Source organism: Corvus hawaiiensis, chromosome 1, assembly GCF_020740725.1.
Source record: "Corvus hawaiiensis isolate bCorHaw1 chromosome 1, bCorHaw1.pri.cur, whole genome shotgun sequence".
Lineage (NCBI taxonomy): Eukaryota > Metazoa > Chordata > Aves > Passeriformes > Corvidae > Corvus > Corvus hawaiiensis.
The window spans coordinates 14,250,732-14,394,910 of NC_063213.1; the positions used below are offsets into that span (position 1 = coordinate 14,250,732).

The window sequence follows — 144,179 nt, forward strand, 5'->3', positions numbered from 1 at the left end:
GGACATTGATAAGGCATTTATGACATGGCACAGTTGTGTTTCCAAAGAGTTTGGTAAGATATTTGTAAAGTCAATCTGACCCAAACAACGTAGTCAGTGTGGAGAGATGATGTAAAAACAAATGAATCTGATCTCTAACCAATGGAGTCTAGGATATGAGTGTATATTGCAACACGTGGCCATACATAAATTTAAATAGTATATAAATCTGATGGCACAGTTTATGAAAATAAATGTATTTGCACTGGTTCTTTGGAGAAAGGTAAAATGCACAGTAAAAGAAGAGGGATCATTTAGATGTATGTGGCTCTGTGTGGAAAAGAGGTGTAACATGAGAGGACAGGGTAAAAAAGCATTGGGTGTGAGAGACTGAGTAGGAGGATAAAAGATGTAGGAGATAAAAGGGTTGAGAGAGGAGAGATATAGACAAGGTAAAATGTATGTCTGATCTTACAGATACAGGTAAATAGCTTGGTTCAGTACAGTAAGCAACAGGAAGCCAAGTAGTGATTCATATGGCCAAAACAACAGAAGATGACACAGAAGCCTAGTTTTGGAGAGATTATTGGGGAAGATAAGTGGAAAGAAAAAAAGGAAAACATTAGAGAAAAGGATATAAATGAGCACCAGACTGTATATGAAGATATTAGTAGACACTAGTCATAAAGCAAATATATTTATATTCTGCACTAAATACTCATAGGAAGTCTCCATTTTCAGGCTTTTACTATTACAGATGAGTTTAATTTGTTGTGTTTCTTTTTCAAAATAATACCAAATAAAGGTGTCTCCAGCCATTGATTAATCATTTGCCAAACTTAGTTTTTAATTAAATGTGCTATGTGAGTACATAAAGGAGTAAACATCAAAGTTGCTCTGGTCTGCTATTGTTAAAATGGAAAAAATGTTTTTTTCCTTTGGAATTTTAAGTTTTATATTACATGATTTAGCCCACGGCAAATATTTTTTTATGGCTGAATTATAAACTTCTTGAGAAACAGGTTTATAACAGAAGCACAGACAATCTTCAAAAAAGCATTATAAACACCAAGTCAAATTATGAAGCAAAGATGGGCCTGAACCCAAACCCCAAAGCTAGCCACTCCATTAACTTTTACATACACTAGATTCAGATTCAGTCTTTGTAACACTAACTCATCCTTGCCATAAAATCCCATTACTGATGTGAAAATGGAGAGCTGAACAAATGTGTAAGCAGTTGCAGGATCAGGACCTAAAATACCGTGACTAAAATGTGAGAAGTGGATTATAAAAAGAGGTTTCTGAATGTTTCATTTGATGCCAGTTTATATTCAAGATTATTAAAGATTAAATATTTTCAGGTAAATACATGTAAACCAAGGATTGAATGTCTTCACTCATCATTTCAGGGCAATTCATACGTAGAAGAAACCTGTGCTTTTGTCCATGAACTAGAGAGAAACAGATGGGTGGAAAAATTAGACTAGTGCCATTCATGTTGTGATAGGAAAGGATATTAATGTACCATACTCTGCTATATTTGCTAGGCCTTGAGATTTCAAAGGGAAAAAAATAAAAATAAATAAAGTCCCATTGTGGAATCCAAAATACCCACACAGTGCCAAGGAGGGGCAGAAATCCTCTTGCATGGGCCATGTTAACCCCAATAGAGGCCATTCCTGTTCAGCTGTCTTTGCAGCCTGTTGCAAATCTCTCTCTGCAAGAAGAGGAAGCACTGATATTTGAGACATAAGCATGTTGAAATAAACCTTGGTACATGGATTAGAGATTACAGGGTAGGCTCAGGTGATAAAAGCAACCTTCATCATTATCTTACAATTTATCACGTTGTACCATCTTCCCTAAAGTACTTGTTATGTCTGCATTTAAGTGTTTAAATTTTCTTTCAGAGAAAGGAATTTCTTTAAAATACACTAGCTACTAACAAAATGTATCGCCATCTGCAAAAAGCAATTTGTTAATCAGACAGGAAAAAAATGGATGAAACACAATGGCTGGGTGGTGGGTTGGTTGGTTGGTTGGTTGGTTGGTTTGTTGGTTTGAAGCATCTTTTCAGTGTACAGCTGGGAATGATTATATCCCTTCTGCAGATTCCTAGAAATCACCTGACAGACAATGCTAATCCCAAAGCAAGAGAGCCATCACTGTCATGAACTAAGTGTATTTTTTGATGTACGTGCTTTCTGGGTATCTGTCACTTAGGGAATTACTCTTGGTTTCTGAAACAGGTTTTAAAACTAACGTATGTGTATATTTCTGCAAACCCTTAGTAAGCAACCATCAGCAGGTAATTTCTGTCTTCAAAAATAGATTTACTTTATTTTAAAAGCTATATTGTTGCTCAAACAGACAAACTATGATCAGGTCAGAACCCATTTAACTCAAGGACTGTCCAGCAGCATGAGAGTTTTAATAATCAGAAAGCACTGTAAACTCTCCCCTTCCCCCGTGTTCTGGGAATGTCTCTAAAAGAAAAAAATAAAGGGGGCTTAATGTGCTACCCATAAAATATACATCCCAATCAATCAAGAAAATGCATAAGTATTGCAAATGATGATCCAGAGACTGCCTAAAGACAGGGAAATGAGACTGAACCCAATAACTCAATCTGACTAGTTCCAGCCTGCCTGGTTTCTAGCCTGCCTGCAGACACAGGGCAGGAGCAGGGGCACGGGCAGAGGCAGAAGCTGACAAAGGAAAGAATGAAGTGTACAGAGGGTATAACAGGATCAAACTGCAGTTTAGTGCACAATATTAGAGAACTGCAATCACGGAAGAGAAGGGGAATGTCTGGAAAAAACTCAGAAAGTAGTGGTGAGAGAGTGCAGTATGAAACCAGCAGACAGATTTCCTATGGACTTCATCTCCAGACTTCAGCCAACCTTAAATTCAGGGCTTCAAAAGGGCAGCAAGGGAGAGTCCGAGTGCAAGTCTCAGACTCAGTGCTGGAGACAAAGGGATGGAGGAGACTGGATTTGTATATGGTTTCTGTAGTTTCTATGTTTGTAGTTAATCTGTGTGGCTGTAGACTTACAACTATGTTTGAAAACTATTTCAAACATGGTTACATCTTCAGAGTGGACAGGGATTTACTGTCGTGGCTACACTTGGAGGATGACACTATCCTCAGCAAAGCCCAGCTCTTTTCCCACTGCATCCTTCAGAAAGACTCCTTATGGAGTAGGTCTTCTATCAGGCCTTTTCCCTGATGAAGCGTTAACAGAGTTTGCCTTGACTGTGCACCAGCAACAAATTATTTCCAAACTGCTCTGGGAGATGAGAGTGGCTGACATCCACCACTGGCCGCAGGTCATTTTCCTGGCACAGACCAATCTTTGGGGATTATTTAACAGTGTTTCAGCTTTCAGCCTTGGAGCTCTTCTTCTAACCCCTACCCCAGGGACTGGATTGCCTTCACATAGAGGGACTGTAAAATACTCCCCATTAAAGAAGCAGTCGGGTTCAGCTAGGTGATCACTCCCCAGGCGCAGGGACAGCCTGTAAGGCAAGGCAATAGGGCAAGGAGGAGACAGGGCCCATAGCTGGTGAGCACCAGACCGTGCAGCCAAAGCAGCAGGATTCAGAGCCCAATATGTCCCTGCTTTGTTTCAGTCCTCTGGTGCCAGTAGTAGCGGTGGGGAGAATGCTCAGGAGTAGACACACACTCCCCAGTGGGGATTTCATGCTGCATAGCCTCCTTCAGCAGCACAGCCGGCCCTGGGGAACCCCAGCAGCTCCTCAGCCCCTCAAGAGGCTTCATGAGAGACAGACAGACTGAGGGGGTCAAAGCTGCAACAGAAGCTAAGAGAAACGGGAATGACAGCAAGAGTGGGTGAGAAGGGAGATGGGAAGAGGAAGGGAGGGGATGGAGGGAGGCCTTCCCCCGAGATGCAGGTATGCAAAGGGGACGAGAGGGCAGTGGCCAGATGAGCCTGACACCTGGGGATACTCTGATGGGGGGTCGTCGCAGCTCACCCCATATCAGCACAGCCAGCCTCCCCCAGGACCAGAGGGGACGGTGGTGTCCCACTGGGGAACGGCAGGGACTCCGAGGGACGCACGTAGGGACTGACGCACTCTCGCACGAAACAAAAAGAGAGTCTTGGGAGGGGGGAAAGGTGGCGGAGGAGGAAAAGGTGGCAGAGGGGGGACGGAGCAGAGTTCCCGCGGGGCACCCGAGGCGAGCGAGCCGGGAGGTGGGCAGGGATGCGTGTGTGTGTGTGCGTGTCTGCGTGGGGGGCCGGGGCGACGGGGGCGGCCGGGCAGGGCATGGCAGGACACGGCAGGGCAGGGCAGGGCAGGGCGGGCAGGGCTGCGCGGGGCCGCGCAGGAGCCCACGGGGCGGCGGGCGCAGGTGGTGCCGCCGCCTGCATCAGCTCTACCTGCAGTGGCGGGGGCCGCCGCCTCTCGCCCCCCTCTGCCCCTCGCGAGTCCCCGCCTCGGCTGACTGCCAGAGCTGGGGCTTGCCGTGTTTGTTTGTTCGTTCTTCCGCGCTGACGATGTCTTGGGGGGCTGAAGAGGAGGAGGAGAAGAAGGAGGAGGGCGGGGAGGGGGAGGGGACTGGGGCTTGGGAGACGGCGGTTCCTCGGCCTCTCTTATTGCCGCTGAGTTGCGCTCCTCTTCCTCAGGCTGCGAGCAGGAGCCGCCCGGGCGCTTCCCACTTCCCCGGCCGGCCGGGAGTCCCTGCGGCGGCAGCGCGCTCGCTCGCCTCCCGCCGGGGCAGGTGAGTGCGGGGCACCGCCGGGCACCGCCGCCCCGGGGCTCCAGGGCTCCGGCCCCGCGGGAGCCGCGGCCGCTGGAGAGCGGGGCAGGCGGGCGGGACGCAGTTTGCTAAACTCCGGCGCCCGGCTGGTCCCCGCTCACGGCCGCTTTCCCTTCCTTATCTCCCCTCCGCAGAGCAACCCGCCCAGCAGAGCGCTCCCGAGGTGCCGGCAGCCGCCAGGATTTTTTGTCTGTCTTGTTTGTGTGTTTGTTGGGTTTTGGTTTTGTTTTTTGTTTTTTTTTCCCCTCGTTTTCATTTGGCTTTCTAGTCTCGCTGGGAATGGCAGGGCCAGCGGCGCCTGGAGAAGGAACAAGTGTGGGGAAAGGGAGAGGGAGCCGGAGCTAAATGACAGGATGCGGGCGGCTTGAGGCACAGAGAGAAGCCAGCCTCCTTCTGCCCCCGGGACTGCCCCTGCGGACCGTGCTTTCTGCTCCTCGCTCCGGCTGGAGATTTAAGGAAGAGTTGTCCGTGGAGGGCATTTTTATTTTTTTCCTCCTTTCGCTGCTGTCGGAAGGGAAAATGGATTGGGGACTTCTCCTGCACTGTGCAGCCCTCACCTTCACCCTCGCCAGGGCTCTGCGGAGCGGTGAGTGACACGGGGGACGTCGGGTCTCGGCTAGGGCAGCTGCGGGGCCGGGTTCCGGGGCTGCCGGCACGGGAGGCGGGCGGTGGGGCCCGGCGGGCCGTGGGACCGGCACCGATATAAAGCCGGCTGGGGGGAACTTTCTGGCGGAGGAGGGATGCGGCGCAGTCCCCGCCTGAGGACCGCCCGCCCTGACATTGCCTTCCGACTTTATTTTCTGCTCTTTCGGGTTATTGTATAAAGCAGGCTGCTCATTCTCACTTGATCAGGACAGACAATTATCTTAATAATGTCCCGTCCCATAGGCAATTAAATGTCCCTCCTCCGATATCTGAAAGATAATGAACACTTTAAAGGGAAGGCTCTCTTCCCCGCCCGCCCTTTCTCTTTCCCAAAGCGTAAAATTTTGGTCATGCCTCCTACTAGCTGTGTGTGTACCTGCGAATAGTCTTCACACAGAGAACTGTGTAGAGTACCCGTTTCCCAAGTCTGCAGTTTACGTGCAACTTACACTGTGCCAAGAGGGGAGCTGAGCTTCCCTGTGAAGGCTCAAGACTCCCTTCCAAGAGGAGAAATCCCATAAGAAAGGAGTGGTGTGGCTAGTTTACTGTCAGGCAGACCCTGAAAACACAACTAATTAAAAGCAGCGTGCTCCTCCTTCCCCGAACAATGCCAGGGCACTGTGAATATTGCAGTGAGCATGATGCATTTTTAAAAGATGGTCTAATTGTGGGACTGCTTGACATTTAGCTCTTGCACATGAAACAGCTCATGTGAGTCTTCCTTTCCTGACAAATCCTGAGCAATTATTATTAACTAATTATCAAATATTTACTTTTGCCTGACTGGGTTTTCAATCAAAGTAATTAAAAGAGGAGAGCACACTCCACTTACACTGGTATATTGTTTTAATAAGGGACCGCAACTGGAGTGTCAAGCAAGAGTATTAAAATCGCGTGTTTTATGATGGAAGTTAATCTCTTTCCCAATATGTTTTGAGGAGGCTGCTTAGTTTAATCAGGATGAGCTTCCTCCTCCAATGCTGTGGCACAGGAGCAAAGGTGCTAGAGAGGTGCACCAAGCCTGGTGTGGAGATGCTCTGAGAGATGCACTTTGCTCATCCCCCTAGCCCAGCTCAGGGTGTGGGCAGCTGCCTCCCACACAGACCCACAGTGCCACCGTGTCCCTCTGAGGGACAGAATGGGGCCACCCCCAAGCTCTTGTTGATCTTTTCTCCCTGTTAAAAGAAGGGGAGAAGAGCGAGTTGCTGGGCAGAAGCCTCCTCCTCCAGTGTTTAATGTGGTGGTCCTGCTGGAGTCACCAAGGCCGTTAACCTCCTCTATAACCTACCAGACCTACTAATGCCACCTTCACCTACACGCAGTATTAGTGTCCACTAAATTAATTCATTAACCTTATTTGGAACTAATGGTCCAAAGTCATTAGAAACTGCTCTTCTTAATCAAGTGTGAGAGAGATTGCACAGAGCCAAGGAGTCTAGCAGACCGCATTATCTTATTACACTGTCATTTTCCCAGAAGTCGCAGATTAAGGAGCGCTGGTGGTAGTGAGTCCACCTCAACGTCCTCTGAAGTGACTCTGTCAAGTGACTAGAAGCAGCACTGCTTTATTTCAGGCATTTAACAGATGCCAGACTCTGCCATGTTGTTTGCAGGGCTGGAGTGGGCTTAATGAGACAAGATCACTTTCTGAGTATGCTTACACAGAGAGGAAAAGGCAAGATTCCCTGAGAGCCCCAGACAGCGGATTAGCAAGATCACCAGTGACAGCTTTTGAGCTTTGAGCAGCAATGCCTTTTGTTCTGGTCAGAGGAAAACAGCCTGTTTTGTAAAGGCACAGCGGAAATATAATAAGATAGCCTTTCCCAGCTATGTGCTTAGCAGTATCTGGGTTTTGACCATACATCTGAGTACCTATCAACCCCTTCCCTCCTAATTTATGGCAAATAATTTCTATAAAGAGTGTTGCTTTATGCATTTTTGATGTGCGCTTCCTCATTCATTTCCATTTGACCTGTTTTTCCTACAATAAAATCCTGTATATTTATAAATTCATGCTGTGAGCAAGGATTGCCATTTTGCTTTCACAGGGAATGTATTAGATAGAGCACTGCAGCCTGTATATACCATCATTGAGATGTAGTGATATATAGACTTGCTTTAGAGGGGACATTCTTGCTGTCCATAGTTTACTGTCATGTTTTATTGCTCAAAATTAAACAACCAATGCGTGGAGAAAGTTTTTTCCTCCCTGAAGGCCCACAGAAGGGAATCCATAGTAGTCAAAAAAGTGATAACACTGCACTGGACAGTGAAGTGAGTGGCCGTGTAGGTTGGACTTTTTGTCCCTTTTTACTTTTCCTATAAACCTTAAAATGCAACCCTGACAATGCTGACCAAAGGAGCAAGATGCAGCCTTTCCACATTTCACAGTCACACTTTGTGATTCTAGAAACTTTTGCAACTATTTTGCTGCAAGAAATAAATCTTTGTTGTTGTTCAGGGGAGGAAGGAATGAAGGGAAGAGGAAGGGATGTTGTTCTGCTCCATTACTTTGATGCAGTCTCCAAGCATGAACAAACTTCCTTGAAAGAGTAAATAGTGGATGATTTCTGCTTCACTAGAGCTACTTTGTTCTCTGCTACCCTGAGTTTGAGGAGCACAGATAGTTTCAACCTGCCTAGATTTATGGACTGATAAAACAAAGGGAGGGTCTCCTGCGAATGAGCTTGGATCCACCAAGATAATCCCAGTGGTTGGTGACACAGACCAGGCTTATCCCATAGCTGGGCAGGGTGTCAAAAGGCATTCCTTAACATCTCCTCCCAGCTTTTCTTAAAACTTCATACTTAAGAAGATTATAGTTTTTGGAGTTTATTGTGTCGCAGGTACCCTTCTTAGCCGACATTAACGCTGTTATGAAGGTGCAAGGTTTTAACACTGTAAGGGGCACTGTTGGAGCGGAGGGCTTTTAAAAAGGGGACGGCTTAGGAATGGGGTGCTTCTGCTACCTGCTGCCTGTCCAGCCACCGGATTTAAAGATGGGGACGGAGAGGGAGTCCTCTTCCCTTCGGTAGAAAGTAGCAGAGATGTCTTTAAAAGCAGAAGTATGCAGCATAAGTTTGCCTGAAGAAGGCTGCGGTCTCGCAGCATTCCCACGGCAGTCGGCGGGGTCCGCTGCTGCGGGCTGCGCCCGGATGCTTGCCGGGGGCACTGAGACCTGCCCATGTGCTTGCTTCCCCCGCAGATAAGTGTGGAGACACGATCAAAATTTTAAGCCCCGGGTACCTCACGTCTCCCGGCTACCCGCAGTCCTACCACCCCAGCCAGAAGTGCGAGTGGCTGATCCAGGCGCCGGAGCCCTACCAGCGCATCATGATCAACTTCAACCCGCACTTCGACCTGGAGGACCGCGACTGCAAGTGAGTGAGTCCGGCGCTGCGGAGCGCCACGGCGACACCTGCCGGCCACCGCGGGCGCTCGGCGGGGCGCGCCCGGGCCGGGGGCGAGCGGGGAGGGAGGCGGGGGTGTGCGGGTTAAAAATATCTTTACGGCTTTCTGAGGTTTGTGAGCTGCGTCCGCCCGGTGCGCTGCGAGCGGGTGGCGGTGGTGATGCGCGGAGTGCGGGTGCGGTTGTGGTGAGGCACCGTTTGTTGGCCCGCTTGCTTTTTTAAGTCTCTTGTTTGAGTTTGAGAAAGGAGTTCCTTTTCCGCTTATACCCCCACGACTACAAACAGCCCATGGAAGAGACAGGCCATTTATAAATTGCCAAATCTTCTTAACGCAGAGTTAGTCTGGCATTTACTGTCACCCTTCAAGGGGCAGTGGAGTGGAGGACTGATAGTCATATTTCCTTCTTTCTCCCTTTGCTGCTGATTTATAGCCAGTAGCTTTTCTTTCCCCTCCTCCTGCTCTCCTGTAGTGCTGTGAGAGGAGGAAGGAGGGAGCTGAGGCTCCCTTTGTCCCCTGTCCTCGCATTCCCTTTGACCGCCCGTTCCAGAAGTGAGAAGGGGAATCAGAACCTCCCAGAAGCTGTTCTCCACTTTTCCCCAAATCTGTAAATCTCACAGCTTGCACAAGGCAACACGTGGAAGATCATTCCCCTCTTCAACATGCACTCTGAATTCAGCCTGCTTGTTTCACGAAGAAAATATTTTCATGATTCATTATTTAAGTATTTCTGGAGTATCATAGTTATTGAAATATTTCTTGTGTATCATAATTTTTTATCCCCTTCTGATAACTGCAAGAGAGTTGCTGTTCATTAATGTTACCAGTCAAGATTTTCTCTGCATGTCGGAAAGATTAAACTCAATAGCTGGTGGTGTTTGGTATTTCATGGGAGTATACAGGATTTGGTGCCATAAAATGATGCTCAGTTTATCAGAAGTCATTGTGATAGACCATGAGATTAGAGTGTTGGACTTAGGGAAAGAGAGCCTGTACTCAAGCACTTAATTTTTGCCATTCACATCTTTGTCCTATTATTTAATAAATTGATTACTTAGACCACAATTATTGTTTTCTCTTGAAATGAAGTTTTTTAATGATGCACTGTGGTGCTTAGTTGCCTTTTTGTGGTATTTTATAAGCACTTATAGATCAGCATTTCAGTGCCATAGTTGAGTGATAATGCAGAAAAACCCTGTGCTCATAAAACTAAACTGACTCTTTGCGAAAATGAGTTTTTACTGTGGTGTTGGAGCTGCAGCTCGTATTCACACCATATGTTCACACACTGACTTCCCATTCTTTAATTTTTAATGTCTTGTACTCAGGCAATGAATCACTTCCCTGTGTCTTCTTAATACAGGTTTTGCTTTCATTCTGTGGAACGCTGCTAATGCTTTAAAATATTTGTCACTCTTTGTCTCTTAGATGGAAATTAGGAAATTAAATCAAACATATTTCAGCGTCAAATCTTCTTCCTCCCTTGCTAGAATGCATGTTTTTCCAACTCTGTAAAACCAACATGGTCTTTGGCAGCAGTAAAATGGTGTACAGCATACAATTATTTGAAGAACAAGTAATCTTTGTGGCACAGTGTTGTGTTAAACAGTGCTAGACTGAGCTGAACTGGGTCCAGGGAAAGGATTGACTCCCTCCCTGTGCTGCTTCCTTCTCAGTGTTCATTGTCCACTCTCCCCACTGCATTATTTCTTCCCCTGAAACGGAGCCCAAAGCAGTAATGAGATGGTAGTGGGTGGAAGGAAGTCTCTCAACAGGGTTGTTTGCATTGTCTTTGCAGTGTGTGGTGGTGATGACTTTACCATTATTTGTCTGTGCTGAAATGCTAATTTTCTAGGCTTTGCTAAATTACTCAGCTGCTACTTCATTTATACTGAAAATTGCTCTTTTTAACTTGAGAGGGATTGTATTAGTGGAAAAAAAACCACAAAAAACAACTAAGGACCAGAACAACAGAAAAATTATTTCAGCAACAGGAATTTGTCAACAATCTCCGTTGTCTGAAATTTCAGCATCTGCTTGCAAAATTCACATTCCTTGTACTGAATATTAAATACAACAGGCGATTAATGCAATAAACCTATCACAAGATTATTTTGTTTTCCAGCTAAGTATATTTTGTTTTTCTAATATGCTTAGTGTATTAGAAACTCAGTCTGCAATCTAGAAATGTGTAATTTAGGTTACACTCTAGTTTATTGAAAGGTTTAGCACTGGAAATTAATAACCACTTAAATATGAAATGCAGATAGAAAATGAGAGATAAGGGAATTCATGTCTGGGAACAAAAAATGTCCCATATAATTAGAGTAGACTAGAGAAGATTAGCTTGCTGGCCTAGCTCCCAAAATCCTCTTTATAATGCTGTTCATTGCATCTTGGACCTTAGTTAGCATTGAAAACAACTTTAATAACAAGGACCCCTGAGCCCAGGAAGGGAAACACTGTGGCTTTGGAAAGGTTACCTTCTTGTTTCATAGTGCCAACAAGAAAATCGAGAGGCTTTACCTAACTTTAAAAAATATTGCTCTATATAGAGGTCTAGACGTATTGAAATGTAAAACTGGTGAAAGGTTGATTCTCAGAGGAGAATCAAAAGCAGCACATTTAAGCATTAGCTGTTACTGAAGTTGTTCCCAGTTAGTCTCTTTGTATGTTAGGGTTTGGAATTAATTTAAGAATATGCCCTTGATTTACCTACTTATTATGCTGTGCTTTAATGAATAAGTATTTCTCAAATGACTGATAATAAAATTCATATATGTATATTTTTCTGACAATCAGGACCATTTGAGTTGTTCTAAATTTCAAGTAAACATGGTGAAAATTCCTTTTTCTCTGGAGGCATTCTGAAGGACTCAGCTTCTACAGTTTTGGAGAATAAAGATACACAAATAATTAAAAATATGTTCACACAAGCTAGGTTCATCTAATAAAAAGTCTTCTAGACGGAACTACTGTACCAGCGTTATGGAAATACTGGGTTTCGACAAGAAGTGTACAAACATGTCGACCACAGATTGTTATCAAGGACATATATAATGAAAAAATACATAGTCTCTTTTAACATTTAACTTTAATGAGTGTTATGCCTCCTCTTCAGGAAGCCAAGAAACAGAAATTATGGTTGTGCTTTAAGAGAAAAGTAGTTTTTGTTTGCCGTTTTGCCTTTTCTCAAGCAAGTCCCAATAATAAGCATGCATTTTTGGAGTCAGGAGCATGGTTAAAATGAATAGAAGAGACAAAACATATGGCCACATATTAGTTAAAATGCTCCAGTGTTTGTTGCATGTGGTAAATGCTTTTCAGCACTTAGTGCAAGCTGTACAAGTCTCGTGTTGCTGAAGTATCCTACTGTGTAAATGTAGCCATCTTGAATCTAGTAAAACTTTATACCTAGATAATAAACAAGAATGTCACTGATACAGTACTTTGAATTTATGGAACTTTTCCGGTTTCCCAGCAATGTACACTATCAGCATGATAATTTATAATGGTTTGTGACAAATGTTGCTGAGCAAAGAGGTGTGTGGTTACATTCAGATCAGATGTCATTATCTAGGGAGCAATAAAAATTTCACAGACACTAGGTTAAAAACATTAAGAAAATGAATGTGAAGCTTCAGAAGAAAAGGGCTTAAGAAAGGTGGAGGGTTGGCTAGAGAAAGCCCAATAGTGGTTTCCTTACTGACAAATTATTAACTTTGTTGTCAGACTTGACTGTATTGTTTTACAAGGTTTTCATAGATATGCCACGCAGCACTATTGTTTTAATGGCTATCATTTATAGATGTAGAAAATAAGTATCATCCTTGCTTAACACTTGTGGATTATGTACGACAATGCTGTCAAATCACTCAGAATGGAAAAATTGCCCATTCTGGAAACATTCAAGTTACAGGAGAGATGTCACAGATAATTACTCTTCATATTGCATTTACTAGGGATTAGTTACATGGATGAGAGTAGAGCTTTATAGAAATTGTGGTCAGCTATAGAATACAGAGCAAAACATATCTATGGTTGTTTATATAGAAGAAAATGGCTCCTCCAGGTCCTTGAGTAAGGAAGAAAGCAAAGGTATTCAGACCTACAGAGTGAATGTATAGCTTCACATAACTCCCATAGACCTTAATGATGTTAGAAATTCATCCATACATTTTATTTCTAAATAATGTCAATGGATTTATGCTACAAATCTGTAGGTATAACAAACTCAGGCTGGTAAAATAAACAGGAGCAAGTGAAGTCATGGCTCAGCCTTCCTTTCGTTTCTGCATAGTTTAAGCTTTCATTTGCTTTTGTCCAAATCCTGGTTCCTGTTCTTCCACGCAGCAAGGTCTGCTTTGTGCAGACCTTGTGCCTCGCGTTTGTCCCTTTTGTGCAGGGGCCGTTCAAGCCCTTTGGGCTGAGCCGATGGGAGTAAGAGTGCCTATGTCCTGGCTGCCCACCTGCAGCACCACCCATGAAGGATCCTGCTGAGCTGCCCACTGAGCCTGTCAGAAGGGTCCTGCCATCAGCTGCACACAACAGCTGCTCCCTGACTGCCCCAGCTGCACCTGAAGCCTAGACAGTTCTGAGCTGCTCCCACAAACTGCCCCAAGGACATCTCAGGGGAAGGGGCGGTCTGGGCCCAGTGCAGCCCTACTGCCTATGGAAGCAGTGGGAACTTTGCCCTCCACTCCCACAGAGCTGTCTCCCATCATTCTTGATGACTGCAGGGAAGGGTTCAGCACAGGCCCTGTAGGACGGTTAATGACTGTATCAGTTGTTTGGATAGCAAATGTCAGTCAGAGCTTCCTAATTCCCTCTGCCCGGCCACTGTGGGGCTCGGCAGGCAGAGAGTGCCTGCAGCTGACAAGGCAGGGTGAGCAGCAGAGCAGCACAGGAACAGTCACTCAGGTTTGTGGAAGGGGAGCCAAGGCCTCTGAGCTTTCCAACAGAAATACAGCTTTACTGTCTCGGCTCCATCAGCTAAGCATCAGCACTGGCTCTTTAGTGGGTTTCAGCAGGACAAGGTATCCAGGAGAGGTGGAAATGCCCCCTCCTCACTGCTGAGAGCAGCTGGAAGGATTTCCACCCTCCCCTGCTTGCTCTGAGCTTCATTAACTAATCCATCCAGCCCATGCGTGTGCAGTCACTCCACCGTGGGCTGCACTGCCTGGGCAGAGGTGAGCAATGGGCTGGACATGTCTCTGTCAAAGCCAGAGAGGGATGTGGGCACCGACGTGCAGGGAAGGCCATACCTGGGCTGAAGAGGCAGCATCGTACCCCTTTTGTCTCCCTCAAGAGCTGTTTGGGGTTACCAAGAGATTAATTGGAAGTACTAAAGGGGTGAAGGGGGCTATCCTTCATTCTGTTCCTAAAACAAGAAACAAGTGGTTTTGGCTTAGTTTGAGATGAGTTGTTGCAGTAGGTTTGGGGGCCATGTGGTATCTCATGTTTCTGCATGCACTTTGAGGGAATTTCTCTGCTTTATATAAAGCACATGAAAGGCTTTCTCAGGGAGCACTTAGCTAGACCCAGACAGCTCTTCCAATCACCACTGCTGTTTGGTACCCTCCATAAGGCTGCAGGAAAGTTTTCTGTCAAGGAAAGGAATCAGCCTGTGCAGGATCATGGAAGCAGAAAACACTTGTTGTAACCCAAAAGCTCTTCCTTAACTTAAAGGTTCTGCATTATGAAAGTATATATAATGTTCTCTTTGCCACAAGATTCCACAAGTATTTGCACACACAGATGCATCTAAAGATACTGTTATTTTATTGTGCTTTTGGGACTAAATGAGAGTTAAAAGAAGTTGGAAATTATATTGTTTTTCTGATTAGAGTGTAATGAAAGAATTCCTTTGGTTTTTATCCAAGAAATTAACTCTTGTGAAAGTCTCTATTGTCAAACTCTTTAACAATTTGTTCTTTTAGCATAGTGGTTTGAGTTTGAGTTTTCTCAGAAAAGGTATTAGGAAATCCATGACCAAACTGCCTGGTCATAGCTAGGGAGACTGTGCTAGCCCATGTTCAGGGCTGAGGCACTGGAAGCAGAGCCCAGCGTTGCACTCTGTGTATGGGAGCATTCCCTGTCTTGACTTGGGTCTCCAAACAGTAGCATGATAGAGCTATAAAACCAGTCATATATGGATGTTTCTATTAACCTGAACAGTTAACTGTGAGTAGAATTCTGTCTAGATGTGCTACAACCAGATGCCCTTCAGACAGGAAAAATTTGAGGGTCAAATATGGATTCCCTTAAGCCTAATCCTTCATCCTTTCTGTGGACAGAGATAAACAAATTCAGAACAAAGGTCTAAGTCCTTTCTAAATTGAAACCCAGAGTTGTTGGAATTAGCCGCATGAAACTCTCAATATGTTTTCAGCCAATCCCATAGTGCTCTTCTCTCCACCCTCCTCTCCCGTGCTAATCTAATTGAAAAAAAACCCTATGTGTTTCTGTTAGTTTCTTAGTTTCTTAGTTATAGTTTATTGCAAGCTTTAACATTGGATCATAATTTGATAATTGATATAGAGATTTTTATGCAGCTGATGAGAAACCAAATTAAATTATTTTCTTTTGTAGTATTTCCAAAGAATGAAATTATGTTGAAAACTGGATATACATGCACTCACATGTATATGTCTAGATTTATATATCACACCAAACTGCTTGGATATAGGCATATGTTACGTGCACCTCTTTAGGACTCTGCATATATACACGTATTTATGTCTATGTTATCGATTTCTTAGTTTATGTAGAAGTTCCTAAAGTAAATCTACTAATTAAAGCGCTAATACCCATCTTAAGGTTGATAATTAGGTATAAAGAGAAAAAGAGACAGGATTAGTGTTCAGATCATGTTCCAAATGCCTCTTAATTGGGTGTTTGTAATCAATCCTGATTGCAAGAGGCAGTGGTTTGGCAGAATAAAGAATGAAAAAGGCTTAGCTCTGCTATTTTCCTGTTAGTTGACTTGGCCGTAGTATTTTAGGACAGAATCCAGTGTCAAACAAGGTAATTTTGTCAGCCTTAGCAATCCTACAAAAAATTTTAAAAATCTTTTCTTATGACATTTTTTTCAAGCTAAAAACTCTGTCAAGCTAGAGAGTTATTTTTATCCAGAATCTTAAAAATTGTTTTCAAGTGAACCACAGGAAAGACTTTGTTCTCCTGTCCTCTATCCACCACTGACTTCGGAAATCATGTCTGAGTTCACTGTGGGTTTTTCATTGCATTGACCTTGGTACTTTTCTCACCAAGCCACAGTTTTCCATCATAAAACCACACAGCTTGGTATAATGATTATTTCTTTATCCCGAGTAACCAAACAATTTTTTAAACAGGGTGACAGATTTCCCTCTTGCACTGTGGGAAGCAAGCACCTGGCCATTTCCAAATAGACTTTTAATGAACTTCCTGAAGGAGATTTGAGAGAAGTTTAATAAGTCACCTGCCAACTTTTTGGGAGCATAGGTCATTTGCTTTTCTGCAGGAATTCACAAAAATGTGAGAATAACCCCCTTCCCAAGTCCTAAACTTCCATGGAGGAAATTGATTTTCATGGGCAATATCAAAGGTTTATAAAAATGTAACCTCAGAAATCAAATTTCTGATTGTTTCTCACACGTAAGGTACTGTGAAACTCTGTGATCCACAGAGCTGGTTATGATCTGTGTGAACTTTATAATAATTTATTTAAACAGGAACAGATTGTGCATATTTAGACTCATCTTGCAGGTTAATATCATTACAAGTATTTTACGTAATGCTATAAAATGAAGAATTTAGATGGCTCAAAAGGACCATTGAGAAAATATCTCCATATGTGGAAGAGACACCCATTTAATGTGATGATTTCTTCCAGAAGAAACTATGTTCATCCCAGAAGCACTATAACCAGCTGTTGTTCAGGAGAAACTGGGCAGTTGTCTGCTGCGTTCCACACTGACGTGGAGTTGCAGTGGCCACATGTCCCATGCCTCCGCTAAATACAGATGGGCTGTGCCTCACACTGAGTGAGAGCCTGGGTTAATCCCTTCCCTACCCTCCCAGCACTTGGGCCCCATTGCACATTTGTGCTCTGGGCTGCTCTGTGCCCCCACATGAAGACACAACCTATCAGAACTGTGGTGTGGGAATGGGATTGGAGCACCCCACTGCAGACAGGGCAGGACTGACCTCACAGCTCAGCCCTGTGCTGGGGCCATGCCATTCTTTGAAAAAAAGATAGGTAGTCCTTTTTCTTTTTTTTTCCTTCTTACAACACTCCTTATTAATTTGAAGTTGGTAACCTAGAGAAAATTAGAGGTCTGTTCTCACCGGAGTGATTATTCTGCCTCGAGCTTTGAGAAATGCTCCCTCAAAGCCAAAGTTTTGCTCATTCACATAAACAGTCACACTGAAGTCAACTAAAACAACAGACTCACTTGAGCAGGGCTGATGAGTAGGACATATATTTCTGGCACTACACAAATTAATAATTGCTTTTTATAACAGTGGTTTTCAGATGTTTGCAGAGTAATTTACAGTACAGTATAAGATTCAGCCTCATACTTCTTAGGTCACCATAAATAGGTTATCAGTTCTTCTCCAGCTCTTAGCTCTTAGTCGTGAATGTTTGGGACAAGTTGCTAAGTGCATGAGTAAGAATCAAAGTTTGCCTTCTTTTGCCAATCTGTCATTAAGCCAGACAACTTCTACTGACTTTCTTCTAATGTATTCATCTGTAACAAGGGACGCAGATCTGCAATTTAGAAAAGGTTTAGCTTGATCACCATGCAGAAATGCAGGCTATGCTGCCTATTTCCATAGATCACACCGCTTTGCCAGATGCAAAATGAGAGGCTTACATCCCTCGTGCTAAAAGCCCTTCTTAGAGGAAATCCTAGGCTGTCGCTTCATTTGAGTAGCTTTAGCTAAGTCTAGAAAAATATGCGAAGGTAGCTCTTAAATAAAAACTTTTTTTTCATGTTTCAAAGTCATCTCCATAATCTGTTTTAGAGACAGAGGCATAAGATATATTAACATGGAAGGCATATGTTCTGATTGCTGAGTGGTTTTTGACATTCCCAGAAAACCCCTGGGACTTTGTGTCACAGTTCTGTAAACTTTATCTATTTGTATATTCATATCTGGGCCTAAATCCAAAACTTCTTTACATGCATTACAGCAGACAGTTTAGGTTCATCTCCTCGTGTTCCAGATGGCAAGCAGTTAAATCAGGTACACATTTTAACCACTCCACATAGTCGAATACTCTAATGCATTTCAAAAGTTTTCCTATGTGTTCTAATAGCACATAGACTATATAATGTAGGTATATAAAATAGATACAGGACTACATAGAGCTGTGAAGCAAGTGAAGACAGCTCCACTGATGCCAGTACAGCTGCACCTGCTAATAGCTCAAACACAAAATACCATAAGTAGATCGTATTATGTTCCTTACTGGTTTCCATTTTCATTTATTCTCCACAGCTACACTAGATGAAGGCCTTCCAACTGTATAATAGCCATCTTTATCTCATTTCTCTGACATAATTTTCAAGCTCCTTATTACTGTTGAACAGGGTAGCTAATAGTGCCCAAATTGCTTCTCATTCTTCTCATTCTAGTAAGTCATTATTCAAGAAACCAGTACTGTTCATCCTTTCCCACACAAGTAGTTCTCCCCCAAACTAAACTTAAAACTTACCTCCAAGAACCAGTCTCACATTTGCCAATTAGACTCCTTCTACTGGCTGTTACATTCATACTTTGCACATTTTTACACTTTTAAACTAACTGTATCCATGTACTCCTTGAAATTTTAATCTTTGACTTCTAAGCCTAGTCTTCATGCACTGATTTTTGCACCAATTTAATGATTTCAATTAAGGTTTTGTTTGTGTATAGTTGAAACAATTCAGCATGCACTGGGGGATAGATATATTCTAGTATAAGTACGTCTAATGTCAGTACTTTTGCAGAATAAACCTTGCTAATGTCAGCAGTTTGTAGCCAAGACTGTACTGTTTAGAAAGGTTTCTAAACTGGTAAAGCTAGAGTGCCTGTAAAAATAATGTATAGACCTACATCTGTGTGACATAACTAGTCACAAATGCTAGTAGAGGATTTGGGATATTGCATTAGCTAAATTTGTCAGCAAAAGTTAATTGGATTGCCTTCTGATTGCAGGTTGCGGATTGCAATATAGACGTAGGTGTGCATATTGAGGGCCTTCCTGACACATCCATTTTCTCCCAGCCTTTATTCTTCAAACAAAAGCTTAGCCAAAGTGTCTAAGCTAAGCAGTTCCTCTGCCTGCTGCAGCTTATGCTTTCCAGGAAGGTTTTTTTTGAACTTGTGTTACTAGGCAGCTGCATAAATTACTGTGGTGTGACCTTCAAGCACCTCACTTGCTCCATGGAAATTATCCATATGCACACTCTCACCCTGTGATCTTCTAAATGACATGTAAGTTTCTTAGTTATTCCTCCCCCATACCTGAAATTACAAAGTAAAAAAATACTCATAGGTGTAACCACAGCTCATCTGATGCTCTGAAATCAAACTCTGAGTACTCTGAAAATAAGTATCTGCTCACCAGGTAACTTTTGCATGTCCCCATATGCTCAGCATAGAAAAGAAATTAAATCTTTCCTTTCAACATCCCAGCTTCAGCTCTTTCTCATCTGAAAGATACCAGATAATTTTGATTTAAATATGTAAAGAAAGAAAGCTGTTTTTCATGGACCATATTCCTAATTTGGAGAAAGATCCAATTTGTTTAAAGATCATTCTACTGAACTTAGTGGAACCCCAGTGATTTATATCAGCTGAGTGAGGAGCTGACTCTACACTTGCACATCTCCCTAGAAATTCTCGGAAGAAAGGTCAGTTTTGTAGCTGAACAAATGTTAACTCGGAGTGAAGTCAGTTAAAGTTTTGCCATTCATCAGGATTGCACTTTAATACTTACGCAGAATGGGTAAGAGCTTCTTAAAAGGAGATGGAATAAAGACCAAAGTAATTCTGTATGTGTACAAAACTCTCTTCTCACTAACATCTTTAAAGAAATACACAGGATTGGGTGCTGTGGTACTGTGACTCCTTATAGTGCTAACTCTCTCCTACTGCTTGATCTTGGGACAGTCAATCATCATCTTTGTGCCTCTGTTTCCTTAAAGAGCATAATATTTTTCTGGTTTTCAAATATCTGAGGATGTGCTTATTAGCGTTTGCAAAACCCTCAGAGACTGCCTGGTGGAAATGTAGAGAAGTATAATAGTGATTTGCCATTGTTTTGTGTTGTTCATCTTCTAGGTGTTAATTTTTTTTTAAGAATATAATGCTATGCAAAAATGCATGTGGCAATCTTCTGACGTTCAGAGAGAAGTGTTATCCAAACAAAAATAAAGAATAGGACTCATGCTCACAAGAGACACATTATCCATGATGAGGAGAATCTATAACAGACATGGCACTAACTCAAAACTGTGCACCAAACACCATCCAAATGCAAGCAATTTCAGATGTGTGCATATTGCCAGTACAAAACCAGGCCATTCTGCAAATGCAGAGTCCCCAAAGGAGCAGTGAACCTCGCAGCAGCAGCACTAATGGCTGTCTTCTCATGTGCAGCGGGGGAAAGCAGCACTTTAGAGCCGCCTTGGGCAGCTGTTAAGTTATTCATTCTTAACTTACTTCTATAAAGCTGTTACTGGATGGAAGCAGATGACACAAAAGATTTTGGACCTGTTCTGTCTGTTGTGGGGGGAGCATTCCCCATTCTTGCACATAGGGTGAAACTCTGGCTTCCTCCAAGTCAATGACAAAATTTTTCCCCAGTCTTGCTTGAACTGAAAAAAATTATTTTAGGCCCCAGAAAACCCTTTTTTGAAGAGCACTTTAGTGATGCCAGTGTCTCTTGTAGGATTTTTCTAAGTTTAGACATTATTTTCCTTCCAATGCACACTATGCAAAGGTATTTGTGCTGCTAGAACAATAATGAAATAAAATCAAAAAACAACCAACCACAAACAAAGCCAAAAAACATCCCAAAACCATTTTCTGTTAGAGTACATGTAATGAGTGGGGTACTGTGCTAGGCCATCTGCCTTGTTTCTTCACCTCCTTTCAGAACATTTTTAGGCTGCTTTTTGGTTTGCTTGTTCCACCTGATGCCCTGTCCTTCCCTATCTCTTCTCTACAGGCCGTGTCAAAACTCACATTCTCCTCAGTAAAACACAGCAGTTTTCTTTCTCAATTTTATCCACTCCAAATTTTGGGCGTTATAAGTCAGGCCTCAAAAAATTGTGTAACTTTATAAAAGTCCTTGTATCTCAAAAATGACTGCTGATTTCTGTTTCATTTTTTATCAAGTATATTTTGGGGGCTTTCCTCTGCTGTAAATGATAAGTTTGGTAATACCATGATATCAACAGCTGATGCTTTAAAATATGCAACCAAATTTCATGCTACTCATGCTAAAAATAATGAGGGCTGGTAATGTCAGATTCTTCCTAAAGTCACAATTTCCTGATGCTGTTTCTGTTCTCAGTCACAGCCCTGAAACTCCCACTGAAGGGAAGATCTATAGAAGAAAAATAGAATCAAAAGGAAATGGAAGTATTAATTTATATTGATTTCACTGCATGACTATGTTTCTTCACCCCTCACTGTATGATCAAAATTTTCAGAAATCAAAATTCATCCAAGAAAAAAAATACTTCTGAGTTTACCATCCTTTTCTCTAAGAAGACATAAAATAGCATTAGGAGTCGAATCGTTACCGTGGCTGCATATTTGTTTGGCTTCAAAGCCAACTTACACCAATGAGAAGAAATTTGATTGAAAGCCTTTAAACATCAGGACATGACTTTTGGCAAAGGAAGAAGCTGATCTGCGAATTGCTGGCATGGTTGGGACAGAGATCACACTGGCTGATCCAGGATCCATTCCCCGTCCCACAGCTGGCCTCTGCCAGTCCTGCTGTAGATAAATGAAGTGGACTGACACAGAAGAAACTTGCTTATGCCACGTTCTTTTATGCGTTGTGCAGGCTTATGTTTGCAGGGGATTGTTGTCATTCAGATATTACACAGAAATACGGTGCACAGTAGCTAACATTGACATTAAGGGGCCCATCCTGCACTTAACTATACAATTTCTTTTTCTGCATGTTTCTAGTGAAGTAAATGAAGTTGTGGCCAACTACTTTGTGTTTCCTTAATGGTTTGGATCCTTCCCTGCTGCAGTTACAATAACTGCAGTGGGTCTAATCTGATGTGCACAAGCTGAGAACTGGATGCATAGCTCTAAACTCAGGGGCTGTTATGAAGACAAAACTAATTTTTGAAACGTTTTTATAAACTCAAGGAAATCTTAATGTCTTTATTCCGTTATTACTTTACAATAATGATCCCAAACTGGCCTGGGAGCTATTACTCAGTGAGCACTGGCCCCTTGGAAGGTTTCAACTTGTCAAGTTTTGCCATTTTTTGAATGCACAGAGGAAGTCATTAAGGCACATCAGGCTGCTGATTGCTATTAAACTCTGCAGAGACTTCTGTTCAAAAATCAATGCCATAGCAGGGCTACAAGAATCCAAGAGGTGAGAAAAGCATTTCTTTACCCTCTGGTAACTCAAAAATGGATTAATAGGCTTTGTGAAACCTCAAAAAAAAAAAAATACCACCTATAAGGGACCAAATGTAAACCTCAGTGACAAAACAGTACAGCTCAGAAAGCTCCAAACATGTGAAAATGGGTTTATAATGGAACTGTCACTGCTGTAACCTTAACTGCATGTTTCTGTGCTGGGGAAATCTCAGACATCTGCACATCTATGCATGCACGTGCTTATTTATTGTATCCCAAGGAACACCTTTTTTGCTGTATTGCTACTAAGGAACCTAGAGGGAAAATGCTTTTTTAGTTAAGTATGATCTTAGATAGCTTTTGGCAGGAAATTACTACAAGAGTTTTCCAGATGAGTTCCATCAGAGAAAGTGTTATTTAGATGACTGGCTAGTTTTGACTGGGGGGAAACTGCACTGAAAAATGCAACACAGTTGCAAGAATTGCTAACAGTTGAAGACTTTTGTAAAAAATACCTTTATCATGGGATAAAAACTAGTTTAAATCATATTAGGAAGTTGTATTGTAAACATGTACTGTATAAACCTGGCAAAGTCCGTTGTCTGACTCTGGAATGTCTTAAATTCCAGCTGTCCAGTTCTCTTCCCCCACAAACCAAAGTGGAGGCATTCAATTCAATTTTTGTCATGAATTTTATTCATATTTTGATGAGAAAATGGTGAAGCATCTTTTCAATTTGTTGGGGTTTTTTTTAGTCATATGAAAATAAAATTTTACTGAGTTGTATTATGTTTGTTTCAGTCTATCATAGGAACATTTGGGTTGGAAGGAGCTAGGAAATCACCTCATCCAATTTACTAATCAAAGAAATTGCATTTTATATAATGTGAAAAATAAAATGAAGCAATCCATGTAAACCAAATGTTTGTTTCCATAAAACCAAAGAAGACCTAGTTATGGTGTTTCAGAACCTTTATTTCCCTGACTATCCCAGCCTTTCTGCTTAAGTAAATACTTAGTTTGTCACTGGCTCTGCTTATTAATTTTAAAATTTTAGATCATATGTTTTTATTGAAAAGAAGGTTCCCTTCTGTTTTTCTTTTTCAAAATACATGAAAGTATCATGTAGGGTTGACCTTCCCTGGGAAGAGGGCTGAGGAGTAGGGCCACAAGCACATCCCTGCACAGTGGTTGCAGGGCCCTGCTGGGTCATGGTCTGTCCCCTCAGCAAGCCCAGAAAAGACTTTTTAAAAGAAAGAGTATGAAAATGAGCCACCTCAGTGTTAAGGCTTGGGGAAGACAGGACTTAGGACCAAAATAGCCAGCTTTGGTCCAGGTGCAGGCAAGTTTTTCCCAAAGTTCATCAAGGCCGCAGCTGTCTGACAATTTCCACCCTGTCCTGAGGAATCACCACTGTGCCTCCACCCATGGCAAGAGCATGCGGTCATGGCTGCAGCCAGCATGGCAAACCCTCCCAAATTATCTGGAACCAAGACTGAGATCTGGAGAACAGAATCAAAAATGGGCTTTCTGTTAAGGATTGCATCAAGTACACTCAATGGAAAAGCTTTTAGCAAATGAGTTGTTAAAACGTTGTAGTGTGTATGGTCTGGACCGGCTGCAGTGAGCGGGCAGATAGACCATTTCCCCAGCATGGTGCTGAGGAAGGAGGCTCCTATATTCTCATTATAGCAGGGAAAAATCCACTTTTGTTGCATGGATAATTTAGAAGTTATGAATCAGCCTGTTGTTTTTATTTCAGCGGAGTACAGACAAGAGTTGTGCAAAATGAGGCTGCTGCCTGTCTGTCAGGCAGCTGTAGTTTTTTACCCTGCAGCCTCTTTTAATGTGCATTCTTGGCAAATTCTGAAGAGAAGCAGTCACAACTGTGCACTCAGACGTTAGAGCAGATCTCATTCCCTAGCCATTGAGCCGGGGACTTCACTCATGCATCATCCCGTGTCTGATGCAGCCATTAAGCACCCTGACCCAGTAACCAGAAAACTGAATTGGCGTCTAAGTTAAAAGGCACTCTAAAAATATGTTCTTGAATCATCTGTTTTTGAAAAGAGATTAATATTTTCTTGCAATGTATCTGCTTTTCCCAGGTGTTAAATAGACCATTTGCTGTCTGCTGGTCTTTAGGATTTTTTAAAGTAAGTGTTAAAGGCTATTCCAGACTAGCTCTACAGGGTTTTAAGGTGTGAGAGACAGTTACCTGCGGAAAAATGCCCATCTCTCTCAAATAATTAGCAATTATCTGTCAAAAAAGCTTCTGAGCTGACTACAGTAAGAAAAATACTTTTCATCTTTGGCTTTTTTGCCTCTCTCCTTCCCTCTCCTCTTTGCCTCCCTCCCACCTTTCCCCTAGCATTTTTTTGAGCAGCCTTTTCCAAAGGAAACACTGATGAAAGTATCTTTCAGTGCCTGAGCAGTTCCCTTGGACACCTCCTCCCTGTCCACCCCCGAGATTGCAACAGACATCTGCCTTTGTACAAACCATGTCAGCATCCCACAGAGACATTTTATGTTCATTGTTTCTCCAAAATAAATAAGAGCAGCACAGACGATGCAAACTGGCTGTAGACATCCCATTGCCAATAACGGAGCTATGTTAGTAGTTGCCAATAATGATACAGCGTTTCAGCATGGGAACACTTTCCTAGATGCAATGAGGGTAGGGCCTGAATAGAGCAACACAGATGGTAACATTATTGCATATTTCTTTGTAGAAGAAGTTGAAATTTTACTGGGGGAAAAAAACCCAACATTCCTACATTTTGTTCCAATTATTTCTTTAATATTAGCAGCACTGGCATGTTTGATCTGTGAACTATGTCAGTGCCACCTAAGGAAATATCAAGAGGAGTCTGCAAAGTGAGGAGAAGCAATTGTTTCCACTTAGCAAAGGAAGCACTTATATGCTATTTGACAGAATTGCATTTGCCTCCTTTGGCAAGGATGACCCATTTTGATCACACGCAACAGCCAAACAACAGCCAATTTGCAGTAAATCAGACTTTAAACATTTCTGTAGCTGCTAGACTGATTCTGGAGTCTTGTCTCATGTACCAGAGTGCCCACATCTGTACCTCAATTGTCTGGGAGTGCTTCATTGCATTTTGCAGGCCACAAACAGCAGGAACACATGGTTTGTGGGCCAACTCCTGGGTTTCAGCTTCCTTTAATGCCTGCAAAGAACGTGCTCCTCTGGGAATGCCTGACATCCTCCCTGCTTACGTGTGCAACCACTTCAGCACCCTGGTGAGTCCAAGCCAGTGGAAGCACACTGTGCTACTTTGGCCTGACTGCAGCACGTTTCCTTTGAAAGGTGTTTGGAGAGCTGTGGCAGCATGTCAAAGATAAGAGAGGCAGGAATTGGTTTTATTTGCCAAGCGCCTGCCTTTGTTGGCTCTGTCCACGTGAGCAGCTACCCTCACTTTTGAACTCTCTGATCTGGCTGCATGTTCATCCACAAAAATTGCTAGCTCACCCAGACCTGGAGTGTCAGGACCGGAGTTGTCCTTCCTGCAAGAGTAGGTCATATCATTAGATCAAAGTCCTATTATGCCATTTTGCACCACATGGATGCAACACCAGCCAAGTTTCAAGTCCCAAGCACAGGTGTCTAGTAGCTGTATGATGCACACATGAAAATTAGAGCCATAAGCCAAACTTAGGAGCTACATTTCCTGACTTTCCCCAACATTACACCTTTTTCATCTACACTTATAACTGCATTTCCAATTTAGATTTCAGAAGAGTGCTGCTAATGTCTGAAACTATCCTACCTGTTGTTCCTTTGCAACTTTTGCTCTTTATCTGACAGTTTAAAACTGCTCTCAATAAGGCCCTTTTAAACAGCTGAGAAACAGTGATCTGCCAAAGAGGCTTCTTCCTGGCAAATGGAGTGCTGCCTAGTATTAATTTCCTTGTAGAGGGAACATGTAGCAGAAAACACGGTTGGCATGTAGGTAGGAAATAAACACGGCATTTTGCTGCAGAGTTTCTGTGTAGATGGGAGTGCAAGGCCATAAGCAGGAGTGATAAGCAAGTGTCATTTAAAAATTATCATGAGAAAAATGGTGAAGAAGCACCAAACCCCTCATAATTTCACCTAATTCGTCTTTCCAAAAAATGTGTGTGTTCTCTAATCTGGATATGTGGGTTTTTTCTGTGGCTTATGGAGCAAAAATAAATCCCACCTTAAGACTGATCACCAGGATAAATCATTCTTTCCAGGTGCCTTTATCTCTCTCCCCAGACTACCAAGGAATAACTAGCTCAGAGTATCTTCCTGGGTTTTAGACAACTATTATAAGGTGAAATAAATTCCACCCCAAATCCTCAGAAATGGCTATCCTAAGTGGACAGGAAAGCTGGCAGACTTAGATAGCTGCTGGAGCTCATTTCTCTTGTGGCAGACATAGCTGATTGCCAAGGTTGGTACAGTATTGCCCATGTCAATGAGGTAAAAAAACTTGCTATTGTTTTGAAGTTTTTTGTTGTGTCGCAGGCTTAATGCACAACAAGTGGTGTAACTGGTTTACAAGTGAAAATTAAAACAGAAAATGAGCACAAGACCTTTATGTTCTGCTCTTATAAAAGTAAACTTTTCTTCGAGAACTGAAATGGTTGTGTTGAAATGTATCACACGTTGATGTACTCATAGTGTCAGATTGTGTTTGCTTAGGCAGTGTTACCTGCAGTGCCTGTGGCTTGGCTCAAAGCCTGTGGGAGTCTCGGTGGGACAGGCTGACAGACCTGTACTCGCTGGTCTGTGGCGTTCAACGTCGCTACTGCAGAGCACAGGCACCACAGGAGCACAGTGGTCAGCAGTTGGAGATCTTCTGTAGCAAAGATATCTGATAGCACACAATGTTGTGAGCAACATCCCTGAAGTGGAAGGGAATGGAAAGAAAAATATGGGAGCATAACCCAGGCTGCCTAATTCAACAAACATAATTAATTTACTTAGACTTCCTCATTCTTCTCTTAGCACACGCTCAGTCCTGTTTAACATATGCTTGAATCCTGTTTAATATAACGTAGCCAGCAGGTGCTTACAATTAAGCACATGCTTAGTTATGTGCCTGAATTAAGGCCCAAAATATTCCTGCTTTAACACAGGAACAAGACTGTTCCCATTAAGATGGAGCACTGCACGCTAGGATTTGTAATCACTACAGATCACACCACACGGACAATGAAACACTATGAAATGCTTCTGTTCAGAAGACTGTTCATGTGCATCCATTTGGGTCTGAGCTCAAAACTCTTTTTTAATCAAAGCAATGGCTGTCTTAGACCAATTTGTGAAGCCCAGATCCTGAAGTTCCTGTTGCTTCAAAACTTCCACAGACTTGAAACATGTGAACTGGATGCAGTTCTTGGGCTCTTGGCAGCTTGTCAGGGCAGTGTCCTTAAGTTTGTGTTTTGCTAAATTGTAGTAAGTGGTTCTGTTTAAAATTCAGGAAAAATGGAGGACACTGTATTTTCACTTACAGTCAGATGTGTTGTCTCTACCTTATGTAACTAAAATAGGGTGGACTGGAACACCAATAGGTTAAGCAGTAATGACGCCAGCAATTTCTTTTGCTGAGGCTTTAGCCAGGCTAAGGACACAATGTTAATCTGGGGTTGTTTCTCTTTTTCCTTAAATAATATTTTTATTGAGCAAGAAGCGGATGTCAGAATGGCCTTTTGATCAGCTAAAAACAACAGTGTCTCTAAGAGAATCTTTCCTGTTTATTGTATGCTGCTGCATTTGAAAAATGCTAGCCTATAGTAGAGCAGGACTCCTTAACATACAAGAAGCAGGGCAAAACAGGATGAGGCCAAAATGGGAGCTGTATATCACAGGAACTTGGAAAGACAGGAAGTTACAAAAGAAGTAGAAATTTTCGATTAAAAGTATAATTGTACCAGCTTGTGCAAGAGGATAATGACTTTCAAATGTCAGCCTTTGTGCCTGTTCATAATGATAAAGCTATTAAATCATATGTACTGTTCTTAATTCCATTTCTCATGGCAAGTCATTTAGGATCTATAACTATTCTGTCCACTAAAATCTAGAGTATTTCTTCAGCCATATATTCAAAAAGTAGATTAAAAGGAGTGCTAACTAGAGCAGAGCCAACCAGGACTGCTGCACAGTAGTTTAAACCACATTGGAGATTTTGTTATAAGACCCTATTTTCAAGGATTTAAATATCAGCCATAAAAATTCACTCCCAGGATAAAAGTCAACCAATGAGTGAATATTTAAACCCAATTTGTTTAAATAGAAAGGCATGATTTTTACACTTTAGAAGTTTCATATGTAAAAAAGAATAAGCTCTTCAAACATTTTTTGTAGATCTGTGACTGAAAAGTAAATCTACTTCAAAAATTAACTCAATAAGAAATTAGCACTTAAAGCAGTCAGTGATTTTGTTATTTTAGAAAATCAGTCCTAGTAGAGATAGTCACAAACAAGCTGCACCATTGAGCTTGGTCCAGCTCTGGCTGGAAAATGGAAAAACCTCATTTGTTTCAGTGAGAATTAGATCAATGTTAACTTGCTCCTCAGAAAGTTGAAGTCTGGAAGAAAAACTAAGAGCTCAGTTTGACAATCACTATGCTTGTTAAAATGTTCACCTCTAATATCAGCAAAGTTACCTCCAAAGGGAGGAAGACAAACACTGTGCTGGTGTCCCCATGGATGTCTCAGCCTTTCCCAGCCTTTCAGTCAAAGTGTCAGTCCTTCTGATCCCAGGCCACAGGATGGTGCTGCTTCCAGACCAAAGCTGGTAATAACATGTTTTATCATTATAAGCGCATGAAAACAGGAAAGCTGTAGAATAAATTGCCATTACAAGATGGGTCAATGTTTTTGGTGGGGAGATACTATCTGCAAATTCGGCAGCAGCTTCTGCAAATCTTACCCAGCAGGTGATATTTATGGACTGTTTACAAGATTTTCACATATGGCATTTTAAAGAGATTCGTAACTTTTGTACTCATCCATCCAGTTTATTTATTTTGCAAAAATCCAGCTCCAAAGGTCAGCTATGTTCTGTCTGTCTCAGCAACTCCAGGCCTATTGAAAAATGCTGAATGTAATCTCAGCATGAAGTAGTTATACAAATGTGCTTTTAAACATGGTAGAGATGGTTCTGTGTCTTGTTCTCATATATCTTAGACTGTGTGTCTCTTGGCTTTACACATCATTTAAATGAGAGCACTCTTTAGCACCTCTTTCACATTCAAATGATATATTTGTGCTCTTTTGTGTGGAAATGTCTGTATATTTTCAACACTTCTCAGTTCATATGAAAGCAGACAGGAACAAACCAAGGAGACAAAGATTGTGTCAAAGTGGCTGAATAATACTGAAACGATCATGATGCATCTATTCTTCTTTTCAAAGTCTTCAGAATAAACCCTTCTTTCCATTTCCAGTTTTCAAGCAATGGAAGGAAATTTATTTCCAACCGTTCCAGCCTGACACTCTGCTCTTGGTGTTGGGTTCCCACCTCTGACCCTCCTCTTCTGCTCCAGCTGCTTCATGCCTGGAGGCCAAGCCCTAATACTGCCTTTCCTCATTACCTGACAGCAGAACAGAATACCTTCTCTTTTTCTTACTGCGTCTTATCCGTATAACTGAATAGATCCCACGCTTAGTAATAAATTGCAGGTGAAATTATGCAAACGCAGCTACTCTCATCTGATTGAATCATTTTGTAGGTAAAAAGCATGCTTGCACAACAGGGAAGTCACAGGTCAGCTTTTTTATGTATATCCTAAAAGTCACTGTAGCTGGAGGTATTAAGTACCTCAAAGTTACATTTCCTGTATGTCTTGGTTTAACCTGGCAGGTAGCTAAACACCACACGGCTGCTCATTCAGTCCTCCCCCCACCCAGTGAGATGGGGGAAAGAATGTGGGAAAAAGAGTATAATTTATGTGTTGAGCTAAAGACAGTTTAATAGGACAGAAGTGGAAGGGAAAATAACAATAACAATAATAGAAATAGAAATAATGTACAAAACAAACAGTGCACGATGCAATTGCTCACCACCCTCTGACCAAAGCCCAGCCAAGTGCATGCAGCCCCTGGCGAACTTTCCCTTTAGTTTATAAACTGAGCATGACACTGTATGGTATGGAATATCCTTTTGGTCAGCTGGGGTCAGCTGTCCCAGCTGTGTCTCTTCCCAGTTCTTGTACCCCCACTTGTCAGGTGATGTTAGAAGCTGAAAAGTCTTTAGCTCAGTCTAAACACTGCTCAGCAACAATGGCAACATCACTGTTATCAACATAATTTTCATCTTGAATGCAAAATACAGCACTGTACAACCTACTAGGAAGAACATTAACTCTATTATAGTCAAAGCCAGGATGCTGTAGAAGACCAGTTATAAAAATTTAACCAGTGTTTGAATAGTTGAATCTCTCATTCATAAAAGCAATATGATTACAGAGCAACTATTATTTATATGTTTGATTTGTGGTATATGTGTATAATCAATTGCAAATTATGTGCTTTTCAAACATCTGCTGTAGTTTATTGTGAGTCTGTTAGAGGATATCTAATATCCAGTAAGAAATGATGTGTAAGAAATCCATTACCTCTTTTTGTGCAGGAGAGCCCTGTAATTCAAACAGAGGCTGTCTATCTCCTTTTTTACACCAGCCTTCTGGATTTGAGGATCTGAGGCTTTCTGCTGAACTATCCTGAAAATATGTTCATGATGTTTTCATGTCTGCCATAATAAGCCTGTTTTTTGACCAAGGGGGCAAAGCAGCTATACAGCATGTGAAAACTGGCACAGCTTTAAAACAGGCATTAGTTCAAAGTCATGAAATAACACTCTTAGAAAAATAAAATCCATGTCTTCAAATGAAAAATCACAAAATTCTTATTTTCATCAGCTACCTGGTATATCACAAGCACTATTTCTTTAAGGAATACAACCCAGGAGTATAGATTCTCTTTGCTCTTATAAGTCTGACATACCTGCTTCAGACGCAAGATGTCTGGTTGCTCACAGGATACACAGGGAGGTTTGCAATTTCTGGTCTCATGTGAGTTTTTTTCAAACTGCCACAGTTTATGAATTCCACATTCTTCGCTCAAGAGAGAACACTTGAATCCACAATTCAGCTGCAAGGCATAAAAGCATCTATTAAATATACCTACTGTTACATGTTTATAGGTGCGCTAGGAGGACTTGCCTTGGGCTAGACCTCAGCGGGTTAAATTGCCTCCACTTAAACTAATGGAGCCATGTCGGTTTTCAACTTTGGTGGAGCTGGAGCAGCGGGACAGGACGGGATGCACATCCTACAGGCAGGACCAGAAAAGCTCTGTGAAAAAGACTTGAACATATTTTCCAATTGCAGATTTCAAATTGCTCTTTAAGAGCTGAGTTTCTCCACTCAGCAACATCTTTCCCCTCCTGACAGCAGCACCTTTGAGCTGCCATGCCCTCTGCTACCAAAGTCTGAAGACTTTTGCTAAATGCCAGAGAGGGGAGTGCAATTGCAGAGTGCAGATTTTTTGGGTCCCCTGTTGGGTAGGGTGTCTGTCATGGTTGTCTGCCCAGGGCAGTTGCTGCATGTCTCCCTTGAGGTACTAGTCTCAGACACAAGGCAGAGTGTTGGGTGTGTTTTTCCTTTTTATTTTCTTCTCAGCCTGGAAAAAGTTCTGTTCCCTCTGTGGGAATTTATCTTACATAGAGACTGTGGGATCAGGACTGCAGCTTACTCTGTTATACCTAATTAACCCTGGGAATTCATTTCCACAACACAGAACTAGGCCAAGTATATAGGTAGCTTTACAAAAGAAAATTAAGGATTTGCAATGAAGACATGGAATATCCACAATTACATTTCACATGATACAAAATAATTAAGGGATATAAGCCATAATGGTTCATGGTACAATCCAAGTTCTAACAGATGGGGATAGGATGAAATTTACCCATGGGAAAGTGATTTTGTAATTGTAGAGGTGGGTGTATTCCATTTACTTCTGTATTTACTTTAGATGAATGTTTATATTTGTATAAACATTAAGGAAAAGCATCATTCTATAACCTCTGGGTATTTTTACCATTTCTTTAAAATACAGAAGTAATTGCTGCATACTTCTTAAAGAATAAAAGGAAAAAAAATTAAAACTCTTGGTTTTTCCCACCCACACATTTCTCTTCATATATCCCAGCCCTCAGATTGCCCCTCCCTCTGGAAAAGCCTGGGAAAAGATTCACAAGCACATGTGAAAAATGATAGTTTCACATGGCTGTAGTAGGTTCACATCCTTATTATGTAAATGAGTGGTTTTGGTTTGGGTGTCTCTTTTGTGGTTTTTGTGCAGATGGTTAAATACTTAAAGACAGTGGGCCAAATTGTTCCTACTGGAATTTCACTGGCTTTGGCTAAACTACACCAGGAATCGAAGTAGGCCATGGAACCAAAATCTATTATTGCATAAAATGAAATACTCAAATGGGTAATGGGATTGCTGCACAGTAGCAGAAAGGAAGAAGCAGCCATGAAGAGATTTCCCTTTGTCTATTTGGTAATTAGTGAAGTGCCTGGAGAACAACAGATCTGAGAAACTTCACTTTGCTCCTGTGATCTGCACTTCCTCCAGCCAGGTAAGCACAGAGCTGTGTGTGCTGGAGACTGATTAATTAGCCCAAGCCAGTTGTAAAATCTTTAGGAAACAAGTGGTGTCTGTTTTCTTCTGCACAGGATGCCAAGAGATGTATTTAAAGTGTGAGAGTCAAAGGTCAGTTTGACATCACATTCTCTAAGAAAGAGCCCGTGCTTAGATCCCTGTTTCATGTTAGAAATGATGTCTGCGAGCCGTGAAGTTATTGTACTTGATAAGAGAAGGAGTAGGACTAATCTGCAGCAAGGAAAATTTAGGTTAAATATTATGAAAAATGTTGTAACTGTGAGATCACTTAAGCAAAGTAGCAGGCTGTCAAGGGAGACAGTCAAGGCTGGAAGTGACACTTTTCTATCAGTGCTGGTTGGGAGAATAATTAATAAGCATTTCCCTGTGAAGGGGGAGTGGCACCCAGTTCCCCCAGAGGCTTCTGCCAAACCAAAGGAGCCGACGGATCTCGCAGACATGCTTGGAGCTAATGCTTACGTACAGATAAAATGAAGCTTTCTGAAAAGACTTTTCCAACCTCTTCTCAGCTTGTGTTATATATTCTAAATGTAAATTGAACACAAATACTTTGACCTGTTTGCCACAAAGCAATTTACAATCTCCTACACTACCCACTGGAAATATAAGGGTCCATAGTAATGCTTCATGTAATTCTTTAGAAACTAATTGGGTTACAACAGGAAAAAGGTCCGCCTCAATCTCTATGATTTCTCAGCCCATTTAATATTTTTTTCACAAATTTCTTGTTATAATTTAATATCTCTAAGTTTTTAAGCAATGTCTTCCTCTATCAAAGTTAATGATCGTGTTAACATTGTAGTCAGTGGGAAAATGCTTACATTAGATGCCTGGCTCAAGTTCTAAACATTCTCCTAAGTTTTATATCTTCAAATTGTTCAGGTTTATCTGTTCTCACTGAACCAGTAATAATAAGGTATCTTTCTTTCTGTCTTTGCTCTGGAAAGATAAAATTTGTCATTTCCTAGCATTATATCCAAGTACAGCAAATTGCAAAACAAACATATTACCTCTACATGATTTTGGAGACCCAATGAATGTTAAATTCATTTTCAAACTCAGATTACAGGAGGTTAAACCTCAGTCCCTAATTTGTGCCAACGAAATAGTCACATCATCTTAACAAAGGGCCAAAGAATTATTGCCCTGATAATAACAGAAAATGAGAACTTGGCAGTTTTATAGATTGGCCCATGTCTAAAAACCTTCAGTAAAGGTTGTTCTCCACCATCTCCAGTGGAGCAGTGTTTCATGAAAGCAAACATTCATTTTGTCCACTAACAGGGGTTTTGGCAAACTGAGGCGGGGCATAGGCAACATGATGTTTAATCCATAGCTTTTTGTCTACTACACCCTACAGAGCCACAACCCAGGGTACCAGAAGAAAGAGATCAAAAGGCTTTAAAAATGTCAGGCAACAGGATCTCATTTAAATTATTAGGTGAGATGCCCTCTTGGGTTTGACAATAGCAAAACATACCACATAGCCTGTTTTCTTCTCTCCCTTTATGCTGATTTTGACAGGCTGGTGCAATTGCATGTAGAAATTGTATTTCTGCTCTCCAGCATCACTCTGGACACCATTTGAAAACATGTTTTTGTAAAACAGTTTAATATTCAAAGGTATTTGAATCATGCAGAAAACGGAGGATTTGTAACAGGTTCTTAACCAGTATTGACTGAAATAAAACTTATTTGACAAAAAAAAACCAGAAAAAAGCCAGAAACCTGCCTTAGGTGAAGCTGATAAGCACTTGGGGAATACAGAAAGGCTTATCTGTAATTCTGTTAAGTGATTCAACTTAAGGAATTATGCATTTCTAATTCACAGACATATGCTAAAAGGTTTTTTTGAGTTTTCAGCAATTGAAATTGTTAAAACTATATAAGCAGAGATTTTTTTTCTTGTTATTTTGATTGGTTTTATTGCAGAAAGATAGATACAGTTGCAACCTGATGTCATACTGCGGAATATTGAAACCTTTTTCCCAAGCTCTGTGTGTAACCTCTATGCTGCTAAATCCTTGTGCATGAATAGTCTCACTGACGTCAGCAAAAGCAGGGCTGCACAGTCTAATTCTTAAAATAAGTCATGTTCATATAAATTCTTGCTGCTGTCATTTTTATCTCAGATTTTGTATGGTGAAGCATATGGCCTGAATATGAGACTAGCTGAACATTAAAATTCTCTAGCTTAGTGAGTACGTCATGTTTCTAAATTGTACGAGTAGTGGATAGTACTGATTTAATAAAGCACCAATCAGTCAAGACTTATGTGCTTAAAATGAAAGAAATACAAATAGAAGGTCATTAATATACACGATTAACGATCATACTTAAAAGCAGTTTTAACCATTCCTCCTTATCATGGATTTGCATGTCTCTGTGCCTGTCTGTATGAAGGATGGGCTGAAACAAGGGGAAAAAAGATCTCAACACTGTTCTGTGTTCCTTACTTATGTTAATGCCTTTGGGATTCTTTACAGAGTAACACAGATATTGCAGATTTAGGAAAACAGAACAGGCTATTTTTAGAATTCAATTCATATGAAACCACGTTCCCTTACAGTATAGCAACTCCCTGATTTTCTTCTCACAATTATGTTGGCTAAATGCAGATAGGCAGGAGACTGCAAAATTCAAGTGAGCAGGACTTGCATCCCTAAGGATTAAAAGCATCAGGAGACAAAATACATGTTGAAGAGGAGCAGGCTTCTGGGTGTAAGGGGCACTGGTCATATGGGTGAAAGGCATTTCATATTCAGAATGCCTCGCCATAGCAAAGTGCTTGCTAATGTGCTCCCATCCTCTCGTGTTGCCCCAGGTATTGAAGACAATTCCTACATGGCAAACGGAGGGAGAGTCATTTATAACGTGGCAGACTCATGCTAAGGCTGGCAGGGAATATCGTTAACCTCATGAGTCTTGATGTGACTGAAGAGGCTCGAGATCTGTATGGGAGACAAGTCTGAAAATTAACAGCCTCATTAATCAAATCACAATGTTTTGACAACTTCATGGTGTGAATGCAATCTATCCTGTATACAATTTAGCTAAGGCTTTTATGCAACAAGAGGGTTTTTTGCAATAGCTTTATGTGAAAAGACTCCACCTCGCAGCAAAATTGTATGCTGATTATCAAAGAAAAAAAACCATAATAAGATGAGACTCAAATAGAAAATCCTGCCAGTTTTATGGTGGAGGTAGCGTACCTCCTTTTTTCCTACTCTGTTTTACTGACAGCAGTATAATCATCATCATCACTTATTAGATAGTCTGGGGGAAAGCTGGCCAACCTCTCACACCTGAGCTCAAGAACTGGAAATACTCCACTTCAAAACAGAAATCCTTTGAATCCATTTGCCCAATGTGTTTAGTCAGGAGTGAAACTAGAGTGGATAACCTGCTGGGGCACCCTACCCTGACAAGGCAGAGCATGTCCCTCAGATAACCAGTTCTCCAAAGCAACAGGTCACTCAGGGTAATTCAGAGTAACTCTGGGTCCCTCAGATGTCAAACAATCATTTTCTGCATAAATACAGACTGTGGCACAAATCCTTTGCTTTTCAGGCTCCTTGTAAGTACCTACCTTAAGGAGCTTAGGGATACATGGTTGCTTCTTCTGCACCTAGGGATTTATGAAGAAGGCTTATTAATACTTCTGAGTATTAATTGTCTAAATTCCTGCACATCTAGGAAAGGCTACATCAATAATTATTTCTGAGTTATAAAGAAATGTTGTTGCTTGTTATAATGGGCTTAGTAGAAGAAGGTTTGATCTGGTGGCAAGAGTAGCAAAATGCTGTATTTCACTATGATGTTTTGAAACAGAGACTCACAAAAAAGACATTGTATTTTAGGTCTCTTTCTTTCTCATTGTTCTTCTTTCTCATTGTCCAAGGATAAAAATTTGAAATCACAGATAAAAAGGGTTAGAATCAAGAATGAAGAGATGTCAGCTAAATATATCTATTTACAAAAGGGGTATTGAATCACAAAATTAATGACAGTGTCACTAGTACTGTGGCCATCTCAGTTCACTCAGTGTCTTCAAACTCTTTCAGGGAAATATCAGTATCTGATTTTCCAATCCAGAAAGCTGTGGCACAGGGAAGTTAGCTGACTCTGAACAGCCATGGCAGATGAAAAGAGATTGCTTTCAGCCTTCCAGTCCAGTGTCTGCCCACTTTCTCCCGTCAGCTCCTATCTCCGTAAATTACCTAAGTAAGCCCCATCGTACTGAGGGACATCTAAGCTCACATTTGCAGCTTGAAATCTCAACTCTCTCTCTAATCTCACAGCTTTATGGGCCTGCTAAGTACTTTGTGAACAGAACAGAGCTGTAACAAACCAGAAGGCATACAGCTGACTGAACAGGCAACCCCTGGGCAGCCCAATTCCTTTCCTGTGCTCCTGCCTTCCCAGACAGTGGCTCTGATGAAAGCAGAATGACTCCCAGCTTGCAACCTGCCACAGGTTGGGTATTTGCATCTGCACTGCAGTCGAAGACGTGACTGTGGCATCCATAGTGGTGCCAAATTTTTACCCAGTTAGTGGCAAAGCTGTGGTGGCACAGGATTTATTGGTCCTGGTGGGAACATTCAGTACTGAGCAGAGTCTGTGACATTATTAGTACCTCAGCCAGTTAAATAAAAACAGTTCAGACATGTGTTGTAATCAAATCTCCAAATGCAAGAATTGCAATTTTTGGTAGAGTTTATCACTGCTCTGAGCACCACCATTAACAAGAAATACTGTGATTTTCCCAGAGCACAATGCTGCATAGAAACCTTATTCAGGTTCTTTCCAGCTGACATATCCTTTTGTTGCTGGCATGAGACATGTTTCCATGATCCTTATACCTGTGGGGAAAAAAAGGTAATCCTTCATCAGTTCATCTATTATCCCTCTGCTAGTTCTCATTTTTGTGAATTCTCATGTGGAATTTTTACAGGGGGAAGGGACTAAGGTTTGAAATATTTCTCAAACTTGTCTGGCTGGAGTGGTTCCTATAGTAGCCATGCAGCAATCATGTGAGGACTGAGGACACTGTGGTATCTGTTTGAGGAGAAATGTGCAGTAACTGAGGAAAAGCTGAAAAATGGGATGTTGTACGCCAAATATGTGAAAATTCAATTCGGTGGAGCTGTTTCAGGAATCTGTTCATCACAGCATGTTGGTACTGTGAGTCAGTCAGGATTGTGCCTCTCCAATGGTCTGTTAGTCTCCTAACATCCCTTTGTTCAGAGAGAAAGAGGGACGGGCTTTACAGAGCCCGCGAGACCAAATCCGGGTTAAAGCTAATGAGGAATGAGTACATTTAATTTGTTGAAGGGGTTTTCTGCATGTTTCAGGAAAGGGGGGGGGGGCTATTACCATTTCCCCCTGTAATAAAAAACAGGATCCCGTATCTTGGAAATGTTTACAGTGTAACAAAATGAGGTTATGTTACACTGTAAAATTTTTAAGGGGGACTAGCAGGGACACCTAAGCTCAACAGCATGAAACCCATGAGCTGTTGGGACAGCAAGGGTTTGTATTTAAAAATTATGAAAATAATGTTTCATTCTGAGATAAAAACAAGTGGGTTTTGACACAAAGGTTGAGACTTTTCCAGCTACAGGCCCTCCCCTGCCAGGTACCAACAGTTTTATTCAGAGTAGGGGCTGAACAGGATGCACGTACCACCTGGCTCAAAGCTGGGTGTGCTGTTGGTTATTTGGGTACTGAGAGAGCAAACCCAGAGGTTTCTCTTTCATCACTACACTGCAAGGTGACAGTGTCTGGCAGTACTGCTGGCCAGGGAGGACAGGTGCCCAGTGTGCTCTGCAGCACTGCACCCCGGGACCTGCACCACCTCAGATGCAGCACTGGGAGTGTTTGCAACAGAAGGATGGAGGCTGTGCTGCCAAAAGGAGTCCCTGAGTCCCTCTGTGCAAGTCAGACATCTCTGTGAGCCTGCTCAGGAGGCTCAAAGCGAGGAAAGGGATGGTGTATTATCTCATTTCCTTCCCAGACTTCCTACTACTGTTTTGGGCAATTTATACCTTTAAGAATGCACAAGGCAAACAAACCTTGTTCTCCCTAGTGTGCGAAAGCCTGTCTTTTGCATTATTAAACCATGAAGGAAAGCCTGGCCTTATCTCGCGCAGATTCTCTGCACGTACAAGAGGATCCGGCCCAAACACATTTCACGGCTTGTCTGTCTGAGTTAGTGCGCTGCTTGCCAGGAGTGAGGGAGAGGAAAGAATCAATGCTTAATACCACAGAGTCTTACACAGGTTGCTCTTGGATGTGCTTATCACCACTAAGTAGACAACCAAAAGTAAAAGCATTTATAGATACCTACTGACAGTGTAAACTAAACAAAAGCCATCAAATCAGGATTTTATCCATTTAATTGCAGAGTAAGTGTTTTCATCAGCTGTATAATGGTTTATTGCCTTTCAAGGCTTATTTATTGTAATTAATTAAAGAAGACTTAGAACACCACTCCCTTGTGGGTTGCAAAAAGAAAGAAGATACAACACCATTTTTGTTTGCAATTCATTGAGTTACTTGCAGATCCCCTTGGTCTGTCAGGTAATATATTATATCTCATGTCACACTGTCCATTTCTCTAAGTAGAAAGCAAGGGCAGAAGCCTGACCCATGAAACGCAGAAGATGTATCAACATCATTATCCATACTTTCTTGGACCCGGTAACAGCTCTTTCCTGAAGGGTGTCTTTTCCTTGATTACAGCTGTCGAAGCAGCCTGTACAAGGATGGGAGAGTGGTTCTAGGAGAACTTTACTTCTGACCTCAAAAGCAGCAATTTCTTTGTGAGTGTGCTAGTCCTGACTTAGGTTTTCCACTGCCCTGATTTCAAAGGCAGGGGTCATCTCACAGCCATGCCACTCCAAACTACATTTAGCCTCCACTGAGTACAGGTCCAAATGCTCAGCAGATTTAAGAGAGAGTATATCTCAAGAAGTTGCACTGATGAGGGAGGAAAAGGAAGTGGAAAGAAGACAAACTCAGTCCCATTTAATGAATACTTCCTTGACATTTGTGCAGCTCCCGCTGGGGATTTGAGCTGGCACGCATGTATGCAGTATGGTCCCAATTACTGAAGCCCATGAGCTGTGTATGTGTTTGTGTTGGGTGTATGTCCGTTACCCTGCTTGCTTTCACAAGTATTAAGTACCAGAAGAAAACTATGCAATATTTTTTAGCAGACGTGTGAATTCTGGTAGGTTTTCCACTTAGTTTTCCATTTTAAATTAGTGTGGGGCAATGCACCTCGGATGCAATGCCACTAAACTCTGTAAATTTGTACCAGAGATGATGCTGATCTGCTGTGCACATTTTCCTTCCTGTAAGTCATTATCGCATGCCTCTCTTTCTAAGAAAGACATTTTTATGAGAGGTGGATCATTGTGGTGGGTTTTTTTGCATGACTGGTTTGCCCCACGTTCCAGCTATAACAATGCAGTTTCACTGGGCACTGGGTCATATGGCTGACCTCAGCTAACAAGCTGTTCCTGTTTTTAGGCTACTGGGAATGTTTATTGGCCACTGTTTTCCTCCTTTCTAAACACATAGTTATTTCTCAAGACCTATATAAATCATAAGGTCACAAAACACATAAAAACTGTGACATTCTCTGTGATATAGGATACAAATGAACTAAATTCAGGCTTAACAGCTTTAAATATCTATGGTATATTTTATTTATTTAAGTTATATATACTTTTCAATTCTAGGATACACACAATAGAATGGCAATAAAGTTGCTCAATGGGACAAACTTTTATATACTGGCCTTTCAAATTGGTACAGTTTAACTGTGAGCTCTATTACAAAAACAAAGTACTGTAACTCTGAAACAGCTTAAATCATGATCTGTTTGCAATAAATATTAAGTAATCACATACTTTATAAGAAAATTATAATTCTGAGGGTAATATTGAATTACCTAATGCAGATTTCAAGAGCAGAATCTCAGGGAGAAGTCTGCACTCCTGTTGGATTGACACACTGATACGTGCAAAACTAAACTACACCTATAAGGACATGCATAAGGTATCAACAGGAGTTTTATTTGTAATGTCTCTACTGAAATTAGGCAACAAATTAATAGAAAAGGGTTGGTAGCAATTACTGTAGTTTAAATTTGCATAGAGGTTTCCACTCTGCTTCCCTGTTCTCATCTGCTTTAATGGTTTTGAAATGAACATCTTCCAGGCTGAGTTTCCCAGGCTGTTTCTCTGGCTGAGAATGAACTTTGGGAAGAAACATCTGAAATTATTCAGGTCTTTTCTTGTATAAAGAATATAAAAATATACACACACACACACACATGCATGCATACATGTCCCAGTTGCAAAACAGAGGAAGACAAACTGTGGGACTTTTTCAGGCAGCCCTTCAACCACACTTACTAAGATCAGAAGTCTGGAATTTGAAAGCACCATCCTTGAGTAAATGTTCCTTGCGTTGCTCTTCGGAAGTATCATTCAGATTTCATGAAGCCAGGGCTCCTTTAAAGTTGCCAACCCCAAATATTAGTCATGTGCTTAAGGGTTGTTTGTTAAAGTGGCAATGTACACAACCAAATTATTTTGTGCTGAGATAACGGCCCGCCAGGAAACATGCAGATGGTGTAAGTGGGTTGATCTCTGAACTACGAATGTTTCTTATTCAGCTTTGTGTGCCTCCTGTGCCAGAGAGCACTCCTAGATGTTGTGGCCAGGCACTTTGCCTTTCCAAGTTTGTATTATAAGAAAGAAGTAAGGAGATGGTTTTCATCTAGATGTTAAAACAGTCTGCCAAAGGTCTTTTCAGCATTATGAGTATTTACCTAATAATGCCACGTATCTCACACACTTAAGGACTCTGTTTTCAATACAGAAAAGACTTGAAAGTTTGGATCTCCTTTATGTAGTTCAAACTCTTTTTTTCCTTGGTGATAGCTCAAGAGAGTCTGGCCCCCCTTTCCCCAATAAAAATCCATGGGAAAAGCTCTAACACATGCACATGATGAAACACTGATAAGTCAAAAGTTTCAAAAGCAAATCTGGACATTTTCCAATAACTCCACTTGTTTGTACATATGCCTAATTGTGTGGCTATATACAGGTTTTAGATAGTCTCAGCAAAAAATCAATCCAGTAATTTACGTGTGTCACACTTTCAGGCAAGGAAGGCCCATAGCAATCATTTATATCTCTACAGACTAAGTACGTGAAGACACTAATCCCACAGTGAATTTTTCACTTGGCCCAAGGGCTGCCCACAGGGCACATGATGCAGAAATCACAACAAAGGGAACAACACTGAGAAACATTGAGCTCCAAGTGCCTAACACTGCATCCTTAATATTCTCTTAATATAGTTCCTAACTGGAAATAAATCATTTTACTGTATTTACAGAGCTTCAGGACATGGTTGCTATGGAAGAAAATTGCCATAACTTCTGATCTAAAGCTGATATGTATGTCTGCAATTTCCTTTCTCCTTTAGCCTCTTTTCATTTCATTAATTATAGGTATTGGTCAGAGAGGTTGTAGACAGCCCACAAGGGACAAATACCTGATTTTCCAAAGTGTGGAACTTATTTTATGTAGAGAACTTTCACAGTTTCTCTGAAAAACTAACATCTACCTAATACTTCTAAAAGTTGAGTTCCTAAGGTTGTGATTAATATACTACATAGATCCCCAAAGGAAAATTACAAATTAATCAGCAGTTCCAAACTCCCAAATGGAGTGCTATAAGGTTGCCATAACTTTAAAACATTTCTTTTCTACTTTCATGGAAAGAAAAAGAAATCACGACCGATTCTGATCTCCATTTGCTACAGCTCTTTCTCTGTTCTTTAGGCATTCGAGGAAGCAAACCCGAGGCTTCTATAACTTACCAATTAGGCAGGCTTTTTCATGAATTCAGCACAGGACTAATCAGAATGCACACAGGACTAATCCAACCACAAATCATTAAACTAGTTAGGCACATGTAAACAGTGTTTGATGGGTATAGAGGTGTACAGTGAGTGTGAGTGTATATATATGCATGAGTCTCTGTATGCAAGTTATTTAGTCTAGTTCTCCTACAGAAATACATTTGTGATTCTGTGTGAGACTTTGCAGCCCCTTCTTCCAGTCATTCTATGGCTTAGGAAAACTTCCAAGTTTCAAGCCTCTGTTAAGAAGCTTTATTTGAAACCCACAGAAGCCACTAGGAATCTTTCCATTATTTCAGGAGAGGTTAGACTGGGCTCTTGTGTTTAAAGCACGGTTCCAGCTATCTCAGCTTTATTCCTTGCTGCTTGCAAAATTTCTGCAAGACTGCTGGCACTCAGTCTCTCTCTCCCGTCTCCACATATGTAAAATGAGAATGACAACTTTACCTCAGAGGAATGTCGCAAAGCTTCACTTATAAACAGATTGGCATACTTGGATGAAGTTGCTCTACTAACAAGAAGTTTTCTGATTGATGGGCGTCTCTTGGGAGGTCATAGAAACAAAAACAAAACCATATAATCAAGTTTTGGGATTTTTTTTTTGACTTACAAGAGCCTATTCTTATGCATGATGGCTGCTTGTGTCGTCTTTCTTCTCTCTCTTATCACACAGGATATCTTTCCAAATCTAACCATGTCAAATTAGTGGCTAAATACTAAACTAAGCCAAGGTATAACCCTCACCTGAAACATCCACATGAAAAGCTTGAGGTACAGTGAGTAATAAGAAAGTTAGTTTTTAAGAAATGTGACTTTTTTTGCAGTTTCTAAAACCCTTAGCTGTCTAAACATAGATAAAGTAACCATTAAACTACCAGTAAAAATTAGACTGCATTTCATTTTGTGGAGAACACTGGAAAGTTGGCAAGAGGTAAGATTTTGCAGTGAAATAGGGAAGTGAACAAGTTGTAAATGACTCTAATATCTTCCAGATGGCATATTTTACTTGGGAACTGGGTTTAGAGTAATTAGAGGCATGTGAATTTCCTATAAATACTAAACTTCACCAGTTTGACACTAGAAAGCTCCTTCCTCTCTGAAGTCTTTAAACTGCTAAGTGTTTCTTTTTCCTCCACTTAAAGTGGAAGTCAAGCATTTGTAAATTTGTCTTATTTGACAGAGAGAAACCTTTTCCATGAAAAGATAGCATTTTTCTATGCCAGAAAGTTATGAACTGAAGTTCCTTACTGAAGAGGTTTAAAATTGAATGTTTCTTCCCAGAAGAGGTTTTCATTTTTATATACTGGGATCATTATATTATAATTTATTACAGTATGTGGCAAGCAGTGAAATCAGTGGAATTTACTGTAACTTCAAGATCAAATCTTTTCATTGGTGAAATGCTTTTTGCAGATAGATGTGCTAAAGACCTTAGCAGATGAATTTTACTTTTAGTTCCCTTGGACATTGCAATACTAAAATGGCAAAACCCGGTCTATAACCTCTGGTTCTTCTTCATTTTCTGCATGACAATGTTACATATATTCCAAAAGTGGATCCTGGTGTTCTCATTTCTGTTGAAGAATTTTCCAGATTTTATTTGGTATTAATAGAATAGAACTAAGTAAATACAAGGTAAAATATTCTGTCACCACTTGCACCCTGTCTATATATCAGTGTAAACTGACTTAGATCCATTGGCATAAAGGGGCTAATCTCATTTGCAGCAGCTAAAGATCTGGCTACTATTCTCAGTGGAGCTGTATAGATAAAAGTGCAGATACAATCTTGCTTATTTAGTTCAGATCTTCAGGTCTGCCAGTCCCAGGTACTCAAAAAACATGAGCCAAAATACCAGGAGCATGTGATAAGGTGAAGGATACTCAGATTATTCTAAAATAGTAATGATTATTTTTGTTACTTCTGGGTTTTGAAATATTATTGGCTAAGGTATGTTGCATTTCAGATTCCTTTGTTCAGCAGAGAATTAAGAGCTTAATTTTAAACAAAAGGGCAAATCCCAATGCATTCAATTATTCCAGAAACCAATGTAATAACAAGACTGCTGCTAACATTAGTTGGAATTAAACTCTTGCAGTGAGTAACTGTAGATCTTCATTTATGTCTTTGTCACATCTCTTCTCTTTTTCACTGCCGCATTGTCTTGTACTAAAATAGACCCTCAGTAGTTCATTCTTAATGGAGACCCACCGTCAGTTAATGGCATTAGTAAATTACTGAACAGTGGCCAAATCCCAATGGCCTTATTCCCAGAAATCTCTTAGGTTGACAGGACCTTTGTATGAATAACTCCAGTGAATTTTGGCCCTGAGTGAACACCATAAAAACACCAGCTCACAAAAGACCAATGGAAACAAAGGACCCCCAAACCGACAGTAAATTACAAATCATTAATCGATTGCGAATTGTGTATTTAAATATCCAGCACTCTAGAGAACTCTGGGATTTAGATGATATGTTGTCTCCCTTGGGGGGCTGCATCTGCACCAGGAATCCAGTACAAGCAAAACCAGTTTAAAAGCCTCCTGCTATGGGCACTGGCTCCCACCTTCCCTTCTCACAGAGTTTGCATGGCCCGGCTCATTCTAATTCAACTGTATGCATGTCCATCCTCAGAGAAATGATCTGTTGAACATTTTAATAGATTTGAGGAAAAAAGGGAGGAAGGGAGGAAGGGAGGGAGGGAGGGAGGAAGGGAGGAAGGGAGGAAGGGAGGAAGGGAGGAAGGAAGGTTGGTTCGTTGCCAAAGACATGCCCACACCAACAGATGACTTGGAAAGATGGAGAAGGGCTTCTCCATTGAGAATGCAGTGCGTGATGGGAGCAAGCAGCCAGGTAGGAACACACCATGCAGGATCCCATGGCACTAAGCACACTGGCAAAGGGCTTAAAAATGAAAAAACCCTGCAGTTCCCATGCCACCCAGTGATCAGGGAACACTTGTGCCCTGCTGAGACTTGCTGAGAACACAGCAGTCACCCAGGATCCTCCAAGGGCCGCATGCTGCTTTCACCTCCATCAAGGTGTTTTGTGAGGCCCACATGTGAGGAATTATATCCCCTTGGTGTAGACACCAGCACTGACAGTCCCAGTTACAGGGAAGGCTGGTGTGTCTTCACAGGATGGGTCAGTCCCCCCATTCCCATTGAAGGGGTTACCTTACCAAGAGGCCCTTGAGAGTGGTCAGGCTGCACAGAGGAAGCTCAGATGAAGAGAAATGCAACAGATGCTGAGGCTACTGGCAGAAAATCAGCCCATTCAGGGCTGTGCTTAATTTTTTGTTTTTAATAGCATGAACTTCTTTTTCTTGTTGCTAATAAACTGGGATTAAGGTTGGTGTCCCTCGAGTGGTTGCAGTTTTTAAGCTTTTAGCTCTGGTGTACAGATTGCCTTGTGCCACAAGCACTGCAGTAAATCCCACACCTCTAACCCTCAGTAACTAATGGGGCACAAAGCCACAGTGCAGAACAACTTGAAGCTCTTTATTTAGATTTCTTCTTGCGATGCCCTTCTGTTCAACTAAAGTGGAGACTTGTGGGGAATTCTAAAAAAATCTTTATAAAATAAAGGCAAAAGAAAGATACATACTAAGAAGAAAATTTTCAGAACCAATGATAGTCTGACCAGGATGGATAATTCATGTCAGGGACAAATTTAGCAGCTTTAGTGGAATCAGAGTGTTAAAAGAAAGAGAGACTTGGAAAAATTTTCATCCTAACAGGTGAACAGCCAAATTACTCATAACAACCATATAGATCACAGTAGGCTGCAGAAAAATACAGTATACTTGGATGTAAATTATAGTTGTATATACTTCACTGATTGCTTCATAAGATTAAATGGCAGATATTTCGATTTCAGCTGAGTTGGTTGTAGTTCTGCCTATTTCTTGGGAAGGAATCTTTTAAGGAAAAATACGTAAGACTCACTGCCCTGGTAATAAGCAAACATGTTAGAAGCAGACCGTAGCTTGGTAGTGGCTGGCTCCAACAGCAGGCAGGGCTTTCCAGCACTTGCACCACTTTCTGCAGTACAACATGCTGTGGTGCATTTCGGGAGTCTCCAGCATGTTCAGAACTGAACCCCAGTGTAAGCATTGTTATCACTTACTAGAAACTGGAACTAGGAAAATCATCAAAATTTGAATTCTGCAGCTCTTAATGTTTTTCACTGCGCAGGGCTCATTTTATAAGTATTGCTTGGCCTTTTCCTGAAAACCATAACTTACACTTTCCAAGAAAGAACAAGTTTTTTGCAATTCCTTAAATAATTTGTAGAGGAATTCTAGATTCCCTCATCTTTCCACTGTGCATCTCTCCCAGACATGGTTTTACTAAACCATAGAATTAATAATGGCCTGTTCAGGCACCAGCTGGGAGGAGCAGGAAGTGTGTGTGAGCTCTTGCACCACTGTTCATCAGTCTCCCACCCGAAAGAGACGCACTGGCCTTGCACACCACACAGGGTGCAAACAGAAGTGGGGTATCTGGAAAGACCCAGACAAGCAAAAAGGAAATGCTTTTTGCATCGTGGCAAAGCGTCTCCGTGAACTTATTCACTGACTGTCCTCTCTTCTGGGCAGGCATCTCCTGTTTTCGCATCTGAACTTGTGCTCTGGTCTTTCACCCAAAACTACACTCAGTGATTAACGCCGTGTTTATATTTACATCTCTGTGCCATAAGCCCTAAAGGACTATAAAATTACAAGAAATATTTGCCACACCATTGACAGCAGTAACTGAGTGTAGAATTGCCAAATGGGAAATCCAAATTTGCAAACTCAGTATTCTGGGCTATGTGCCAAGTCTGTCTGGGTGCTGCGGAGGTGACACATTCAGTCTTCTCACAGGGATGCCAATGTGCCAACTGTATCCCTGGCACAGCATCTTCTGACAAACTTATGGAAAAGAACTGCTACCAAGTCCAGAGGGACATGCAAGCTGCTTTCTGAGCTTCCTTGGCAGCAGCTCCATTTCCAAGTTGTGACTGTACTTTCTCCTATTTACAAGACCAGTTGTTTGTGATATGCTGTGGTCTCTGGTAGGATTTTGAAAAGTGCAAAAATGACAGCAGGATGTTGGTTTCCAAGTATAAACTAGTAAAATCCAGAGTAATTTTATTTCTCTAAGAAAAAAATAATACAGATACTCATTTGCTGGAGCCCAGATATCATATGTTGCCACCAGTGTGGGAGAATCCAAGTCCATTTGTTAGCTGCCAGATGAAAAACATGATCCTTAGAACATGAAGGTTGTAGAGCTGATCTCTAAAGCTTCCTCTTTTCAAATTGTACTTCTTACCCATTGTCTCACAGCTAAACTTCTCTGTCTGTCAGTAACTTTTCAAAGCGAAAGAAAAAAATTGAAAAATCCTCCAATCTTCCATGGGGCAGCATGACCTATAACTTGCAAAAATCCATTAGAAGACATCCTTTTAGTAACCAAATTATGTCATTTACAACTGCACAGCTGCCAAGAAGAGCACCATAAATTACGATTCTGTCACTACGAGGGACACTGGAAAGTGTAGGCAGGCTATTGCTATGAAGGAGGAAAACTGGGAGAGTGATAGAATTTAATTTGAGTGGGGGTTTTTGCCTATTTACTTCATATAATACCAAAATTGGTACTTACAGGTTAGTTGTTTTTTGGCTGTATATGAAAAACTTAGTAAGACTATATAAGATTATTTTTAAGGTGTAGCAGAATAAAAACACCAAATTCAAGCCTTTTGATTTTATCTCCTTTATATATGAAGGAAAAAAGAATGTAAAAGTTGCTTAGCATTTTTAGTTAATTTTTTGCATACCATCTGAAAATTTATCTACTGTTGCAGCTTGAGCAAAGAATGGTGCCTGGGAAGCTGGTGAAATAGTGTCGTCATGGGGTAAATGGAGCAAAGACTGTCAGATGCTGTGGGTTTACGTGGTTACTCCTTCTCTTTAGCAAGCAGTTAATTATTGGAGAAAGGTCATCTTGTTAAAACTCTCAAGATACATTTTTTCCTAAAAATCAAAGAACTCGTAGCATGGATCCCTGAGTACTTTCAATAGGTTTTGCAGGCAGCCTAGAGCTAGCATTTTTACGGAGATTTCTGAGAAGAGAAAATAAAAAACAAACCAGACAAAACCCCAACAATTCTGAGGTGTCTTTACAACTCTTCTCCTAACTTTCAAATCCTGTTATACACATATCATAAAGACATTATAGAAAGAAGTCTAATTTTAAAAACTATGGGCTACTTAAGTATCTGTAAAATTATCTCAGAAATGCATGTTTCCGCTTCGTATTCCCACCAGTCTGCACTGGGACAGTGAAGCTAGTGAGCTGAGCAATTGCTACTAGAAAAATCAAATACATAAGAAGAAATGCGGTTAACACAATATTTCACATATGTTAATGCTTACAGTTCCATCAGTGTCAGCTTTATTTTCTATTTGATATACACCAAAGCTGGCACACAATTTTAACTGATGAGGTAATGTCATTTTTAATTTAAGGAGCCTTAAGCCATCCACTTTAACTTGTGATATCATCTTTGCAGCTGTCTCACAGGACTTCATGTAAACATAAGTAATGTGCCCTGGATGGTTTGGAGCAGAGTTGTTAAAAATGACATTGGTCATCATGAAGACATTTTTTTCCTTTGATCTCTTTAAAAATGCCAGACACACTTTATTGTCCTGTCATTTTTAGCTCTTCCTTGTATATTAATATGCTTGGAACATTTCAGTGAGCATAACAATAGAATATAAAGGTTTAAACAAATTAATGGCAACATTTTAATGTCAGTCATAGTAAGATAATGAAAAGTAAATGAGATTGTCTGGCTAACAGCAACTTGTTAAATGAAAGGGCAGCGTGGCTGAGACACAGAGACACAGGGGCAGGGAAGAGCCTTTTGCTGCCATCGGAAAGAGTCACAGGACACAACCCAAGCTCCAAATGCCACCACCTTCTAGGATTCTACAGATTGAGTCTGATCCTCCTTCCTGTATGAGGTCAAGTGAAATCATCTGCTAATAAAACTTAAGAACAGACCTGTGTCTGCACCTGCAGCTTCTGCCTCCATGACTTTGATTCTCCTTTATATTCCCTGGGCTGGTTCAGCACCACCAGCCTGCTGGGCTTGCTCTCCTCAGCCCTTGAACACCGAATCTGTCAGACCAGACACTACACATTGGCATCTCTGGTGACAGGGTTGAGGAGCCCTATCATGTTGCTCACAGGCAAACTTTTACTACCAATCATTATTTTGTTACTGTATGCTTTTCCTTACACAGTCCTTAGGTTTGATATAAATAATCACAGAGGTTTTAGCCCAGTCTGTCTAGCAATCACATGCTGGACAAATATGAATGTTGTAAACGCACACTTCTTGATCCAAATACCTAAGCAAAGGTGATTTGTATTGAAACAATTTTTGTCTGAGAAAAACCAAGTGGTGTGACTGACTCGTGGATTTTGTAATGTGCTCCCAGCTATTTGTGAAGATAACAAGGAAAATAACAGATTTTTCTACCACTGATCTGCAACATGGTGGACTTTTGAACAGAATCTAATGTTTAAGGATTTATTTATTATTCTGTGGACATATGTTTGGAGGACAGCATATGGAAATCAAAGTATTGTTCATAAAGAGCTACAGCCAAAAAGACATTTTTGAATTCATAACAGAACTTCACAGTTTGAAAAGAATGCTATGCATTATGTATTGATAACAACACTACACAGACAAAGGAACACAATTTAATAATACAGAATTGTGCTTGTGAGATTTCCTTTTTTTTTGTTAATTGGTTACTTTAGCTGACATTGTCTGCAAGCATAATGGACACCATTCTTCCTAATAGTTCCATGTTGCCAGATGATGTCTACAGACATAATGTAGTCCATTTTAATTATTTCATTTTGCTTACATCTTTCAGCATAATGCATTTTCCAAGCAAGCTAGCATTTTTCTTGATTATCTATGTTGTGTTATGGTTTCTAAATTAATTAGGTCTCTTCTTTCCTGGAAGTTAAAAGTTTCTTCCTTCCATTTATCTACCAGGTATGATTATGTTGAAGTGATTGATGGAGATAATGCTGAAGGACGCTTATGGGGAAAGTACTGTGGAAAAATTGCTCCCCCTCCTTTAGTGTCTTCAGGACCATATCTTTTTATTAAATTTGTTTCCGACTATGAGACACATGGAGCAGGATTTTCTATCCGTTATGAAGTTTTCAAAAGAGGTGAGAAACAATTCATTGTTATATAGCTCATAACCTGTGATTTTTACTTGCATCAGAAAGTTCACCATAATTCTTTGGAATGGGGAAAATGCATGAAAATGCTTGAAAGAGAAAATCTTATTACCCTAGTCATTCCAAGGCAGGGTGTGTATTCACTGGGTGTAAATCTTTATGAATCCGGGGGGTCAGCTGTGTCTGAGGGTTGACTCCTCTGCATGAAATATGGTAGTTTTTGTCAGCTGTTTGTTTCAACCATCTTAAAACCATTAGCTTTATGGCTTTCCTCTTTTTTTTAATAATAATTACTGTATGATTTACAATGTTACTGCCTCAACAGAACTGCAACCTTCTGAGTCCCTGACTTATTTTGGTTAGTATTTTGCTCTGCACTCCCAGGAGATGACTGTGGGCTCAGAAAGGACCAGAATACACATGGGCAGCAGATGATATTGCTGCTGCTTTCACAAATCATGTTTGGGAGGTAAAGGAGGCAAACAGCTCACACTGTTCACAGGCATGACCTGCTGGATGCTCATGCCAGGAGTTAGTGCCAGTGAGCACAATTATCTTTATGGGGCACAGAGAAAGCCCGGAGAAACAGAGCGTGCAGGATTAGCCAGACATAGAGACACTCCCTCTTTTATAACACTCTTCCCAAGTCAATAGCTAGAAGGGCTATAAGGTCTTTTTTTTTGGAATGCATCTTCCCTATAGTTGGATGGAGATTAATAATTCATATATTCCATTCCTAGAGAATACAGTACCAAAACTCATAATATATAAAAAGACAATAGCACTCATTTTATAGAAAAAAAATTTATTTCAACATCAGTGCTTAGGATCATATTCACAAAAGCAGCTCAAAACTTCAAATTCCCAATGCACACCACTCCCAGTCAGTGCCCCATTTTCAGAACCAGTCCAAGTCCCTTTAGTGCACCTAAACCAGAGCCAGATTTTCAGCTGTGTTCAGCATGCACTCTTGGTGGCAGCTGTACTGTTAATGAGGAGAAGCACAGTAGTGAAGTCTCTTTTCTATCGCTATTGCTGCTCTGCACAGTGCTAATTGGGGCCACAGACGTCTTGTTCACCATCTTCCCTGTCTGTAAATCCACTCTTGACTCCCAGAAATTCTTTTGCTGACCTTCAGGGTCACATTTTTTGAAAGAATTCAGCATTCAAATGACACCAAGCTTTCCTGAAAAAATATCTCTATTTATTTTCGTGTCCTTAGGAGGCTAAACTCTTGAAAATGTCTTCTGACATTTCTCAGTGCTTATGTATGCAGTACCATCTTTCATAAAGAACAAGGCAGAAACACAAGAAGAAGTGAAAGAATGACCTGTGAAACAATCTATTTTAGTAACTGAACACTTTCAAGGAAAAGGTTTTATTTATTTCCAGTGTAGTGACAACCCAGAACTCTGACAGGAACATTGTGTTTATTTCCTTGTGTGGTCATTTACATGTCTCAAAGATACACATTTACCATGTTAAGATGGCATTATGAATGTGATTTTACACACATGAAAGTCAGGAAACTCAAAATTATGGCTCCCAGAGCAACTTTAACTCCAGTTCATTCCACATAAACTGTATATTAAGGCAGGACAGCTATCACTATGCACAGTGTTAGAAAATGCCATGTGTACACAAAGGATTCAAGTTATCATTGCTGTGGGAACAGAGCCCTATTTAACTTCTGAATAAATGCATATACGCTATTCCAGTTTTGCATTTTAATATCTGTGCCAAATAAAGCTGTTCACCCTTTCGCACAGGTGAAGCTCAGCTGCTCACACCAGACAAGTATGTTTGGTTTAGCAGATTCACAGCTTATCTCATCATTTCCCAGGTATGGGAAGTATGATCCCAAGCCCAAGGTCCTGCAGTACTGAGCTGAAGGCTGAGCTTCATTCCAGCACACAGTATGTTTTTGCCCATTACTCTTTCCTTCTCATTCAGCTCCGTAGCCAGAGAGAGCACTGAAGAAGTTGTATTCAGGACTAAAACATGAAACCCATTTTGCCCAACACTTAGTCCACATGAAATGTTCATCATTTTGGCTTGGGCAGACATCCTATTTTAGGGTAGATGAGTGACGTATTCACTAGAAAAGGATCTGCACGGTTCACATTCAACATTCCTAACTTAGTCAACTAAATTTATGGTGTAAACTGAAAGGAAAAAAAGTGTCAACCAAGAAGGCAAATGACTTTTTGGCTCAGTGACACCCACAGATAGAAGATTAACTTATCCCAAATTTAATCTGGTTTTCTTTGCTCTTGCTGTTGCCTCCTCTCTGTCTTTCCTTCAGCTCATATCTCTTCCTGTGTTTCATGCACATGTACACATGTAGTTTCTCCACCTCAGAAGTATCTATTTTTGGTGTCTCCACTGGAACGTTTTCTGCCAGTTTTCCATGCACGTTGCCCCATGGAGTTCCTCGTAGCCTCAGTATTGATATAATTCCTGCAGCTGCTTCACAGTGTCAATAAAGGGTCAAAATCTGTGGAGGGCATTTTAGTGAGAGAGCTCCTCTGAAAACAGTTTCTGCTTCTTGCACCAGATTGAGTCAAACATGTTTAAAATAAAGCAAGCTGGCATCGAGATACCATGTGTGAGTGTAAGGAGCCTGATGATTGCGCGCTCCCGGAGCCAGGATCTGGCTGTATTTAATAAAGCAATAATGATCCTGGCTTACATTTTATATTGCATCTTTTATTGGATTCCAAGAGGAGTACAGAGCACTTTATACTATGAATGGCATAGCAAAGCTATTTTATCCTGGAACAGCAGCTACTGGTGGGAGTGAGGAGCAACAACCAGAATATAACCCTCCCCTACATGACAAGGAGACAAGAGAATGACAGGGAGAGAAGAGGAATATCCAACTAATGTGTAAGGGGGTGATTTAATTATAGGCAAAATGTAATTTCCCAAATTGGAATGGGTCAGGTTACATGAGCATCAATACCCACATCTTCCAAAATATGCCATGAAGTGTTCTGAATATTGATATAATAGTTCAAGAACTTTGTCTCAGTGCCTGTTGAAGGGCAAGAATACCTGAACTGACTAAATTCATTCAGACCTCTCTCTTGCATGCTGAATTTAACTGGGAGGTGGCCAGATCTATGGGGGGTAATATGTTTGGCACATTCACAATGAAAACATTTTCTATAGTGAAATAAGAGTATTCATATATGCAATGAGCCAGACTGTTTTCCTTCAATGATCTGTGCTAGGCATTGGAAATCCTCTAAGGCTCCTGACTACGGTCTCTAAGGATGCTGGGCATCCTCATCCACATTGAGACCTCACACACATCGTCCTCCAGCACAGACCTGCGTGTTGCAATGAAACTGTGCTCTCCATGTCCTTCCTCTCCTGCATATCTGAAGACCTTCATTTGAGTCATCCTACTCAAAACTCCCCAGGCCAGCTGCTATCCACCAATGCCCCAAGTCCTGTAAATCACTCTTCTAAGTTTGGAGTGTCAAAAGGCAGAGAGGGGTGCTGACCTTGTGGGGAAGATATGTGGGCAGTGCCTGCAGCTGACTTCTGAGCACACCTGCAGGTGTGGGATCCACAGAGAGGATTCCTGAGGGACCTAAATAAAGGAGAAATGAGATCTGCAAAAAGAGAGGGATTCCAGTTTGTCCCCTGTATTCACAAAGGCAAATCCAGTGACCTGGCCTTTTATACCCTTACATCTTTCCTGCCACTTTCCTGCTCCACCAGGAGCACTGTTTGGAGCATCCCATTATGCCATGGTGGGAACATCGGGGAAAGCTGGTGTGTCAACATTGACATTAGGTGACTTCTAGCAACACTGCCTGTAATCACACAGTTTATCATGCCCACACTAACAGCAACATTTTACTGGTGCACCTGTGTCAACACCACTCAGAATGAGTCACTCACCCTCAGTACATGTACGAATTACCTTTCACATTTAGTTTGTCAAGGAGGCATAGGTCACATCTGGCAGAGTTACTGAGTCAGTGCTCCAGGAATCTGAAACCACTACTCCCTCTACTGAATTCACTCACCCGCTTTTGTAAAAAATTCTATTTCACCAATAAAAACCTGTCTGCCATAAGATTTAAAGATTTGAGCTTGAAGGGGCTATAATTATTTCTCTAGGGCTCTGTCGAGATTTCTGCAGCTTACACTTTCATTGTTCCCACATGACTTTGTATTTGTCATAATTTTTTCTAGAGCTGGTACAAGTTTTCATATTGTTCCATACAAATTGAAAATTGAAGATCAGACAGTATATGCGGACTGGGCTTTAAATGACTGACTATCAATAATAGGAACAAGCTGGCTGAATGATTAATGCAGTGATTAAAATGAGGTGTTTCATTGAAAAGCCACCTTTGCTGCTGGAGAGACAATACAACTTAATTTGTTTTCCAGCTAACTGCTTTGCTTAGTAGCACAGTGTTAACCCAGTTGATTTTTCTCCTTCTCCTACAGGACCTGAATGTTCCAGAAACTTTACTTCATCAAGTGGAGTGATAAAATCCCCTGGATTCCCTGAAAAATATCCCAATAGCCTTGAATGCACTTATATTATCTTTGCACCAAAGATGTCAGAGATTATACTGGAATTTGAAAGCTTTGAGCTAGAACCTGATTCAAATACTCCAGGGGGAGCATTCTGTCGCTATGACCGATTGGAAATCTGGGATGGACTCCCTGATGGTAAGAGAAAAATGGACTGTAATATGCATAACCATTACTATGTAGTGGCCTGCAGAAGGCATATTCCCATTTTTTAAACTGTCATGCTAGAGAGATCCTTGCTTGATTTATGTGAAGTGAGTTGAATTAAAAAGAAATGGAGAAAATGCTCTGTAAATTCTTTCAGCATATCATAGTGTGAATGATTTTTTTTTAATGAAATATGTTCAATTTTGAACAGTTGGCTTAGCAGAAACCTCTGTGTTCAGTGGTAATATGTGATGAACCTCCTACACTAAAATTACTTAAATGTGAAGCCTTATAATGAGTCCCCGAATTTTCACAGTTAACACATGAGTATAGTCCAGACATTTCCAACAAATTGCAGAAACTGGACTTCAGGTACTGACTCTCTGACTTGCAGAGGAACTGCGTTACAGACCAGCTGTCAAAGCAGAGAATTTCTTTACCAGAGAAAATGTGGTGTCCATGCAGTTGAAATCATAGTGACTAAACAATTACCCAGGTCAGTAAACAGTCACTGAGTTATTCATTCAGGTGGCTTCAGTGACGGGGCACTGCAGGGTTCCTCCATTACAGAGCTCTCTCTTCCAGCAGTTTAAGCAAATCCAAAGGTTTTATCTTAATTTGTTAATTTATAATCTCTGATTAGATGGGCACATGTGTCAGGGTGGGTGTGTTGGGTACCCTTCTGGAACGTCTCTGCCATCTCAGTAATTTTCCACTTAGTTGTTGACCACACTTGACCTTGTGCACATTCACTAAGTGCATAGCTAGATATTAGCTAACCCTATGGAGCCAGAGAGCCCTCATTTCACCCTCTGCCCAACCCCATATCCCTTTTTTATACTGAGTCTGACAAATAAAATAGTCGCATGATTTCTCTATGTTTTTCATATACAGCACTGGGTCTGCAAGATTCAAGTGTCCCCTGGGCAGGGCAGCCATGTACAAGTTCTCCAAGGACCTAGAGCCAAAGGCTGCAGCTGCAGCCTGAAAGGGATTGTTCGTGCCGAATGCCCAGCCTTTAGGGTGCCCAAATGCCTACATGAGCTGTGGAAACAGCTATGTAAAGTTGATTATTTGGAATGCCTTTTTCACTGTTTCCATGTATGACACAAGCTGATAAAGAGAAGCATCTTGAAGCTGTCCTTTTTCTTCTTAATTTTTAATTTGTAGCAAAATTCAGTGACTGAAGATTTATGTTGTTTGTGTTGGGCACTAATTAAAACTATTTCAGTTTTCCACTCATGTGATAACCCATATTAATACATTTTTTTGTTTGTTTTATGAACAGCAGTGGCAGTTTCTATAAACTGCTAATCCTATATTAATATTTGATTTAAATGAAAATATAACTTAAGGAATATATTTTAATAGCACATTTAAACTTGCCTGTTTTTCTAGCTAAATCCCCGATATAATTTTGCTTATAATTTTGATGCTGCAGGAAATATATGTCTTTTAACATATAGTTGCTCTTTTTTTGTTTTTATTTTATGCTTAATCGGTTTATCATAGCTCTTTTCAATCCACTTCAATAAACAGTGAAGAAAGACCCATAACAGTAGCTAAAAGACTATTTAGTATTTAATGCCTCAGTTAGGAAAGGCATAATGCCTCAGTTAGGAAAACAATATTTTAACAGTACAATAATGATGTCTGGAACATTTAATAATAGGCTTATTTGTATATAGGCCAAATCTGTCCTGTAAAGCTTGCATTTAAACTGATATTTGAAAAGATGATCCAATAAATCAATTTATGTGTAATATAACCAAAAATAAATGCATTATTGTCAGTGTAGACAGTTTCAAAGCAGTAATTTCCTGGTTCAAGAAAGTGGCTGAGCCATACTGAAGACCAATTATCAACAGGCATTATCAGCCTTTCACAAACTGTCTCACAAACTGACTACACCCAAAATGATCCTGACATCCACTAAGGGTACTTGCATTCCACTCGTAAATATTCAACAGAATCTATAGGCTGGAAAAAATGTTTCCTTAGATGCAAACTGTTGGAGGTTGCAGCAGTTGTAGGGAAATGTTTGCTGCATAATTTCACTGTAGTATGATCCTCAGCCAGCAGTCAGTCTCTCTTGTTTAACTTAACACTGCAAAGAAGGACGGAATGTGATTGCTTCTCTGTAAATGCATCACAGGACGAATCTCTGGGAGGGAGAACTATTTCAACTGAAGAGCAAAGCTGGCACAGGAAACCACTGGTACAGTCTGGCCATGAACTGAAGATAGGGAGTGTCTGGATACTGGAGAATATATAGAGAGAGGGTATCTGGGGAAAAAAAAATCTAGCTTGCATCCACATGAAGTAGTAAATTTCTACACAGTTGTAAATTAGATGGTATGGTTCTCTTTAATGAAGGGAGGAGACTCACCCAGGGTGAGTTTTTGAGACATTTGTCCATTTCCCCTTAGTCTGTGAAAAACTATTCTACACTATTAACTGAAACGGGGACATGGTTGTGTGCACTTCTAATTTGCTGGCATACTCCCTTGCACAGTTTTAGCACGCACCAATTTGCACTTTCCCAAGAATTTCCTGAGTGTGATTTGGAAGACAGTGAAAGCTAGGGATCATTCTCAACAGGCATGTTGGACACAGCCAGCCAGTTTCAGAGGGAAGAGCCCCATAGGGGTGCCATACTGTTAGTCTGTTCCCAGGCTACTGGCTGCAGGTCAGTGCCTCCAGGGTGTCTCCTGGCCTGCTCTGTTTAGTGATATATCCATAGAAAAGGAAGTTATTTTGCTTGTAATGCATTGCTGCTCACATGCCCACTTGTGTTAAAGCTACTATTGCGCTGCATTGATAGAAATATGAGAGAAGGATTTTTTTAAATATGTGGGAAAAATATCTATCCTTCACATCCTGTGCTCCACAGCAACACAGCTGTGGTTTCCTGGGATGATGGCAGTATCTTAATAGGAGAGAGGGAACAGTTTTTGGAAAAGAGTTGTGGTCTCAACCAGAGCAGAATTAGATGGACAGCCCCCTAACATGCATCCCTAGAAAGCAGGCATTAGTGTTTGAGCCAGGCACAGTCAGTCCCTCTGTTCTCAGCAGGGAACAGCATCCCACACAGACCTGTCTCAGCATCTACTTTGGGGCACAGTTAATGGATCTCTGGAGTTTCTTGTCTCATTGTCTGTACTGGGAGCTATGAATCCCTAAGTCAGATGTAAACTTTAGATGCCTAAGTTAGAGCAGATGAAACCCAACGTAAGTGGAAAATGTTTTCACTTTAGAGTTTGATCAGCCACAGTCACTAGAGATCAGCAGGAAATAAATTTGCTCTTTTATACATTTGTGATTTTTTTTTCCTTCCTTCCCCCCAAAAAAGCAAAAAGTAAAGAAGAGAAATGTTCTTTTAAACAAATTTTCACAATGATGTTTAAAAGGATATGTCAAAGTCAGTAAGCTTCCATTTACATTTTACTTCTACGTAATTTCCATTTCACTGATGGAAAACAATTTTCTGTTAGAGAATTTGACAGCAACTGTAACAGTCATTCAAAAAGACTTTAATCCTGAAATGCTCTGTCACAATCATAGAGTCCTCAGCCTACCTGGTTGTCCTTTTAGTGGATTGAAGCTGGCAAGTGCTGAGTATTTGAGACTTGATTCTACAAAATATGTGCTTATCTTTGAAGCATGTGAACAGTTAGATTGACTTCAAAAGGAATTCACCAAGGACACTTACGGGACTGAAGTTAAACAGTGGTGTAAGTGTTTGGCTGTTTCAAGAGGGGAATGGTAGGCATTCAGGAATGCCTTAAACCTGGTATTTTGTTTCATGAAAACAACCCTGTTGAAGAATATTTAAGAACTACAGGTGCATGTTGCAAATATTGTACAGAAAAGGGACCATGGTCTGAAAGAGATAACACGTGGATTTAGAGCAGGAGAGTGAGTAGATCTCAGAATAGAAATATATGATTTTGCATGAATAAACTAGACACCAAAAATATCTTTGCCCAAGGCACAGATACATCTCAGCCAGCCTCTGCTGAGAACACTCCATTGATGACTTAGAAGAAAAATAGCTCACTCAAAATGAGGAGTAGCTTTAGTGATGAATTGCACATATTCATCATGCAGGTCTCTTTAAAGCTCTATAGGCTGTCTACTAGGGCTCAAACGTAATTTAAAGAAGTTTACATATGGTTTGAGAACCACAGCCTAAGCATTGCTGCTTCAGTCAATACCACAAGAGCTTCCACTGAATTACAGAGCAAAGCAGAATGCTTTACTGCAGTCATTAACATCAGTGCAAATGAAGGTTGCTATTAATCTAAGTGTGTTTCCCCTGTTGTGGTTGCTTTCTACACTCTTGTGAGAAGCTATTAAGATATAAGAGTGTACACAAGCTCAGTGTAGCTGACTACTGGAATGTGAGGATGGAATTAATTTTCCAGTTGTTTCCTCTTTAGCATCCTAAGTTGTGTGAAAATATTTTGTCAATAAAAATCATAGTGCTGTGAAAATATTGTCCACAACATACCTGCATACTTATAAAAAACAGCTTTAAAATTAAATACATGGCTAGTTAACATAACATTTGCTTTAATATTTTAGAAATCTGATGTACCTTTTTTTTCCTTGCTTGTGGGGTTTTTTTTAACCCTAATTCAAAAGCTAACATTTCAACTAGATGGGCAAATGTGTATTTCAGTAAGTCTCAAAATTCCTTATATGAATATTCTTTGTCCAGAAGGGCAAACAATAGTAAAGAAAAGAAGAATCAGTAAGGATAAGGTTTCTGTTTAGTCTTGAACAACCAGCCACATTCTGTATATTCTGCACTCAGATCTGGAAACCTTCAAAAATACTTAATAAGTATAATCAAGGATTTATTTAAGCTATAGAATTAGATTCTGCATTTTGGGAAATGCATGCAAAATAGGTTTCTTAGTTGTCTGTCCATCTTTTAACCAGAGAGTTAGTCAGTTTTTCAGTGTATAATACTATGCCAGTGGAAAGAGGAGCCAAGGTCTCAGAAATTGCTACAGCATGGGCAGTCAGATGAGGTAGCTGGCTCACTGAAATGCCTTGGTTCTGCAGGTAGTGTGGAAGCATCCTCGAGTGAGGACATATCCAAGTAACTCACGTTTGGAATAGCCCTTCCTGGGGGATGCTGATGCAGCAACGTGATGGTCCACAGTTAGAGGCTGCAAAGAGCTTTCTAGGCCTAATGACTTTTCAGCACCTTCTGCCCTAAAATTCCCATTTGGAACTCCACACAGTCTGTTATGAAATCCCATCTCATTTCCTAAGGAATTTTCAGGAAGATGGTAGGAAAAAAACAGTGGCTTAGTCTACCTAAAGAGACAGCAGTATCACCCCCTGAATGACTGCGCAGATGGGTTTCCTGCACAGCATTTATTTGACGTAGTGACACATGAAATATTTGATAATTTATTGTCATTCAAAAGTTTTCAAGACTTAAATGTTAAAAAATAGAAGGGGGGAACTTTGTGCTAGCTATTTATGGAAGAAGGAGAATCTCTATTTCATCCAGTTGTGCTCAGATCAATATCATATTAGCTCAGCAGGCTACGGTTTACATGTTGCGCAAAAAAAATTCAATACCTCTTTGTGTCATATTCTGCACATTTTTGGCTCTTGCATCTACATAGCTAGCAAAGGGAATAGTGCTGTGATAGCAGGGCCAATCTGTTGAAGACTCAAATGCATAATTACTAAATATGTCTTAAAAATTATAAACCAGTGAGTCATGGGGAATCTTAAAGCCTGTCTGCTTTAAACAAAGTTCTCTTCTGTTTGTCATTTCAAAGAGGCTTCCCTACAGGAAATGGGAGGAGGGAAGCTCAGAGTACCGTAACATGGTAGCCTTATCCTCCTTATTTTCTTGCAATTCAGAGCACCATCAGCAGCTATAATCTTGAAAGCCGTTCTGGGAAAGAGCAGGATCAGAGCTGTTTGCACACAGAAAATGCAAAAGAAAGCAAAAACAAATACAAAACCAAGAACCTACAGCAATTGGAATGTGGGGGCATTATTTTGTGTTTTTAAAAATCCGTTAGTGCTATCAGTCTAAACAAATTGCTCTCTCCAAAAAATAAAACCGTGAAGCTTTAATGCTTTCTAGGATAAGGAGGAATACAACTCATATCCTCTATAGGATGTTTCATTCTATCAATGCTGCATTGAACAACCTTAGTGCAAAAAGTCTGAATTGGCAGGTATTTTAAATGCCATGGGATTGCCAAGGCAACTGAAGACTAACTGTGGCCAGAATGGATAGAAAAGCACATGCTGGCAGCAAGAGCTATAGCATCAGATCTCCCTCTTTCTGGCAACTCTAGGGCCTTACAGAAATGTGTAGCTTACATAATAAAGTTGTTCCAAGCTGGAACTGTTTTACTTGCTGTAAAATGCCAATAAATGACTAGAAAATTATGTTAGCTGTAGATTTTCTTTGAACTGTGAATAATTAGGATATCTAAACATTTTATATTTTAAACTGAAAGTGTAATGGACTTCTTAGAGAAATGACAAGGTGTTAATTTAAGCCTGGAAAGCCAGTGGTGTAAGCATTAGAATGATGCCTCATGATTATTTTCCTGATTGACTCCATGGGTGGGTTTTAGCATTATCTTTTCTTATTGTTTGTAAGCACAGATGTACCACCATTCCACAGCCTAGGGACATATCTGTAGGGAATGCTCAAGTGCTAGAAGGCCACATATGTTGGTTGTGAATTGAGTAGCTTAATTAAGGAAAAAGATTATCTCATTGCACAGGAAATGCTGAAAAATACCAGAATCAGGTTTATACAGTATTAACATTAATAGAGATCATGTATCTGTGTATGTGTGCATATTCTGTGACATGGAGATATACTTAAGAAATCCTTGCTCTTTTGAAAGGATTAAGATTTAACTCTTAAATTCTTTTACAATATTCTTTAATATTGACCATATGGGCAAAGGAGCTATGACGGTCTGCAAGCCTAAATAAAGGGGGATGAAGAGTCATTTGGTCATAGTCTCAATATGAGTCAAAAATGTTTTTCAGAGTTTGAGATGAAATTAACAGATCACTGCAGTATAGAGCATAAAATCTGGAAGGCAACTCACAGCATCTTGTGTACTGGGCTGGCAAAATCAGACCATTCAGTTGCTCTTGTCATAAATTGGTGCTTCAATCACACTTTGGAAAATACTTGTGGTACTGTATGTGTAATTTTGTGCATCGCTGCCCTCTCTGCACACTTTGAAGGACACTCTTTGAAATCCTGGTTCTTTACATTTTCAGAGTTTCATGGAGTGCTATCTGGAGCATTTTAGAAGCACAATTGCTAGGATAGGACAAACAATTTGTTGTTTATCGCTAAGTTATTGATGGCATTGTTATTTTGAACTGTTACAGAGGTTCACCATTTCCTGCTGAGGGACTGTCTTTGGGAGGATATTGTAGTGGCATCTATTGTTAGAGCACTGGTAGTTTACTATTGTATCCTGTCTCTTTGCAGTTGGCCCACACATCGGGCGTTATTGTGGGCAAAACAACCCAGGACGTGTCCGGTCTTCAACTGGGATTCTTTCAATGGTATTTTACACTGACAGTGCGATAGCAAAGGAGGGCTTCTCAGCAAACTACAGTGTGTCACAGAGCAGTGTCTCAGAAGGTCAGTATTTATCTATCCTGCAGAGCTTCTTGGAAAATACTCTCTGTTATGTCGTCTTGCACACCAGGTGTTGCTTGAAGCTTCAAAGAAACCTTAAATAAATAAGATGGTGAAGAAGGATTGGTTCTGTTTTCCTTTTTTTCTATTTTTTTTTTAAAGAACAGCTGCCCTTTGAAAAGCAGTGCAAGAAGCAGAATTCTCCTTACAGTTTTATTCCACTGTGTTGCCAGGAAGTTGGGATAATTATTGTGAAAAACTGTGCTGACCAAGGAAATACAGGAATGCAGAGCAATTGAACACTTGCATTAAAACAATGAAACATGAACAATGAATGCACTATCCAAAGGCTTCTTTTATTACATGGAATAAGCTCTGATGATCGATTTCTTGAATAAAAGGAACCCACTTAATATATGTGCTCTTGTTAAACCATTTCATAAGCTATCTAAGCTTTGTTCTCTGTCTCGTATTTTTTTCTCAGTTGACTCATTTTCATGCTTACCCTTTGGACAGAGAATGAAACGAAGTGAGGGAGACAGGAAAATAACAGGCTGTGTTATACCATGTCCTTGCAGATTTCATTGCTTTCCTCAGTGATAAAACACACACTTTAAATCAAACTCCCTCTCCTTTCTGTGTCTTACTGAGTTTCGAGCAGATTCACACAGATTTGATGTACTTGTTTAATCAAAGAAGGGACAAAAGAAAAATGAGTGAATTGAAAATTTAACTGGAACTCCCCATCTCTCCTCCACTCCCTGGCTTTTTAACAGCTTTTCCATAGCCAGGAAAAGGGAATGGGGGACACACAGCCTCTGTGGATGGAAGGCATTGTACCTTCAGCTAGTTTGGGTTCTCCTTATGTAGGTGCTGCTCCTATCCCTTCATAATTAGCACAGGCAACTCGTGTCCCCATGTCCACCTCCTCTACAGTCACCCTCCCTAGGCTGTAGATGCACCATCATCACATCTAAGTCAGAATTAATAATATCTGCTATGCTGAGATGCCTTCAGCTCTCAAACACAGGACAACAGAACAGTAGTTAGTGTGTATGTAGACCCTTTTGTATGATAAGAGGAAGCATTTTATATGCTGCAGACTTAGACTGAGAAGTGAATTCTCTCGTTTAATTTCAGCCACCCTTGCTCTTTGTGTTGTCTGGTCACCTCCAGAGGACAGCCCAATCTATTTATCTCAGATATGTGAGATGTCCCCAGGAGGTACTTGTCCCTCTCAGTAGACTACAGGGAAAGCTAACATATCTAGATCAAGCCAGACACTTTTTAGGTATTTTGATATTACTCCCACCTATCATGTTTTGCATTCTTTGTAGTGACTTACAGCTTTCCTTCAGATTTCAAGCAGAAGTTCCTTTCCTTTGAGTCTTACCCTAATGTAGTTCAGCTTCAGTACTTCACCATGTACCTAACACATTGAAGCAGCACAGAACTGGGGGAGAGGGTCCTATTCCACAGGAAATGCAGTTGGTATGGTTCAGTTATGGGTAGCCCCAACTACGATTCCTATAAAATACCCTGATAACATTTCTGAATGTAAATTTTTTGGATCCCTGATCAAAGATTTTTTACTTTAACTTTCATCAAAAAACCAAAACTTTTTTAAAGCTCATTTTTCCAATTCCTGGATGTTGAAACCTTCAGCTCAGCACCCACCCCTCTGTTAGGGAAACATCAGCTCCAGAGAAGGTGCAATAAAAAGGAGCATATATCCAGCATATATCCAACTCCATTTCACACAATTATTTTAGCTTAAATTCTAATGAAGGAATGAATTATATTTCTATCATGTGAAGTCCTTGATCAGAAGCATAGGCACATGGATTTTTTTTCTCCTGCCCTTTTGCTGGTGTTAGTAAACTTCTGATATGAAGCCCCAGGAGCACCTGGGTGTGAGGATGTATCTGAAGCTATTGCCTTCTCTTGCCTCAGTGAGGGTTGGAGTCTTTATTTTTGAAGACTGAGAGAAGAATTGAGTCAATCTGCCCTATCAACCTTTGAACTCACTATAGTGATTAGGAAGTCAATTCATTCTAAATTATCTAATTTTTGTGTCAACAAAAAGAGATTGAATGGAGATGATCAACTCATTTACAATACACCATGTTACAGAAGAGCTGGTAATTTCCTTAGGTCAATAATCTTCTGGCCTGAATTCACATTTTGTTGATCTATTTCATTCCAGTGTCCAGAATCTAAAGAGAATGGCTGAAATTTTAATAATAATTTCTAAGCATATCATATTTTTTGTACTGAAGTAAATAGTTTTAAAATCAAATTATTTCATAAAGTCTTCTAATTTGTCTTTTCTGGGTTGTGCATAATTTTGGGGTGAATATACATTGTTCTATATTATGAATCCACAGGAGTGTCTGTGCTAGCCTAGGATAGGCACTTCTATTGTCCTATACTGAAATGGCTACAATATTGCACTAAAAATATTTGTATAGCATTATTATTGCAGGAATTGCCATGGCAACTCGAATGACGGTATTAAGAATGACACCATAAGCCCAACACTACCTCACTTAAAGTTGCTAAAATATTCAAAGTCACATAAAAATAAATTCTTTAGATATTCATATTCAAAGCAGGGAAATGTTCTTACTATTCAAAGTCTAAATCAAAAAGCTGACCATAATAATGATGGTAATTTATTTTTCTTCAGATTTCCAGTGCATAGAACCACTAGGTATGGAGTCAGGAGAAATCCACTCTGATCAAATCACTGTCTCCTCCCAGTACAGCGCTATCTGGTCTTCAGAAAGGTCCCGGCTAAATTACCCTGAGAATGGATGGACCCCAGGGGAAGATTCTATCAGAGAATGGATACAGGTAAAAAGATAACATTTTAAAGATGTTATTAATAATACTCTGTGGAGTTTATTGAATGTGGAGAATGCAAAAGAAAGAAAAAAAATAACACAGTAAAGTACCGCTACATAATTTAAGAATCATTGCAAGTGAATAGCTCATATTCCCTATTAGACAGACAAAAAAAGACTTACTCCCAAAGGTATAGAAAAAAAAAAGGTCAGGAAGATTAATTCTTCTCCTTCCCACATCTATTGTTTTTGCAGTCTTCTGGGCACAAATAACAGAGATTTTGGTTTAGTGGAAAAGTCAATATTAGTTTAACATGCACTTAAAGTGGTATGTCCCAGTAAACTGAGCATGTGCTATGTCTCTAGCTGATTACAGTTAAGCATTAATACAATGTGGTGTTTTCATGCACTCAGATTTCACCTCAGAAGACCTATGTCCCTTCCAGAATGTGTTGCTCACAGAATGAGTTCAATGGTCTCTGTCTGGTGGCTATTCTTCCACATCCTTAAACACAACATTCATTAGCAAGATGGGCTGCCTTGGCTTTGCTCTGTTAATGCAGGAGAAATCCTGCAAACATTTGTTGCCATGAAGAGTTGAGTTCAGTCAGTCTCTTTGGGCTTGTTGTTTGTTATATATTATCAGGTCTATAGCTGAATGGCCCATAACTCCTGAACAAGTTAAGATTATTCATATCAATTACGGGATACAAAAAAACTATCCTAGCAGGCAAGTATTAATATCATTATATAAAAAAAACACTGATTTGCTTCAGTTGTAGGTTGACTTACACTACTTAGCTGAAACCTAGATTCTATTTCTGTTGGCAAAAGCTAGGAGAAATGCTTAAGCATATTATATCTATATTACTAATATTGAAAACTTGTTCATAGATTTGAAACATTCCTCCTACTTCTGTTATTTTCTATAGGAAATTACTAACTGACATATAAAAACAATGCCTTATTAGCCTTTCATACAAATGTTCACACTGGTGTTTCCTGTGAGGTTTGATGTCTGCAAGAAAGCTCAAAAACATGTTGAGTAGCAGTTAGTAAAGGGAAGAAAGAGGGGGAAATCTTTCATTTCTGATCCCTGGCACACAACGGGACTCTCAGGTGTCCTGCTCAGGGGCCCCTCTGCATCCTGAGTTCTTGGCAACGTGGTAATTGTGTACAATGGACCTAATCAGACTTCAGAGTGGCAAAAAAAAAATCTGTTGATCCTTTTTCTTTACTTAGGAACATTAAAATCTCCTCAACCTTATCTAAGTGCAAGGTTTGTTATTAACCATTGCCACTTGCAATCCATGAAACACACATGGAAAAAGGATGGAATGCACCAGAATCAAATTCCATGTGTTTCATCTGGTCAGAGGGCAGCCACTTTTGCTTTGTTTCCTTCTTTTCTGCTGCCACTTGCACATTTATGACCAGATAATCAAAACAAGAGAGTTAGTCAAATCTCATTCGTGTGTTCTGTGTGCTTATTAACTTTATTAAGTTATGATAACTACGTACCCATATATTACCTATATATATATCTTAATCCTTTCATTTAGAACTAGATCTTTCTGAGAAAAAGTTTCAAAGGACTTCTTTTTACCATAAACTTCTTTAATAACAGACACATCACAGAATTCAAGCTACTCCAGGTTTTATACTTAAAACAGCTCAGGGTACCTCAGGCCCCCTGCACATGAATTTATCAACCTCCTTTGCCTCCTGCCACAAACCAGGGTGCTCAGGGGCTGAAACAACCACTGAGCATAATTTTTAGCAGCTTTTCTCTGCCCCCAGCTACCACATCAGCCCAGAAGCTGGTGGTTATTTGCATGCTGTGCTGCACATGCCACAGCTCTCATCTGCTTCACCCACCTCCTGGTCTGGAATAAACCATTTCCCTGAGCAGTCTAGCCCTTGGGCACCTCCTTTGCTGCCCAGGGCCCATGGGGAGAGACCAGTATCCCCAAGGCAGACTTCATCACAGAGCAATTAGGCTGTAGCTGTGTCTTGTTGGCAGGACTAAGCCTACAAAGTCCTGCTTGAAGATTCATTACATTGAGTAGAGATGCTTTACACAGCTGCTAAGTAGTTTCTGTCACTCAATGTATGTGGCAGAAGGAACTGAGCTAGTTCAGAGATTGAGCGTATCATCCCCTTTCACAAGGTACAACATCTTAACTCATCCTTGGCTCTGACAATTTTATGCTTATTTTATTGTGGTTTAATTCTATACTGATGTTGATAATTCAGAATTCCAACTGTGTTCTAAATGCTTTCCTGTTAATCGACAATCTTGAGATGGGTGCTAAGGGCTTCAGACCATCAGAAACCCCAGTAAGAGGGTCCTTGTGCATATGAACCTCCATCTCCTACAAAGTCTTGATGCCGCTGGCAGTAAGTGCATGTTGTGAATTTGTGTCTGGATAAAATATTGGAGTTCCATGTTTCCTCTGTACAAATAACCCTGGGAACAGATGTTCATCTCCATAAGAGCTTACAGACAAACAACCAAGGACACATAACTGATAAAATACTCTGAAATTACCCATAGAAAAAAATTGTAATATTTTATAAAAAGGAGGAAGGCACTTGTATGTGAAGGACTGAGGTCACTTTGTTCTGCTTTGTTGTGCATGCTATTGTAAACTAGTCATTTATGTGAAGTATTTGCTTTTGTGCAGTGCAGCATAAATGGATTTTTGCTGCACAGTGCAAGAACTCTAGAAGATATTCAACAGCAAGAAACAAAGCTGAAGGACACAGCAATGCTGAACTTAGAACTTTCAAAGTGAAAATTTCTGCCTACATGCCCTTGTGTGAGAGACAGAAGTTTTGTGTATATCAGTTAATCATTAATTTTTTCATAATTGCAGGTTTCCATACCTGCACAAACACTGCAGCTGGTTAAATAATGATGTCTGCCTTTGAGCTACTAATGCACATATGCAACTAAGGCATATATATGAGCCCTGGGCAGAACAGCTTGAAAATTCAGCTCCAAATACTAATTTCCTCAGTGTGTCAGGGGGTTTTTGTATGGGGGAAATATTACAGCTCTCCTTTCCCTTCCTTTTACCAGTCCCTTCAAGGTTAATGTTTTTGTTAAGACAAAAGAAACAGAAAACCTCATTGAGTATCAGCCAAAGGAAATAGGTATCTTTAGAGGACGTCTAGAGGGCTTGAGATATTATTGTCTCCTTTGAGCTGTTGAAGTCTCTTGGACCATTTCAACAAAATAATTAGGAAAATAGTGTTGGCTTGTTATTAGTAATGGATTTGCATGAGTTCCATCTGTAGACCTGAAACCCATTCTTTTGTGGAAAAACTAGACTGCTCCTTTGTGTCTGACAGGTATGAACTCCTGAGTTCATCTGAGTTGCCACCTGCTTAGCAGGCTCTGTTAAGTGAAAGTTGCTTTTCTCTTCCTTTCCTTAGTTGTTTGAAAATAAATGTCAAAGCTTAGATTCAAAATAACCATAGTACAGTCACACTGTAAGTCTGCACAGTACTTTCTCCATTTTATTTTTACTCTCAAACACACTTAGAAAATTGCTCAGCTAACCTGAGATTTGGAGTGATTCCTTAATCAGAAACAGAGTCACTCTAGATTGAATTTCTTCTTTAAAAACACAATAATAAGTCTGTGAATTTTCCAATACGAATGGAATAAAGATATGCATGAGGGAACAAGGGCTGCCAAAAATAAGCATGAAGGTAGTTTATTGTTATATGGGATGTTATTAGCATCTCAACCTTAAGCTCAGCCTACTTGTTTATTGCACTTACGTTTCACACACTTGACTGCCCTTCAGTTTGAAAGAGCATTATTTAAAATAAAAAATAAAACCAGCCCTTTAATTTAATCAAGAGCAGGGAACTGCCATTGCAATGTAAGTCATTGTCCCTCATTAATGTATCCTTTCACAGGAAAAATAGTATAGTGTTTCCATTTCTGTAATCTGAACAACAAACATGTTAATAGGTATCAATTACCAGCCAGTTTCAGTACTTAGAACCAGTAAGAAGGCCCATGCAAAGGTTTCACATCTGGTTTTGGTGAAATTGTTCCTGTCTGTGGTATTTAAAATTTAAAGAACTTCTGTTATTGTGCAATTGGGAATCCTAGGGGAGTACAATGTTAATGAAATCCATAATGTGCAAGGATTTTATGATTGCATTTTCAAGGCATTCCTTCAAACGAGACAACTGATGCCTGCCATGGCAGCAGTAATTGTGTTTTTACAGAGTAGATTTAATGTTCGCATTTAAGAAAGCAGTTACGTTTACACTCATCTGAAAAATAACATGCAAAATCTTTATACTTAGGGAACTTTTTGCATCTTATTTCTCAGTCCTTTGAGAAGGAGCCACGGGCCACTGTGCACGGCAAGACCTTGTGCTTCAGGGATGCCCCGATGAGTTGTGTCCAGCAGCCCCAGGGCAGGGCAGGAGCAGGGGGAGCTCCAGAGGAGCGCCCACAGGGAGAGGTGTCATCAGCTAAAGACACTTGAAGGCCACGTGTGTGGTTTTGAGGGGAAACTGATTGCTTATTACCAGGGTCACTGGGACCCTCTGCTGCCATCAATCCTCATCACGAGCTGGGTTTTCAAAGCCACACCGAGCAGCACCTTCTGGGTACTTTTACTGCAGGATCTGTATGTTTTCTATCAAAATGTTTCTTCTAACACAAATCTTTGCACTCCCACCAAGCTGGATGGCAGTTTCTGGGTGGCACATTTTTTCTCTCATCCTGTAACAGTGAGTGAGACCTCCATCTTGCCCAGAGACCAAAGTGTGTTTGTTAATAACACAAGATGTTCAGTTCTTTTTATATCTGGGGTAGGACAAAACCATAAATCCAGCTTTAAGAATCCTAGTATCAGATCAAAACTTCGCAGCCATAAACCAAAAAGCACTACTCTGGTATAAATACACTCTGCCAGTTCAAATTTGTTCAAAAAGGTTAACAGGGGGTTAACATAAGTTGACATTATGCTCTGGATTGAGCATTATCTGTCATTCTGCAGCTGTCATAGGGCCATACACATATTCTGGCTAATATGACACAAATGGCTGATCCAGCCCCAGTTTATACTGCTGGGTTTTTCAGCAGGGCACAGACCTGATAGCATGTGTAACCCTCCAGGCTCAAGGGCGGGCACAGGGAGCACAGGCTTGGTCTGCTCCCTCTGGCCTCTGCCTGCCGGTCTCTATCTCATTGCCCGCCCATCCCTTTGGCACCTACAGCCCCTGCAGTAATTCAAGACCTCTAGACCAGTCAGCCCTAGGAATGTCAGCTGATCTGGTGCAAAATTCTCCCTCTGCATCTTGCAGCATTCAGGAGTCTGGAGAAAGGCCAGAGAGGTAACAATAGGTCTCCTCAAAAAACAACCTGGGAGATCCCCCTCAACTTCACTGATTGAAATATCAGTTGTTTATTTAACACTAACTCTGCTGTGCAAGGAAAATATACTCCCATTGATTTAAAACATTTCTCTGTATACACTACTTCACCAGAATTGAGAGGGAACTCTGAGATGAAATTTGCCTTCCACATTTGTCTTCATTCCTTTACTTTTTAAACTACATTCTTCATTATTTGCTCCTTTGTAAGCGAAACCCAGGAGCGTACATCACTGATGTGAACTGGTATATAGATTACTACTGATTTATTCACATATCACTTCTGAAAATAATTGCAGTTCATCATTTGGTGTCTTGACCTTTCATCTGTGTCATAGATGATTTCCTTATCAGGTATTCACTTAAAAACATAGTCAGTATTTATATCTGCTGCTGCACAGAGCATTTGTTTCATTAACAGGTTTGTTCTTACATCAGGCAGCTGTTTAGGCTGACTTTACCCAGCAAGCTTATCTGAATATTTCACATGAAACTCAAGGAAGTGCTAGTCGACAATGCCTGTTATTTTTATTATTATTTCTGTTTCTTTTGGAGTTTGATACAGAAGTGAAGTACAGCATATTACTGCATAGAATAACATGAAAACTGGGAAATCTCAGCCTTCCAGTTCTCCTGGCCTTTGAAGGACTGCCTGAGAGCTGGAGTTCAAGGCTTTGTGGTGGGGCTTGCCCATCATTAGGGAGCACACTAACATGAAAGCACAAAAACTGTCAGTCCTTTGTCTTCTCTACCACTTTAGATTACAAGTCATGTATTTGGTTCATGTCATTTTACACTTCATAGCTGCACTCCAGAAATCACAAAAAGCAGAGTTAGCTTTGTGTGGAAAAGTGTTACAGTTATCTTAGCGGTCTTAACATGCTTTGCACATGGGCAAAGAATGACAAAAGAATATTCCTTTCTGGAAATCACAGCCAGCACAGACTGTGACACAGTGCAGAACCGGGGTTAATTGACCCAGCAGGATACATTCATACCTTTATTTACTGTGACATGGGAATAAATGGTAGAGTTTCACAAAGGCAAGTACTGAAATTAGACTAGAGGGAGAGGGAGAAATAAAAGGGCCCTACAAAGTATGAAGGTTTTTTGATTATTCAAAGTGCTTTAAGAGCTATTTTAGTACCAGAAAGTTCCCAGCCATAGATTTATCACTCTGGGGAGGCTGAAGAGATGCTCAGAGAACTGTGCAAAACCATTGGCAGCCTTATTGCTCCAGAAGTGCAGGTGCAAAATGCAGTTTAGAAGAAAATCCTCTCTACCTCCCTCTGACATGTTTCAGCATCAGCCCTAATACAGAGGGGAGTCCTGTGTGGTTTCAAGCAATCCTGTGTGCAGCATATGGAGGAGCAGCAGAAGCAGAGCCCCTCTGAGCCTCCGCTACCAGCCTAATCATTATAATAGTTTCAGTTTTTTCAGGGGATCCATTATGCAGAGATCTGAGTAGTTTCTATGTAGCTCTGTAATTACCTATGCATCCACTTCCCAGTCCAGCCCTACGTCCCCTCAATGGCTGCAAGACAGATGGCCCTTTAGAGCTGAGATAGCGAATTAAAAATGTGTCCACCAAAAGCACTGATTCAGCAACTACTAAAATAATTTTGTAAATTTATCTCACTTTCACTAGTTGGTTCCAGGAGGAAAAGAAATTAAAATTTTTAAATCAAAAATAAAACTAGTTTTAAACTAACCACCACAGGCTTGTTTTGGGTTTGTTTTTTTTTTTTAAATCGCATCTTGTTCTTCTTCTTTATTTCACAGACATTAAAGCCACTTATGAAACTCGATACAAAGTGGATCTTCTCTCTCTTTTGTTTTTGTTTTTATTTTTTCCATTCACCAGGTTCACATTTTTGGCTTGACTCAGAACATTTGTTAGAGTTTGCTGGGGTTTAAGCTGCCATCATGCCAAGAAATCAGTTGTTTGTACCATTCTGCTGAGTAGGGGAACCCTCTCCCATATGGTTTGCAGACCCTGTGGGGGCTGAGGCAGCGTTGCCCACCCTGTACCAAGCAATACATCTGCTCCACCACAGCCAGGACCTTGTGCAGATGTGAAGGAAGGTATCTCAGAGGGAGTTTTGTCTGAGTCTGGCAGAAATAAATTAATCTAAGAGACTAGGCAGGTGTCAGACTGAGGGTCAGGTAAAGCTCAAGGCTAGAAGTGAAGTGTCTAAGGGCAGTGCCTAGAAATGGAGCCTTGGGTAGGAACGCACAGCTGAGGTGTGTTATAATAAGCAGAGTTATTACTGAGCTAAAGGTCTCTGTTCTCACAGGGCCTAGCCTGGGCTCGAGATGAGAGGTGTGCTGCTGAGTGCTTTGCAGAGACTATTATGCATTTTTATTCACTCTTTCCACACCTGCACAGTAGTATGAAGATGTAGAGTTCATGAGTCCTATGGGCCCTTCTCCATCCCAGCATCCATGCTCCAGATTTTCTGTTGCTGAGGCATTATTTACCTCCCCTGTCCTTGTGCCATCCTGCTTTTCTGTCCCAGTTCAATTCTGTTCTGCCCATTAGGTGACATTTTCACAGCAGTAGAAAAATAGGTACAGTGGGAGGATAAATGAGATTTCTTCCAAGTGGTAAATAGCTGCCCTTCAGAAAGCAATTTGACTTCTTCCAAAAAAAAAAAAAAAAAAAAAAGTATTTCAAAAAGGAAACAGTTCGTTTCACTTTGTCTTTACTTCTGATATTTTCATTTTATAGTTTAAAAAAAGTCTTTAAAAAGATATCAGAATAACCTCCAAAGCTGACTGGTAAACAAAACCTGCTAGCAGAGAAAATACAATTGACCAAACATTAAGCTGAGATTTGGTTCCTCTATTTTCAGGAACAACTGGCTTCTCATCAGAGAAGTACTGTTTACACATAACTTCACTGACCAGCTGCACCTGTGTAGTCTGGTCTTTCTCTTCATTGCAGCATTCTGTGTTGAACACTTCAGGCCAAACTCATTTCTGGTGTTGATCCTCTTGAAGATGATGAAAGGATCAATCTGTCCTATTGCATATAAAACCAGGGTATATTTTAACTGGTTGTATTTAGGTTATAGATTATTGTACTAAAGACTGAAGTGTCTTTCAGCTGTTAGAGACACAGGAGCAGATTCTTCCAATGCAAGTACTATTAACTTCAGGCTATGGACTGAAGGGTTAACACAGCAAAGAATATAAATTCTGTTAACACAGGAATGTTAAAAAACATTTTTAAATGTTCTCATCAGGCCTTAAAAATTAGCCGTCCATAGGAGGGTACCCCCCTTTCCTGATATGCTTTACTAAGAAAATACATCCTGTGTTTATTTTAAAAAGCCACAGCACTTAAAAATCAATAGCTTTTCTCTTTACATAGCTGCAGATAGAGTAACTTTCAGATAGGCAGAGTGGGGGTACAAAAACCAGGCATCATTATCTGGCCAAAGAAACCCTGGAAATTAAATCCTCATGCCTGAAGTTTGAGTGTGCTTTGCTGAGGGAAGGGCAGAGCTGGGGGCAGCCGGTCTCCCTGGTTTGCTTTAGCACTTGGGTAAAGTTGTCTTGGTAGATGCCTGTGCCATCCCTTCTGCTGTCCCCTTTCCTCCTCCAGCACAGGACGAGAGCACCACTCTCAGCAGCAGGTCTTCCAAATCACACCCTCAGAAGTATTTCATCTACATGTGTGCATTTCCTCACAGCTGTGAGGGATATACCAGAAAAAGTGAAATAATCTTTGCATGTGCAGTCAGTCTCTCATTTTTCACCATACATTTACAGGACCCTCACCACACTGTCTAACTGTAGCTACCTGACATTTTTCTAGAAGGTAGCAGAAACTCATATTTTAAAAAAGCAGTGACTTGCTTGGTGACCCAGCAGTAAATTAAAATCATCATATACAATGTGTATGAAATAGAAAATCGAATTTTGTTGCAACAAAACTGACAGTTCCATTTAACAGAGAATAAATGAATGCAGACTCCTGTGGATGAATGATGGATTTAAAGAGACTGTGCCGATTTTCCAAAATGAGAAAGCTGATCAAAAGAAAATACATGTATTTCTATGTGACACAGGTTATACGCCTATTCCAGTGAAATTAGGCTTAAAAAGTATTGTATCACAGACACTGGCACTTTTTCCTCATTTCACTGTGATTTTTTATTGAAAACCCGAAGCCTCAACTCTCAAAAATATCTGAGTGTAGTAAATTCCAGTTATTTCAGTGGAACTGATGCTGAACACAGTGATTGCACAGTCAGATCTATCAGCACCATCAAGGTGTGCTATCTGAGACAGGAGAGGCTTAATTTTGCACAGTTTATCATCCCTTGCTTAGCAGCTTCCTACCATTAGCATAGGTATGCAGTGAAACAGAAAGGAGAAGTTACTGCTGTCTGTTTAAACATGTAGTATTGTACTTATATTCAAAATACCAAAATCATAAATCAAGCCCTTCTGCCTGTACTCTATGATTTTGACAGGAGAGCAGCTGGAAAAAAAATGCTTTGAAAGCATTAATTAATAGGCAAAATTCAGTTTGTTCCACCCAAAGCCTGGTTATTCGCATGTGAAGAAGTCCGAGAGAGAAGCTTTGGCTTACTTGTTTCCCATTTGTGCATTAGTTGCTCAGTACACTTAGGGGAAAGAAAGTCCTACAATTATGTCCTTCTCTCAGAAAAGAGTGGTTCTGCAAGTAATGCTATAGAGTTTCCCTTTTCTATAGTTTCTAACACAAACCGGCGAAGGTCACATTCAAACTGCACTAAATAGTTGTCTTCATTCCAGATCAGAGGATTAAGCTCAGGTTTAAAATTAAATGTAAATTACAAATAAGTATTCAGAAAACGTTAATTAAAAGTATTACGTTCCTGAGTCATTTATTGCTCAGCAAGGGTTCCTAAGTATCTTAGCTGGAGAAAGGGGCCATTCACATTCCTCCTTTTTTTTGACCCAGTCATTGTACATGTCTTAGGTTATCCATTTGCAAGTTAATGTAGTGCCAAAGCAAAGGTTTTCATTTTAAAGAAGTAATATTTCACAGCAAGATATGTTCCTGCAAGATGTAAAACAATCTTTTTCTAAAGCACTGGGAGTTAATCAGCCTTTCTCTCTATTGCTACAGAGAGGATTTGAATGGCATAAGATGCTGATTGCTTAGATCCCAGAGTCTATAGAAAACCCAATACGATTACATTTTCCTCCCTTTGTTATCAGAGTTTATTGTATCTTGGTGTTCAGGTTTTAAATAGTGTTCAAAAAAATAAATTGGGGAAAAAGGTATTTTCTGAGTATTCTGAATAACGATGTCATTGCATCAAAGCCCCGCATGAATGCATAAGATGGAGCTTACAAATGAATAGCAGAGGGATCGTCCCCTATCCCTGCATGTGCCCTGGATGCATTTCACCCACACAGCGAGCCCGTCTCGGGGAGCAGGGCACTGCCCTTGCCTGTGAACCAGGCTCCTGCAAAGGCTCACACTCCAAGTGTCACACAGAGCTCATGTGCTGGTGGCAGTGCTGCTCCCGGCCCCCTCGCAGCATTTCTCTTCCACATTTGATCTTTATAGTTTCCATACTGGAGTGATTTGGTTTGCTGAATTCTGGAAATGTCTCCAGTTAAAATGCTAGTGTATTAACCTGCTGTACTGAGTCTCTTTTGTTTCTCTTTACCAGAGTGCTGCTTGCCAATTTTTATGACTACAGCAGATTTTACTATTCAAACAGAACCAGATGGAACACCAGTTCAAAGAACATGTCAGAATTAAATATTTCTTTTTTAATTAGTTGCTTCTGATTTATGCAAAAAAAAATTAACATAAGAGTGGGAGAATGTGCCATGAATCCAGATGCAACACAGCCCACACAAGCATTATCTTTTCTCTGTCAGAGACACAGAAGCTTTTTCTTTTATTCTTTTCTTGTCTTTTCTTTTTTCCTTTATGTTTCTGGATTTCATTTTTCTTATGCTTTCTGCATCTTTTCCTTTTTCAACCAACCTCATAATGATGACTGGGGTTCTCTTACGTTTATCAGTCATACTTTTTCCCCATTATCCTAAATTTTCTCTCATAGAAACTGGCGTATCTTCTTCTGAGAAAAGTTACTGTACTCATTACTGTTACCCCAGCTTCAGTAGCTCAATAGCATCTTTTACTCTATTCTTTGTTTTCAGTTGGGGGAATCTTATGTTTTTTTCTTCTGCAGAAAGGGATTTGAGCAGAAGGTGAAGATTGTGAGGAATAGATATTTCAACTGTTAAAGAAAGGTTCATTTCCATTTTGCTGCCAAGAATTCCTATTTCTTTGGCTTGAATGTTTGCTCATCTCTTCTTTCATACTTCCCCATTTTTGCCAAGTCACATAAGCATCAGTTCTGTAAAACATGCTGACTGGGGACAGTTGTTAGGCAGAGACTACAAGGTGAGCATGTGATTAGCTGATAAACCATTTTGGGGCTTTCAGGAGGTTGCTGTCAAGGTCGATGAGAAAGACTTCAGTGACTCAGGAGAGATCTTAATAGGAGCAGTATTTTCTCCCCACTTTCTTTATGGAGATGCCACAAGTGTCACTGAGGGTTTCACACAAAGATTTGAGGTAGCTCACAGGCTTAACTATTTTTACTTACATCCAGGATGAATATTTACAACCTGTCATTAATCAAGGAGTTGTGCTTTTGTAATGACTACTCATTTCAAGAATGAAGACTTTTGGAAGTAATTTTCCAACCAAATTAATTAAGACTATTTTCAGAATTTCTACTGGAGCCTGTCCCACTTTTACTTAGCATTATAATCCAAGAAATAAAGGAATTAAGTCATAGTTGTATATACCTCATGAGAAAGCATGATTGGCCAAATCAACAGCAGCATTAAGAAAATAGATCAACTCTTGCTTAATTAAATATTTGACTGAACAGTGAAGCATCACAACAGTTAATCTGACTCAGAGCACTGTATGCTATCTAGGGAAATGACACGGTTCTCTAAAAATATTTACTTTGGTATGTTGTGTCAAGTGATGGATTGTACAGCTTTTCAAGCCACAAGAGATGCCCACAACAAAAAGCTTCCTGTGGTTAATCAAACTCCACCACTCCGTACTTTATTTTCTCAGGCTGTTGAACAGACTTACACTAGGAGTGTTAAAAGCTGGCAAAACTGCTCCCTTGCTACAGCTCCCTCAATGACTGTATTTTATTTAACGAGGCAGATTTTCATTCTGAAGATAAGATCTCCCATACTATAAACTAGTTATGTATGGCGACAGGAAGCAGCAGTATTAATTTCAAGCCATGTATGTTGTGTGTCGTTCTTTATCCAGCAGTTTGCTCAGATTTGCTACGTGATGCATTGTGCAGAGCTAAATGTTATTTTTTTCCTTCCCCTTAACTGGTCTCAAATAAAATGCGTATGCCACCACTTGCATATCTTTGTCTTAAAAATGTGTCACCCACCTGCATTTTTTGGAGACAGTAAGACAGCAATAAGAATATTTCTCCTGGATGCTAGAAGATACTGCAGAATAAATGGAGAGGAAGTAATTCATATGTAGAAACAGATAGTGCCTTGCAATATGCTTTTGTAGGAAATAAATTGATTTTAGAAACAGGAACAACTGAGGCTTTTTTCCATTAACATTTCTCTCCTGGAAAAAAAAATACACATTCGAGATGATCCTCATTTCTGAGTTAGGGGCCCATTCCTATAGGTAGGTCTGCTCCCAGACTTGTACTTTCAAATAGAGATGGTCACATTGCAGCACAGGCAACTATCAAGGCTGTGGTTTTGGATAAGGCCCTTAGGCACCATTTTCCAAGAGATATGCTTTATAATCTGAATGAAAGTGAAAATTTGGAAAAAAAAAAAGAACTTGAAACATGCTGCCGTTAGTCAAAACTGAAACTCTGGTCATGGAAATGAAATGTGAAGATTTCAGATTTGGAGACAGCTGCCTATCTCAGATCACAGCCATAAGGCTTGCAATAACTTACAAAATTGCTTGCATTTTCTAAAATAAATACCAGATGTTTGTTTATCATATGTGCAGAAAGTTAAATGTCAAATAATTGCAGGGAAATGCATTTGATGTTCATCTTCAAAAGTACCATATTTCAACACCACGTCTCTTCACAGTCACTCTAACATGAAACACAAGTTCTTGAAACAAAAAGGACAAGAAGGCCAAAACAAAAAGCTGTTTATTAAAGACTTATATTACAATCATAGCTGGAGTAGCCTGCCTCCAAGAAAAATGGGTTACCTCTGGTCATGTTAACACTTGGAGACTTCTTTGGAGAGGACATACTATGTTGACTGGAACTTACACAGTCCATGGACTCTATAGACATAAGCCTTCCAGATGCAAAAGAATTCCTATCTGTTTGGTGACATAGCTGTTCCAGAGCTATTACCCTCTGCTCTGATTCCTCTGGAAAAAACAGAGAAGAGCTGTGTCTTATCACAGCTAGACTTTAGTACCTTCAGGTTTTAGTTGTTACCAGCAATTGATATGGTTGAACTTCAACTCTGAATAGTCCCTGTAGCATTTGGAATCTGTGTTTTATGAACAATTTTTTTGCATTTTATAGGAAACAGGGTTTCAACAAACATTGTAACAAAAACAAAATGCATCACAAAGTGGTTAATGAGGGGGATCTTAACAGCCCATTAAAATATGTCATGCAGTTTCCAACGTAGTCTTCTACATAATTCATTTCTATCACCTTGCTTAGAGAAGATTGCTACATTTAGAGCTTAATTTGCAAACATACTTAGGTACCACAGAGGGGTGCTCAGTGTTGCAATTCTGTTTGCACGCACCTGGAGAGGAACAGTGCCCCTCCAGAGGCCACTGCAAAGAACTGTCAAAGGGAGGTAAATGCCCTACCTCTCTCCTGGACCTTTTCACTGACACTGAGTTGGTACTAAAAATTCCAAGAGACCCTTCTGCTGCTCTGCTGCTTAATCTCACCTTTCTTGTTTGCATTGCTTCTTTCTCACAAAACACTGATGGAGAAGTGTTATTCTTCTTTCTTCTATCAACTTGTGAGCAAACAGCCCCTGGCATGCAGCAGGTCTGGGGTCACAGCTTGCTTTTGCAAGGGGTTCGAAGCTGTGCTGAACACTCGAGCTGTCAGACTCCAGGCACTCCAGGAGAAGACTACTGTTGACATAGTTCCAGTTTTCAAGAAGCACATAAAGATTTGCTGACCTGGAGAGAGAGCACATCTATGTGAAGAGATGTTCTCTCTAACAAAAAGAGAGCCCTCCCTCCTCCAGTAATGTCTTACTCAGTTACTGGAGCCAGGAGCACTAATGATGTTGCCTTTCCTTCCTTACTCATAGACGATGAATTAGAAGTCCTCTCAGCATCTCCCTGTCTCCCAGTGAGAGAATTCTGACAGGTTTTAGACATGAAGGTAGATGTTTATATCCATTGTGTGTTTAGGACTTAATCCTGGGCACTGAGATAGATGCTATAGGATATTCAGTGCCCTGGAGTTAAGAAGGGGTATTGAATCCCAGAATCTGGGACCAAGCACAATTTGGGGGCCTGAAGTTTTCTGATAGGACAAGCCTGAGACCTGAATGGTCAGTGACTGGTAGCAATTGTTAGGCCAGGCATCAAATAATCAAAACTTTCCCTAAGCCACCAATGTTAAATTTTAACTTGGCTTCAAATACCTAGAACTCTTGTAGTAGGCCATTGCTTGACTTTATTCACAATGAAGTAGTTACTGTATATTAAAAAGCCTCTACTAGAATAATTTCAAATCAGTTGGAATGGTACAGGCTTGGGACCCTAATCATTTCAAAACTGAAGAGCTGTTTCAAATTGTAAGAGAAGCAGATCATTTAAATAACTTAGCTCTGCGCTCCCTCAGACTTCCAGATTTTCAAGTGCACTTCAGCCTGGAAGTGAATGTGGTATTGGACATAACTCAGTGCAGCACACTTTACAATCAGCAGAGTACAGCTTGGAGAGCATTTGAAGTTAAACTGAGATTGCTCAGAGCAATGATGCCCAGATTCCCCCATTAACTTTCAGATTGCAACAATCTAACATCTGAGACTCTCCAGTTACTTTAAATCACTTGATTGTTTTTGTGAGGCGGTGCTGGGATTTTTTTTTTTTTTTTTTTTTTTTTTTTTTTTTTTTGAGACTGAATTTTTTTCTATCACACAAAACCAAAATGTTGCAGTATTTCACCCCTAAAGAAAAGGGCTAAAATGTTACATATAGACTTTATGAGCCTTAAAAACTGGAGCAGGGACTTTGCCCTGAAAGCCAGTTCTATCTGTCACACACAAGGCTGCTATTCTTGTGTTGGAGGACTCCAAAATGCCTTGCATATGATATGACATGGGCATTGAGAGAGCAGACACTGTCCTCAATAGCACTTCCTTCAGCCTTTTGAGAGAGAATGCAGAGCATGTTGATTTAACTGCTCCAGTGCCTTTGGATATATGACATACATCCAGGAAAAAGGATGCCTGTGGGACACAGGACACATATATTCTGCATCCTACATATTTTGGAAATATGAAAAAGCCTGGGACATTCATGGAGCCATTCAGTTTAGAAGGGTTAGTTCAACCTATTATTATCCTACTAAACTCTGGACAAATGAAGTTAAGGGAATAAATTACACTGATTAATATTTTGTGAATACTGTCATTTTATGTTGAAATTAAACGACCTGCTTTAGGAAAAAAAGAGAAGGTTCTAGCTGCAGAAAAAGAGGGTGAAGAATGTGATTTTAATTGGTTTGTTGTTATGGCTAAAAAGAGGCTGTAAGGAAATGGCAGAGGTTTCAAAGCTATGGTCACCAACCTGACTGTGAGAAAGTTTTGTGCCCAGTTTCAGCTATTTGGCAGCTGGACTTGTGTGCTGGGATAGCGTTTCTTTTGCCAGCAGAACTGAGTAGCCAGCTACTTGAGGAGTTGTATTCCTGCACCCCACGTCATTCTCCCAAATATGTTGATAGTTCTTTGATGCCACATGATGAACTAGATAAGGAAAAGACCTGGATGAAAAATGAATAATGGGGGAGAGCAAGGTTAGCCTAAATCACTTGTCCATTTGTAAAGCACAATGTACTTCCATGAGAGAAGGAGGGAGAGAAGAGTGAAGAAGAGAGATGACCTCTAACACACATTCATGTGCATTTCTCCAGCAAGTTCAAAATGACATTGTTTTCTAATGATAGAAGTTCATGGCATTTGACAGTTGGAACAGAATTTCTGCACTTGTGCTAATGCTTCTTTCTGTTCTCTTCAAATACACCATACAGTACAAGCAACTAATTTGCCTTTTTCCCGACAAAATCACACAGTGATTTGTAATTATCTTGTGACCAACTAATATACATTTCTTCTCTTCTATTTGCAAGTGATGTTCTTCTGGGTTTTAGCAGAATTCTTGTTATCATTCCCTAAGTGCACAACTTTGACATTATCCTAGTAAATTCCATCCCATTTCTACTGCTGTAGTCCTCAGGGTCACTCAGTTCTCACTGCACGAGTCTCCTCTGTATTGGCAATGCCTTGCAGCTTTGTGTCCATAGAGAATCTCATTAGCATCTCTGCAAGGACTTAATGAAAGTATTAACTGATGTTGTTCAGCAGACTGGTCCTTGAGGAACTTCTCTAGTAACTCCTCTGCAGTCACACTGATGGTGTCTCTGGTTCCTCCCTCACAGAGGAAAGAGAATTCTCTGGCATGTGAGGGACATTCCTGGCAAATTAGGCAAATCTTCCCATCTTCTGTGATGACACTGTTTACAAAGGAGGAGATCATGTCTATGTTATTATCAACAATATTTTGCAGTCTGCTTTATATAAAATCCTTATTATTTTTGTAAAACATGGTGAGGTAGAGTGCACTGCTGCAGTGTTGTTATGCTCTGTAGTGACTGTCCTCACATTCCAAATTATTCTCTACCACAGGTAGACCTGGGCCTTCTCCGCTTTGTTTCTGGAATTGGGACCCAAGGAGCCATCTCTAAAGAAACAAAGAAGGAATATTATCTGAAAACATATCGTGTAGATGTCAGTTCCAATGGAGAGGATTGGATTACATTAAAGGAGGGAAACAAGCCTGTTGTAAGTTTTTTTTTTCTTTTATTATCTTTCTTCAGCTGAGAAATAGTCTGTTAAACTGTTTGCTATCATCTGTTTAAAAAAGACGAATAAGTTTTAGTCAGGTTGATCAGCATTAACAATTTCCCAAATCCAAAAGACAGCTTGTGTCTCAATAGTAATGGGCCACAGAAATTGTTTATGCAAAGCCTAGAGCAGCTGGAAATGGTGCAAGGTGCTACCCTATCTATTGAACTCACCATAATTCAAGTAATTTTGTGTCTTTTTCCTGGAGTGTTCTGCTCTTTCCCTTTTGCTCAGAGATTTTCTATGTAACCTTGAGAAAAAAATTATGCAGAACTTTTCCAAAAATATGTCTGTCCATTATCTGCCGTGAAGCTCTGGATATGCAATGTGTCAGTGCCTCAGCTCCCTGTGCATGGCCATGCAGGGGTGCTAGCAAGTGATTAGTAGTTTGTTAGACTTCCAAGTATCTTAGTGATGGGGGTCATGCAGACAAATGATTAGGCACATCTTTCCATCCTTATAGATTTTTATCACCTTTCCATTTATCAGCAGATTTGCTCTCTGTGACCTCCCAATGAAACAGCTTTAGACACTTGTAAGAAAAATTGTCATTATCCGCTACCATGAGCATAAAGCTCATTACTGAGAAGTCAGTTCTGCTCCAGCTCTCACATGAATAGCCCCGGTGAGGCTGTGCCTCCCTTCCCGCCTCACTCAGGATGTGCCTGGGAGCAGCATCCCCAGAGGCTGCCAGGGACTGATGCAACTGGAAAGGTTTTGTGGTACCTCCCTTCAAAACAGCTTTTTTGTGACCCTTCTGTAAAGACACAGAAGAGCTGTGCAACATCAAACTGTATCAGTGTAACCCTATCTAGCTTTAAATATTTGGTTACTGGTTTGTCCCTGACTCATCTGTAAGTGCTAAGCCAAGTCCACTACATTTATCTAATCAACATGGTAGCAGTGTTTAACAAATACATCTTGCTTTTATGAAGCACTTTGGAAAGCAATAAAAAATGAGTACTGAAAGATTCTCTTTGACAGGTATTATCCTGGTTTTACTGGAAGTTCTAAAGGTCAAATGACACAATGTGGGCACTGTGCAGTGATGTATATAAAGATACAATAACTGAGTTGCCCAAAGTCACAAGAGGGGCCAGCGCAGTGGCTGGTATGAGACACGGGGTTTCCTGGCTCTGGATTCTGTAATCTGAACAAATGCTTCTTTCAAAATCAGACCATGCCTGATTTTCATTACCAGCTTCAATTTGTAAACTCTCCAAGAGTGTATTTTACATGAGTTTCTCTTGCACATGCTGTCCTTAATCAGTGAGAACATTTCCTAAACCTGTGTCACTTGTACAAAGGGTTCATTAAAAAAATCAGGCTTCTAAAATGGCAGTATTTTGCTGTTCATCAAGACAAGAAAAAAGTATGCACCATTCTCCCTCCCAGATATTTTAATTCAAATTAAAAGTTTGCAGCTGCAGATCTCAAGGCAGCCGTACGCTAGTGTTGCACTAACTACATATAAGGATCTGTGTGCTTTTGAGAAAAGAGTCATTTTCTCTGTCAGATGCAAACTTTGAGAAAACTACAGCAGGTCCTCACAGAAAAAAAAAAAATGTTGCTGGAAAGAAATGCAACTCCACTGAAAATCTCTTGGTAGATATGAAACTCTTATCTTAAATTACTTGAGACGTAACTGAGCCTTATGAGTTGACAGCTGTGTGCTGTTGGTCTCCTCTCCAAATTAGTGCAGTTACTGTAAGGAACAAACAGGAAAGTAGGACAGTGTGTGTAAGAAATGGGAGAATCTCCCATAAAAGGAGAGGGGTCTGTATCCATGCAAAACAACAGGAAATTGGTCGCCTCTATGTGAGGAAGAAGCAGGAAACTGAATCACCTTCTTTGGATTGGAACATTGCATGGTTTCGGCTGTGCTAGGAAGGAGTGTGTCTGCAGGATCCTCAACATGAAAGCACAGCACAATCATGTGCTTCTGGTGGAAGTCTCATTGTTCATCTAATTTGACTGCCAGCCTCGGGGGATGGAGGGAAAATCTTAGAGCCTGCTATACAGATTTTAAATAGACTTCCATCTCAATATGCAAGGAGAAAGAAATTCTGAGAACTTGTTGAAAAGGATTTGAAAACAGGAGGTTAACAAAGCAAGGTTTGCACTATACACTTTGCAAAATCTTAAGCCCAGGGACACCAAAATAATACATGTTTTTATCATAAATCTATATAGGATTTTTATGTGGTCTAATTGAAATCCAAACCTTTAATTTGAGCCTGAGATTCTGTAGCTTTCTGCATCATTCTGCAAGCGTACAAGAAATAAAGCTGCTCTAAGGGCATTGGGGGATTCTTCTAGGACACAGAAGTCCTTGGGTGATGAAGATCGGTGTATGTCATTTCTGCATATAGATCTGGGCATTAGGAATACCATGTTTAGTATCACTGAATACCTTACATCTTCATTTTTCCTCCCCAAAGAAAGCAAACCTGTCTGCAAAAATTGTGTTAGGAGATTAATGGAATAGTTTCCCATCCAAGTCTTTTGTGTCAGCCCCCACAGCCAACCCTAGTTAGACCTCATATCATAACTATCTGTAAAACACAGAACTATAAACACCATTTAAGAGAAAGCTTAACAAATATATACTTTTTCTTTCCCCACAAAGGTGTTTCAAGGGAATAGCAATCCCACTGATGTTGTTTACAGACCTTTTGCCAAACCAGTTTTAACACGGTTTGTGCGAATTAGACCTGTGTCTTGGGAAAATGGAGTTTCACTGAGATTTGAAGTTTATGGCTGCAAGATAACAGGTAGGTCTTGGGAAGGATTATGATATCAGGGGAATTTATTGTGCCTATGCTGTGGGATTTATTTTTATGAGTAAAATTCATAATCATGATTTCCACTGTGGTCTGAATGTAGAAATGGTAAAAAAAAAGAAAATAAAACACCACAACCCAAACATCCAGTGTTATCTGAGTGTTTTTCTGACATTATGGTTTACTTTTAAGTACTTTCCTTGCAATTGCTTTACAGCTTCATGCAAAATTCCTGAGATACATGGATATTTTGCGAATTCCCATCTTACTTTTCCCTCCTAACCCTCCAGTCTCACTCTCTCATGTGTGCTATTCATAGGTAGTTCTCAGCAGATTTCTCAAGGAACAAACACATAACTAGGTTTAAAAGCATTGCAAGGTACAAACACTTAGATCTGAAGCCTGTGCAAGTAATGGTGTTTAAAGTCAAGTTCCCAGTCGTGATCAGTATTGTAATGTAATTCTTTTATATCATACAGTTACCTGTCAAAATTTTTTAGATTTTTTTTTGGTTTTTAGAGTTTTAGGTTTTCTATAATTTCTACACAATGGAAGTGCCTTTCTGTGTAATGTAAAAATATGATTTACAGTTGAAAGAAAATGTTAATGATTTATTAGGCTTTACAAATCTAATTTTTATAGCATAATTTTAGCACTTAATGCGGTTCAATGCCACTAATTTTTAATAGTTCTAGGATAATTTTTTTTCTCTAAAGGTGTTTCTTTAGTCTTGAAAATGTTTCTTAGTACTGGTTTCCATAAAGCAGGAAAATAAGGTTACTGATTAGTTTGTTAGAGAATTCCAAGTTCTATTCTATGAAATCTTTTCAGATTACATGTAGGTAATCAGAACTACTGTTACACTCTATATTAGAATTCTTCATTCCTTGTTAGCAGGTACTTCTAAATGATCTTTATCTAGGATCATAAAAGAATCAACTATTCTGTGTCACCTGAAAAAGTCTGAGAGACCAAAGAAACGCATTAGGAAAATCTCAAGTGCAACAATATATTGTATTTTAATGTATGAAGATTTCCATTTCTGATGTCACCAAAATTAAGTAATCTGCAACCAGGTTTTGGCTGGTTTTGGAAGTTTTCTCTGAGGAAATATTCACAAATTCAGATGGCCCTGCACTCTTTGCCTTAGCAAGAAGAATAGAAAACAAGAATAGAATAGGATTTTCTGATCCTTTTGGTTCCCACCAAGCCAAAAATACTTGTGGTATTTTGGTACTTCCTGCCAAAACTAGGATGTGCAAGTTTGAACAAATGAAAATTATATACAAATCCAATAGATTATTTTGGATATAAGAAATAAATAAGTAATTTGTTATGATAGGTGAATTGACTGATGTGTCCTGTTTCTGTTTTGGCACTTGTTAAGAATAACTATTTAATTTATTTGGGGTTTTTTTCTCTGTAGATTATCCTTGCTCTGGGATGCTGGGTATGGTGTCTGGCCTTATTCCTGACTCTCAGATCACTGCATCTACTCAAGTGGATCGAAACTGGATCCCAGAAAATGCTCGCCTCATAACGAGCCGTTCAGGTTGGGCACTGCCACCAACTACTCATCCGTATACAAATGAATGGCTTCAAATAGACCTTGGTGAGGAAAAAATAGTGAGGGGCATAATTGTCCAAGGAGGCAAGCACCGAGAAAACAAAGTGTTCATGAAAAAATTCAAAATTGGCTACAGCAACAATGGATCCGATTGGAAAATGATCATGGACTCCAGCAAGAAAAAGATTAAGGTAAGGGCAAAAACTGCTCTAAAGAAAAGTTGAATTAGAAAAAAAGCTTTCATTACATTTCTACGCACCTCTATCTGACCTTAGAAAAGCCACATAGCTGGGGTGAAGCCAAGTAGGAGGACTCCAAGGGCAGCAGCCCTGAAGGAATGCTGTGGGAGCTGTCCCATGCCTGAGGGCAAGAGCTGGCCTTAAGACATTTGCCTCTCTGGCAGCAAGTTTTGCTTATTCAACAGCTAGTTCAGCCTTGACTCTTGGCAACATTGGTGCCTCTGTGGCCCCCAATTTACTGCAAAATCCCATGCAATGGGATTTAAAAGTCTGCTCTAAAAAACCAAACTCTAAAACTGACAGTGAACAAATTTATTTGAGACAAATTTATTTGAATTACTTTTCTTTTGCTTCTTTTCTGTCAGAGCTATAGAATGAGAATGGTGTTATTCAGCCCAATGGGGTGCCTGTTGAATTTCTGAACTGCCTGTAAATTGCTTTGAGAGTTCCTCAGACTCTCTGTAATGATCTGATCCAAGTCGCTCCAAAAGAAAGTGATGACGTTTTTGTCATGTTATCCCATCCCAAGTGAGAAGTACTATTGTACTGTCACAAGGGCAGCATCTTGGAGATTGCTTGGGAAGACTTTTATAGAGGAGGACCAAATTAATTGCTGGGTTAGATTCCAAAGAAAAGAAAATGATTGTGGCCCAGAAAAGTTTCTGGGAATGTACCTATTTTGGCTTGTCTTTGGATGTATGCGCTTCAGAACCTAAATTGCACTGAGGGTTTAGCTTATTTACACCAAATCCCATCTAAGTCTTCCATCCCATTTTGCTATTACTGGTCACAAAGTGCATTTTTGCCTCAAAAGGCACGACTCTTTTTCAGTCCTCCTACCCAGTTCCTTGAGGAAATGAGTAGGCATGCAGCCCTGCTCACAAACTGGTGCTGTAGTACTGGGATGACCAGGGAATCATATACCAAAATGTGCCCTCAAAAGGCAAATCATTGTGGTGCTTGGCAGATGGGAATTCTGAGGGTTGTTCCTTATCTCATCTGTGTTAGTTTGAAAATTAGATGTAAAAGCTGTTTTGCTGTACAGACTCATCCATTGGAGGAACCTGTGTTTCCTTAAAGGAAAAGCTGAGTGGGCCCATGGATATAGCTTTTCCAGGCACATTTGGTAAATATTGGACTTCATTCTCTCCTGTTTTAATCTCACTGAATATGTCTGCATTTTCTCACTTTTCATCATTTGTTTGGGGGATTAAAACTAAACGGATTCAGCCTTTGCAGTCATCTCCTTTCTCTTGTTACCATGAGTTTTGACTTCATCATAAAGTGTGAAGGGAGTGTAAATCAACAATGGGATTTTACCATTTTCTTTCTAAAATAGATGTTGTTTTGACATGTACTTCTACACTGTGGCTCAACGAGGGAAAAAAATAATGCCATATGTTTTCGAAGCAGCGTGCCGTCTGCTGCATGGCTTTCTGTTTTCTAATACAGACACTTGCCATCATTGTCAGAAGTTAGCAGTTTGACAAGAAAACTAGTGTGCTAACTAATGCACTGAGCCCATCCTCAGCTTTCATCACCACCAGAAATTAACTTTCAAGTTTAATGGAATAGAAAGGGCTGGAATTCAAATCTCTTGTGGCATAATTATAATCCGTCCTAAAAATTCAATATATTTAATAAACTTTCTTCCAAAGCACAAGTCTTCTTTAAAGAGAATAGGATAAATCCCATGATTTTGGAGTCTGAAGAATTTAAAATGTTAGTACTGGAATGTAGTGTTTTTAACTGTAAGTAGAACTGGATGGGACAGGATGCTATAATGAGTCACAGCAGGAACGTCGATTAGAAACAGCCCTGTTATATGAAATGAAACACATCGTTTCACTTGGTTAAAGTCGTGACTTTCAATAAACAAACAACTGCATTTTAGGAAAAGAAAGAGCAGTGACAGGCTAAACATAACAACAAAATATGTCCAAGGGGTGAAACATCACCTTGTTTCTTAGCATGATCTTGTCATTCATGCCTGCAGCTGCTTTCTCAAAGACTACCATAACTCCCTCCTCTTTGGCTGACCCAATTTCAGATATTTTTGAGTGTGCAAAATATTTCCCCCTGTAACCTAGCTCAAGCACTCAAAGGAGTGAAAATGACAATCATCAAACAACCATGCAGAACTCTATTTCAAGATCCAATTTGTATTTCTTGTCTATAGGCAAGCCTACTCCATAAAGTCATCTTTCTCTTTCATACTTCTTTCCTCCTTCCACTTTTTATGGGGCTCGGATGAGTTGTTTGGGGATGGGGAGGGGGTGGTTTGCTGTTGTTTTTGCAGTTCCTCTCATCATTTCTGGTACAAGAAATTTCAGAATATCCTGCCATTTGGAACATCCTTTTAAAATTTTTCTGCAATGCTTATTTTGGTTTTAAAATATGTTAGGCAGATTTTTTTTCTGCTCACCATCTTAGCTTCTCTTTTGTTTAACTATTATTTATTAGAACTTATCTTTGTAGTGAAGTAAAGCAATTTGTGACATAGCCTTTATAAAGGACACTCACAAAGTGAAGTTTTGCTGTACACTCCTCTCATCTCCCACAAAGAGTATCAGTATGTGTTTTAAATGAACAGTCAAAATTGAATCACAGGCAGCTCTGCTCTACAAAGGACAATGATTCAATGTAATTCTAGATGCCTATTGAATCCTAATGTCTATGTGTCAGTACTTCAGCAGTGATGTCTTTTATAAATCAGTTTTTATTATTATATGTTGCTATTAAGACTACTATTAAAAAAGGGAGCAAGGATTCCTCAGATACATGTGTCTGTCTACTTTTTACACATAAAATGGCATTCATTCTTTCTCATATAGTAGGTAGCTTTTCTGATCATTTGCACTATATTGTTATTCAAATATAATAATATGTAATTCCATGTCAATTAGATCTGACAGGTCCTCTACACATGAATTTGTGACAACTCACTGGCAATACACTGGGTCAACCAGTGCCCTTTGAAGCCACCTCGGAGGTGCAATTTCCCTAGGAAGTAGGAGAAACAGCATTGATGTTGAAATTATTTTTTAGTTTAGTTGTTCACAGTCTCTCATCACCATTGGCTTTTGTGACTGGCACTCTGTAACCAATGGCCAGAAGGATTGTGGACCATTGGATCATAATGCAGAGGTGCACAGTAAAAACAAGGAAGGCTTTTAGAACTGCACTGAATATACAGGAAGCAATCAGGTTTACCTATGCTGGTTTTCTGCCTCAGGAATTCAGCCAGCTTTTCCCATAGCCTCTGTTTTCTCTGCCCCAGATCAATAGAAGGAGTTCATTGCAGGTTTGGTTTTGTTCTCCTCTGAAATGAAGGGCATCTGGTGCTTTCTTCCTGAAGAATGCTTCCGGTTTCACAGCTATGACTTAGAAGTATCTTATGGTAGCACTTCTAATCCCAACTTTGAACTGCAGTTCAGAGATGTTTTTTAGAGTTTTGCCATTTCACTAAATCATGGAAAAGCTGAAAATACTTTTACTTCATTGTTTTCATATTTTGTGCTTTAGACATTCCTGTACATGATGTTCCGAAGACATTTTTTGCTATAAAATAGGGTAAAAATAACTGCTTTTGCCTATCTTAGGCTATAAAGCTTTCATGCCAAGGACTGTTTCTTTGTTCAGTTGATTTGTTCTAAGGACTGATCATCTACATGGAGACACTTGAGGTGTTCCTATAAGTACAAATTAGAATGTGTTCTATATGCAAAAGATCACTGAAAAGAGAAACCGAAGGTATCAAACAAATGCCATTGAGAGTTTTATTATGTCTAAAGAACCCAAAGTGCAACTCAGAGAAGAGATTTTTTGTCTGAAATGTACATTTGCCGACCTGCCTTGCCTGTTGGATTATATTGCAGTTTTGTCAGGAAGCAGCTTTCTTCTCTTTCTTCTAATTCTTCTTCAATAGCAGGCTCACTGGAAGAACTCTTGCAGCTACTGGTCCTGAAGTTTAATTTATGCCTTTTGAAATAGCTACAACTTGTGAAGCTCTGTCACTGGGGGAAATCAGATTGAAATTTTCTCTTGAATAGTTGGATTATTATTGTAACCACTTAAAAGGTGACAGGATCTTCACCTCAGCCATTTTTTTTTCCCTGAGAACTGTTGGAAATGTCACCCAGTTAAACCTCAGAACAGAGCGTCATTTAAAAACATGTCTCATTAAACACTCAGCTCTTGTTATGACCCTGATGGATTGGTTGTTACTGAGTTTATGAAAAATGAAATGCATTACTTTTCCGAGAAGCTTTAACAATGTATTTTCCATTCTCATTTAGGATAGGAATGCCTGACACTTATTAAGCCGTTAGAATCTGGCCTACTGCTCACCTAATTCAAAGGCAGGAGAATGAAGGGAAAAAGATGAGTGTGGAAAATAGCTTTTTCTTTTCCTTTTTTTTTTTTAACAAGTAGCATTTTTCATGCTTTGCAGACATTTGAAGGCAACACCAACTATGACACACCTGAACTGCGGACTTTTGAACCTGTATCGACACGATTCATACGCGTGTACCCTGAGAGAGCCACACACGGGGGACTGGGGCTGCGAATGGAGCTGCTGGGCTGTGAACTTGAAGGTAATTGCTCTGCTAGAAGTGAATGCACTTTATTATTTTCATAAATGCATTCTCTACTTGGTCTGCTGCTGAAGACTGCTATGTCTGCACAGGCAGCACATCGGACTCTCGCTTCCATGACTGCCATTAGTGCTGTTTCTTGGCCTATTCAGCTCCTCTCTGCAATATTTGAATATGCCCAAGGCACAATTATTATTCTTTTTCCCATTCCTTTGTTGAATCACAGTGATACTCTACACATGGTTTTCCATTCCCTTAAGCAGCCTTATGATTATACTTTTGAGAATCATAGAGCTATTAGAAGAGAATAAAGACAGGAACTTAAATTTTATGTTACCATGATACAACCCTGGAGGAGATGTTTTCCGAGAATGCAGAGGGAGCTTTGCACTAAATATAGTAATTATGTCCCTCTATCCTTCAAAGACCTGAAAGTCACACCACAAACTGTGGTGGGCAAAGATCACTTGGCTTGACTGTGTCTGTGCTGTTACTTTTGGGGGGTAAAGGGGGCCTCTTTGTTCTTTACTAAGCTTTAATTTTGCAAGAGTATGTAGGAGATGAAAGACCAGGAAAAGCAAAGTTTAGACATTCGTCCTTGGACTGTGACGTGAAGTCAGCTTTGATTTTTGTTATATAAACATAATTATTTAACTTCATAGATAACTACAGATAACACTATGTGAATTTAACAATTTTATCTGGTTAATGATGGTACAGTGGTGCGGCTTACAAACCACACAGCTTAAAAATACACAGAATAACAAACCATAGTATTGGGGGTTTCATATGACACCTCTTACAGAAGTAGCTGAACGAGCTCCCAAGATGAATGGAAACAACTGCTCTACCTCCATTTCTTTCTCACCATTTCTCCCCCAAGAGGGAAGTGTGGGAGGCATTTGCTGTGAGAACTGATGAGTTCTGTGTTGTTTTTTTAGTGAAGGCCAGATTGAATAAGTATGATTTTACTTGGCCCGGAAAGTGGGGAGGTTGGAAATACTTCTTAGTTCCTGCAGGAAGTCCTCATTTCCTGTGGGAATACTTAGTTCCTGCAGACTATTGTGCTGCTTGCTACGAAAAAAGAAAAACCAGCACCTGCCTTATGTAAACTTGCAACCTGTGGGCAAAGTCCTTCAGCCACACAGCTCCTGTAGCCACCCAGACATCCAAGAGTGAGTCCATGGACCACCTTACAAGAATATATTGCTCAGTGAGATGAAGGAGCCTTTGCTTTTAGGCAAACTGGAACAGCAGGTACAATTTTTTTCCCCCTGGGACACATCTTTTCACATTTGTCCTTCTGCTATTGTTCACTTTCGATGTATGCTCACCTGTAGGTCACTCATGGACAGGTGAGGTCAATTCCCATTTGCCTGTGGGAGAAGCATAATAATACTTAATGTATAAATGCATCTTAAGGAGGGAGTTGAATGAAGTCACTTGAGATTTCCTGAGGAAGAAAAGAGTTGAGATGAGAAAAGAAGCATTTAGGTTGGCACAGAGAGGAGTAGAAATCAGCTCTCCAGCAGCAATGAGCAAAGGCAAGTTTTGTGTGCTTGAAGCATCCCAGGGGGGCATATATGAAATGATGGCAGAGATGTAGGCAAGCTTGAGGCTATACAGGGACACAAAGATCAAGATAAGAAACTTAACTGGATGTAGAAAGCTAGAGGGATCCCCCTGAGGAGTTTTTATAGCAATGTGGGTTACAAATGTTCTGCATAATTCATAATAGGTACAGAACTGTTTCTTTAACTAGGGATAGATTGAACCTGTAAAGCATAGGTCAAGGTCCTAAAGAGGCATGTTTCATCCCATAATATAGCTACTTCAAAAACTACCACCTCTCCTGAAATTTTCAGGCCAAGAAATCAGTGTATATGATCTTCTGGGGCCAGCAGACACTGAGGGCAGTAGAAGGGAAAAGAAGAATCTGCAAAAGACATACATTATTGCACAGCCTATAATGAGTGAAAAAGATTGCTAATGAAAATAACAGTAGGTGAGAACAGACAAAAGCCTGGATCACATTCGAAGATTATCTAAAGCCAGGGAACTATACGTGCAGCATAAAACATAAACATAGCACCGCGTCTCTGTATTCTGGTTTTCCAGATGTGGTGTGCTTTGCAGATACTGGGCTATAGATGTGTTTTCTGGCATCTTACACAAATCTGAAGCTTTTAACTCTAATAACAAAGTTCAGACTTTTTACTGGTTAGGCAGCAGCTACCGGAAAGTCATCACCAGTGAGAAGCAGGCAGGTGGCCGGGAGGGATGACTGACATCACTGATGTCTTATTTATTTATAACTTCAACAAAAAACAAAAGAAACACCTTCCATGTGTCCTCATTGAGCACAAAGTGATTCCACATCACACTGCCTTCCTGCTGCTGTTACCAGAACTGTGCTCAGACATTTCCTTTCTTGCATGTGCTTTGCAGAGAGGTTTCTTCAGCAATGTGTTGGGTGCTTGAGAATTATCACCCCTCCTGCTCCTCTGCACAGGCCCACTCCCTGGGACTTTGGACAGCAATAAAATTATGGGGTTTCTACCCCATACACAATCCTCCAAGACTCTCACTCTGCCTTGCCAGGCTTTCACTGTTCCTCGGTAGGAACAACAAACAGCCATCAGCCAGTGAATAGAGTCTGGGGCTTTGCTGCCCAGCTCTGCTCAGCCCTTGACCTCAGATATGCCTCAGTGTAGGAGGCAGAACAAAGACTGCCCATTCCAAAGAAGTACTAAGCAACCTGCAAAGTAGAGTTGCTTCGGTCCTCAGACACAACACATGGTGCTCATCAGGATGTTACTTCCAACTGCATGCAGGTTTTCCAGCACATGTTTTAACTGAACAACTGGATTTTGTTTCAGCTCCGACCGCTGTGCCTACTGTTTCCGAAGGCAAGCCCGTGGATGAATGTGATGATGACCAGGCAAACTGTCACAGTGGCACAGGTGATGACTACCAACTGACAGGTGCAGAAACCATCCTCATTCCATTGCAGCTTCATTGCAGCTCATATCCATCACCACCTTAATGTTTGCACTGATTTAACCACTCAATATTAATGGACATTAGTATGCAGTTTGTATAGTTAGTGCTGTCAAAACATGGGCATCTGCCTTTTACATATGACAATACTTCTGATTGTTTTCTCAGCTATGTAATTTTGAAGCAAATAATAGTGACTAGATGGAAGAGAGGGCAATTTTTTGAGTGGCAATTGTGTCTAATCAAATCTTCTAATCAAACTTTCTCTTACTAAGAAGAAAAGCTGGAAAATACTCTTGAGATTTATTGTCTGAGATTGAAGAACTTGAAATATTGCTTGGTTTACATATAGGCTTCCTACCTAAAACTTATTATAGGACTCAAATCTCATCCCCAAGCCTTTCCCAGGCAGAAACAAAACAGATTTGTTTCATCAAAGCATACTGACACATACTCACACTGCCAGAAATATTTCTATGAGCTTCCCCGCCAACACTGCATTACAGCCACAGAGGGGCTGATGTTCTCCAAGCTGCCATCACCAGCAGAAAAATAGGAGGGGGAGATGTAACAAAGACTGCATCTGGAACAGAGAAAGCTTGCTAGGTTTCATATCCTCACGCTTTTGCACAGAATCACTAGTCCTTCTAAGAGAGCTGACACTGCACCTCTACATTTTGATCTCTTCTTGGAGGTCACTTGTTCCACAAATCTCTGTGTCTGTTTGATTAGATCTATACATCTGCAGTAATTGAGCTTGTTTTTAGATGCAGTGACACAAGTTATTTCATCACTGCTCCCTGATGTGCTCATCTAATAAATGTTTATTGCTTCTTATATCCATGACATAAAATAGCATTAAAATCTGGCAATAGCTATCCAAGAGGACATTGGGAAAGCTTAGGTAAGAGATTGGCTTTTTGGAGTGAGCCAAGTAGAACATCAGACAGCAGATACAAACAAAAGTGAAGTTTCAACATCAAACCCTTTCTGAGGTTTGCCAATGTATCCTGTAATTGCATGTTGCAAATCATAAATTGAAAAAACAATTCTTGAGTGGAAAAGACAGTGCACAGTCACTGTCACTGCTTTTCAAGCCAGTGTCCCAGATGAACTTTATTCTATTTGATAACAGCCATGCAGGGAGTCTGATAAAATAGTCTGTATTGTGTTAAGGTAGTTCAGAAAGCTTTCAATGTTACTAAACATTGTAATTCATTTCTTATTCAGAAAAGAAAGAGGCAGGTCAGGATACATTAGGGCTTCCTACAAAGCCCTACACCGTCTTTCAAAGCCCAGTAGGTAGAGACATATTTCACATAGATGGAGGCTCTGTCAGGGGAAGCAGACAGATCTATGCAAGCACCTTCCATGTTCATAGTCTCTGTGCTTCAAGGAGCTCAGGACTTCACCCCCCTGTCCCTTAGGGAAAGTTTATTGAGAGGAAGAAAAACCTTCTGGCAGTTTCTGCAGGTTTGCTAAGGGGGCAATTTATAATCTCTAAGACAAGGGAACAGCCACCAGCCTTCCTGAGCACCATCTCTTAACTTAACCATTTTCAGTATTAATATTGAAAGTTACTACATTGCCCTCCTACGAAAGTGCAGACACTTAAGTATAATTTATTATTACAACACCTAGCAACCCTAGGCAGTTCATGTCCAGTTGTTCTGGACATTGGAGAAATGCTGCATTGTCCGTACAATGTTACTTACAACAGTAAAATGCACAGAACTGATTTTACCAATAAATTAATTGTAAGCATTCTTTTCTCCCTCCAAAATGCATAGAAGGCAAGTGTGTAAGTCTTGTGGCCCATTGAGGATAGCAGGGCAGTGCAGAGGGGATTTCATGAGTGCCTTGCCCTCTTTCATCCATTCCCAGTGCAAGTGTGGCGCGTGCTCTCGTGGGTGCGACTGTAGAGTCACTTCCCTGACAGCACTTGCACATATGTGAGCACCACAATGAAGCCTCCCTTGCAATTAACTGTAATTGTGCTGTAGGCCAAATTCCTTCCTGCTCTATTTGGACCCCATACAGAGCTACTCTATTTGCGTGGTTTATAGCATTTCCCATCAGATCATTCTCACAAACATAAAGCCAATACAGCTTATGCATTCATTCTCATGGGAAGTCATCATATTCATCCTTTCTATAATGCTTTAAGCACTTGCTTGCTGGAGAAAAGAAAAGAGGAGCCATTGACTGGTAATCAGCACCCCACCGTGCATTTATAATTGTACTAATTTCCTTTTTGTTTCCTTATGAATATGAGGCTTGCTTTAAAAAGTCAAGTATTTTAAAAATATCAATTAGTAAGCCTAGGAGAGGGCCATGACCCCACTCACCTCTTGTTTATCTGCTTGAAGAAAAGGACAAAGAGGAAGTCCTTAATTCTTCCTTCACTTTGAGTCAGAAGTGAAACCTACCTTAGACTAGCTCCTAAAGTCAGGCAATTCCCATGCACCTCTCCTGTGAGCTGGTCTCACAACACAGCTATGAAAACACATATGGGGAAGCCCCAGTATTACCTCACATCCCTGATATGAGAAACAACAGATCATGGGTAAATGAACAAAATAGTGACTCTTAGGAGGTGCCATAAAGACCATTTGCTCACTTTCCGTGTGATTTGGAGCAAATCAGTGTCTATAAACCAAGGACAACCACAGGGATATGGTGAGCATTATTTAGTTGATGTTTGCAAGGACTCCAAAGATACACAGCTTTATTTAATGAAGAGTTCTTGTGTTCTTTTTTGATAAAGTAAACCAGATTTTAATGTCATATTTTCATGCTTAAGCTCACATACTCAGTAACCTACATGTCTAATAGAGACAGTAATATTTCAGGTTTATATATAGGGTATTCCTAATGACTGCTGTGTCCTTTGTTGTGTCACATGTATCATGATACGCATAATTTCTTTTCCAGGTGGGACTACAGTGCTGAATACAGAAAAGCCAACGGTAATTGACAATACATTACAACCAGGTAAAAAAAAGAATCTTATTAAAACCATAATAAATTCCATACCCAAATTTCATGCCAGAGACAAAATAATGAATTGCAGCACTTCCTGACTTACCATTCCTTAAAGTCTCTGAAGTAAAGAAGCATCTGGTCTCTTAGCTCTGTACAGTAAATATTTTATTCCTTTCATCCACATGTAGATACAGCAGAGAACAAGATTTCCTTCTGCATCAGCAAATGCCAAGTGCTGACAAAATTAAACTAACTTAATCACACAGTGCACTGTTTAAATGTGGCATGTCAGTGACACAGTGTGTTTGCAAACTCTGGGAAAACAAAAACAGCCACACAGGCCCACTCACTATTTATATCCATGGTTTTACAAAACTAAGACAAGTAAAGTTTGCCAGTTTTCTCCACCAGGGAGCTGGCAGTTTTACAATATTGTTTTCTAGCAAGTTTTCTTGAAATGGGGTTACATAAACTGCTACCATGAACTTGAAAAGGGAAAACCAAGTTGTCACTGGCAGCAGGTCCTTGTTACTTAATACAATAGCTAGCAGCTTTTAAATTCCTTAGTTTGCTGCTTCCTCAGCTTTCATACCATTTTTTTAATATCCTGTACAATTTACTGAGGGTAGGGGAGAGGATGGATTTGGGCAGAAAACTCGAACTCCGAAAACTATAAGCACTGGTTAAAAATCCTTTGCATCAATAATTGTGGAGCGGTAAAGAGGTCAGTTTTCAGTTACTCCCATTTCCTCCATTAAAGCACAGTCAGGCACAGTCTTGCAAGTGATTTATTAACAGGGTGGGTAAGTGTTTATCATTGTTTCCTCAACCATGTGACACAATCCACTCTTGCTTCAAGCAAAAGAAAGGGACTAATAATGCAAAAAATTTCCTAAAGGACACTGATGGTGTTGATCTGATTAAGAGATAGAGCTGACTTAGCTCAGATATTGTTCCCACTCTCAGCCTCTGCATTCAGATATTGCAGAAGCCAATGCTTTTACTCTCCTCAAAATTTGTCTCTAGGGTCACCTAGTTGGCTAAGTCAGCATACACTATTTTTACCTCTGCCCTGCTTTCTGAGCAGAGGCAGATTGTGGAGCACCAGCGCAATGAGAAACACAAAAGTGAGCCAGTCCCCCCTCTTGAGACACACCTCCACCTCCTCTTCACAGTTAGTGCTGCTGAAGGGCTGGATGGCTGCTGCTGATCTCACAGTTCTGGAAAGGGGTTGGGGAAGCAGAGGAAGAAAAGACTCTGTGCAGTGGATTAAGAGAAAAACATTTTAATTTTTATGTCCGAAATTATCTGTTAGATTTCTATTTTGATGAGATTAAGGATTTTTTACACTATCTTCTTGCATTTAAACAAATGGCAAATTAAGAAAGTGCCTCTGTGCAGTACAGTTTCACTCCCTCCATAGCAGTGCCAGCTGCTTTGCAGGTTGTGTTTAATCCCCTTGGCTTGGGCAGACTGACTGTTTTTTCAAGATTAAGATATCCTCATTTTCTCTCCTTACTTCCCTGCTGCACCACCTTTTCTTACTCTGTGATGTGCCAATTTTTTTCTCTATTAAAAGAGTTTCTGAGACTCTGTTCAGAGCATGCCAATGTTACTTCCCTGCATTGTGCTGGTAGGAACCGTTTCCTTCCGGGGAATAAGGGACGAGTTCACATCCCAAACTCCAGGCTCCCACATGGCAGCACATTACAAAGATCACAGATAGAGATCAGCCAGATGCTAATAAATAAGAATAAGGTTTCCAGAATTTCCAGTTTAAAATGTAAATGTTTCCAGCTGCCTCATAATCCCTCACTGAAAACCAGCCAAAAACTCCCAAAAAGGGGCAGACAGAAATTTCCCTCAACATGGGGAAACCCCTCCTGGCATGGAGGTGGTATAAACATTTCCTTCTGCTGAAGGGGCATGGCTGGACCTGAGTGACACAGTGAAGCACACAGAGCAGGGGCTGTGCAGCCGGGAGCAAGTCTGCTCCGTCAGCTACAAATAATGTAGTTTATACTGCCCGTGAAGTTCCAGGGCTGCTTGGGGGCCCCTGGCCCTCAGCTGCCTGAGGATAAGTGCACTCTTTCGGGTCTTCTCAAGCTGAACAAGGTATGAATTTAACACATCAAGGACTGAGCCTTCAGCTTTGGCCTTAATTCCCTCTAAGGCCTGGTTTACCTTAAGATGCTAACGCACCGTGAGGTGAATGATGAGCTCCAAGCCAAGGAGCTGTTCCAGATCAGCTGCAGTTTGCAGGCTCCAGTGGCTAACCCTGCATGAGCTACACAGTGCTAGTGGTGGCCACAGCAGCTTGTGCCACCATGACTGGGGACAGAGATTGACCAGCCCTCTCAGTAGCAGCACCTGCCATAGCACAGGTACTTTGCAATAGGTGCCAGCGCCGTGTACCACTGTCCTGCTGCCTGCATTCCAGCCTGCAAATATCCTAAATCTTGTTATCCCAGACTAACATGCTTGTGTGTGTCAAAGCCTGAGATTATCCTATTCCAACCAGCTTTCATACACTAGGGAAACAGTTAAGAGCAAATAGCTGGAAAGCCTCCGTGTATAAACAAGCTGTTCCATCAAGAAGTCTTTTACAGTTCATTTCAAGGGGACTGAATTAAAAGAAAATCAAAAAGAATCATGATTTCAAACTGCTAAAAATGTTTAAAGGTTTGAATTTATATATATATATATATGTTTTAAGAGACTATCTACTTTCCTCCTCAAACTTAAAAAGATGCCTTTTACAAATCCATCTGTCAAGGTAAATACCTCAGTCCTCAGCCCTAAGATTTTCTAACATCTAGTCTTTTTGAACATATCTTTTGCTGTTCTAAAGGATTATTTGAAATGCTTGTCTCTTAGCTATTTACATACAGAGCAAGCTGTTCATTTACATTATGTGCTTTTAGTGTGTTATCTGAGTCCTTTGTAAAGCAGACTGTTCTGAGAAGTACCTTGTTTTTCACACATATAATAGCTATTTCAGAAAAATATAACTAAGAAATCCTGAAGTTAAAATCTATGCTAAGAAATAATTTAAAGGTATAATAGGTCTGATTCTCATTTATGCTGGAGCAACGAAGCAACTTCGTATCAGTAAAGGGATATTAAGGCAGTTAAATTATCATTTACTATCCTTTAAGGTAATTCTGTGCTGCCAGCATAAGTGGTATAAAAAGGTGAAATGCAAATACAAATCAGACCAAATATACTGCTTTGAAGTGGTCCAAATTATGTTTGTAATTTCCTATTTTAATGTTGATTTACCCTTTGGCAAGAGCATCTTAGAGAGCACTTTCATAGCATCTTTAATGCCATCATGCTTCTTCTTGCCTCTTGTTGGAGGTGTTATAAAAATATGTCAAAGTCTGTGGGCCAAAAAAGATTAATGGACTCACAAGAAACTCACTCAACTAGATTTTCAAATTACTTTCTTGTTCATGTGCAGTAATGGTCCCAGCTGTGAGCAAGATGCGGTCAAAAAGTACAGCTGTTGGTTATTCTTTGAGAGGATAAATCTGTTTTAATTCAGTATCACATACCCTACATTTTGAAAAAGGCATATGGGATTTCGTCACACCTCCCTCTCAGATTCTCATCTGAGCTGCTGCTATTTGGTTACATAATAGCTGGTTTTCTTTGTCCTCTCAATACACACAAACCCTGAGATCAATCACCTATTGGCAGGAGAATTGTCCTAGCATGGGAATGGGCCAGCGCTGCAGAGGGAGCCCAACAATTGCTACTCGTCCCTAGTTTCCTTCCTTCCACCAGAGCTGCCAAGCTATAGTTCAAGGACAAAGAAGAGGACAGATTGCCTGGAGCTTGCTGTGAGCTACTGTATCAGCCCCCTGGGACATTTAATAGAAGGGCTGAACTAGTCTCTCTTTTCTGGGGCAGATCCATTGTCCATACTGAGCCATAATGAACCTATCCTGATGCTACAAGTGTCCATTATTAATTGGTTAGCAGGCCTATTTTTCCTTTTTTATGGGTCCCTGGGAGAAGCACTGGAAGAGACAAAAGAATAGGCAATAAGAGATGGCATGTTTAAGAAGCTCATAAAATAAGAACACTCTGAAATGCCTTGCCTTTGACCTTCAATCCCATTGCTGTGATTGTCTAAGGAATATAGTAACACAATAACTTTTGAGAAAGCAATAGGAACCTAGCAAGAAACCAGCTAACTGCATGCAGGTTGCTGGTCAAATTCTCCTCAGTTTCAGTGGATTCGACTTCTGCGTGGAAAACAAGTTCATTTTTATGCTACACCATGCTGTCTCTGAGTCTGAAGCCAAGGAACGCAGGCATGGCCAAAGCATATCAGACTTAGGCTGTTTGCCAATTTCCTGGACTATATATTTCAAATGAAAGTGTAAGAAAGTATTTATTAGATGGAGCTGTGAAATTTAGCTCTGTTTTGAAATTCTCCTTCTGATCCCAGTGGTCAGAACTGTCTTCAGAGCATGAAGTAAAAGGCTTTTGTCACTTCCTGCACTTTAGAATTAAAAATTAAATTCTGGATATTTTCCTTATTCATGTCAGTGTCCAGTTCTCTTTGAATTGTGTTCAATCTTAACAGCATTCAGGGGAGCAAGTACCACTCACATCATATGAGAAATTTTTCCTTTGATCCACATTGAACACTGGGTATCTCACATTGCTTAGGCTGTGAAATGGAGAAAACAGAATATTGTTCTGTTCTGAGTCTCTGGATTCATCACTCCGTTACATACTTCTCCTGTGTATTCTGCTATTTATTCAGAGTTGAGCAATACCAGTCCTGTCAATGTCTTTGTGCTACATGCTCATTTATGCTATGTGGTATCTTCAGATAGATGTGATCTATCTACCACTTTGCCTTTCTTCTACCACTTTCTTCTGTGGTTTGAATACCACACAGGCTATCACTACTTTGCGTAATATAATCCTTCAGGATTAATAAGATTAATTTTGTTCTACATTTTCTAAAACCTTTTCTAAAGTTCTCTCATGGCTCTGATGTCAAAGCCATGCAATATAGCTCTCCCTAGGCCTTCTTGACAATGAAAGGCTATTTTTCACAATCTTAAAACCCTTTAATTCACTGCAATGTCACTTAGTTTCTTGAAAAACCCTCCTTGATTTTCAGATGTCCCCTTTTGGGCAAGATGTCTTTGATCATGTCCCCGTTGCCTAGAAAAAATACCCCATATACTGAAGAAAGAGACATAATGGATTGCCTTTCTGCACTCATGTGTGCATAGACTGAGTTCTGCTTCTTCAACATTTTGAGCCCAAAGAGATAATTCCCCACAATCTGCTTTTTTCCTAGAAAGGGCTAGGGTGCTCCAGGAAACATCTTTCCTCCACACTGAATTCCTGTGCCAGACAATATCTGTTGAATTCATTTGTTCCCAACTAGGATACTGCATTCGTGACAATGTGGAGTAGACCCCTCTGGAGGCCAGCAGGAGAGAGGGGGGAGGCAGACGGGATGGGGAGGATGAAAGAAAGGAGTGAAGAATGAGGGCTCAGTGCAGAGAGACACCGCAGCACAGCCAAAGCACTGACAGGCGGAGCATAGGGGCAGGAGCTGCCATAGACTCAGACCTCTCTGCTGACAGAATGAAATTTTCTAGGTGCCAGAGGGGAGAGGGCACAGTGGCCGCAATGCAGGAATCCAGTGAGTTGAGAAAAAACTATGTCTGAGAGCAAGGGCCTGCCAAACAAGGACACAGCAGGCAAGGAGAGAATGATAGATGGACCCTTCTTATATCCATTCTGCCTCAACCTACTCACCTGAGGTTTTCTGTTGTTAAAACTATTATTGTAGTTTGCCTTCCATTAAAATCTGAGTTGTGAGTTCGAAAGCCTTACCAGTCTTACCCGGCAGCTCAGGACATGGAGGACGTCTTTGCCTTTTCAGACTGGAAGTACTCCACCTCAAAGGTCTGGCCAACTGCAGGTCTCAACACACTTCCCATATTTCTTGTTATGTTCCCACAATAAACAAGCACATTCTAAGGGTTGCATTATCTTTCCTGGCTTTTTTATTAATAATGGGCAAGAAACACAATTTTTCCCCCAGAGCTGATATTGATGGGAGCATAGAGTACTTTGTTCTTAGTTCATACTTGCACAAAGCATCTCATTAAAGTAAACCTAAGTTATTCCTTTAATAAGGCGTGAGTCATGCCTGAGAAAAGACTCCAGGATTTGGTTCACATTGCTGTTGGGAGGGTATTGGTCTACTGGGAGTTGTCATTGCTCAAGGTGAGATAAAAGTTCGTACCAATGGGGTAGGAACCAAATGCTCAAAAGATTTCAAACTGCTTCTGAAAATAAGAAATGCAAAGGATTTATATGCTATCTTTGTATATCTTTCCATTGAAATTCCAAGTTATATTGAAGAAAATAAGCTACTATGTATTAAACCTTTGGGCAGAATTGAAAAGAAGCTGAAAACAAGATATGATCTCATCCTGACCATAATACCAGACTTCCCTTATTTTACACAGGGCTTGTTTTGAAGCTTATTTTGAGTTCATTTGGCAATCAGCCACATTTGTCCCTTTTCCCTCTCAATTTGTCCATTTCAATGCTGCCATCTTGTGGGCCTACTTAACTGTCTGGAAGATACTGAAAAAAGTTCCATATTGAAGCCAAGAACTATAGACTTCACAGAAATCCTTTCCTGCCAAGGACATTCCATTAATGTTTCTGGTTGTTCTTATTTTTGTCCGAATCTCATTATGAGTTGCAAAATGTGGAACCATTACAGTGTAAAGAGATATTGGCAACCAGAAAATATATCTGATAAGTAAGCCACAGCTTTCTGTATGAGTCTTATATGTTGCAACATGGTTATCAGATAAAGCAGGCAAATCAGAGGAATTAATCTAACCACACAAAAAAAAACAAAAAAAAACCCAAAAAAACCAAAAAATGGGTCATAAAGAGACAAGAAGCAACCACATCATTTACAAAAAATAGTGATTTTTCATCTGTTTCCCAGGAGGGCTGCTCTTGCTATGGCTTCTCACAGTTTCAGGAAAGAATGGTTCTGTTAATGGTCAAATGAAGTTTTGAAGTACAAAATCTGAATTATGCAATTAATAATCCCATCATTCCCCCTTTTTCCCCTCTTCCCTTGCAGAGATGCCACTATACAATTTCAACTGTGCCTTTGGCTGGGGATCCCAAAAGACTTTGTGCCACTGGGAGCATGACAACCAGGTGGATTTAAGGTGGGCAATCCTGACCAGCAAAACTGGGCCAATTCAAGACCACACAGGTAATCATGAGTTCATGATGTAGCCATTTTACATGGGACAAGATTGTTCTGTTTAATACCAATGTCTTCCAAAATCACAGGAGATTGAATTATACCTAAAATACATGAAGTCACAAAGATGGTTCTCCAGTAAACCTAATCCATTATAGGTAATCACAACTGACTGTAATTGTCCTTTCTGTTGGGCAATAAAGATTGTTTCTTGTCAGGAGCTGAAGATATTCCCTTCCCCTGACTTGCCTTTGGATAATCATCACCAGGGGTAGAAAAATATCTGAATGACCAAATATTTTGCAAGTATCGCTGACCAACTAATACAGTTGGTCAGTTAATGAACAAACCTCACATTATTCCTGTTTGTAGTTACAGGGACAACCCACCACAGAAAAGTATTGAATGCAAGTGAAACTTCCCAGATATGTGTGTTACCACGCCCTTGTCCTTTCCAGAAGGAGATGGAGGTTATAGCCATCCTCTGCTCACAAACAGTTTTCAAGAAATATCACCCTGGGGAATTGATTGGTTTGTTTTGCAGTAACTAACTCATAGCTCAGCATAATTAGGCAATAAATTTGCTGCAGGCTAGTGGAGAAGGGAGGGCACTGTGTGACCTGCACAGCCTCTCACTTTAGTGTTCTCGCTTGCATATGTACAGATTAATCAAATGGGTTGAGATGAATCCCCCTTCCCACTTCTGCTACCCTTTGCTTAATGAGAATGACAAGGAAATTAGACAAAATTGGACTTTTTAAATTCTGAGACACTTTCAATTGAATCTTAAGACAAGTACAGTAGTTTCAGGGGAAAAAAAACTTGTAATACTTTGACTATAAATGGCATTGTACAAATAAATGGCATCAAATTAACTAAATGCAGTTAGCTGAAGTGAAGGCTGTAATGGTGGAAAAATTGATGTAGAGTAAAGTGAAATGGCTCAGTAGGATCTGACATTGAAAGGAGGTTAAAAGCTACGTTAGCCAGAGACTGACAAAATCTAAAAGGCATGCATAAGTAAAGCTCTAATTAAGACAATGAAGACAGAGTTCCTGACCTGGCACTGCAATAATATTCTGAAAATGAGAGCTATCTGCACTTTGCCATCAAGGATTATAGAGAGAGAACCTGTCTTCAATCAGGAGATGAAGAAATTATATTCTTCAAATGAGATTTTGTTGTTTCCACTGGGCCCTGCTAGCGCAGAAAACTTATTTGTTCCATAAGCTTTAGCTTTAGTAAATCTTACAGGCAGACCCTTTTTCTCCTACTGCGCTAACTTTCAATATTTTCCAAAATTTTCTTTGAACTCTAAGAGCACCTTCACCTGCCAGGTTTGCCATTCGCCTGCCAGCAGGCACAGAGTGAGTGGGGTGGATGTGCGTGCAGACCATGAGCAGTCTGAATGACATTGATGTCCAAAACAAACCCTCGGCTGCAAAACGAGGCCACCCTATGTATTGGGAGAACCCCAGTGAGCAACTCCCAGGCATATCTTTCACTCAGATACATGTGTAAAGCTGAAAAAAATACACAGACAATCTTCAACAGCAATTGTTTGAGGACAGCAGGATACACTGGTTGTCACTTCAAGTTATATATCTTGTGATGAAATCTGGCCAGTGTTAGGTCTTCCAACTCAGACAGCCATTCTAATGCTGTGATTATTTTCCTTTTTTCCTCCCTCTGGATTTCCCTATTACCATTCTTTGATGAGATTTGCACATGTTGTGCTGCTTTGCACAGAAGCAAAGTTGGAAAGAACATATAGACATAAGCATTCCTGCTTAAGAAGCTGGACAAGATGTTACTGCAGAAAGACAGAAAAAAAGAAAAGAAAAAAAAGCCTAATTTTTTTTTTTACAATTTAACTTCGTCTTCTCCTATAAAATTTTTTGGCATGCATATTGGGCAGGATACCTCTAACTGCTCAAGAAAGATCCAAACAAAAGAAAACACCTTTGTCTCATGTTAGAAGAAATACTTTCCTGTTTATTTATTAGGTCTTTATTGGGTTTAACCCGCTCCTCTTTGTTCCTGGTTCCCCTCTCACTACTCTGTCCTTCTTATGCTTACCAGAGTAGCAATGCTCATCTTCCTGTCATCATTGGTGCAGGACTAGACCACTGCAATTGAGCAAGTCTCAATTATACATTATTTCACATAAAATTCAAGAATGTCATGTATAGGCAAAGACCAATGCTGATAAAACACCACCCTTCCAAAACATCTTCTTTTGCCTCTTTTTAATTTTCTTTAAGTGTTGGTATAAACAGTGATATGTATACTTATTTCAGCAATATTAGAGAAATAGTATTTCTTGTTATTACTTTTATCCTTCCTACACTTAAATAATAACTTTGTACCAATGTCAATAAATGCTGACTCCACCCTTTTCTGTGAGTGCAATGCACATCCAATCTATTCTTATACACACCAGGATGAACTTTGTGTTTTTCCACCATGACTCTCTGAAAAGACACTGTTCAAAAGCTGACTGGAATGGATGTGTGCCTGATGTAAATCAGAAGCACTTCTCTATAGTCAGTATCTTACTTAGCAATTTTCTGTTACCAAACTAATCACACTCTCACATGCTTCTCTCTCAGCATGATTAAGAAAGTAATTTTCCAAGTTAAGGGTATTAGGTGTTCAGATTTCAATGTGTATAAATCCATTACGCCCTTGAGAAAGTACCAGCTATAATCTTACCCTTTCAGGAAAGGGCTCACAAATATATAGAGCCCAATATATTGTTACAAAAATCAAGGGCATAACTCTGACACCATCTGTGACAATGCTCAGCCTCTATTTGGGAACACTCTTTAGATCTCAGTTCCTGATCTCTGACCATGGCTGTTCAAATCCATTTCACCCTTCAGTGTTCTTCCCATTCTAATCTTGCCCCTTGAGCACAGATTACTTCAAACTGAGGTTTGTTTTTTTTTTTTTAATAGCTCTTTGCACAATTAGCATAGAGTAGGCCCCAGGGATTTCTTTTTAGCCTGCTGAACCAGGGCTGGCTGTTTTCAGGAGGTGCATACTGACTAATGGAGCACATGCTGCCTCATCAAACATGCTTGTGCTTCCTTCCCTTAGCAAAAGCAAATGCCTTGTGTGTTTCATGCGGTGAGCATGTTGTTAGGGTTCACTCTTGGCACAAAACCTCCCAGTGAACAGCAAAGGAGATGGCCAGAAGAAAGTGTAGAATAACAGAATTGCTTGGGTTAGACAGGACCTTTAAAGGTCATTTAGTCCAGCCTCCCTGCAGTGACCAGGGACACCTTCAAACCTGACCTTGAATGTTTCTGGAGATGGAGATTCTGCTTCCCCTCTGGACAACCTGTGTCAGTGTTTCACCACCCATCAAATTTCTTCCTTATATCTAGTCTGAAACTACTCTCTTTTAGTTTAAAACCATTACCCTTTAGGCTGTCACTGTAGGCCCTATTAAAAAGTTTGTCCTCATCTTTGTCATCAGTCCCCTTTACCGGCTGAAAGGCTGCATAAAATCTCCCCAGAGCCTTCTCTTCTCCAGGCTGAATAACCCCAACTCTCAGCCTGTCGTCATAGGAGAGGTGCTCCAGCCCTCTGATCAGCTTTGTGGCCCTCTTAGAGCATGTCAGCTTTCCTAGAGCTCCCAAAAAAACGCCCTCTGACTCTCTTTTTTGTGATGCTTGACCCATCGGCATCAGAAAGCAAAAGATATGGGGTGATCAGGGATTCTTATGTTAACAAAGAAAATTAAGCTGGTGGCTATTCCTAACACAGTCCTTCTGTCACAGTAGGAGATGGCAATTTCATTTACTCACAAGCTGATGAAAGCCAGAAAGGCAAAGTGGCCCGACTGCTGAGCCCCGTGATTTACTCACAGAACTCTGCCCACTGCATGACGTTCTGGTACCACATGTCCGGCGCGCACGTCGGCACCCTGAAGATCAAACTGCGCTACCAAAAGCCAGATGAATATGACCAGGTGCTGTGGACCCTGAGTGGGCACCAGGCAAACTACTGGAAGGAAGGACGTGTTCTTCTTCACAAGTCTGTGAAACACTACCAGGTGAGCTTGGCTGCTGCTCGCTGAACTACCACGGCCAAGGCCAGCAACACCTCGCTGGTCATGTTTTATACACTGCAGTAAAAGATGTCACTGAAGGATTTATGTAGACAATATTACACCTACAGATGAGGTACACTTGCTGTGACTAATAGTAGTGAAATATTTCATGGTTTCTCAGATCGCAGTGATAATCGCACTTTCTTATCAGATGCCAAATAAATGCTTTATAAGTCATTTATCATCAGTCACAAAACTGCCTCTTTGCCGCAGTTTTGCTGATGTAAAATTCTTTAATAAAGTCATGACAGTACATAATTTACGTTTGCCTATATAACTTCATACAGGCAGGCAATGCAGATTTTCAGGCCACAATCAAAGCACATATAAGTGTGGCATCATGGCAAGTGAAGATGTGTGTTAACAACTAATTAAGAAATCCTGACTGCTGCAGTTGTGTGCTCACGAGAACAATGTGACCACTATCTTGTTTTTCCAGGTGGTTATTGAGGGAGAAATTGGAAAAGGAACTGGAGGAATTGCTGTGGATGATATTAAAATTGACAATCACGTAGCACAAGAGGATTGCCGAAGTAAGTGTGTAAAGCAAGAAAATTCTCATCCAAAACATTGCCTATTTTGTTTTGATAGCTGGTTTTATCTGTGTGAAAGGGATAGATTTATTAGCTAACATTATTAGCTATGTTTCCACTGAAAATATCCTGATTCAGCCCATAGCTTTATTCACAGTAAGTGCCACTAGTGTCACCATGGTATGGCAGCAGTTTGGATCAGAACTGGACATGGGTCACAGCATACTCACATTCTCACATCTCTCCCTGTATTTCATATTGCTCTTTAAATTTCTCTGCTTTTCCTATTGCAGGACCCTGTTTTAACTAATGCAAAGAATCCAATTTTATTTCTTTGCCCTTTTTAGATCATTTACTATGAAGCCTTCTTAAATTCTTTTTTAAAGGGCCATATCAAACCCTTACAGGATAAGCAGATAGGGTGAAAGGGCCCCTGCTCTGTCCTCTGCTGTCCTGTCATTCTGAGTTTGCTGTAGTCGTCAGCTCCCAGACACACGGGACACAAAGTAATGTTAGGACATGGCCTTTCCCAAATCTGAGCCAGGCTATTCCTGAGGTGTTCTTTGAGCCCTTTTATTCCTGGCCAGTCTTGAGTTATTCCAGTCACTGCTGATCATATGCACATTGCATACTGCACGTAATTTGGCAGCAGCAGCCCCAGATAAACACAAGCAACTGAACACAGTCCTTCATAGTAGAGATGAAGCAATTACTTTTATATAAAAGAGGGAATAGAAATGAGAACTCTTAGCATTAAGAAGACAAATTTCTTCTGTGTGAGTTGGCAATACAACTAAGAGCAATAATAGAGGGTGTTCCTCACCTTTTGTAGCTAACAACCTTTTAGGGTAACTTGACAGTCTTCAGCTACGTGGTAATTTCACTGCTGGATGAGAAAACTGAACAATCTCTTTTTATCATGTGGTCCAACCCCTGGGGTTCATCAAATGCCACCAGAGTGGCAGTTAGCAGGAAAGAGAGGCAGGACACACTGCTTAGTCCTCCTGCAGTGTCCTCAGTGCCAAGAAAGGCGCTGGGACCACAGTGACTGTATTTAATTGACTCCAGCATGAGAAAGAAAAATAGCTTCTTTCCTACCTCCATGTTTTTGTTGTTCAAACCAAATGTTGAGCAAAGATTTCTGCCTGAGGGAGCTAAACCCAAAAGCTCAGCCTGAAATCCAAACACAAGTGGGCTCACTGCAGTCAGTGAAACTATTCTTGTGATTGACTATGCCTATGCTGATGAAGTGTTATGGAATTGGGCTCCAAAATTGTAAATACAGTGAATGAGATGCTAATTCATCGCACTGATTTCTCTTTCCCAGGCATGGAAAACCCCTGCTGATAACTAAAACTGTGCCAAGACTGGGCGGAGAGGAGTTTTTTAATCTTTCTTTTTTTCTCCATTAATTTTCAGAGCCCATTATAATGAACAGCTCTGTCAAGCCGCCATAATGATGCTCTGACACAGGAAAATCTGCTGTACCATTATTGCCAGCATGATAGTCAATCAGTGTTTGTAACCCTAATAATCAATGTCAATTCTTTTGCTTCATTAGAATCAACTGATGTGGAGAATGAAATAGACGAAGAAGAAGACCCAGAAAGTAATCAAACAGGTAAAAATTGTGTTATTTTTTAAAAGGGAATGAATTTTAATGTTTATTTTAATGTGAATTTTTGCATTCTATTTATTTATTTATAAATTTGTTCTCTAACTGCATATTGTATTAAGGTGTTTTGATTTATCTGGATAAGATGACAAGAAAACTTACATTTATTTGAAGGTTTTAATAGTTTTATTCTTCCATGTCATATGGACTTATGGTCTTTTTATTATTTATACCCATCTCAAACATTTCAATTTTCCATATACCTAATTTGTTACATTATGTTCCTATATCTGTGAGCACATTATAGCCCCTCAATATTTTGTTATCTAAAAGGCTTGTCCACTGCTGAAGAAAGCACTATCATTATATCTTACAATTTATGGCTTGCGCTGTGCCTCAGTAATTAGGCTCAAAACTCTTCAGGTTTAATGTTTCACAGACCTGGCTGAAAATGCCATTATATGACCAGTCTACCAAAGCATTATCATTTCCAATGATGATAGCTCAAAATGGATCATTATATGGATCATAGTTGTCATATTGTTCCAATAATAAAATACACTTGAATTTTTCAGGCAATGAGCTTAATTTTTTTCTGTTACAGTCAACAGGATTGCTTAATTGATTTCAGTGAAAGAGAATTTGTCCGAAAAGACTTTTTGGCTTTTCCAGCAACAATTACAGGGTTTGCTGCTTTTGGATCATTTTCATAAACGAAAAAATTTGAGGGAAAACATTATCATACCCTGTGAATATTTTACACAAGAGGGCAGAGTGCTCTTCTGTGTCAGTTCTGCCACTATTTCCACTTCAAGATCCAATCTTAAAGTCTTTGAAGTAGAAACAAAATGGCTGGATATTCCCAACCAATGTCTTAGGCTCTAACCTCTCACACTGAGCTGAGTAGGATCTGACTAACATTTTTGAGCTAAATACTGCAATATGGCCAGATATAATCAAAAGGCCTCATTTTTAACTCCAAGACTCCCACTTAATCCAAGGCAGAACCAGAGCTCTACTAACAGGCAGCAGATTCAAAGATTGGAGAACAGTCTAGAAAAAATCCACAGCTATTTGGGCCACATTACAGTTTCTGGCTATTTATGACCACCTTCAAGAAGCTAGGTTTTAAAATTATGTAAAAAACTTATGTCCAAAAAAATTATGGTCTTCTCAAAATTCCAATGGATTAAGCAAAGTTGTAACTAGGATCAGTTCTGAAAATTTTGCAATTCTTTACTCAATTTCAGGGTTTACACCTCCATACCGTACAGGTGAGGACTATGATGACAACATCTCCAGGAAGCCAGGCAATGTCCTGAAGACCCTAGATCCAATCCTTATTACCATCATAGCCATGAGTGCACTCGGGGTGCTTTTAGGAGCCATCTGTGGAGTTGTTCTGTACTGTGCCTGTTGGCACAATGGGATGTCGGAGAGGAACTTGTCTGCACTGGAGAATTATAACTTTGAACTGGTTGATGGCGTAAAACTGAAAAAAGATAAACTAAACACACAGAATTCATACTCGGAAGCATGAAGGCGTAAAGCGACTGGAGAAGTCAGAGAATCGGGACGGAAGGACATAGCTCGGTCGTGCTGGGGAACTGTTGATCTTTTACTGTACAGGCTGAAAAGTGCATTGATGACACTGAGCCAAGCTTTTCTCAGGAGCTTCAATGAGTGTGTAACCGATGAACATGGACAACAATCTATGTTAACAACCTGAATCATGTACAGTCTGCTTTTTCTGTTGGTTTTATTTGAAATAATCGAATGCTGGTGTTGAGACCAAGTATGATTGACTTATAGTTCATTTTGTCTTTCTTTCTCTCCCTCTCTTTTGTTTTCCGTTAATGGATAATTTTGTTTTTACTGTGCAAAATCCAAGATGCTGTCACAAGATGTATTCAGTGGGGTCCTTTGGATGGACATGCTGTCTGTAGCTCAGTGCCCAGAAAATATTGGAGTAACAGCAATTTAGTGGACTTCTGCACCTGTATTTGTGTATAATTGCTCGTGTTGTGCATAGGCAAAGAAGGGTTAGGATGTTTTTGAAAGTACTGCTGCATCAGTACCGATATAGCGTCAGCTCTGTTTACGAAGCAATACAGTCAACTTTTATTGATGTTTTTCAGTGTTGTACTAAATTTTGTGCTTGTGAACTCCATAAAAGAGTATGTGCCATCATCAGACACAACTGGTAACCAAGTGTACTGCCTAAAAACTAAACAAAAAAAGTCCTTGGCACTGGCTAGTGTATGTCCTCTCAAGTGCCTTTTTGTTTGTACTGCTTCTCATTGTGTTAACATTAACTACAGCTTCTCTGCAGTTAATGCCCTTGCCTTTAATCATATTCTGATGGCTAACTGACTAAAAGAAAAGTATATTTTAGTGTAAGAAAATAGCCTCAGTCAAGGCAAGGGCTAATCAGATTTGACAACCTGGCTCGATTGTTCTGCTTTCTGTATTTCAACTTCATGTCTCTTTACCCTTTTGTATAAAGCTGCAATATCCCATTTTATCGTTCTTTCATATAGAATGTATTTTCAAATGTAAAATCTCTCTCCCTTTCTCTTCTCTTTCTCTCTCTCTGTCTCTCTGAGTAGGTTGCATAAGCATTTGCCATTGCCAAGGAAAGAAAACTTCAGCTTTAACTTGCTGGTAATGGCAAAGGATTTTATTAGAGTTTGTGTTAAAAAATAAGGGAAAATTCTTAACTTTATCCTCCAAAGTCGAACTTTGGGTTTCTTCTTAACAGCATAAAGTGACAGTATCTTTTTTCCTGATGTCATGAAACATGTCTTTTATCCTGAACAGCTTGCCTGTTAATTACACTGGGGAAAATGCTTCCCTTACTGAAAAGATTGCCTTTAAAATGAGAAACTTTCCTCCTCTTGCCCCTACCTGAACTCGGAGTTCTGTTCTCTCAGTAACCATGTATTTTCATGCTAATCAATGCTAATTGGGCTTACTCGTGGGTACTGAGGGCAGAATGAAATCCCACAGTGCATGTAGGGTATGTTCTTACCACCATGTTATATCCAACTGGCATTTCATACCAGGAGGTTTCTGTTTGACCACAAGTGCAGACAGTGACCAATTCAGTGAACTGAGAACTCTAAGCTGTCGGAAAAATGTGTTTGACAATGATGTGGCAATTTTTTAAATACTTTAGGGTAAATACTATTGGTGAGATAATATCCAACAGCCTATGCAGCTGGTCCAACAGGGTAAAAAGAAACAAGAGCATGTTTCCCACAGGGGTCCATACAAGGCACCGAGGGAGCAGAGGGGTCACTCCCCTCCTGCAGGTGCAAGGGGAGCCCCTGGGTTTCTGCAGTGACCTGCACACAGCACAGCCATAACTGGGGGGCAGCTTCAATCTTCCCCTGGGTATCTACCAACCAGCAGATAAAACCAGTGCAAACATGGGGAAAGGAACATCCTACCAAGTGCTGAACTCATGTTTTTCCCTGAGTAGAATCAGGGAAGTGATTGGGACTTTCTGAGTTAGTCTTTTCCAAAACTGCTTTTGTAGAAGAGCAATGAAATATCCTGTTCAGGATTAGGATTAAAGAAAGGCTAATGCAGCCTTGAATTACTTGGAGCAACAGAATCCATCCCTATTTATCAACCAAATGTTTTGAAGTGTATAATTTCAACAGTATGAACTATAAAACAAAAAAATTATGTAGGAAATCCACTAGTAACCCAGAAACTGAAGAAAAAGGAGGGAGACAGTAGGTAAAAATGAGCTTCAAAGTTGAAAATATTTTTAAGGAAGACACAACAGAAAAAAAATGTGGACAGTTGCTACTTCAGAGGGGTCCTAAAGGCAATGACTATCAGGAAAACCCAAACATCCACTTCAGGTCATCAAACCTTAGATTGATGGAAGAATTACCTCCCCAGCCTCTCAACCTTGGGTCCTCCAAAAGGTGAGGCTGTGCACCTAAGGCCTGAAAGTTTTTCCTAAAAGTTAGTCTATGAGATGTCCCAAGTGACAGACTCACTTTGTCAGAGGTAGAATTTTCATTGGTTTCTAACACTGTAATTTGACCATAATGGTATTGCAGCAGCTAGTTAATTAACCCAAAGAAGAAAAGGATTTTTTCAAAACTATTTTCAGCACACCATCACTGTGTGAGTCAGCAATTAAGGGTCTGTTCTCCTTAGCTGAAAAAACTTCTAGTCCACTAACTTGACTAAGAGTTACATGCTTATATTGCCTTGAAGAGAAAATCCCACTGGGGAGCCCAAGCCCAAAACCTTTTGAAATATTCCCACTGATTTCAATAGATTCTGGACCAGCTCTAGGTCTTGATCTATTTGAAAAGAAAAGCTGGTAGTTGGTGGGTTTTTTCCTTCTTTTAATATACTGAGAATAGTGAACATAGAAAGGAATTTATCTCCTTTGTGGTCTTCAGACATTACTATGATAATGAGGATCTAGCACTGAAGATTTGATTTCTCTGAAGGTAATAGAATTAAAGTTGCCCTTCAATTAAGGAAAAATGATACTGCAACTTTACATTGAAAAGTATCTTGCACTGATAAATATATTTAAAAAAATTATATGTTTATAAAGTTATTAATTTGTAAAGGCAGTGTTACAAAATGTTCAGTTTATATTGTTTTAGATTGTTTCATAATTTTTAAAGTGTAAAATAACATATTTTTTTCTTTATTGAAAAACTATAAAAATCTTCTGTAGTAAAATGATTTCATTTTACTGGTATATTATTGCTTCATGTTTTGTACCATCATAAAACTTTGTGCAAATTTTTTTTACAGAAATTTTTATTTTCTATGACAATATGACACTTGTAAATTGTTGTTTCAAAATGAACAGCGAAGCCTTAACTTTAAATGACATTTGTATTCTCAGACACTGAGTAGCATAAAAAAAACACATAGAACTGAACTGTAACTTAAATTTCCAAACTATGACTACTACATTCCAAAGAAACAGTTGAATTAAACATTTTCATAAAATATCCCATAGCTGATGTATTTTATTATACTAAAATGGATTGGTATTATTTAATGGCTGGTTTTATTTAGCAACAAGCACAGTGTTTTAATCACAATTATATTTGTTGATAGGCAGCTCCAACAAACAGACACCTTGGTGGGTTTGTTCATTGTTTAGGATAGAGGGATTCACCTTTGCCTGACTCATTCTCTTTCCTTGCTGGAATATGCTCCCACACCTGCTTTTAGCCAAACAGGTGAGATTTAAGAAGATAAATCTGCCACCACTGCCCCTTGCAGTGGGCCACCCAGTGTAATGCCCTGTGCAGGTGTCACACCCCCCTTGGGGCTTGCTCCTGGGCAGGGGTGACATTTACTGCCAAGTAATGCCCATTTTTGATGTGTTACTCCACTAAATCTCTGCTGCTGTGGTAAGGTTTGCACTCATAAGGTCCCTGCAAATTTCCATCATCAGGGAGTCATCAGGACTCACCCAACCATGGCCAAATTTCCCAAGGGGGAGCACAAGTTGATGATTGGAGAAAATGCAGCCAGGGCAGCCCATTGGGCCTGGTTTGGCATCAGCTGAGTGCCAAACTCACCTGTGGAACATGGTCATGTGTAGGGAGACCTTCAAGGAGCTAACATCCAGATCAGAAGCTTTAGATTGCACATTTCCTGCTTTATGCAATACTTACCTATCTTGTTTCCTTTTAACACTCAGCACTCTGTACATTAAAGTTTGACAAATCTTTTCTTTACATTGCATGCATGAACAAAGCCCAGACTGTCAGCATGTCATTAGGTGGAGTATAAACATTTTGCTTCAGCTACTTTACCACTCATGGGAAAAATACTGTACTTATTACCATATACTTGATCACTGTTAACACTTGAAAAGAACATATTGAGTCTTGTCTCCTCAAGAGAATAGTGCTGTCTGTACCTGTTTAAAATATGAGATGGAGCCACCACAAGCACCTGACAAAATCCCTACTCAGAGTAGGGATTTCCCCCAAAAGGTGGTTGTGAAAGTTGCTGTCCATAGAACCACAATACCCAAATTCCTTAGAGATGTACTTCATTGCACTCTCTTTGCTTCTGTGATAACCAGCCACAGGGCTCTTCGAGGGAAAATAAATGGCAATGGAATTGATTAGTGAAAAGAAGAAATCTGTAAAGTGAATCTGTGGGGGATGATGCTTAGGAAAGAGAGACAAGTATTTTAAGTAAAGAAAATTCTCTTTCATTCAGGGAAAATTAATTTGCCTAGAAGCTAACAAGTGCTTGGTGCTAAACCTTCAGTTTTCCACACCAAATAGGCTGCATAAAGCAAGGACAAAAATGGTGCAATGGGATCTGAATTACGTTTCAGAACATAACTTGTAAACTTGAAGAAAAAGAAGAGCAGATGGAAATAGCAGATGGGTCAGCTACAGACAAACAGTGCCAGAAGTGCACAGCTATGAAGGTCATGGTCTTTAAAACGGGTCTTTGGCAGGTAGTGAAAGCAAACCCCTTTATTATTTCACCGATCAAATGTGCCATCCCAAATCCAGCAGCCACGTAGCCAGCAGCCCCATTTCCTTTCCTTTCCTTTAGGCAGGATGTAAAATACAAGTGCACAGCAAAGGGCAGATGCAGAGGAGAGGGTGGGGGCAGCACTGCTGGCGTAGGGTTGGGTGAGGCCCATCAGCACCACAGAAATGACAGCAGTGCCCACCAGTGCAAACCTGCCCTCTGGAGTGGAGCTGCCCATCCCGGTGGAGATGAAGCTCCTCCATCGTCAGAACCTACCTTTTATGAGGCAGATGAAGACCTGACAGGTGCAAGCTAAGACAGCCATAATTTTGACCCACACAAATCTTTTCTTATGTACAATTAGTCTGTTCCCGAGTCAGTTCTTCTAAGCTGCTTTGCCAAAGTCAAATGTCAAAGTTGGGCTGGATTTTCAGATTGTGGCATCTGGACATTACATCCCAGAATTCCTTTCCCATTTCTTAATTGTCCTGTCCTTTGCAATATGCCTAACAGCATATTGGTTCAAGCAACATTAATTTATTAGAGCTTTAATTTCTTATTTTATATCATTTTATGCCTCAAGTCACCCATAACCACAATTTTATTTACAAGTGTCTGTTAAATTATAACAGAGTGTGTCTGATTTTTTTTTTTTTTTTTTTTTTGGAAATGGGGTATGTTGTATAGATGTTTTATTTGCTGATTAGTCCCCTTGTAGTCCCTAATTGCTTTTCCACAGTAGGTCAGTTCTCTATATACATTTTCATTCTCATAGCTACACACAATCAAGCCCTAATCGTATCACCTCAGGACTGATGGTGTCTCAACGTTTATAACTGAAAATCTCATTAAAAAATCTTCTGGCATTTTTCACAGATGAATGCAGTCTTATCATGTGTTCAAACCTAATTCCATCTTCAATAATCATATTCTCCTATTTAAATTTACATTGTTTTTACTCATCTCTCAGACATTTGATTCATGTTCCTGTCACTGTACTGCATCACTGTGCACCATGCACTGTATTTTATTACAGACAGTTGTGTTTGCATAATGGGTGAGGTGGGTCTGAATAGAAAAAGGAATTTCAGTCTTACTGGAGCACCACTGGTACCAGAGAGAGAGGTCAGGTTTTTCTCTCAATGGTAGAAGGTAAGGAGAAGGTTTGGCAGGGTTTGGCAGGTGCTGGCACGGCAAACACTCAGGGATTTGATGTTGAGAGTCTGGAGGATAAAGGGCTTGCCTGAGGAAACAAGTACTTCGGGTGACAGGAGCTGCTAAGAGAATTACCAGGAAACTCCATTCATCTCAATTCCTTCATTTTTCCCTGACAAAAAAACCCCCTCACAATTCTAAAAAAAAGTCTGCAATATAAAAATGTCTCTGGCATCTGCCATGCACTTTTAAATCCACAGGCATGGGAGAAGGGAGTGGGGGTACCAACCCATCTGTTAGCTGAACCTAAATGGTGGATTACTAAATTCAGAGAGGCAATGGGTGGGGATGTGGCTTTGAAGATCCAGGCAGCATCTTAGGGCTGTAAGACTGGCATTCTTCATACATCATTTTCATTTTGAAATATTATCACCTTTATTCCTTTTCATCTGCAACATGTTGGTTTATGCCACTTGTTTCAAAGTAAATTGCCTGGGCTGAATTACTGGTTTGTATGGTTTTCTACTATTAATATCTTTTTCTGTAGTGCAATTTATGCTTCCTTCACTGCTCAAATACTTTTGTAATATTTCCCTGTGCATTTCTAAGGCATGAATAGCATGAAATTACCCCACTCAATGCCACACATACCACATGTCAGAAGAGAGAAGAGCCCACTTTGTCCCACACCTCCTCTTCCACATCCCTGATGGGGATGTGTACTCCATATCAGAGACCCAGACACTATATCTTTAATAAACAATCCACCTTTCAGGGAGCCTCAATGTTTTCTACATCATGCCTGATATCTTTGCATTAATTAAATATTAATATCAATATTCTTACTAAATATTTACTTCCCAGCTTCATAACTGTGAGCATACCAGAGTGGGTCAGTGGGTCAGTCTCATTTTGCCTTTTGAGACTATTAAATAGACCACTGTGTCTCATCTTTCTCTACTTTTAACCTGCTAATGTTTCTCATAGCTCTATCATCAAGAAAAAAAAACCAAACAAAAAAAACAAACAACACAAAAGATAGCTCTATCCAATTTCTATTTACACAACTGAAAAACTGAATATGTAAAGAAATACAAATTTATTTTTATTTTGAAATGTGTTTTTGTGGAGTGAAGCAGAAAGTCACCAGACTGGTTGAAGGCAGTATTTGAGATGTCTGTGAAGTAGTAAAAAGACAGCCACTAAAACTTTCTGAAAATTAACCGGTAACATCTGGAAAGGATTAACAAGTCTGCAAAGTGATGAGATCACAGGAATATCAAAGTAGGCAGGTACTGGTTTTACCCCAAGCATGGCTGAAAAAATGGAAGAAAAGCAGGAAAATACTTAGTGTTAAGAGTAGATCAGAAAGGACCTTCTTATTCTTGGTTCTACTGGTTTGTCTTTTAATTAGTCCTCAGAAGATGGAAGGCAAAACAAGGAATGAACTGAACTCCAACTCAGTCACACCTACAGCTCCTGTGGAATAAACCATGCTCTACAGTTACCATGCATCTCTGGGACTGAGGCAAGAAGTCGGTACCACAACCCCTCATGTGAAAGATCACTGGCCCTCAACACCAACCCCTTTTCATATTCTCCAAACAGTTACATGCAGGAAGCAATACCACTTTGTACCCATAACCTGCATTTCAAATGCTTTTTTCATGCCCTACACCATAGTATCTTCCTTTTGTATTTCTTTGGCCTTTCTTCTTCTTAAGATGAGGGCTGCCAATTAAGCCACATTTCCCCAGGCTCTGTTTTATATGGTGCAGGGCACCCCAGCTCCCATTTAGCAACTTGGGAAGCCCAGTGTGGGACCAGATCTCCCATTCTCTCAGCTGATGCTTCTCCGCTGTCCAACCAAGCGTCTCCTGGCTTGATGGCTGCTTTGCATCACTATCTTGTTTGCAAGAGGAGGTCATTGAAAGTTCACCTGAAATCTAGACTCTTATTTCACTGCCATAATCTCTAGGTGACTAAGGCTCATCTTGGCTACTTTTAACAAGTCTTCTCACAATCTATACCCTTTTCTTCATGCGTACTGAGGTCTTAAAGTGGTCAACTTAAAGCCATATATCTTGATAAAGTGGCTGAATTACTGCTGCTGAATGGGAGGCCATTATCTACAATTAGTTTATGGCTCTTAATAGCCATTATTGCAAAAGATGGATTTCTCGATAGGGTAAGTGTCTTACCAAAGATCCTGTTAGTAGTCCTGCTTATGAAAACTTAAATGGTAGCTGCTTTCTGGAAAAGATCAGGTTGCTCTCCAACTGAAACAAACAATTACCAGCTTATTACTATGGGTAATAAGTAGGTTATATGCATTATAATAATTATTGTAACTTAATATGAGGACTATTTGGTTCTTCTGTGCTGTGTACTGTATGCAAATGTGGGCAGCACTAGATAGACAGACTGAAAAAATGCTGTGAGGATGTCACCATATGGCTTAAGAGAAAAATACCAAACATCTCACAGCTAGAGGATGTAGTAACTTGCCTCAGAGTAGCAGCTTTTTTTCTCTGCTTACAGAAGTGTGGTGGTTAGAAGAGTTAGAATGTGTGTCTGCCAATTCATTGGAGAAAACTATGGATTTATGAATCTCCTTGAGGAAGTGCCTCCTGATGAAGGACACGAAGGAGCAGAGAGTAGAGGCAGAGTAGATGGGGTCATGAACTTCATTTTACTTCTCATCATGAGTAATAGTGCTAAACTGATAGTCAGTCAGTTCTCTCATTTTCTTTAATTTAACGCTATACTTCTTGCTCCTTGCATTACTGACCCCACATTATAACTGAACCATGCATTTTATTACAATGCTAAGCACTGCTTTTAATGCACAAGAAGATTTCATTGCTTTTTATACTGAATAGTTATGTGTGGTGAGTTTTGTTCTTTTCACACAAAGAACTGATTCAGAGCTAACAACTTGTATAATTTTAATCAAGTCTCATTTCACACAAGCTGTGAACTTTAATACAGATTTCTGTTTCTTCTGGGCTTCAAATACAGTGTACAGCTCAACACAAGTCTGACCTTTGTGGTTTCATATGGGCACATACTTCCTGACGGCACTTCATTAGATATCAGTGGCGATAGAGCTTTCAACCTTGTTGCCAACTTTCTTCAGAGCTGCTTCTGATTAACAATATATACATTTTAAGCAATGTCACATTGTCCATGTATTAAATATAGCAAGCACACATATGTACATATCTTTGAGATGCAGCTGTGGTTCTGCATCAGAAAACAAAGGAGCACTAGAAGCACTAGAATGGAGTGTTTGCCTAGAAGAAAAGGTGTGTGCAATTATTAAATATCTGGAGGTTTTAGTCAGGTTTGTGGATTCCTTGTGATGGTGTAATGCATTTAGAAATGCTTCTCTACAGGCAGAAGTATTTTCAGGCTGTTCTCTCTGCTCTTTTAGCTCACTTCCTAACTCAGATTTGAGAAAGGCTTTAATATTTAGCAAATATTTTGTTCTACTATTTTATGCATATAATATTTTTTGAGATAAATGAATTTGTATTTAATGTTTATATTGTGATAGTCCCTACAGGATTACAATTCATGGTCCTGTAAAGTTAAGCAACATTAAAAGATACAGAAAATGTACATTCCTACCTCAAAGACAGGAGCTGTAATGTGGCTGCTGTGACCATAGGTGGTTCTGAACCTAGTGTCTTTGTCAAGTACCTTTATTGCCAGCTCTGTCTCTTGTATTTTCCAAAGCAGTTCCTGGATTTTAGGATCAATACATCTAAAGCATGGGATGCTAAGAAAAATGTGGTCAATGAGTCTTCAAGAGTAGCATCCAGCTTGTCTATCACTGGCAAAGCTGGGCACCATCTCCAAAGTGTGAGTTCCATTCACTGTTTCAAACACTTACCCAATGGGGTGAATTCTCCTTTTAGAGTATCAGTTTCTCTTGTCTGTACAGTAGCTTAAATTAATATTTTGGATTTAAGGGCCTATATTTTAGATTGATAAAATGAAATGAAAAAAAAATTCCTAATTATTTCTAATTATGTGCAAACTAGTGGTTTTGTTTGGTTTTACCAAAGACAAGGATCTGAACTGCTTTGACTGAGTTTTACCTTAGTTCGTTTTGACCTCTGGAAGCATTGGTCCACCTGCTAGTCAGTGAGCAGAAGATAAACTTCACCACTTAGGTTATACTAGGACTCTCGAAAGCCACTGGCTCAGGTTCAGTAGAGGAGGTAAATATGTAGTTTGAAGGTAGGTAAACACTGGATCCTTCATCCCTGTGTCAGCCACTGCTACCTCCAGATCGATGATATGCCTTGAAGAAGCTTTATCCTACCCTCATACTTAGGTAGACTTGGGTCTACTCATGTCTTTATTCAGAGTCTAGAACTAAGAATTCGACCTGGTTTTTTATAGGCTTGCTAAATTTGCTTCTTAAATTGGTTTTGCTCTGGCTCTACAAGGTAATTATAGTGTTTCCTACAGTGCTGCAGTTCAGACCTATAGTCACCTACCTCACAATCATCTATTCATTTTCTCACTTCTTTTTGTATTTTGGTTTTGTTCTGATCTATCTGTGTAACTTCACATAAAGCTGAAGATTTTCGTCTTAGAGATTTGCTCTACCTACAATTTTATTCTTTTGTGACTCTGTGAATAAAAAGCATCTATTTCAGAAGTGCAGCTCCTAATTCTCCCCAGGAAGTCTCAAACTTCTGAAACTTACAGCTTTATTTTATAACTTCACACGCATTTCTAACCATTACTTTAGATGGTTTATTAAGTATTTTTCTCAGCAACAAGCACACTTATGTCCATGACAGGCAGCATGAAGGATGACCCAAAATCATAGTCTGCTTTTAATACAGAAGAAGGCTTAGTGAGTATATTAATGAAACGTGACAGAACCCTGAAATGAGCTGGAAGAAACTATCATCAGAAGTGTTAGTAAGAACTATTACGGTTATTATTATTGACACCACTGTGCTTGCAGCGAACCTCGAGTTCTTTTCTGATAGCTTCTTATTAGGAAAAACCATATTTCTTGTCTGAATATACATTTTAACAAAAGGGCCATGCCATGTCTCCCTTCTTCTTGCATTTATGTGGGCAAACAGGACAGGTCCCAGCAGATGCCATATAAATCGCCACAGTGAAGAAGCTTGTTCTGATTTTTGGTGCTTGCTACACTAAAGAAACAGAGGCATTCATACTATCTTCATGTTTCTCTTCAATATACTTGCGAATCCCTGTGGTTCAGATTATAATCACTTCCAAGCACAGTTTCAGTTTCTCCATCCTCACTGTGTAGAAGGAAGATAAAGATTCTCTGAGTCTCTCTTCAATCATTCTAAAAAACCCACCTTTTTTCTTTTATGATTATTGTCTCAGGTCACTGCATGTTCTAAAACAAATATGAGTGCGTACAGGAGACATCTGTGATCCCTTAGGTGCATGTGTTATAGAATGTCTGGAGGATATTGTGCAAACAAAATGCACAGATCATAGAGAAACAGAAAATGGCTCATCATTTCCAAGCCCTTTAAATCGGAGTAATCAGACATCCCCAAATCTGCTGAGCTATGTTGAAGCTGGAGAAAGTACAGAGCAATCAAAATGTCACTGCTCTTCCTGCTAATGGTGCTGCCAGACCCAGTTTGACAGGCCTTACTCAAGTAAAATAGCACAGAAAGTCAGATGGAGCTATTTTGGAGAAATGTTCAGGGCTACTCTTCACTCTTGATAGCTGAAAAACAATGCCAGTGTCTTAGAGGACTACTAGCAGACAAGAAGTAAGTGCCATAGTAAAAGAAGACTGTAGAAGAGATTGAAAATGCAAAGTTAATGTTAACCTACTGCAGAAGCAGAGAAGACTGGTCATTAGCAATTCACACAGGCTTTCAAATATGAAATAATAATTATAACTGTTTGTACAGATCACAATTTTAGCTTTTATCATAACAGCTTAGCTATAGCTCCCAGCACTGAAACTATTTTTATATTCAATGCAAAATATTTGTTGACCTCACTGTATGAAAACCAGGATCTGTAAGTTCAGAATATAAGAAGCTCCCAGATGGCAAGTTTCAAACGACTCCTGATGCTAACAAATACACAAAGCCACTTATTACATCATTTTCTAAGGTTAGTAGCTCCTCATTCCTCAAGCAGTTGAAATAACTTCTGTTCCCTTGACATGCTGCTTGGTGCATGACTGCAGCAGATATGGGTTCACTTCAGGCACATAACTTACAGAACTCATTAAATATCCAATTTAGCTGTTCTGAATTACAGTTTGTGAGAGCTTATTTCTCTCAATACACAGAAAACTTCAGAAGACAAGTCTCGTCTTCTCCTCTCCCCCAAATCAGTTCCAGTGCTCAACTCCTGCTGTAAATTACTATTCAGTGCAAGCCAAAGTCTCGAGAATTTGCTGGCCTGTTTGCTATTGGCAAGCACATCACAATCATTCAGCAGTTTTTAGGTTTTTCTAAACTCCTCTGCTCTTTATTTCACTGGAAAGGATGAAAGCAGAGGAGGTTGATTAACATGGACGTAGGATCTATCCAAGATTTTTGACCCAAGAATCTGGTAGCCATCATGTGCATCAACAAAAATACTTTACATCTGTAAGATTTGGCGTCATCTCAATATTCCACACACAGCAAAACTGTATGACTGTAAAATCTATTTGATGGCCATTGGTAGTGACAGGACTTGTCTTTTTGAATTCCATCTCATCTCTAGAGTAACTGAACTCTATTTGCACCATAGTTCAGCTCTTAGAAGCTTGAGTTCCACCTTCCAATAAATCATTATCATTTGACTGCAAAGACTTCACTCTTTTCCAAACACTTAAGAGCAATGCAGACCCAAATCTGAGAATTAATATTCCAAAGATCATGTATATTTTTAGACCTTTAAAACAAACTACCCCCATGGAGTGAATAAAAACATATCTTGTCAGCCAATCAAGATGAAATGATCCCCTGAAGCAGGGATTTGGCACTGTGAGAATATTTTTAAAGCTTGCTTTGCCACCTGCTCGAACACAAGCTCAACTATATAGAAAGATTTACTGAGAAGTAGTTAAAATACTGTATATTTTATGTGTGGCCTTAGATTCTACATGGACAGAATAATCAAATATAAGTGAAGAGAAATAGTTCATTAAGCAATGAGTGTAACGGCAGTTTCCTAACATATGTCTTCATCTCCGTACAGACAATGGTTTCTATTGTTTTCTTTAGCTTGTGAAATAGAACCAACACTGTTGCCTTTTCAGAAAACAGAGCATTTGGCTGTGACAAATTGTCCAGTTTTTATAACTATTCAACATACAGATTCATGTATCTTTTTTCCGAAGATTTTGCACTAAGGGCTAACAAGAAGATACACAGCTTAGTCATATTACTGCCTTCAGCACTTAATTAAAGAGGGTGCTACTAGGAAAGTGGATTTAATCCCAGTGTTTTAATTGAGTTCTAGCTTGGCACAAGTCCACTTGTCTGGATTCAATTGGATATAGTTCTTTCCTTCTTGGTCCAGACATTACTGTTGCCTGCTCCCATTGAACTGCTGCAGTGATTCTCCCCTTGGATCTGAGCACATATAAAGGCAGTCCTAAAACACAGAAAGTCTCCTGCATAAAAGGGATTCAACATCAAAGCTACTATTTAAAACTAAAGCATTACACCATTTATATGTTCAATTGTCTGAGGGAGGCAGCTGAGTTCACACTCTGACCCCATACTGAGTGTGATGGTACAGCCACAACATGGAGCTCAGCACAGACAACTAAAATTAGTTCAGAAAGGCATCATCTGTCCTGCTAGCAAAACCCAAGTTATCACTTCAAAATCGTACTGGACAAGTTTATAAAGTGCAGTGACTTCATACTGAATTACAGAGGGGACAGAGGTTTCCCTCTCACAGTCGCAGAGCAGGTGAAGCCAAAGTCCTGAGTGCATTGAAGGTGAGCATTACTGTGCAGTTTCCTTTTACTCATCTTTGAAAATCTTGATTAGTTAAAGGCTTTCAGAGGAGCAAATTTATTGGAGGCAGAATTATAACAAGGAAGTTGCAAAACTTCTGCTATTAAAACTCTTATATTTATATATTATGTTAGTGGTCCATAGATGGTAAACTTCCTAGAAGTGGAGAGGAACCCAGTACAACCCAAGGTCACAGTTCAGTTGATCTTAGGGCAGAAAGGGTTCTGAATCTGTAGATAATTACAGTCACCAGGCTATCAGTTCTTCACCAAAAAGAAAACAAAGCAAGAAAATATTAAGGTCTCATTTTTTTCCACTTCACACAACAAATTTTAAAACCTGACATTGCAACCTTCCAATTCAGGATATTCTGTGATTCTATTCCATGGTTCTATTTGCTGTCTCTAGCCAAAGAGTTGCTCAGGCATATCATGAGGAAGAGGAAAGGACAAGGGTGGAAAGAAGCAAAGAAAGGGACATGAAAGCAGGAAACTTGAAAGGAGTGAGTTAACATCCTCCTGCAAAACACCAAAGAAAGAGATCAAGTGCTGTCACAGCAGTGGGATTCATCTTCATCCTCTCTAGTCATTCAAAGTGAGGTCCAAACCATCCATCTAATTTCCTTCTGTGGGTAGAGATGGGCACCTCCAGATGGCAATTCAGCTCACAATTCTCAGGTGTCTGTCCCGGTAAAAGACTAATCCCTCAAGTTCTAGAAGCCAAGTAGCTACATCCACCTCTGAATCAAGGTTTCTTGGTTCATTAAGGGTTGAAATGTCAACATATGCATTGCTTACCACTCCCAGAGCCTTGATCCTATGTTGCAGTGGGGATCCTGCAACACGCATATATCAAACCAGGAGTCCCGTGGAAAGGAAATATATATGGACAGACAGATTCTTGCTAGCTGTTTCAGAGATGTTTATTTCTCCAGCCGCATGGCCGGAGCTCTGCCCCGGAACTGTTCCAGTCACGGGACCAAGGGTCCTTCTGCCCGCGCAGGGAACACAAACCAACCAATGGGAACGAGGCTGAGCAGGGGCAGGGAAGCCCCGTGTCTGTGCCCTCAGGGCCCCTCTCTCAGGGCTACACGGCAGGGGAGGGACCCCAACACCTCACCCGTTTTATTTTAATAAAAGGAGAATGAAAACAACTGGATAAACATAACAAGAACCGTTTCAAGACAAAACAAGCCACCCTCCTGAGTCTTTAAATGTCCAAACAGATTCTCTGGAACATCTTAGGGCTGACAGAAGGGAGACAGAACTCTGAGCATGCTTTGTGGGGAAACTGAGGCAGGAGAGGGTTTAACTTCTTCCCTCCCCCTTTTCATCCCCCACTCGGCATTGGAAAGGGATTTTTGGGGAAACAATTGGCAAAAGCATGGTTTTGCGAGGGAAACCATGGGTGAAAAAACGGATGGGGAATACACTGGGGGTAATAGGACATAGGGTAAAAGGGAAAGGTGGGATTAGGAAAGGGAAACTGTAGGGGGGGCTTACAATGGAGATACTGTCTAACATGACTACGATTTTTTGCATATATACTGCCTTTTACAGGAACACCATCAGGCCCAGTGACCTGCGATGCTTGTAACCCTTTTCTCCCTACTACAATATTAAATTCCACCACCTCTCCATCTCCCAAGCTTGGGATGCATTTTTCAAGGTTATTCTTTTTAATAGCAGTTCTATGCACGAATATGTCTTGCTGGTTGTCACACCTTGTTATAAAACCATAATTTTGCTTAACATTATACCATTTTACTATCCCTAAGATCTTAGGTACTACGATCTTTTCCTTTTTCCGAGTGGCTGCTGTTTTCTGTCTCGCTGCGTCTTTGCTCTCTCTTTCGGTCGCTCCCGTGTTGGAATTGTCGGGGCTGCTCGTGCCTGTGCGCTCTTCCCGGGGTCGCGTTCGGGGCTGCGCGGGCCGGGCCGGGCCACGCCGCTCAGTTCTCCGTGCGTCGCCTCCTCTGGTCGCAGCTTCGCTGCCGCTGCCGGGCGCTGCACACACGTCTCGGCCGGGTCCCCGGGCGATGACTCCCCCGCGCCCTGCTCCAGCGCGCGTCTCGGCTGGGCGCGGCTCCGTTCCACCGCCATCGCCGCCAGCCGCCGCCCGCGTGCCGCCCCTCTCGGTCGGGCGTTCACGGGGCTCGCTCCACCACGCGCTGCACAGGACCGGGCGGGCACTGCCGGGTCCCGCCGCTCCCCGCTCCGCCACCGACACTGCGGCTCGCGTGGCTCCGCCCGCGCGCGGGAACTGCCTCGCTGCTGCTCTCAGAGCGCTCGGTGCACGTGGCCTGGGCCGCACGGTCCCTGCGCCACGCTTCCCTTCACCAGGACACAGCTGACATTGCTCAACAGTCTCGGTAACTAAATAATATTCACGAAAATATTCTTCCATCGGCATATATTTTGACTCCAATATTAACTGTGTCCAAACGGTTTTCCAAAAGCCCTTGGTAATAATTAAATCCCAAGAAACATAGAAAAAGTTCTTAAACAACCATGCCAGGAAGTGTTTCAGTTCTTTTTGAGCTTGAATCAAGCTAAAATTTACAAATCGTTGTTCAAGAATCATTTTAAGTTTAAGATAAATGTCCATATGCGGCTCTGAGAGCCAAGAGTCTTCCCACGGTTCCTCCATAGTTTAGATATGGAATAGCAAAGCAAAACCAAGAAGAGGAATCCAAAGTTTCCAGGGTTTACTCACACAAATCAGTCGCTTAGGGATCGGGGATCGTTCTGCTCACAAATCTCCACCATTTGTTGCAGTGGGGATCCTGCAACACGCATATATCAAACCAGGAGTCCCGTGGAAAGGAAATATATAGGACAGACAGATTCTTGATAGCTGTTTCAGAGATGTTTATTTCTCCAGCCGCATGGCCGGGGCTCTGCCCAGGAACTGTTCCAGTCACGGGACCAAGGGTCCTTCTGCCCGCGCAGGGAGCACAAACCAACCAACGGGAACGAGGCTGAGCAGGGGCAGGGCAGCCCCGCGTCTGCGCCCCCAGGGCCCCTCTGCCAGGGCTACACGGCGGGGGAGGGACCCCAACACCTCCCACAATCCCTTTCTCCCCCATCCCACAAATCCCTTCTTGTCCCCATCCCCTCCCACTCCTGCGTCACACCCTGACCCCGCCCCCAACCCCGTCCCCACAGCGTCGTGTTTCACCCCTCCCTCTGTTCCTGCCCACGGCTCAAGTGCCGCCCCTGACTCCCACAACCCCGCCCCCGACCCCTCCCCTCCGCCGGCCGTGTCCCCGCCTCCACTCCCCGCCCCTGCCCCTCCACTCCCCGCCCCTGCCCCTCCACTCCCCGCCCCTGCTTCCCATTGTCCCGCCCCAGGTTCCCACAGTCCTGTGACTGCCCCTCTGAATCCGGGAACCCATGGCTACCAGGAAGTAACTCCAACTGCTTCTACTACACTCTCTTGTACTAGCAATGGAGCTTACCCTGACTGGAAACCCCTTTCTTATTCTGATATTAAGGATTTGTGCAAGGCAATTAAGGAGTTTGGAATGCATAGTAATTATTTTAAGAGCCTTTTAAGTGCTACTTTTGCAACTCACTTACTTGTACCTCATGATTTACTTACATTAATGCAAACTCTTCTCACACCTGGTGATTTTATGGTGTGGAAAAAGCAATGGAAAATAATTTTATCTGATTTATTGAAAATTTTGTGGCAAACTCCAGATAATTACCTGGATTTTGAAAACAATTATATCACATTAGACCTTTTATCTGGTGACAGTAATATGGCAAATCCTCAAAAACAAGCAATGCTTATCCCTCGTCCAGTTCTTACTGAAATCACACGTGCTGCTGAAAAGGCCTTAACATTATTACCATCTCAAACTCCTAATTCTCATTATACCACCATCAAGCAATCGCCAAATGAAAATATTATTCACTTTTATAACCGTTTGTACGAAGCTGTCTCTTCCCAGGTCCCTAATCCTGACCTCCAACAAGCACTCCTACTCGAACTTCTCCAAGTTAATACGAATGATGCTTGCAAACAAGTCATTCTCACTCTCCCGCTGTATCCTCCTCCTACTGTTGAATCCATCCTCGAAGTCTGTACGAAGAAGGTGCAGCTGAACACAGCTGCTCCCTTTTTGAAAAAAGTGGGGATGGTTGGGGAGGTTGTGGAGAATGTTACAGGTACAGGAGAAACTCAATCGCGCGGTAACTTTGTATGCTATCGTTGTCAGAAAAAGGGACATGTAGCTCGCAATTGCAGAGCAATTATAACTGCTGATAAAAACTCTCCAAAGACTGTTTCCCCAGGTCAACAGCAGGGAAACTAGCGACTCAACGCGTCCTAACAGCTCCGCGTTCAGACATAAATAGGGCTGCAGACAAAGCAACTTGGACTTCTGGACTCAGGTTTAAGGTAACCTGTGATAAAGCACACCATTTCAACAACAACAAACAGACTGTAATACCCATTTCATTCCAGAATGTGGACCACATGCCAGAATTTACATACCTTTTTGTTATTGGGGATACTCGGGAAACACCTGCTGGGATAGAGGTTACACCTACACTCATGAAAATGGATCAGAACGGGTGTTCTAACCTAATGGTACAATGTATATATCCACCGTACTTTATGCCTAAAGGTCAAGTCATTGCACAGGCCTTTCCACTGCCCAAATACCTGCCCACAGATGGTCATATCCCAGCCATCTGTTGGACTGAGGTTTTGGGAAACGACAAACCTGTAATAGAATGTAAGCTCCGTTACAAATCACATAAAATCAGTATCATGGGAATGTTAGACACAGGTGCTGATGTGTCTGTCATTCCATTTGATAAGTGGCCTACGCAATGGGAATTGCAATCTCAGGGCATCATACAAGGGATTGGAGGTACCCAAATTGCAAAGCAGTCCAAACACACCATCCAAATTGAAGGTCCTGAAGGACAAATAGCGACACTTCGTCCGTATGTCCTAGACACCAAATTCACCCTGTGGGGAAGGGATGCCATGTCTCAGTGGGGAACAAAAATTGATATCACCCCTAGACATCAAAATTTTCCCTTGCAGGCCACTGAAGCAGAGTGCCATCCACATAAATTAACTTGGAAAACAGATGAACCCGTGTGGGTTAACCAGCGGTCGTTAAAAAAAGAAAACTTAGAGGCACTCAAAACATTAGTAGCTGAACAATTGGCTAAAGGAAATATAGTTCCAACTAACAGCCCATGGAACACACCCGTGTTTGTAATACAAAAACCGGGAAAGAACAAATATAGGCTACTCCAAGATCTTAGAGAAGTTAATAAGGTTATTGAAGACATGGGACCCCTTCAACCAGGTATGCCATCACCCTCAATGCTCCCACAACATTGGCATTTAGCTGTTCTTGACATCAAGGATTGCTTCTTTCATATTCCACTCCACCCTGCAGATGCCCCTCGATTTGCATTTTCTGTACCATCTCTTAATCATGAAACTCCCATGGAACGTTATCATTGGCTTGTGCTTCCCCAAGGTATGAAAAATTCCCCAACTCTCTGCCAAGAGTATATTGCTAAAATTCTATCTCCCATCCGTGCCAAAGCAGAGAAAGCCATCATCCTGCATTACATGGATGATGTGCTGGTGTGTGCTCCCAGTAATCAGTATCTCGAGCAGACACTTAACATGGTGGTTGAGGCCCTAGAGGCCAAGGGCTTTGAATTACAACCTGAAAAAATGCAGAGAACAAGCCCTTGGAAATACCTCGGACTCAAAATCACAGAAACCTCTATCACCCCAACACCTGTCACCATTAATAATAACCCAAAAACATTAGAGGAAGTGCAACAGATCTGTGGGACACTGAAGTATTTAAGGTCCTGGTTAGGACTCACCACAGAGGATGTAGCTCCTATTGCAAACCTAGTAAAAGGGGAAGGCGGTCCAGCATCCCCTAGATCCCTGACAGAAGAGGCAAGGCAGTCTCTCAAAAAGATACAAGAGCTCATTTCCACCAGACAAGCACACAGGTATCAGCCCTCCCTACCCTTTAAGCTTGTCATTCTAGGGAAGGTACCACGCTTTCATGGCCTCATATTTCAGTGGGACAAAGAGCAGAAGGAACCCCTCATCATAATTGAATGGGTATTCCTTCCACTCCAACCTCCTAAAACCATCACACAGCCACAAGAACTAATGGCAAAAATTATCATGAAGGGTAGAGCAAGGCTCCGCACCCTGGCAGGATGTGACTTTGCATGCATCTACTTACCTGTAACAACTGACGCATTAGATCACCTGCTCCAAAATAATATAAATTTACAATTTGCATTAGATAGTTACTCAGGCCAAATCTCAAATCATTACCCAAAACATGACATGTTTAATCTGCCATTCTCTTTCATCCCTCGAGAGATTCAAAGTAGAAAACCCCTCGATGCGATTACCGTTTTTACTGATGCCTCAGGAAAAAGTAAAAAGTCCGTGGTCACATGGAAAAATCCAAAGACGCAAAAGTGGGAATCTGACATCGAGGTAATCCAGGGATCACCACAAGTAGCTGAATTAGCAGCTGTTGTTAGAGCATTTGAGAGGTTCAAAGAGCCCTTTAATTTGGTCACAGACTCAGCATATGTAGCTGGAGTAACTGTTAGAGCTGAGCATGCTCTCCTAAAAGAAATCTCAAACAAGAAAATTTATGATTTACTCTCAAAATTAATTTATCTGGTTTCCCACAGAGAGCATCCCTATTTTGTCATGCATATGAGGTCACATACAAACCTGCCAGGATTTATTGCAGAAGGTAATCGTAGAGCTGATGCTCTGGCTATGCCAGCAGACATAGTTCTATCAGCCGACTTACCAAAGCTCCCCCAAGTTTTTGAACAAGCAAAATTGAGCCATGCCATGTACCATCAAAATATTCCCGCTCTTATCCGCATGTTCCATCTGTCGCGGACACAGGCAAAAGCAATAGTGGCAACGTGTCCCAACTGCCAGAAGCTACAGCTTCCATCACTGGGCATGGGGGTCAATCCCAGAGGTATTAATAGCGGTGAAGTGTGGCAAATGGACGTCACACATTTCCCTGAATTTGGGAGATTAAAATACGTTCATGTTTCTATTGATACCTTCTCTGGTGCTATGTATGCCTCTGCACATGCAGGTGAAAAGGCTAAGGACGTTGAAAAACATCTTGTCCAAGCTTTTGCTGTGCTCGGTATACCTGAGGAGATAAAAACTGATAATGGACCTGCCTACACCTCCCAGGAGTTTAAAAACTTTCGCCAGCAGTGGGGATTTCGACATGTTACAGGTATTCCTCACTCCCCAACTGGACAAGGCATTGTTGAACGTGCCCATCAAACCCTCAAGCGAATGCTGCTACAACAATCAGGGACCACCAAACTCAACTCACCTGTCCTCAGACTCAGCAAAGCACTGTTTACCATAAACTTCCTGAATGGCACCTTTGAGGATCCAAACCCTCCCATCTATCGTCATTTCCAGAACACCAGGAGACAGAAACTGCAGGAAAATCCAGAAGTCCTGATCCGGGACCCAGAGACTCAAAAAATCCAAGGACCGTACAAACTTGTGACTTGGGGACGTGGGTATGCCAGTGTATCTACCCCTCAAGGACTGAGATGGATCCCAGGGAAGTGGGTAAAACCTTATGTCACTTCCTCAAAAGTTAAGGAGGTTAAAACTGCCTCCTGGAAGAGACGCCGTAAAAAGAATCCTGATTTTGCACCTTCATGTAAACCCCCTACTGCAGATCTTTATGTTAATCCCTTAAGTTAAGTTGCACTGTTTTGCACTCAGGTTTTTGCACTGTATTTTGTAAATCTTTGTCCTGATACTCCATACCATAGATGTCCTGACTAAACCCCTGAGTTTTGACTGGGGAACTAGTTTAAAGGCATCCTAGGTACTGTCGAGTTGTAGGGACGATAGATTACAATTATATTTTGCACTATTGTTTTGTTACTGTTCTATGCACTTTTAAGTTACTAAGAGTTACAACCCAGCTTTAAAGAAAAAAAAATAGGGAATTGTTGCTGCCTGTTTTGAGCTTCCCATCCCCCCTCCCAAAGACATGTGCTCCGAGTTCCTTTGTTCCAAGCGCGGGCAAAGCCAAATGTAACTCAGACTCTTCAGCAGTGTCTGATTGGCCGCTCACCCCGGGTCCGCCCCCAGTCATCCCCTTGCCCCTTCTCCGAATAAAAAGATGGTCGAGGGGAGGCAAAGGCCCTCTCTCAGCTCAGCTACCTTCCTGTAAACATCTCTGGTCGTCTGTCTCATTTGAAGGCTTCTAACTGCAGGGAATTGAGCGAGCAGGGAGCTATATTTCTCCCTCTTTGCTTCTGCTGATGGTATTTGCTCTGCAGCTGATTCAGGTACCGATTTTAGAGCTACTAAAGTGCTAGATCGCCCGTGCTACCTCTCAAGGCTGCTCGAGGCTTTCTAAGGCATTGAAATACAAGCGCTAGCCGGTATAAAGCTGAAAAGATACCTTTACAATCCTCTCTCACATCTAACTTCTACAGCTCATCCTTTTAGTCCCTCCTTCAGACACAGGAAGAAACTCTTGAAAGACACCTGAACTTTTGGAGTCAATACAGCACTGGGCATGAGATTCGTTATATTTTAGAACTACTGAAAAACAGACTATTCTCAGCACAGATACCAGTACACCAGGTCTGTACCAGGACGATGGCTCTGTTTCCCCTGAGGTGACATGTGTGAAATATTGAGACTACACCCCCGCCCCACATGAAAGCAAATACTAAGAATTGCACATGTTTACCAGCCTGAAAGCCCTGCCACATAATACAATTACGACCTGCCAAGCACTTGGCAGTTGCACTCTCTGAAAAGAGCGTTTTGCCACTCTCAGTTTCCCCATCCATTCTGCAGCTAAAAAGACACTAAATAACATTAGTGATAAAGAAGGAGCTATTAAGAGGGGGAAAAAAAAGAGAGCTACATTTCTTACTGAAAATAACTGTGTAATTAAATATCACAATGTGCATTGTTAGGCCTGTTGAACTTACTTGACTGCACTATATTATGAAATTAAATTCATTCACTTACCTGCCAGGAGGCAAATGTCTAACTCAAAGTTACATATCCTCAGATTCATCTTTAAGGAAAATTATAAGATAACCAGAGGCATGTTTAGTTCTGTTGTTTTAATTTAGGATAGACCCACAAGGCTTCATATTGCACAAATTCTGGAGATTAAAAAGTGCCTTCTAAACTCATCTAAACCTCAAGTGCCCAACATTCCCATGATTTTAAGAATCACCCCAGCCTCAGCACTCAAACAGGTGGTACAGACAGCAGCTCACTCTCTCCTCTCCTCTGCACAGAGCCACTTCTTCCCAAAGGTGAAACCATGATTCATATCTGCATTTTTGCCATACTTCTCTTTTTCATGACTTCTGCTTTTAAGAAAGACCAATGCCACTGGCAGGGAATTTTCCTCCATGAGGCTGTTCTCTCCTTTCTGTCTAATGTTGCAGATATCTTGTTATTTTGTGAGTTAGTTTATTGTTGTGATTAGTCTTCAGCTTCTTCAAAGGCTGGAATAGGGGGTGACTGCCCTTAGAAATAAGTGGTACAGAAGTACTTTTATCCTCTAAACTCCCCTACGTTAGTCAGACTAACTTGGGCTGGTTTTTGTTTTACACTGATAAAGGGAGGTGGTACAAAAGAGGAAGTGACAATCCTAATCAAATGAGAACCTAAGTCTCAGTGTTCTTTTACCAATTGCGACAAGTTACCGGCACTAAATCAAACTTTCATCAGTCATCTTCCCCTTCCCCTTGGAATAACTGCTCTGTTTTTCCTCTCCCCCACCTAACAATCCCACCAGTCTGCATGAGATTCAGGTTTGGTCTCACACCTTCTGTGGCAGTACTAAGGCTGCAAGAGGATCTGGGAATAAGAGAAGATGCAGGCAGCTAAATTCCTTGTCTGTGCCTAACACCGGGATCATGTCAGCTGGGCAAGAAACTGAAAGCATTTCTCAAAGCACAAATAGCTCCTCACTTTCAGAGGTAACTTCCCACAGTGGCACCTTTACTTTATAGGTGACCACAACGCAGGGTGGCCAAATCCTTTGTGATCCACACACCGTTTGCCATTACTCCCAGCCTGCTCTCATTTTCTTACACCAGAGGTACCAGACCTGGGGAGAAGAGCAGGTCAAACCAGAGGATGGGAGATGAGTGTGGCTGGCAAGGAGGCCACTTTGTTCATGGAGGCCTGTTGGAGGCAGGAGGGATGATTCATTGTCTCTCTCCAATGCTCCATGATGTGCAAGGAGCCAGCAGATTGCAGAACACGCCTGTGCCATGCGGCGCTCAGAGGGAGCAGCTGGCGGCATTGCAGGTGCTGGAGGTGCTGCTGCTGCCTGTGCCTGCTGCTGCTGCCTGCTCCTGCCTGCTGTCTGATAGTCCTGCTGCTGGACCAAGCAGGGACCAGCAGGGACACACAGCAGAGATGGTGGGCTAGCAGCAGCAAGGTGTGATGGCCCAGGCCGTTTGGAGATGTGGGAGTTTGGAGGAGGCAGTGAAGGATTCACGTTGTTGGGAGGGTTTGAGGGAAGTAGAGGGGGACTGTGTCAGTGTCTGGGGGGACATCTCAGTTGGGGCAGTGGGACTCGCAGAATGGCTGAGAGAGTCACTGGAGAGGGAAAGGCTCTCAGCCAGATGAACATGCTGGATTGTTGCTTGTAGGACCTGGCAATCTGGGCACCCCTGTCACAAGCATTTAGAGGCACTTTGGGTTCTGTCTTTCCCAAATGAGTACTTGTAAGTCGCCTTGATGTTAATGAGAATTACATGCATGCATCAGGGAAAGAATAGTCCCTCTACAATGGGCATGTGACAGCTAAAGTGCATCAGTCAGGAGGGAAACAAAAGAGGTCATAATTTATGTAAAAGGTTCATTTTTAATGTAAATTCTGCCCCCAAATGTTCTGCTTACCAGCCTGAATATGTGGTATTTGGCAGCGGAAAATGAAAGGGGTGAAAAACTCACTGTTGGCAGGTAACTGCATAATGTGATAGATTGATTTAAAATCCTTGTCATCTTTCTTTTTCACCTGCATACATAACGATCCTCTGTTAGTCATTAGGGCTCCTTGTACCTTCAGCACTCTAAAAAAATATTGGCTTTGAAATGATACTTCATTGTTAAGGAATTTTTGTCAGCTAGCTCCATTTATCGATGTATCAAAGCCATTTTACAAGAGATAGGCTCCACTTTGGCACGGATAGCGCATACATTACACGCCTTGCGAGGACTCATCTCATTCCAGCACTGAGTGGAAGTGCCAGTTGCCACTGCGGTACATAATGAGCCATGTCACCCGGCGCTGGGACAGCAAGGAGACGTGCATGAGTCAGCCCCTAGTGTTTCCTCCCGGCCAGAGATGAGAGGAGCAGGGACATGAGGGTCACAGCAGACACATGCTTGGGGTACCCCTCTGCCCAGAGGAGCAGGGGACTCTGCTGTCAGGGATCCCAGGTGAGGGGGAACATATGTCACCAAGCTGCATTTTTCTGTTGTTCTATTTACACCTCCTCCCCCGACAGCAAGAGACAAGCCAGGAAACACTCTTTTCTGTAGCCATATGTGTGTGTGCAATAAGGATTTTTTTCAGCGTTATCGGTGATAACTGAGGGTGTCACACTGCTTTGCGAGTAAAATTTTGAAGCTTAAGCCAAACAAGAGCAAGACTAACGCCAGCAACTACCTCCAAAGCTGCTCAGGCTGTCTTGGGAATTAAATCATTTTTCTTTGTCCTTTTGTTTAGATTTTTACCTTTTGTTGCCAAGCAACTGCACAGGGAAACTTAATGGCAACAGTCTCCTTTTGGACCAGGCAGGTAGGAGCTCTTTGAACTGAGTCAACTTGGTGTGGAAAAGAGAAGGGTTAAGAATGGAGAAAAACCTCATGGTCATTTGGATCTTCTTGTATTTTCCATGCATCCTGGAAACAGAGGATGCTGCAGCAGAGATGGTCAGACAGGGCTTTTCTGTGCATGGGTTTCAAGGAAACTGAACTCAAGTGCAGGCTATGTCAAAAAGAAAATACCATCGCACCAGTGAATTCCACTCTGAATTATCCTACCAACAGGCTTTCTCCCTCAAAAGGAAAATCTCAATTCACTGCCACTCAAGCACTCATAGTCTGAGCCTCTGCAGCCCAAGAAGGAATCTCTGTCTTCATTAAATCACAGTGGCTATAAACGATGCCACAGCTTCCTGCCACCAATACCTATTTCACCTTCCAGGTGAAAAACCCAAAGCCCACAGATTCCCTGTGAACTGGAACATGTATATTTTTTAGGCTGAATGTTCATCGCTTAAATAGTAAAAGAAGGGCCCAAGACTCTGTCTCAGACTGTCTCCCACACTCGATTTGCACAACTCACTGAGCACAGTCACAGGAGTTGAGGAGTCCTGACCATCAGGCACTGCCACCCCCTACCATCAAAGACCCCTGAGCCTGGTCTTTTCCATTCACTGCCTTGCTTTTTCTTTTAGGAATATTATTAATGATCCCAATCCTGTTTTCTAGTTACACCACATAACACCCATGTGTCTCAAGGCCAGGATTTCAAAGGACTCCCATTATTCCTAATTACATCCTTCATTTCATAAACTCCTGGGTTTGGAAGGTATTAATGAGATTGGCCTAGTTAGTACTATTTTCAATTCATGATTTTTACCGCACCTCATATATTTGGCATTACTCCCAGGAGCTCTGCTGCTGGCCTCAGGACACTGCACAGGGACACTTCCAGCTCTCTTTGCAGAGAAGAAACCCAATGAAAGTCAAAGCTTTCACACCCAAAGGTTCAGAAGAGCACCAATAAAAGTGTTAGTTAAAAACAAGCCTCTTGAGTTTTTAAACCAATCAAGCCAGTACAATGACATTAGAGGTTCTGATTTTAATACCGGTACTACTAAGTTGAACCAGTGAGAGCTCAGCTATTTAAACTCTGGTCCAGACATAGCCGGAATAAAGGAATTAATCTTCAAAAGCTATATGTGCTATTTGTGCTCATTTTATCTCCAAAGGCCAATAAATACATCAGTAGGATCATGAACGAGCTGTGCATGGCAGCCAGAGACTCAGTAAAAAGATGGTTTCGTTTCTTCTGGTTTTCTATGGGAACCAGAGGGAGCATGAAAAAAGACATAAGAAAGGCAGAGAACTGCTGAGGGCTCATGGCATTACTTCAGTTGAGCCAAATAGTGCACATTCTCTCTCTCTCTCTCTGTCTCTCTCACTGAACAAACCTATTCAGAAGTGAACATTATTCTATGTTCATCATTCATTGGAAAAAAAGTTACTATTGCAGACGAAAAACTATGCCATGATAAAAAGAAACTGTAATCAAGCCTAATTTTTGTCACACAGTATCATAGGTGCAGTCATGAGAGTTGTGCTGAGGCTTGACTAAAAATAGTCCTATGGTATTCCACAAAGTTTGTAGGCTGAACCGACCCAGCAGTTTCTGTGTTTCTACCTAGTCTAGCATCCTGTCTCAGAGAAACACTTATACCAGCAGCTTCAAACAACAAGAAATGAAACCTCTCACAGCAAATGACTGATTACTGAAGACAAACTAGCTCAGCTTTGTAACAAATGCCCCATATGCAATTACAGCATAGTATTTACAGCTCATATATGTTAAAAACCAAGAAGTCTTTGCTTTATCACTAACAGCTACATGGACCTCCAGCAGCCATAGAACTGTATCCAGAGACAACCATCTTATCCACAAGATGTCAGCTCTTTCTCACTACTTTTTCTGAACACAGTAGAGGATAGGTTATTAACCTAGCAAGGTAAATTCAGTTGTGAGCTATATGAAAGAGTAAATACTCCTGTATGGTTAAAATTGAAGAGATACAAGTTTAAGATCTAAGCTAAAACTATAGAAAACCATCGATGTGCCAACATCATAATATAATTGTATGCAGCCCAATTCACAGTACTAATATGGTTTAATACTTCCTGAAAATTTTGTCTGAAATTATCAAACATTTTATTCTAGTTTGATCATGTTTTATTTCTTTTAATTCAAAGTCTCTTAATCTGTGTTCATATATATGACTGATAACCTCTTAGTTCTCTTACTTCTAAACAGGAAATTACACTTTAGAGTTCTCTTCTAATACATCTGACAAGGTTCACACCTATGTGTACATATGCATACCTGATCAGGACTGAGATAGAGTTAATTTTCTTCTTAGTAGTGGGTACAGTGCTGTGTTTTGAATTTAGTAGGAGAATAATGTCAATAACACACTGACATTTTAGTTGTTGTTTGTAGCACTCACTCTAAATCCAGGACTTTTCAGTTTTTCATGCTCTGCCAGCAAGAAAGTGTGCAAGAAGCCTGGAAGGAGCACAGCCAGGACACCTGATCCAAACTGGCCACAGGGATGTTTCATGCCATAGAACACTGTGCTCAGTATATAAACTTTAGGGAGTTGTCCAGGAACCACGGGTTGCTGCTCAGGGACAGGCTGGGCATTTGTCAGTGAGTGGTGTGGAATTGTACTGTGCATCACATGTCTATCTTAAGTTTTATTCCTCTCTCTCCCTCTTTTCCATTACAATTATTGTTGTTGTTGTTTTCATTAGTGTTATTAGTAGCATCATGGTTTACTTTGTTTCAATTATTAAACTGATCTTATCTCAAACTATGAATTCTAATTTTTTTTCCAATTCTCCTCCCTAGCCAGGGGCAGAGGTGTGTGAGTGAGTGGTTGCATGGCGCTTAGCTGCTGGCTGGGGTTAAATCACAACATAATATTTGTTGTTAACTTGTATTTCTGTGTGACAATATGTGTTCACACCTGAAAAATCACTTTATCCTGAAAGACAATAATAAATTTCTCTTTGCAAGCATTCTGTGTCTCCAGAATTCCCTAAGTACCATTAAAGCCTTCCTGGTTCTTTGCAACCCATGTTAATTAATATCAATTATATATTAATAAGACTACTCTGTGGCAGACAGCAATTCTAGACAGACCATAGACAGATCAAATTGTACCTTTAATTGTGTTTTAAAGCATGCAAAGTATAAATTCTATATAATGGTATTGAAGCTAAGAGGGCTGGGAGGATGTTGCGGTGGTGTCTGTCTTCCTTAAGACATATGAGAGAACTCACTGACAGGAAACCATCAGGTAAGCACGTACTCACAGCTCAAGGAAAGTGTCTTATGAGTTCCATGTTAATTACCCTCCCTCCTCACACACCCACTGGTTCTTAATGGACAAAGAGACCAGTGTGGCTGAGTACATTTCAGGTACACACAGGTTCTTTGCCTAGAAGCACCGAAGTCTGGAGACATCAGACACAGCCTGGGAGAGGCATCTGCATCCAGGGCAGCTGTCACCAGAGTGAGAGAAGGCCACCTTCAAAGAGACTTGAGGAGTAAAACAGCAAGAAGTCCTTGTACAGGCTGGCAGGCAGAACTGGCAGCCTGAGTTACTGGAAGTCTGAGCTGCAGAGCCTTCTGGTGCCCAGGAGATAAGGAGAGGTACTGAGCCTGCCAGAAAAGCCTGGATGCAGGATCTAAGGGTTTATACTGAGCAATCACATGCACACATCAACAACTGAATTATGCTACCTGTGGCCTAGCAATTGCCAGACACTGCCTGAAACTCACGATCTCCTCTGAAGAACA

General features: G+C 40.7%; 1 protein-coding gene and 1 long non-coding RNA gene across 4 annotated transcripts; one reads left to right on the forward strand and one right to left on the reverse strand.

The window, feature by feature from the left end:
• The first annotated feature begins 5,008 nt into the window (after positions 1-5,008).
• On the forward strand, positions 5,009-117,832 carry NRP1 (neuropilin 1). 3 transcript variants are annotated; one of them, XM_048292663.1, is made up of 17 exons: positions 5,009-5,351; positions 8,616-8,790; positions 51,121-51,302; positions 55,788-56,015; positions 63,532-63,687; positions 66,374-66,540; positions 83,892-84,047; positions 86,740-86,884; positions 88,320-88,651; positions 93,153-93,297; positions 96,177-96,281; positions 99,232-99,291; positions 106,436-106,573; positions 110,353-110,627; positions 111,124-111,217; positions 112,779-112,838; positions 114,083-117,832. In XM_048292663.1, the coding sequence occupies exons 1-17, from the start codon at positions 5,111-5,113 to the stop codon at positions 114,370-114,372; spliced, it is 2,949 nt and encodes a 982-aa protein (XP_048148620.1). In that variant the 5' UTR covers positions 5,009-5,110; the 3' UTR covers positions 114,373-117,832. The 3 variants fall into 3 exon arrangements, with proteins under 3 accessions (XP_048148620.1, XP_048148700.1, XP_048148787.1); XM_048292743.1 differs by having other exon boundaries at positions 110,356-110,627; XM_048292830.1 differs by having other exon boundaries at positions 96,177-96,260; positions 110,356-110,627.
• On the reverse strand, positions 80,067-94,676 carry LOC125320513. Its single transcript, XR_007201166.1, has 3 exons — positions 94,632-94,676; positions 82,777-82,969; positions 80,067-81,153 (listed from the first exon to the last, which is right to left on the reverse strand). It is a non-coding gene; the product is annotated as an uncharacterized LOC125320513 (long non-coding RNA).
• Positions 117,833-144,179: the final 26,347 nt, after the last annotated feature.

Bases quoted from the DNA above. Each gene is read 5' to 3' on its own strand.
- NRP1 (XM_048292663.1), top strand. From the start codon at position 5,111: ATGACAGGATGCGGGCGGCTTGAGGCACAGAGAGAAGCCAGCCTCCTT. The intron at 56,016-63,531 runs GTAAGAGAAAAA...GTCTCTTTGCAG, and splicing joins CTGGGATGGACTCCCTGATG to TTGGCCCACACATCGGGCGT. The intron at 111,218-112,778 runs GTAAGTGTGTAA...TTGCTTCATTAG, and splicing joins AGCACAAGAGGATTGCCGAA to AATCAACTGATGTGGAGAAT.